We start from the raw sequence: 134,220 nt of genomic DNA on the forward strand, positions 1-134,220 counted from the left end.
CACATTCTTATACTAAACTTGAGTCCATTTTTAGCCATGCTAGCCACTAAAACAATTTTGACAGATCCCCCAAAATTTCTACAGACATTGATCGTCCCCAGATGGTGACGCCTACTGACTTTTCCTCTAGTGCTACACGAGGTTGACATTTTTGGCCCTTAGTGAAACATCTTGACAACTCCTGAATGAACTGCCATCACATTTGGTCCACATGTCCATGCCACCCAGAAGATGGATCCTAAAGACTTTGGTGATCCCCAGACTTCATCATCAGGACGCAATTTCAATGTGTCCAATACTTTGGTTTATGACTAAATTACTGTACCTGCAAAACAAATGACATTCCCATCAGCTTCAGCATGCAATATATTAGCAACATCTAAAGTGGTGCCTCCTAAACAAGGTTGAGGGGAGAGGAGAAATCTGATTACTAACCTTCTGCATGTAAACACAGATTTACAGCGACCTGGTTTCTACATTGCATGTACATGCTTTGATTACCTGCTTACCATATATTTTGATATAGTTTTTTGGGGAGTTCATTCTGGGTTTGTAATTGTAATAAACCTATGTTTGTGGTATCAAACACTAGCCCCATGCAGACTTAAAAAGCTGTCAAAAGTCGTTTTTTCATCCTTCACAGAGAACACCTGTTAGCTTGGATTAAGTTAGAATGGATTCATCGACTTATCTATTGTCCTTCAACACAATCAATGTTCCATTCAAACACAGAGCTGAGCCAAATCAAGACTGAACATTGCTTCTGCCTCTAGCTCACACTACTGTATGAGCTGTTGATCATAAACAGCTCACCCTCAATCCCATTCCCATCAACATCTGGCACTTCACACACTTACAGCACTCAGCGTCGGGATTATAGCAGAGCTACGTAACCAAGGCTGGCCAAAGACGCTTCTCTCCAAACAGAGATATGAAGCCTCTTGAGGTTTGACTTGCTTTGCTGTTCTTTACGTAATGCTGGGTGACATAACCCCGGATTACAACAGTCCTCATCAGATTATCAAACCATCTGGATGGCTGAATGTCTGATAGTACTGCTTTGCATAGGCAAATAAAATTACCATTTGATATTCATGTCATGTGCAGAGAGTTTTGGACCTTGATTTTTTTTCCTCCTGGTCCATATCAATACAGAATTGGCTTCTCAAGTGCCTCCAATCTCTTGCATCCTTGAATCTGAAGATGAAATAAAGGTAAAGAATGCTGAAATATGATGGAAGAAAGACCACATTTAAAAAAAAAAAGAAGAAGAAGAACAAATCCTGATGTGAGTACAGCCATACAGGCTGGTTATTGGAATACGGCTCAGTCTAGTTCTAGCGTGGAGCTTTAATTCCACCTAGTGTTCAGACAGAGGTAGGACATCTTAAACTCACACTAACCCAAATACACAGAGCCTGTATATTTCTCCACCTCTTTAATCTTTACATAATAGCCAGCACTGTGGAACATCATTAATTTATCAAAGTGATTTTCATTGCAATTGCCTTTCAAAATAAATTGAGTTTTCATTAAGTTGGATTTTGTTTTTCTTTTATTCAAATGAGGTGCTGAATTCTCTTGTCTAATCCGTCTTAGCTAATATTAGCACACAAGTACAAGTTCGGAAAGTGTATGCCTGAGGAGACACAGCTTAGATCCCTACTTAAACTACAATTAGGAGGATAAAAGCCCTGCTTTGGGTAATAACCCAGAAATATTACTGAGACTGGACAAATCAGCCTCTCGCTAAAAATACACTCACACACATAGAGAGAGGCACACACATGCACAAACATTTAACACACTTGCTTTTGCTTTCTCAGCAGGACTTTGTCAAATGAGGGAGCAAAACTGCTGAGTAAATGGTGTGCTCTGTTTCAGGTCTTATCGTGGCTCATACATTATATGTCGATGGAAGCACAAGTCATAACCTTTCCTTCTCACATCTCCATATAGTGTGATATCAGCACTGAGCAGCAACTTCTATTTCTGTTCTGCATCACTGAGGAACTTTTGTGCAGCTCTCTGTAAAACCTCTGCATTTACACGTTATCGACTCACTATGAAGATTAATTACACCCCTGAATGTTGCTCTCCTTCCCCTTCTTAGCGGACAAATCCAAGTTTATTGTGAAGATGGGTTTCTTACTTAATGGCAAAAGCTGTGCTTTTCTCAAAACACAGATTGCCAGCGTTTTATTTTCTGCAGGACTGAACAAGACAAAAAAAATGACAGTTCCAAAAGGCAGTAACACATGTGAGGCATCGAGTCAAAAGGTGACAGCCCTGTCTCCTAGAAACTGGGTTTATATAAAAGTAGTTTGCAACAGCAAATATATTTTGAAGGAAATTAAATCACATTTTGTATCAATATAATGAGGAAGTGTTCTTAATTAATGTTTAACAAAAATGTTGATACTAAACATATGTTTGCTGACAACATATTTAAATACTTTCCTAAACAGGGCTGAGTTTTTATATAACTCACTCATTTAAATTAAATTAAGACTTTAAGTACTGCACAATTATACCAATGGCTGCTTCAAATGACAGCGAAGCACCAGGTTTCACCAGGCTTCATTCAGCCATCTCAGCTCACACAGGTGGAGGTTGAACCTGCCGAAGAATAGGTTGAGCTCAGTGGCAAATTCTGGTTCCCCATGTGCTCTGGAGGCAGGTTTGCTGCAGCGTGTCATCTGCTTCATTCCATTCCACATCTCCTTTGCAACAATCTGCTCTGATTTGCCTTCAATCCTCCTCAATCCTGTATTCCTTCTTGGACTATCTGAATTTTCTCTTTAACTCATTTTGGACAGCCCTCAGTTCGTCATGGTCCATTGCCATTAAGCCCTCTTTTTTCTGTTATGCCCTTTGATTTCCTAATTAATCCATGGTTTATTGTTTAGGAAGCATTGGAGCTTTTTGGATGGTAAAATGTTGTCCTCACAGAAAGTGATGTAGTCTGTTATGCAGTGAGAGAAATCCTCAGTGTCATGGTTGTCCTGGACCAGTTCCCAGTCCATGACATGGAAACACTCCTGGAGGGTCTCCTCAGCATCCTTAGACCAGACCTCCACAGTCCACTTGCTGTTGATCTGCTGCTTCACCACTGACTTGAAGGTGACAACAAGGTGTACCAGGTTGTGGTCTAATTCTCCGGGAGGGAGGGAAGAGGAGCTGTAAGCCCCTTCCATGCTGATATACAAGAGGTCAGGATTTTATTTTCTCTCATTGCAGGTAACATTTTGTTTAAATATGTTTATTGTGAAACTCTGCCTCTCTAAGCTTGTCACTTTTTACGTACTTATTGCACACAAGCAGCAGTGACAAAGACAACAATGGTGAAGCTAAAGAATGCCAGAGATGTGGAGGAATCTCAAGTTGGAAGCTAACAGATTGATTAAATAGATGTCAACTCTTGGAGCATCCAAAACATGCATTTTCATTAGATGGCCACCAGATGGTAGTACAGAAACAAGAAGGAAAGAAATGATGTACAACACCAATAATGAAGTATGATGAGTGCACACTGGAGGCTACTGTCTGAACTATTCAGAGGTACTTTTATTCAACTACGGAAGCATGTGCTTGTGTTCAAATACAGCTTCAACTGAAGCTGATGGGAACAGCTCCCATATTAATGTATAATTATTTTGCAGTAAAACACTTCAGCAAAGCATTCACTGAATACGATGGCCAGCATTTAAAGTTTGAACTTGTGCTTGAGTCATTTCCTATTGACTTTCTCTTTGGTCAGTAGGTATTATTACATTTTAAAGAGCACTGTGGGCATTATATGGTAGAAAATAATGTTGACATGGAAACCTGTGCAAAACTAAACCAATTGCTGAACTAAGCAGGCAGAACAGGTTATTAAAGGTTAAGGGAGAGAATATTTGGGGGACTACTAAGTCAAGATGTGTTCATGGGACTTCCACAACAGACCTCTGACCTTCAGAATAAAAGTGTTGTGGGCGTGGGAGTTAGTTGGTGTAAGTGTTATATAATTTCTTATTTATACCCAAAGTGCAGATTTTCAGAAAAACAGAACACTAGAACATGTGTCCTCTCCTCTGTGGTGCACATAACAGAGGCTCAGTTAGCCTCTCAGAGCAGTGTATGAACTGGCAACTGTGCAAGTATTATTTGATAACTCGTATATAATTAATAGCTTAATATAATGTATAGGCCAAAATGTATTGTGAGGTATAATGTTAGATTATATGAGTCAGAGCTTTCAGGTGATCTGGTGTATTCTGGAAGCTTTACCCTGAAATGTGCACACAGGTTATTGGTCTTTTGGCTTGATTTTGATACATTTTTTTCTGTCTACCACATAAACAATAGCAATATTATTATTTGGGCTTATCATCTTTTTCCAGGCACTAGAGGTTGGCACATGTAAGCCAAGACAGATCAAGCTAAAAAAGCACTATTAAATTGTCTAAATTGAGCAGAAAGAGCTATTCTGATAAAAGAAAAACAAAACTGCCTAAAACTTACTGTTATAAATAAAAAAGAAAGGAACACCACTGAAAATATAATAAATATAGAGATATATTGCTCTAAAATTGTATTTTGCATTCATAGGGAGCCTCTGCTCAAAGTCTTAATAGTTAGACTCTTTGTTTCTGTTTTGCATATTATGTATACATATACCGTGACTTTATGTAAGATGTATTTTATAAACAACCCTGGAACAAATTGTGCAACTTTGAAAGCACTGTTTTGTTGCTCAGGTTGATGAATAACTAACAGAGAAACAGCCCTGAATCCTGACACTACTGACCCTTCGTCTGGTTATATAATGGCTCTAAAACATTAATTTGGCCAGGTGAGACACCGTAATTTATAGAAAAGGCAAATTACTGTACAAGAAGCAGTGAGAAATGCAAGTTGTGACTTTCTTGCAAGGTTTATCTGATATTGTCGTGATGGTGTTTTTCTTCCTACAACATGATCATTTATGTTGCTCCACGACCATCACTGTAATTGAACAAAAAGCGACAAAGTCCACAGAGGGTGCGGGGCAAGGTGGATGAGTGAGTCAAGTTCAGGACTTTCACCTGGCAGACCAGGATTTGTGTCCTTTGTGGAATTTATTGCTGACTTATTGTTTTTAGACTTGCGTAATATTGCTTCCACACACTGATTTAATACGAAATTGCTCTCATTTGCCAGAAGTTTGTGCTGGCTTAAGTTTTAGATATTTGTATCAGTGAGATAAATTGTAATTTCTACTTTTATTATCATAAAAAGACCTCACTGGAAGTGACAAATAGAATAAAACCTTTACATTGAATGTTAAAAACTGACAGATAAATTGATTGTGCTCCTCTTAATCAAATTCTTTACGTTGACTGGCAGGCAGTATGTTGGCTGATCTAGGCCAGGCTGCTCTTAAGGGTTTACAGGGCTAACTTTCAGAGGAAGACGATATAATTTGAGAACACTAAACGAAGTACAACATGAGGAACATGCGTGCGGGAAGGGACGTGCTGTTAACGTCAGAGCCGCATAGGTATGCGTCATCCCTGTCCAATCACCGCACTGAACGCTGATTGGTTTGTTCAGGAGAGATGAGGCCCTATTCTCTCAGGTTTCCGCTTAAGTATCAGCGCGGCACGAACCATTGATGACAAGAGGGGGATACGTGTGTACAGCTTTTTTAATTTAGACTTTTATCCGTTTGCAAAGGAAATGAAACAGTTAGATACATTTCAAAAGTATTATATTCACTTACTATAGCTATAGTCAATTCTAATCTATTTTGGTGCCCTCGGTAAAGCATTACGGACTAGCCCATCATTTGCTAACCCCTCGGTTGCCGGCGTTTCCTGGCTCACTAGAAAAATATGATGTAACTTTTGCCGGCTTTCTCTTACCTTCAAAAACCCAGAGAGAAAACCAGCTAAGTTAACCTTGTGTAGCCACGTGTTGGGGAACATTCTCTAGCTTTTTGTTGATTAAATGGCTCTGTTTCGTTAGCATATGTGAAAAGAGCGGCACACTGCCAGTAACTTACAGTTCGCTGTCCGTTGGACTCGGTACAGTAAAGAATGAATCCAGCTCGTCGCTGTTCGACTTTATTCAGCCAGCTGTGTGTGTCTTCGCGGGGGGGACCGACCGCCAGGAGAACGTTTTCACCGGGAGCGGTCTCAGCCCCGGCGGGAACACGGCACTGTCACCCCGGTGTCGTTGTCGGAGGGGGAAGCAAAGGGACCTGTCCCCAGCTGAACCAAAGCGGAGCATCCAATACTGGGGCAGCACCAGGTAGTGTACACCTCAGTATGTCTTTTGGTATTCACCACCAGTGAGACCAGGCTGACAGGGCCTTTCTACCAAACTACGTTCAAAAATTTGAACGTTTAAAGTGCTCTTACTCATCAGTGTCTGACTCATTTACAGAAGTTACTCATACTGATCGGGTTTTACCACACGAAGGCTCAAAAGATTTTAGTTGTTTTGTAGGTTTAGCGTTACCGTTTGTGACAGTTACAGCTGTGTAAGTAACGTTATTAACATTTCACCTCAACTGCAAAACCGTCTTAAAATCAGGCCTACTTTTGTTGTCATTTCGTATGCGAAGGTGATGATGCAACAGTCACCTCCTCTCAGGAGTCTTTCCACCTCACAGAGCCCCACTGACCGACCTGTGGCCGTCTATATCGGCCTCTCTGTAACAACTCACTTACCAGTAGGAACAAATAAGCTCGAATGGCTTTAAAAGGGCACAGCCATTACAGAAATTACACCTGAACCAACCAGGAAATGTCACCATAGGATAGTGAAGCCATGTGGAAACAGCTGTTTCTGCACAGAACAGAATGTTCCTGAAAGCGGTAATTTGGTCTGCGAGTCATCTGAACAGTATGAGCTGGAAGCCAAATTTACTGTTTTTCTAAACCCAAAACTTCAAAGTTTTTAGATATCTGCATCAATGTACAAGAGCTCCTTTCTGAACACCTGCCGTCTGCAGTTTCACTGACACAACTGCACTTTTTCTTTTCTAATGTAAAGTTTATACGATGTCAGGATGGTGAAATACTTTCCAAAGACCATCATCTTCAAATGTCTTGTTTTTTCTGACCAACAGTACAAACCCAAAGATATTCAGTCTGCAACAATTTAAAACAGAGAAAAACATATTGTCATATTCGCCAGCCTGGAACCAGCCAGTGATTCATCACTTAAACAATTAGTTTGGAAATGGAAAATACACTTGTGAATAACAATTACTTCAAGTCATTTAGTTGATAAAATCTCAAGATGATATTTCCATGTCTTGTGTCCAACCAACTGTCAAAACTCTCAGATATTACGTTTACTGTATAAGACTTTTAATCTCCTTATTAATCCGTGGCTTATTGTTTGGGAAGCTTTTATGCAATAAGAGAAATCCTCAGTGTCATGGTTGTCCCGGACCAGTTACTGCTAGATATAACTTTATCAGAATTATTGTGAATTAATTAATTAAATCATTAGCTTTGGTAATTGATTTATATCTAGTTTGGAATGAAGAAGAAAAGTAACTGTTTCTGCCAGAATGTGCCCAAAATAATAAATACTGTGACACAGTCTTTACTGAAGGGTCTCTTATTGGTAGACTGTGACATGATCTTCATGGGAAAGAGGGTGGAAGTATGGATGTGAAATGAAAAATGGAGTGAGAAAATATCAAGTGATTTGATTCAATTAAGGCCAATTTGACTAAAATGGTCATGATGAGCCATGTTTCATCATTTTCCTCTTCTTACATTCATTCACTCATTCATTACATTCAACACAAAGTTGCCATTTATGGTTAAAGCTCCTTATGAAATTAGCAGTGCCAGCGATGAAATGAATGTGAATTGAAGAATTGAGGGGTGATTTGATAAACTTGATTGACATTTTTTTTTAAACCGTGTTACTCTGATGATCAGGTGGGCTGTGTTACTGTCTACCATTCAACACCCACCTGACATTTATCCTTTACAGCGAGGACTTTTTGTTACCTCCACCCGAAACATTAACCATATCAAATGGAAATGTGAGCATTATATTTAGTTTTAGTTCAAGAAATCCTCAGTTATCCAAATCACCATTTACATTTAAACATTGGTTTACGTTATTTATGTTGTTCATAAACCAGGTATTTGTTGGCAGTTAGTCAGTGGTTGTGGTTTTTTAATTGACATTTAGGGCGGAAGTAACTAAAATCTCTTGCTGTGAAGGATGAACGTCAGCTGGGTGTTGAATGGTAGACAGTAACGCAGCCCAGTTGATCATCACAGCAGCACTGTTTCAAATGAAACGTCAATCAAGTTTATCAAATCAATTGACAGTTAATCTGTAACACTACCCTGATGACCTGTCAGCTCATTTTCTGTCAGTGGTGGTCTTTCTTTCATCTCTTCAGCCATGGCAGCTAACACTGCTCCCGCTAAGTAACCACTTCTATTTATTCCCTCTCTGGAACTGTCACACAGGATGTTCTTGATGTTCTCACTTGTGGCTCTTAAGCAGGTACCTCGAGTAATCTGCTGGAGCCGCCTCAGTTTCCTTCCTGCCACTGTAAACCATGACACTGCGTTCTTATCTCGCTGCATTTAGTCCTGCATTTAGAGCCACACATGCAGCTGACAAATGGGCTGAGGGGCTGATGTGTCACAAGGAAACAGGTCAGGTCTCGTGCACATTCCCACGTGGCCTGGGTCAGCAGCAAAGTGGTGCCTTAAATTAGCCACTTTTTAATGGTTTCTGTGTTTGAGGCCTCTGGAGGCTAAAACTCCTAATCTGACTCCATGCAGGTCTGTGCTGGCCTCCACCTGTAATGGGATTGGTCAGGTCCAGTTACATAACCACCCAGGCATATATTAATTAGCTTGAAAAAGTTAAATCTCTTGGGTTAGCTTTGCAGTGTTGACAGAGCAGCACTAAAACTAAAACACAAAGCTGATCTGGTGACTGTGATGAAGTTTGGTCTGTTTGTACAGCTATAAAATCACTGAATTCAGAGCGGTTACATTTGTTATGTGCAGATACTATTGGCACATTTGCTTTATCAGATGTGGAGAACAGCAATCAATAGTAGAGATTTTAGTGTTGCTTATGGCTTCAGTTGAAACAATGGCTGCCTGTATCATCTTTCTGTCTGTCTTTCAGTGGAATTCCGCTGTTCCACAGACGGCTCGGTGTCACAGACGTACGGGACAGTCCCACATTCATTCTTCACTGTGTATCACTTAATCTAATAGGTGACTCGGGTAATTCAGTTACTCGGCATGTGGCTGCCACAGCAGAGGAGACGATGGCCTGGAATTTGATCTGTGTGTGCGTGACCAGCACCACTCAGCTTGTTATTCAACAGCAGCTTCACTCAGTCCTGGAACTGAACGTCTGCCACCACGTGCTCTGTTCTTTACTACAGAGACAAGAAAAACAGTTTGAGTGAAAAAAGAGGGCGAGAATGATGCTGCTCTGAGTTGCAGGTTTCCTGCTCAATGCAGCAAATACAGATATGATTTGTCTGAAACTCACTTTGCGAGCAACACTTCGTGCTCAAACTACTGTGCCTGTTATTGTTGCTTGTTCCATTACAGCAACCACTATTACTACTACACAGTGACTTCCCTACCCTGTCTACGATTCCTACTGAAGATGTGGATCTGTGAAAGCACAGACAGAGCACACAACTTTTTATCAAATGTCACTCATTCAGGAGGAAACAGGGCATTTATTCAGGACTGATTCAGCCGTGGATCAATCCTCATTTGAGATCTAATCAACATTTGGGCCAGCAGGACAGTGGATGCGCATATGCTGAGTCCAAATAAACAACAGTGAGTGTGTGTTCATGGTAATGAAGGAACACGTCGCCCAGTGCAACAGTTTGGCTCACAGATGTAATTTAATAGTTTTTTGACAACAGTGGAGCTCTATGGCAAGATGTGTCAAGCTTTGATAGACACACAGTAGTTGTTAGTAGGTTACATTCACTGTTGGTTTGGGTCTTTAATCATCTAGAATTTCAACAGAATTATATTTTTGAGTGTACTGGCTGCAGGCCATACTGGCATTCTTATCTCGTGGCGTGTGATTGGCATCTCAGGACACGCATACGATGCATGGAGACGGTCACATAAAGTGAATGAGAATTCTTTGCCTGCCTGGCAGTTTGTTGCTGATTGTCGTTCCATTTTACTGAGTTTCCTCTCTGGGTTGCCTATGCTGTAGAGCTCTCATTCTGTGTGTGCACTGGTGTGTGTGTGCGTGCGTGCGTGTGTGTGTGTGAGAGAGGGAGAGCATTCTTGAATGGGCCAGTCAGTGAGTGGGTGAGTCACGTCCTTCATCTGGCTGCTACAGCAGCAGTCAGTGGGGCTGTCTCAGGAGAGTCAGGCTGTCCTTCCATACCCACGTCCAGCACATTCTCTGCTCCCACTCAGTCCAGCTGTGCATAGACAGTGAAGGAAGGGGAGCGAGGGACGGCAAGCAGAAAGAGAAGAAGAGCACTAGGTGAATGACCAGTGAACAGACTGGAAACTGTGTCCGTGTGTGTCTGTGTGTGTCTGTGTGTGTCTGTGTGTGTCTGTGTGTGTGTGTGTTTCCTTCATCCATTTTGATCCATGTAAGTACCTTTTGTCGTATGCTTATATGAGGCCAACGGTTCGATCTGGTCCAGTCAGTGTCATTCCCCTCCAATAATACAGATAGGATGCAGTTTGACTGATGACATCGTCATTGGAGATTTGATCAGCATCTGGACTTCAAGTCATTATATAGTTAGATGAAATAATCCGATTGTTTGCAGCAAAAAGCAAAGCAGTAGCCTGACATGTGCCAGAGAGACATTGCTTGTACATGTTCAGTTTTAACTGATGCTGTGTCAGAGTGGAGCTCATACAATGGTCTGGTCTTTGTGAGGCCACAGCTAGCGCTGGCCTTTTGCACTGTGTTGTATTGAGAGGTTTCTAGCCAAGCTGGTGGTGTGGCTCAAGGGACGTCCATCCCATTTGGTTGGTAGGGTTTGACTGAGATATCTTAACACATTTTGAATGTAGGGCCTTAAAATGTTGTGCAGACTTTTATGATCCCAAGGGATGAGTTATTAGACCTTTGGTGATCCCTTTAGTGCTGTCATCAGGTTCAAATATCAGCCTGTCCAATACTTAAGTTCATGGTTAAACATCTGTACAACTGACATTCCTGTCAGCCTCAGCTGTACTTTGGGTTTCATGCTAATTGGCACATGTTAGCATGCAAACATGCTACAATAAGATGGCAACCATGCTGAACATTACCGGCTAAACATCAGCATGTTAGCTTTGTCATCGTGAGCTAACATTTATGTATCTGAAAGCAAGTACAGCCTTACAGAGACATTAGCATGGCTGTAGACTGTTATCCTTGTTGTTATATTCTTGAAAGGGTGGACAAAATATTTGAAACATCTTCAAAGATGGTGCCGATAAAACACATTATCCAATCCAGCGTACTGTGATGTTGAAAATCCATCAGTTCCTCTCCTAAAGTGTCAAATGTGTCTGCCATGGTTTGTGTTCTATGCAAGGAACAGAGAATAATACATGGACTTTAGAACAAAAATGACGAGTCAACTGGCAGAAAATTTCTCATCAACTATTTTGATAATTAAACTTCCAAAAATGCTCAACGTTCACTTTTTCCTGTTTTTAAAAATGTGAGGATTTGCTGTTTTCTTACTGTCAGTTGAATATCTTTAGGCTTTTGGGTCAGATGTCATTTTGAGCTCTGAGAAATTGTAATGGGTATTTTTCACAATTTTCTGACTTTTATGCTGAATGATTAATCATAAAAGAAATATAATCGATGATGAAAATAGCAAGAGTGTTGAATCTTAGATACTTATTCCATACCATGTGTTTAGAATGATACTCTCTCCATTAATGGCACACTGGTATGAAAAGCATTGAAACAGAGGGATGTGTATCAATGAAAAGGCAAATTGTGAAGTTCTTAATCTGTTCAGGCAGAAAAGCGGCACATAAATACAGTCCATTTACATTAGGGTATATGCATGTGTAGTTGGGTAGAACCATCCTCCTCCTGGGTTTTAAGTGATTCATGTGGTGGGTTTTTACCCTAAAGCCTAACACTGTGCAGGAAATAGTTCAAACTGACCCAAAATCAGATTAGTAATTGAGCTCTGTTAGACAAGTCTCTAACCACGTAAATGTGCCACAGACAAAGAGAGCAGCCCACGCTCTGTCTTTCTCTTCCTTCCTCTGTCACTTAACCAGAACACTGTTTGCCTGCAGAACCATGTCAAAAACCCATGTCATCCCCACATGCACATTGTTCTTTGAAATCCACCCACTTGTTCACTTATCCACACAATACACACACACACACACACACACACACACACACACACACACACACACACACACACACACACTACACACCTATCCCCCCACAGTCCATCTTCCTTTCTCCTTCCTGTTCTTCAGTCAGCATCTCTCGTCACTATGGCCACTGTGATAATGAAGTGAGTTCATTGGTCCTCCAGTCTCTCCCTCCCTCCTCAAGTCTGAGACAGGCTTACTGTGTCTCCCAGCTCTCCAGAGGTCATTCTGTCACCCAGGGAGTGAGGGGGAGGGAGGGAGGGGTGGGAACTGATGATTCAGAGAGAGGGGGATAAAGGATGAGTCACAGCATGGACAGCTATGGAAAGGAAGAGGATAAAAGAGGGCAGGTGTGACTGACAGTGAGGTGGATTGTCCTGCTCGTCAGACCGAGGAAGAGGGAGGAAAGCTTTGACCAGACATGGAGGCCATGGGTAAGACATGTCTACTAGACACAGAGACAGAGGCAGGCAGCAGTCAGGAGATGAACGGTTCTGTCTGAAAGAAAGACGTGAAAAAGGGTCTTATGGTCCAGAACGTTGTAACAGTGTTGTCAGAGTAACGGCTGTGAAGGAAAACTGAGTTCAAGCAAAGAAACATAGCAGGTATCCAGCAGCAGGTTTGGTGAGAGGACCTGATGTATGCGGAGACCATATAGTGGAGCACCATTTAGCTTCAGTCTCTGTCTGATGTGATGTCTAACACTGCCTTAATGAGCAGTGTTAGACATCAATGAGCAGAACTGATTTATGGCACCACTGGGTATTTTTATACGTCCAGCAGTGTCATGAACTACATCGACTGGGCTGTTTATTTCTGTGGACTAGCCAAAAACAGACATTCCTACCTGCTTATTTTATTCTTTATCAGTTTCTCAGCAGATTTTCCAGAAAGTTTGCGATCAAGATTAATCACGTCCTAAAAATGATATGCAGTGTTGATAGCAGAGAGCCCACACCACCTATTTGACAGTTTTGGAAATTTCTGAAACAGGAAACAGTGGAAACAGTGTGGAAAACATGATGGAAATGCAGCATTTCTGTTTCATGTACTCGGGTTAAAGTTCCATTGATAGTGGAATGTAACAATTGAGCGAAATTCCTTTTTTTATGTATTTTTTCTCACGGGTGTATATACAGCACCAAATTTACAAAACAGACAAGACATGTTTTTGGCATCATCGTGTTTTTTGAAACAGCCTTAAATCAAATTACAGATCAAGTGCAGCGGTGTTAAACTTAGATTTCTGAAACCCTGTTGTGACATCTGAGGGGTTTTCCAAGGTTGGGATTGTGGAAAACTCTTTGTTTCATTCCTCCGGCATTCCAGACAGTTGAATGGATTCATTCAGAGGGGAGATTGTTGTCTGTTACTCCTTTAAGACTTTTTCACATGATTATATTTCAGTATAATAGTGTTGGTATGCTCACACTTGAGCAACAACTTGTTTTCTCCGGTTTAGCAACATTACCCAAAATCAACCTGCTGTGCTTCTTCGTCTTCATACGTGCTTCTGTCTCTGTCTCACACTGTCCTGCACGGCTGTGTTTGAGCTGTCTCTTCTGTCATCTGAGACCATCAGACACAGCAGTCTCTGTCCAGTCTGGCTTCTGACAGATTGAGCTACCAACTGACCAGCCACTGATTTAAGGAGAATCTGACTTTGTTGTGGACAGACTGATAACAGTCTATTAAAAATTAGATGAATGTTTGCTTGTACTGGGTTGTTGGACTGTTTGTTGACTTAGCACATCAGTCAGTGGTCTGAACAAATGTTTGGTCAGTATGTCCTGAAACTTGTCATGGCCAAAGTAACCAAAATAACAACAAAACCTTTGTCCTGTGTACAGTAGAGACAGTTGGTATGTCTTTAACTAGGTTTGCAGTGAAGGTGCACAGTCTCTCAGTTCAGTCGTTTTCATGCTAGTCCTCTGCCTGCCTGGTAGACATCATGGGGTAAAGCCTTATGAGAGTCATATGGAAACCGCCAGGCTAACACTGTTGTTTTCCTCAGGATTCCTGCTCACACCTATCTTTAGAGAGCAGACACTGGAGCCTCAGAGGACTGATAACAAGTGGGACTATGTTGACCTCCATAAGTTTTTTTTGAAAGAAGAAATAACACAATCTCTGTCTTACTAACAGAAATTTGAATTCATGGCACTTAGGTTTTGCCGATGCAACCTTTCTTGGTCTTGGTCTTTTTTGGTATGACCACTAGCTTATGATGTCAAATGTTAGCAAACTTCAGACACAAGGCACCTTTAATGAGCACACATTTCTCCCTTGTGTCCTCTCCATCAGTTTGTCCAATGGGCGGCAGTAGCAGCAGCAGGTTGTTTGGTACATTGGCCCAGTCACTGAACAGCAGCCCCTTGGCCCAACCAGACCCATACCTGGAGGAGAACCCAGACCAAGACCTGGACCGGGACCTGGCCGAGATTGACCCGGACCAGCTGCTCAGAGAGTGCGAGGAAGCCCTGCAGAGACGGCCAGCCCGGCCACACCGGGATCTGGTCTATCCCAACGGCATGGCTCCCTGCCACCACAAGCACAACCCCCCCATTCGAATCATGCAGTGGAACATACTCGCACAAGGTAGAGCTCCGTGGATGAACCATACATTTGTGACTTTGTGAGGACTTCAGTGAAAGTTAGACTTCGTATTCAAACTCAAGGGACTAATGTCTGGCATGCTAATGGATTGCTTGTAGGGACAGCAGTCACCAGACTGAAATATCTCTTTTGACTGATTGAAATGAGGTTTTGACATTCATGGTCCTAGAAGGAGAATCCTGCTGAGTTAAGTGATTTGTGGTTTTGAATAAACTATCTTGACAACTATTATAATCATTATTATTGTTATAAACATGTCTCTCTTTATTTCCAGCTCTTGGTGAGGGGAAGGACGGGTTCATCCGCTGTCCGCTGGACGCTCTCAACTGGCAAGAAAGAAAGTACCTGATCCTGGAGGAGATCCTCACCTACCGCCCCGACATCCTGTGTCTACAGGAAGTGGACCACTACTATGACACTTTCCAGCCAATCATGGCCAGCCTGGGTTACCACAGTAGCTTCCTGGCCAAACCCTGGTCACCCTGTCTGGATGTAGAGCAGAATAATGGTCCTGACGGCTGCGCTCTGTTCTATCGCCACTCGCGCTTCTCCCTCCAGGCCACAGCTCACCTGCGGCTGTCAGCCAAGATGCTGCCCACCAACCAGGTGGCCATCGTCCAGACGCTGACGTGCCGGGTGACGGGCCAGCGGTTATGCGTGGCCGTGACCCATCTGAAAGCTCGTAGCGGCTGGGAAAGGCTGCGGAGTGCACAGGGCGCCGACCTGCTGCAAAGTCTACGCAGCATAACGTCCCGAGGTGGTAGCAGCAGCCAGAGCAAGGTGACGCCAGACAACGTACCTTTAATCGTTTGTGGGGACTTCAATGCAGAACCCTCAGAAGATGTTTACCGGCGCTTCAGCTCCTCCCCCCTTGGCCTGAACTCTGCATACAAGCTGCTGAGCTCTGACGGACAGACAGAGCCAGCGTATACCACCTGGAAGATCCGCCCCTCTGGAGAGAGTTGCAGCACTCTGGACTATATCTGGTATACCCATGATGCTTTGAGTGTAGAGTGCCTGCTGGACATTCCCACAGAGGAGCAGATCGGCCCCGACCGCCTCCCCTCCTACCACTACCCCTCCGACCATTTATCATTGCTCTGTGACATCAGTTTCAGGGAGCAGCCCCATAGGTGTCGGGTGCCAGTCCTGGACCAATAGGACAGTGAGTGGACTGCATGTCCAGAAACAATACTGAACCTCTACTGGAAACCAGAGTGAGGATAGAGAACATGACAGGAGCTACTGGTTTCAGGCTCATTTTGAAGCCAACAGACGGAGGGTGGAGTCAAGTCAACAAGTGAAATCTGATTGGAGCGTGAATATTTTGCAGACATGAGACAGACACATATAAGCCTGTGTCACTTTCTCTGATGTTGCCCTTATTTTAATGAACATCATAATGGGGAATAAAATCTTTGTAGTTTTAGGAGTTTTTAGGAGTTTCGGATCTGATCCACTGAGTTGTGAACTTCAGCTGAAATGGCAGCTAAGGGGTTCATCTACGCTTATTTATTGTTTCCATTACGCACATTATCACTTAATGTGACTAAATTACTCTTTATACTTTCGATCAGTGGTTATACATATATATAGTTTTAAAATAAATTATTTCGTTTGAGATTGGTAATCATGTTGTTGCTGTAACTACACTGAACATGAGGGGAAATGTTAATATATAAATAAAGTAATTATTTTTACTCTTATTGTTGTCCTGTTTGATTTCCTGGTGAGTGATGATGAATTATGTTGTGATTTTGTTTCTTTTATTTCAGCTCACACAGGGATGGGATGGAGCTTCTGGTCACACTGTTTGCTGGGTAGGATTCATATGCAAAATATCTGGACACCTGTTTGCACTTTATATGCATACAAAGATAATTTAGACAACAGTGTCCAACACACTTAATGTCAGCAGTTTGTGTGACAGTGTCCACACACACACACACACACACACACACACACACACAGCTCCATAAAGAAATAGTTTTCCCCATTTGGGTGCTGAAGAAGTTTACTGGCCTACACAGAGTCCTGACCTCAACCCCATCTCACTCCTCTAGCCAGACCCCATCAGCCAGCAGCAATGGCAGACCTCACTGATACTCGTTCAACGGAATTGGAGCAAAATCTATGGCTTTTGGCTTGTATGGAATCTTGAAAAGTCAAGATGCTGACTGCTGGATGTCCTGCTCGTTTCACATCTCATTTTAAGCATTCAACAACTAAAAGCCACCTTCATAGCAGTGTTTGAACATCCTTTCCTGTGAAGACCCAGTATGAAAGGACTGAGATCACAACGTCCCTAATTCACTGCATTTGAGAACACGTGCAGCAGCAGCAGCAGCAAACAGAAATGGGCTGAAAATATAGAAACAGCAATTTGTTCACAAAGGAAGGAAATCCAGCTCGACAAATGCTTTCTTTGTAGTTGGTTTGGTTTTGCATCGTCTTCCTCAGCAGGATCTGAGACGTAGTTGAAGAAAAAAGGTTAAAGACACACCTTTTTAATCAGGCTTTTAACTGACCTTTAAATTCTTCTTACGTTTTTATCATTTATCTTACGTTGATGTCTTTTATTCTGCTGTCTTATATTTTGTATTATGTTACCCTATTTTATCTACTTTACTTATTATCTTATGAACTTCTCTTATTTTTTGTAATTCCAGTGTTTCCTCAGGGGGGTCCTCCACACTGCAAGTTGTGTCTGGTCTGCTGCTGGGGCTGCTGTCCTCGGGCCCCTTCGGCCCGGCTGATGGGGGGGCTCCGTACCTTGATGTGGGGACTCACCGGTCTGTCAGGGTCGGGGGGCCCGGGTGCCAGTGCCCCCTGTGCTCATAGTCCGTGATGACTCCTCTCGTGTGGACAGCCCCAAAGGTGGCATTCTCCTCAATCCTCAGTGCCTTGCTATGTCTCGTCACTCCTGCTACTGTCTGTGGTGAGAATGTCTGTGTGTGTGTGTGTATGTATGCATGTAGTTGAGGTTGTGTGTTAGTACATATGGAGGGTGGGAGGGTTGGGTTTTTGGTGTTGTTCTGTTTTTATTTATATTGTTTTTAACTCTTGTAAAGCACTTTGTGTTGCATTATGTATGAAAAGTGCTATATAAATGAAGATTGATTTGATTTGATTTGAAAAGCTCTCGGTATAGTGAGAAGGGACCTTGAGCAAATGTCCAAACACAAGTTCCCAGAGGTTGACTCAAAGGCGGCCGCTCATAATGTTGGAAAATGAGCCAACACTTGATATTTATTTTAATGTCAACATTCTAAATGTGTGATCCTGACATATTAACTACGTACCAAACATTAGCCTTTCATTTGTGTCTAGCATATGTATTATCCCGAATGACTCGCTGTATTTTCAGTGTTATTTCTTTATGCAGTATATGTTTTGTTAAATTAGTATATATTTCTTAATTTACTTGTGTCATTCATTTGCCGTGTTTGTTCTCGTCAAAGTGGTGAAAGTGTTTTCTGAAGTTGAGCTCGACTCCACTGTAAACTATGGGTTTGAGCCTAGAAAATATTTCCACTTTTCCACAAGTGTGGTGTAGGTTTCTTCAAATAGTTTAGATTAACTGATTTTCTATTCGGTTTCTGCATCTCAAAGTTTGAAAAATGCAAAAAAGTGAGGAGTGAAATCACCTCTGCCAACCGCTGTCCAGACAAACTTCACACAGGAGATCAGCCGGTGCAGTGACAGCAGCACACTGCCTCTCTGTGGCCTCATCTGCAGTTTCATTTGGATTCAAGCATTTCTCTTAAAAAGTGCCAAAAAATGTGTCACTAAATACTTATCCCGCATTTCATTTTTCAGATGGCTGAATAACACAACTTCAGACACTTTCAATTCACATTTGTTGTTTTTTATAATACATAATTCAGTAAAATCTACTTCAATACACTGATAGTACAAGAAAAAAATAGTATATTATACTTCAGATGTGGAACACACCATTTAGTCTCTTAACTTGACGCAGACATCCTTTCACTCCCTTTTTATCAACAGTAAAAAAAGACAACAAGTGTGGGGAGAATGTGACAGTGCTGTGGAGTAACAGAAGCCAGCAGAACAAACCATTAGACTGAAACAGATGAAGCAACGAACAGATGAATTCAAACTACATCTGTACTGATACATACCTGCTGAGTATCAAAAAACGCTTTTTACATATCTGTTTACAACAAAGTCTTGTCAGGCTTTTATATTATATTTGATTACAAAAAGGAGTTTTTTCATTTACAATCTAAGGCTGCCCATGTCTTCTGAGCTCTGAAGGATCTGTGTGTGTGTGTGTGTGTGTGTGTGTGTGTGTGTGTGTGTGTGTGTGTGTGTGTTTCTACAACAGTCCCTTTAATCCTTTGTGGGGCTTCAGCTGCTCCAGAGTAACAGCACGCATCTCCCTGGAGACCAACATTAGGCTGACAGTCTGAGCCAATCAGAGAGGAACTCTGCTCTGTGGTGGGGTGGGGGGTGGGGTGTGGGATGTGCACTTCCTCAGCAGTGTCCACAGTCACTTCCGGTACCCCCCCGTGGCCCCAGCTCAGGGCGGAGCTCTCAGGATGATGGGGTTTCTGCTGATGCTGCTGGTGGGCTTGAGGAGGGCGGAGCCTCAGATGCTGCCTCTGATTGTGCTGCCTCAGGCTGACTGCTGGAGGGCTTCTGGGGTCGGGCTGGGGTCTTGGGTGGGGCAGGGTGAGGCTGGCTGACCTGAACAGGGAGCTGTGGCAGCGGCTGGGCCACCGCTGCAGGTTTAGCCAGGATGAGCTGTGGTGTCGGCCGGCCTGACGTTAGCTGGACCGTAGGTGCAGTGGCGGCAGGTTTTGGGGCGGACTGCGAAACCTGTGCAGCGACAGGTTTGGCATGGATGAGCTGCGTGATCTGGCCTGACGGGTTGGCCTGCATGAGTGTGGCCAGCTGGTTGGCCGGGATGGTGATGATGGTGATTTTCTCTCCTGCTTTGGAGCCGGTGGGCAGCATGGTAGGCAGAGCCTGGATGACCAGTTTGGGGGGAGCGCTCGCAGAGGTGTTGGCTACCGTCACTGGGACTCCCGTGGTGAGGATGGACGAGGAGTTTAACGTCACCTGACCCAGTGAGTTGGCCATGACCACTGGCATGGCTCGGATGGGCCTGCAGGAGAAAGCACAGGGAGGCGCTCATTACATCCCTGTTGTGCACAGCATGCAATCGAACACACTGCGACGTGTCACAGCAGGAACACACAGGTGGAAATAATGAAATGAATGATTAGCTGTTTCAGCTTCATTGTCAGTTTCAATGCTTGTAATGTCTGACACCTGCTGATGTTGGAAGATGATGGTATGAAGGAAGAAGACAGGCTGCGCCACGAATGGGTTTAAAACTCATTTTGATGTTACTGCAGACGAGGTGGAAAAGAGTACCCTTCACATCTCTCTCTCTGTATTGAATGTTGTGCTGCTGCAGCCTGAATGTGACAGCACTCAGTTCAGACCTGTGCTCTGGTCCAAGTGCTACAGAAGTGACTCAAATCTGACCTCATCAGATTGTCGTGACTCCTACAAACAAGTGACTCAGGCTCTTGACATTGATACCAACATGTTCAGTTGCCAACACATTCACATCGCCAGGTTAGTTAGCTCAGACAAATGTAAAAACCACGTTACCACGTCATGTTCCAAGAAGGTTTTTGACACATAAATACTGATGTAGACAAACAGCGCACAGAGACCTGGTGGTGGCGTTGCTGGGGATGACAGTGACGTAGGTCTGCTGAGGCTGGGTGGCGGTGGGGGAGTTGGTACCAAGGCTGGCGGGGCCCTGCTGGTGAGCCGGGTGCTGGCCAGTCACCACGCCCTCGCTGTCCTCCACCTCCTCTCCGTCTTCCTCATCATCAATCACCCGGATGTTTTTGGGCATGTCTTTAAACTGGTAGGCCAGACGCTGACCCTCCACTTTCGCCAGGATGCCGCGCTGGTAGTAATACCTACACACACACACACACACACACACACACACACACACACACACAGAACATCAAAGTTACTGTATTGGCCAGGGACACACTTTGCTCTGGACTGTGCAGGACTGGGTGCTTGTGGTGGCCAGGCTGACCTCAGGGCTCGGCCCATGGTCTCGTAGTTCATGTCGGGCTTGTTCTTGTGTTTCCCCCACAGTTTGGACACGGCCTTGGAGTCGACCAGTTTGAAGATGCCCTTCTCCCTCTGCATCCACTTTATGTACCTGGGACAGGTGTTTTTATCCTGCAGCAGCTCCAGCAGGAACTCCCACAGGTATGTGGTGTTGCCTTGAGGACACAAAGTACATCATGAAATGAAGTATCACAGCCACCCTCACAGGGATGTATCAGTACAGTTTTCATATGTAACATAAATCTGTGTCCTTAATCTTCTGTCAGTAGTTCAAGTGATTAAAAGGGGTGGATTTTTCTCCCTAAATGTCATTCATCTGGTGGTCATATTTAGATGAATTTAAACCACAAGTCAATTCACGGCACACTGTTGTTTGTGTCCTACTTAAACTTCAGAGCTGGAACACACCTTTGCCCTCCCTCGGCCTCTTCTTGATCCCCAGGTCAAAGGAGCCGTTGGAAGCAGGCTGGTGTGTCTTGGGCTTACGCCCACCTGCACACGAACATAAACACAAACACACACACAGTCCAGATCAGTGGTCAATGGAAGCCTTGTCACATCCCTTTAGTAAGACTATGAACAGTGAACAGGTGTAATTGCTGCTCCCCACGTTGTAGAGTTAAGTCCATGATCATTTTCAAACATGCTTGATACTTTTGTTCTTAGTCTTGTAGTGTACTCGCCTACTTCACTGACTCATCTGTTGCACTGTTGAGATTAGGGATGTGAGTGGTTAAATATTAATCATTTAACCACCGAGAAGATGTTGACCTGTTTAGCATGTGGGTCTACAGGTTTATTTGTATATAGACACAGTGTGATGCACACCGGTCCAAGGCCATCACCCAGTCAGTGTGCCTTATGACTGAGACCCACATGCACTGGGTTTAGCTACATGCTACGTGCTAACTTCTACATTTGCTACACTGCTGAGGAACTTCCTCCTTCAGTGAGGAATGTGAGGACTTTCTGACATTTCTCACTTTCAGTCAAAACCTACTCTTGCTCAGATAGCATGTGGTTTCATGAAGAGCCTGAGCACTGACACTGACCTCCTCTCTTCTTCTTGGCAGCAGGTTCGCATTCTGGAGGGATGGGGAAGGACTCCTCCTCTATGGGTCCACACTCTGTAGACACCTCCACCACCGTCTCCATCATCACGTCTTCTGCAGGGTTCAAACAAAACACAGCATTTACAATGTTCTCTTCCTGCCAGGGTGTGAAGTGAGAGACCCACAGGGACACTGTATTTAACCGTTAGCATCATAAAATACTTGTGCATGGCTGTGTGTGTCTGTTACACATGAGCATGTAATAGCAGACCCTCACATTAAATATCACCACTAGCCTCATGGCTACAAACTGGTTCCTCACAGAAAGCGCTGAAGGGACAAGAGCCGAACACACTCCATCACAGACACATGGCTCTGATCATACTGCACAGCATGCAGCAACACAGATGTGTTCACATGTGGATCACATGTCAGATGCAGAAAGCAGAATTTGGGATACACACTGGTGGTGGTGGACAAGACTTTGCTGTTCAGCATGAGTCAGCTACACTCATTCTGTGCACAACGAACTGATACTAAACCAAAGAATGAAAGTGATCCAAACCAAAGACTATTCACTTCATCATGTCAGTTTGCAGTGTCGTTTCCTTTCAATATGTTAATAATAACAATGATAAGCTTTGCTTGTAATGCGCCTTTCATACAACATTTGCAGCTCAAACTACCTTACACAGAAATCACATGCTCCAAGTGTTTCATATAAAAACGACAGAATGACGCCAAAAACAGGGATAAAAAATGAATATAAAACAAGACGGACAATAAAACCCACTTCACAATAACAGTAAAAAATAAGATAAAATAATGTTTCAAACTGAGTACAGAGAATACATAAAATGAAGTAAAGTACAACATTTTAAAAGAAGTGCAGCAGTGTGTAAGTGTGAGGCAAAACACAAACGTTTCAGACCCACATCAGGACATCATAGCAAGTTAAAGTCTAATATAAAGAGATACGTTTTTAGCTTTCCTTTCCAGAGCTTTGGGATGTAATTCATGAAGGCTGCATCCTTGATTTTTTTTGGCTGTTGCTGAACACCTCCAATAAACTAGCAGCAGATGATCATAGTGGTCATGGTTTTCCAGCATCTTACTGATGAATGGAAGGTTGGATATTGGCCTGCACTTAGTGAGTGCATCACTCTCTTGGTTGGGTTCCTTTTGTAAAAGTTTTACTACATTGGGGAAGATGCCTGTTTGCAGGACATGACAAGAAACACAGTGAAACACCTGCTTTAAAAACACCGTAGGAACAGGATCAACACATGAGGTGGACGAGTTAGACTCAGTGACAGTCCTGCGGAGCTCAGTTAATGTAATTCTGGTGAATTTTCCCATGGTCACATCTTTTTACAGTGTTTGCTGAGGTCATCTGTGTTTTTATCAGCAGCAATGCTGGCTCTGACTGAGGTTAGCTTGTTATTGAAGAACGATGCAAGTTCTTCACAGTTTGATGCAGACAGCTGAGGGTAGTGCTGAGCAGCTGGTCAGGAGTGGAGAAAACTATTCTAGGGTTCCCAGCATTCTCTGTAATAATCTGTAATAAAAGTAATCCTTTCCTGCCAGACGTACTGCTTTGTTACAGACAGTCATGGCTTCTTTGTTTATATTACAGTGAACTATGACACAATGTAACGATGAGCTCTGATAATTCTGCTTTGAGCTCAAGAACAAGACATTCAAATGATGTAAATTCACAGAAGTCAATGTCTTTACACACAAAGTGTGCAGAAAAAATGGCTGCAATGCCTCCTCCTTTCCTGTTGTGTCAGTGTTACAACAGCAGTAGTGCTGTTTAGCCAGGTCTCAACTAAAACAGAAATGCTAATTAGTTTCAGTTTATATTACGAACCAAACATGATCTGACATTAAAAAGAGCTCATTTCAGCTGTAGGGATTCTGTGACAGGAGAGGAGACTGGCTGAATATTGACAAATTTAAGATTACTGAGACAGGAACCAGATGGTCTGTGACTGCTATGATGAGACTGTCTCATTTCTGATAGACACCAGAGTGATGGTGTCTGTGGTTACTGTTGTTTATTAGCTAATCCATTTGACAGAGCTTCAGTGTGGCAGCTTTGACTAACTTCTTCATTGGTGATTGTGGTGGAGGTGGGAAGGGTGGATGTTGGGTCCCTGAAGAATGTGATGGAGAGGGGCAAGGACAGAGACATCCTTTGAATGCTTCGAGTAATATGGAAAAATGGCTGTGTGTTTTGTCCATGGTGCTTATCTGTGCAGTTGTGTTGTTGTGCTCCCAAGAGCATGACATAGGATGGCATCAAGCAGGCTTCACAATTACTATTAAAATTAAGCGGCATACATATGAATTCACACACCGATGGCGCAGCATCACGTTTAGTATCTTGCCAATGATACTTCAGCATGTGGACTGCAGAGGCCAGGGTTCGAACCGTCAACCTCCTGATTGGCAGACGACCACTCTACCTCCTGAGCCACAGCCGCCCCGCTTCAACAAGTAATGTCTGGATGTATCCCATCAGGCTCAAAGCAGTTTTTACAGTTAAAAAAGATTTTGAAATTGTCGATTAATTTCATCTCATGGGTGAGGCATACCACTGTCAGTCGTGTACTCAGGGTAAGGAGTCTGGTGAAAGATGTGATTTCCCTCCCCGAGGCTGGAATGAGACCTGATAAGAATACATGTTGTGACAGCCGCTCAGTTTCTCCAGTAGTCCAGTTTTCCTTTGCTTTCGGTCTAGTGCTGGTGCTGTGCCAATAGGAAGCGTTATTAGGGAAGGCTAGTTTGGGAGTCTTCACAGCTGATCCAGTAGCATCGGAACACATCCAGGGTAGCATGTCAGCCACATCCGTTGCTACAGTTGGTGCGATCCTGTCTAAGCTAAAACTGTGCCTATTTTCAAGCACCTTGTACAGCAGCTACTGCAGAGTCTGTGAACTGCTCATTCTCACATATCTGATGCAGCAGTTCAGTCTTGTTTTCAAGCTGTGCAATTCTCTCATTCATTGACTCACACTCCATGCTGCTCACGGATTTTGCTGTCTTGTCTCCGTCTCAGGTTTCCAGTCAAACACACAGCAAAAGTCTTGTGCTATTTGGAGATCATGCTTGCGCAGTATTGAAGAAGTAATAAATGTGATTTTAAAAAAATATGGTGGTAGTCCCCTGTGTCGTTCAGACAATAAGTCCTGCTGATTTATAAGTATCAAGGATCCACTTTCCAAACTTTTGGCAGAAAAAACAAGGATATCAGCAAAAGCAGGGAAGCAAAGCAGAGAGCAGGCAGAAAAGCATCTGCTCTGTAGGAGAGTAGGAAGTACTGAACATTTAAATTGGATCTGTGTGGCTTATTACCTCTGCTGAACAACACTACTGACTGCTGCAATCGCTTGACATCTAAGACAACACATGCCGATGGTTATATCAACTTGCACCTCACTGTCCATATGACTCAGATTGCTGTGTCTATAAAACAGTGGAGGAATGGCTGGCTGTGTGTTTACCTGTGCTGCGTTCATTGTGCAGTCCTCCAGGAGACTCCATGTGGAGAAGAGCTTCGGCTGCTTCAAATGTTTTGTCAAAACAAACCACGCCATGACCCGACATCTCCACTGAGAAGAGGAGCAGAGAGAAGGTTGTCAGCACACACACCTCTGCAAACAACACATGCTCCCATCGGGGCGGCAGTACGACTCGACCTGAGGCATCAAATAACAAAAGCAAAACAAAGACCCTGGTTCTGGTGAGAAAAGGTTACGTTCACAACAGCACAGTGCTGCAAGCTTAACTATTTTGAAATGTTAACTTCCTTGTTTGAGGTTTGAAGAGGCAGTCTGTTCCTCCCTTCCTGTTTCCTGTAATCTGGCCTAAATCGTTACACGCCATTCCTGCCAGCGGAGGGCAGTCTACTGCTGTCATACACATCAACAGCAGTTCGGGGGAAAAGAAAGCACTTCTCTCAAATGAGTACATACACTGAAGTGAACATTAGTATGAATGACACAACAGAGTTCACATCAAATGAAACTGCATTTAAGATGATTTAAACAACTGAAAACAAAACTGATACGAGACCTTAAGTCCAGTTACATTTAGGAAAAAAGACTGCATCATGTACTACTCTGGATTCATAAAAAGTTAGATTATTAGCGGCACAAAACAATGGATTTCAACTGAGCGTTTTCCTTACATATGCCAAATCAACTCATAAGGTTGAGAAACAGTGCTGCGGTCACAGCTAGTTCCCATCAGTTATAGGAAGGCAGTCGGCAGAAACCTCACTTTAGCTCAGAGAACAAGTTTATGTCGCCTGCAGCATTTGGCTCTCCGAACAGCTTTTCAGTTTGTTTTATTGATATGTATGGGCTTCACATTAAGATGGTAGGAAAGCATTCAGTTTCTTTAATCATGTGTTTTGCGTTAACTTACACAACACATTTTAATCAACCTTTCTGTGCAGCAAAAACATACAATTTCTATGCTCACTCTATGGTGTATGGGCACTCACACTGAACATAAACAAACCCCTGATAGATGGCCCATCCTAAAAAATGAGAAAGACGGCATTTTTTTCACTTGTTCTAACAAAAATGCTGACCATGAAGCACAAAAAGCAAAAAAGGGAAGAATTTACAGCCACGGACGGCTGGAGGATGTGAGCCTGATTGTTTGTTCTGCCACAAAGTTCAGTTTTATTTCTGTCACAGTCAACTCTACAGTTTGGATCAAAGCATGTCAAATACCAGTAAACTATGAATATACTTGTGGGAAATCAAAACAAGTCCAAAATTAAGCCCAATCTGTACAGCATGAGGACTGTGTTTATCTTGTGTAATGTACAGTAGATTGTAAATGGACTGTATCTATATAAGGTGATGGAGGACAGGGTTTACTTACAAGAGGGACTTAAATGAAATCCTAAAGATGTTATTGGATGGCTCGAAAGTGGGCATGGGTTGGCAAATACAGCGCGACACGGACTGGTAGAGAGGTACAAGCTCTGGAGGAGCAGGACTTTTAGCCATCACACACAACCAGGCCTGCAAACTCCAGAGGGATGACAAAGGTTCTGAGAATAACGCCGACCTTCAGTTTGTGACAACCCATACTCTGTGTCACCACAGCCACTGGGCCAAATAAAGGAGTTACAAAGAAAATACACGCTCATTTTTTGCCACTGTAAACAAAGTCACATGGAGTCTTGTTTGCATATGATGTTTTCCAGTTAAAAAACCCTGCTCCTTTTAATCAAAATTAGCTCTAATGCGTTTTCTTGGATGTCAAAATTCAGTTCCATCAAATTCTCTGACCCCTCCCTAACCACAACTTCAAGGTCGATTAGCATGCTACGAGATAAATGAAAAATCAGCAGAGACACAGGACTATAAATTTGATGCTACTGAAGCACTGAAGCCCTGCTGGAAATACCTTCAGCAAAGGATTTATAGCTGAGTGTCATAATAATGTTAAATAATGCTTAAATTATATTTCCCAGCCGTTGGGGCTGTAATTAATAGCTGGAGAGAAGGGAAAATTAAATGTCTGTTCTGAATGGAAGTGGAATTACTGAACAGCCTATGCAATGTGAAAATCGCTTCTTACCCTATCCAGTATGTCTGAACTTAAAAAATAACCGCAATTATCATGAAGCCATCCACTTTGTCAGACTTAACATTCAGAGGACTCACCAGAGTCAGACGCCTCTGTGACCACCTCCTGCTCCTCGGCCACGTCCTGCATCAGGTACGTCTCATCGTCATAGACCAGGACCTGTGCCGAGTAGCACTCCTCCACCTGTGCACTGGGCACCTCCTCCACGATCACTGCCGGACATCCCTCCTCCTGCAGCACCACACCCTCCTCCTCTTCCACCTCCTCCTCCACCTCCTCTCCACCCTCCATGATCACCGCCTCGATTTCCTGCTGAACAACTTCTTCTTCCTCCTCCTCCTCCTCCTCCTCCTCAGCCGGCTGCTGCTCACACTGAACAAGTTTGAAGAGATGTGAAAAAGTGAGATTTTTAGTCTTGTAATCGTTCCCAGATCCCAGCAATTAACTCGGTCAGTATAATGTGATCATAGCTAAAAAAAAGAAAATGAACCCATATTGTGTGCATCCAGACTTTTTGTTCTGGAATTTTTAACCATTGATCTTATTTGTCCTTTTCAATTCAATTCACATCAACTCATCTTCTTGAAAAGTTGTCAGTACCCAGTTAATGTGCTCACCAGTGGCAGTGGCTCTTTGGATTGACCGTTCAGTGAGTGGAGGACAGCAGCCTTACACAAAAAGGAATGAGCTTTAAATATGCTCACCCAACGACCAATCAATGATCACCAGTGTTCGTCCAAGGATCTCCTCCATTGTTCTTGGACTAGTTGTGTTTTATCTTTACAGGGGGACTTTTATTCCACTGCCTGGATCCTCTCATTGATGTTCCACAGTCTATGCATCAGTTTAGATGAATACATATATTATGACAGCAGCTTGAAGAACAGTACATAATTCTACAGAGTCCATATGCACATTGGCAACATCATTTATCTTCAAACAGGCTTTTATAGGCTTTCCATTAAAATCTATGCCACTGGGATTTACAGAATACTCTGTTTGAACTTTCCATCTTCCACCTCTATTGTTTCTTAGCATGCCAGTTGTATTATTCATGGACGGTACAGATTTGGTTTTGCCTTAAGCCTCATTCACACACTGTCATGTAGTGTCTGCACTGCTACCCCGTTACACAGTGAGAGAGTGGGCGTGTTGATGTTGAGTGTCACTGCTTTGAAATCTTTTCTCCTTGCTTGTATATTGATTTCCACTCGTTCGTCGACACTGCGAATATGTTCAAATACATGTAGTATTGATACCAACATAAAAACAGTCACCATGATGGATGACTCCTCTTCCTCCTCTCTCCTAAGTCTCTTCAGTCATAATATCAGACGAAAATAATCCCCAAGATAGATATGAAAATATCCCAGGTCTACACACTGTTTCCGTGCTGCTTCTCTCACTTCTCTCAAGGTCCTGCATTAAGAGTTTATTTCAACCAAACCAGAGTTGGTGGAGATCATTGGAACAATGTCAGGACGAACCAAGATGGTTTTGCTGAGTTTTATTTTGTTTCTGTCAGTTTGAGTGAAGCGTGTTTTACGTGCTGTTAGGCTGCCAAAAGCAAAATTAACAGAAACTGACATCCCTACTAGGAACATTAAAGATAGTAACTTTATTCTAAATATGACTGTACTTTATTTTCCAGCATTCAGTGTTCACTTCAGTGTTGTGTGACCATCACTGTTTTGGCCAATGTTAAAAGAATAATGCTCGCTCACACCTAAGGAGTGTGAGTGCAAGCAACAGAATGCTGACTGCAGCTCACTTAACGGAACCTGTGTCATTAATAACAGAGATTTTTTTGAAAATTCCACATAATACCAACCAAGGGACCCTTGATAGTTTTCAACTAAGATGTTTATAATCATATATTTCAGCTGGGACAAAACAGCCCTTCAGCTCAAGTACTTGACAGAGCAAAGCTGAATTACTATCTCTTCAACATAGAACTTTGCTGACTTCATTGACGATCGTTGTGGGGACACACAGACTTACCTGTTGGGGCTCCTCCACCACAGTGACATACTCCACTATGTTCCCTCCACCGTCTGACACTACCACAGAGGTCATCACTCATTCCTACCAAAACAAAAGCACAGCCAGTCAGGATGGAGATGGCATTGCTAACATTACAGAGCTGAATGATTTCTATGCATGATTTCGTAATATCATTCATATCCAAGTTTGGAGAGTGTGTTTGTGTGTTTAAATGTGCAGGGGGTGGGGTCATGTGAAAGCCCCATGGGTGTCTGCTCCCCTCATGACTTGTAATGTTGTGCTCTTTGTTCTGAGGAAAGAACACCACATCACCCTCCAGTCTAACATCATCTGGCAACTGCAGTCTTAAGCAACATTCAGCTTACATGTGATCTAACAGCAGGCATTTGATTCAATAACACGGTCACTACATTTATCAGAAATGCAACTTAGACCTTCGTCCAGCATTACACTCACAAGAGAGTGAGGCAAGAACATCTTAACACTGGAGGCACAGGCTGCAACAACCAACGAAGAGTCATCTCAAATACCTGAGACAATATGTCCATTAACAATTCATACTAAATAATAATGATAACAATAGCTTGTTTGCACATGATGTCACGTCATTTTTTGTTGTGGCGCAAAGTGCAGGACAGGAAGTGATTTTTTGCATAGGAAGCACTGTAACACACTCAAAATTCCTGTTGTGCATTGTTTACGTTTGCTCAAATCGATCAAACTGAGGAACCATGAGGAGTTTTTATCGAGTGCCAAAAGGTAGGTGAAAAATACAAGAAAATTACAGAAAAGTCCTGGAAGAAAAACAGTCATCTCGATGGACTGGTACCAAGGCCATGGACCCAACCACTAACAAGAAAATTGATGCCTCCATACTTTTCTATGCTTTCGTTTGGTTTCTGGAGTAGAACGATGTCTGAATGAGCATATGTTTAAAGCAGCAAATCTTTCAGTTCAGCTGAAAAATCACTTCTCTTTATAACATAAGGATGACATCAAATATGTTCTAATTTTCTGTTTATACCTGTCTCTCATACTTTCATCGCAACTAGCACAGTAAAAACTTTTCTCCATCTTCATCATTGCAGTTTTCACTTCCTGTCCTACATTTGAATTGAACATGGGCGTCATGTGACTGCAAACAACCTATTGGCACCTGTGTAGTACAGTTGTTGGTGTTTCATATTGTGAGTTTGATGCCTGAGAGGTCTTTTACCTAAACGTTGGATTTTAATGGAACTGAGGGCCAACAGGGTGTGGACTTTCGTAACACTCTTTGCATGATTGCAGATTTGCCTACACACCTGTCAACTAGATATTTATTTTGTTTTGTTTTTTACAAAACACTTAATTTGTTATTTTAACAACACTAAAAGTTATGAAGCTGTTTGACACACTAGCCTTCTGTGATAAACTCGGTGGGCATTATAGGGAAACCAGTTTCAAATCATTAATATATGATGTAAATATTATTCAAAGCATGAACGCAGAGCTGAGCGATGACACAGTGGCTTATAGCGTCGTATTGTGCTTATACGCAATCGAAATGGCTAAAAGTCAAATGAAATTGAGATTTTGGAAGGTGTTTTTCCTCCAAGCTCATCATTTACTGGAAACAAGGCAAGTATCGTGCATACATGCAAATCGGGATGCACAGACAAAAACCGCAACGTTACCGTTGGCTAAATGCCAGCATGACTAAATCAAAACAGAAAGAGTGACTGAAAATACAGGCAGTGTCCATCATGTCAGACAACGCTAACTTGTCTGAAGAGAAGACAGGCACCGACTATTCTCACCACACAAGCTAATGTTTACTATCTGAGCGGGTCTGCACGTCTGTGTGCTCACTGAGTCTGTAGCTGCAGCTCTAGATTCCCAGCTAACTAGTTAGCTAACAACAATGTTGTTAGCTACTTACTCAACATGGCTTAATCAACTTTCTAACTTCTGCTGCAAACATTATTCCATTTGTTATGTAACGTCACATATTAAATGTCATGAAACTAAAAAAAACACTGGATTCTCCTTTTAAAAAGGAAGATTACCCAAAACCCAATAACTTAGCAATGGCTAGCATTAAGGTTACTTACTGAGCTCCAAACAGTTAGCAAAAAGCTAGCTAACGTATATGTGTATATTTATACACTGTCATTGACTGGCCAATACAGCAAATTATGACACCTGGTTATGGAGTTGTGATCCATCAGAGCCTACTGATGCGTTAAAGCAATGAGTACCCCCACCTTACCTTGTTTTGCTTTTGCTAGCGAAAAGTAAGCTCCACGGATAGCACTAGCTGGGCCTGGGGTTAGCTAACGTCAGTTAGCCAAGTTGACAAGGCCAAAACGCTTACTTCGCTTGCATACACGAGTGTTTGCAAGTCCTTCGTCCCTCAGAATCACTTTGTAGACACCTATATTCGTCCTGTGTTATATCTAAAGGGTGAGCGTGGGTTAAGGCCGTCAACTTGCTCGTTTCTTGCTATCCTGTATCTTTCCGGCGCGCCGCCTCTTCACCACACCGGATCCAGCGGGTCAAAGCACAGAGCGCCGTGACGTCATGAGGACGATCCCCATCCACAGTGAACGAGCGCAACCTCCTGCACTCTGGAATCCTGCGCTGTGTGTGAACGTCCAAGATCTGCTGACTGTCTGTGTTCACAACATTCTATAAAGACGGAAAAGGTTTAATAAGAAAAAATTGAGAACGACCTCGTATGTACTTGCTGGTAAGATAAGATTGGAACTCCTCCACTGGTTCATAATCCCAAATTTACTCTTAAAATCGAACCAGTAATTGTACAATCTCCAACAGTCACCCTTATAAATAACTAAGTTGAATAATTGGTTTATTAATGACATTATTGTGATTATTGTGATTATTGTAAGCTAATTGGTTTTATTCATTTAATTCATGAATGATCACTATGATTATTTAAGGGTTGGTTCATAGTTTTTTAAGTCTGTCTTAAACAGGATATAAACAGTGTAATGTAAACTGTTTTTACTTACTGGAATCATTAAGAGATCCCTTCCTAAAGCATTTAAATGGAAGAGATGGAGAACAAAATCGACAGTCCTTGTTCCATGCAAAAATACATTAAGTTTATGTGTTCATACCAGGCTTTAGCAATCTGAATTAATCCAATCAAACTGGAATCTTCCAAAGTTTCAGTCTTGATGGGAGTGTCAAAATCTAGTTTTACAACCATTTTTTTTCAATTGATGTTCTAAGGAGCATCTTTTTAAATCAATGTGTTACAACAAGTTACCACTCTGCAAACCTGATGCCAGGTGGCATTTCAGCACAGGCACACTGTACACAAAGCACAGAGAGTGGGACGATCGGGGTATTATAGATGGCCCAGCAGTTCATTTTAGCCCATGCAGGTTAATCTTGCCATGCTGAGAGGCATGAGAGAGACAGTTCATTATTTTCAGAACATAACAAGTAAGCCTGTTGTCATGTTAGTTATGATTGCAGCTTCATGAAGATAGATGTGATTTTGTATTTTTGCAAAATATATCAGACTAAGATTTTACATGATGATAATTTTCTAAAATATCATAGACTGCTACATATTAAGATGCTCAGCAGTGTATAAATGGTTAAAATTAGCCACACCTTGACCACCTGCAACAATAAAATACTACTTGCGTGAGTACTAATTCAATAACACAGTAGTACAATAGTCATTGGATCCAATTTCATGATGATACTTGAAAGAATATTTTGTTGATCACACATTAGTACCTTTTACTTACATGGCATTTTTAATGTGCAGGACTTTTACTTGCTATGGAGTATCTTTATATTGAACTTTTGTTAGTTTTACTGAAGGATCTTAAAGTACAATTCCATTCACCTCTCCTGAATTGGGGTGGCAGCAGATGTGTCACAGGCAGGCACCTGAAAGTGAGCCTATGTGACATTGCTTGAACAGCAACAACTGCGTTCAGGAGCAATGATTTGGGGAAAATGGTAATTGCTAATACATAGCATAATAGTATAAGTTGATGAGCAGTAAAGGTCCCAAAGTCAATTTTCTTTTATAATATTAAATATTCAAGATCAAGAAAGCCATTTCACTATTACTCACTAAGAGTTAAATATTTAGATCATTTGCTTCATCAGGACTCAGTGGATGTGCTTTGAACAGGTTTAACAGTGACTAAACAACCCTATTTCTTTTACTATTTTTTATAATCTGTACAAGTGTGCATATAAATAATTGTTTTTCTATTCTGAACACTTATTTTGACCTCTTTATGCCAACATGCTTGCTCTTTGTAACATTTGCTGGCTTTCCCCGGTGTGGGATCAGTAAAGTCTTATCTTAGCTGTCATCAGATTCTGACTCAACAGTTGCTAAAGCCTAATTGGTGTATGACCTTCTTCTAACTTCTAACTTCTTCTAAACCAGTGAGAAGAGCACAGAGAAACAAATAGATATCTTTAATGTTAAATATCCAAAACTGAGGCTGCTTGAAAAAACTCATCTTCAGGGCCTTTCACTCAGCGAACTGAGAGTAATGTTAGCTGCACATCCAGCACTGCAGCATCAGTGCACTAGCCACCATAAGCTACTGGTCAAAGTATTGGTAGCAGCAAAAGCCCTGAGTTTACTGAGCAAGGCGAGAATGGCTATATTTCACTTGTGCATACAACTTTTTAGTTATCAGAGGGACACTGATTTTGCATATTTAAAAAAAAATGTACACCTAAACAACTGAAGAAAATGGAGATGGTAGCAACAAAATAAAAACTCACTGTAGTATTTGTATTCCAGTTCTGTAGAAAAAAAGGTCAAATATGTATTTGGGCTCATGCTACCTATCAATCTCAAGGAGTTAGGTTCTTCTATCTGCAATTCTTTTCACACAAATTATGTCATTGACAATTCTTACTATTGTTATTCCTTCTGATTTCACAGAACACACTATTATGTCGGGTTAGGTTAAGCCAAGTAGAACAGTGTTCTTGGGAAAAACTTTAAAATGACAAGCAATCAGACAAAAATCATGTTTAATCCCTCTTTATTTTGCAAAAACAGTAACATTTGTAATAGCCAGTTTGTCCTTTGCTAAGTCAAAGACATTCACTTACATCTTAATCGAGACCTGTGAACCTGCCTGTGAACACCAAAGACAGACTAATCATCTAATTTCTGTAACATTCTTACTAACAGTAGGTTCAATTCTTCCCTCAGTGATCTCAGATCTATTTCAAAGTATCCTATGCCAAGATACCAAAGCCTGAAATTCAATAATAGACGTGAGGAAATCTGAAAGAAGGTATCAAGGAAGAGAGACTACAACACAACCGTCAAAGCATTTCACACTGGAGACTTTTCTTCAGACATAATGTAACATTTCCCAAACACACGCATTTCATGTCAAACCAGCACATCACCATCATGACATTTCATACTTGCTGCAAACCTTTAAATTACACATCCACACAGGGCTGAACGCTAGAACAAAACAAGAAAAGCTATTCCAAAGGACAGAGAAGTAGAGTGAAAGAACATGATGCTGCTTGTGCACTCGCCTATTCAACTCACAAACACAGTTCAAAGAGCCATGATACTAAGCTACACTTAAATGTACATTGATAATCAGTCTATGTTAAACCAGTATCCCTTATTGAGTTTCTTTCTTCAATCTATATCAGTGGCTAAGGCAGAGATGTAGATTAAAAAGGATGTGAGAAGGACTTTTTGTAATTTAATATGGGTATATCATTTAGTATTTTGCACATTCACTGTATTCATAAGATTGTCTGCAAAAAGTAAGGAGAGGAACAACCTCCCTGAAACAGGTAAACAACACTGAAAATAGAAGAAAACACCTGCTGTGCTCTCTGTGGGTCAAAACTTTCAAGTCTGTTCCATTTCTGGAAACACCCCTATTCATGATGCACAGCTGCTATTTTCCAACAGCTGTCAAGGGAAAAACACCTACTGTGACATCGCCAACCTGGGTGTGGCCGAAAGTGAAACATGCTTCAGTGTTCTAACCCAATGAGAGCAGTGCAGCAGCAGCAGCAGCAGCAGCGAGAGAGAGTGTGTGTGTGTGTGTGTGTGTGTGTGTGTGTGTGTGTGTGTGTTTTACTGTTAAGCTCCCCTTGAAGGAAGAGAAGTAAAGGGAAACGAACACATGCCTTTAGGTTTACAGGATAACTTGTTTTAGTGATGAAATTTCAACTTGTGAAAAATAACAATGTGCTTGCTGAAGTTAGTGCCTCAGCAACTGTGTTGTTGGCTTTGGAGCTGTAACACTAATGGCATCAAAACATCTGTAGTGTCATCTTAAAGACTGAACAAGAAGGAAAACTGAGGTAGCAAGGTAGCTCCTTTAAATGGGCTGTGTAGCCAGTGTTCTCAAAGTGTTTCTTCATAAAAACAAATTGCTGCACGTGCTTCCAGCCGTTCATTTTCACACCAAGAGAAAAAGGAGGAAAAACCTGAGGTTGGGTACTGTACACAATGCTGGTGACTCAAAACATCCCTTGCCTTAAGCATTAACACTATAGGTTCACTTCACAAGTGGCTGGGCACTGTTTGGGTTAATAGGATTTGGTGAGGAGTACCAAGGTATGTGGAGTGACTTTTGAGGCAGTAAACACGGTAACATAAAAAACTGTGGACTGAATGGCTCAGTTTTGTCCACAGCAGTAAACAGACTGTAGTTCATTGGAGTTACCAGATCTTTCATTGAGGCTACTAAAGGATAAACCAGAGATCTGTTGAACCACTGACTGACTCATTAGGGACTGTGGAGTCAAGACGCGATGTCAGAGTGGAGTGTCACAATATATCGGCTATATGGGTACCACCAATAGGTTGGGATGATGGCTCCAAAAAGCTGGCATTGATCTAAACACTGTGTATTATGTGCATCTTTACACTGGAACTACATATTAGCCCCTTGTGTTTTTAGGGGTAAAAGGAGGAAGGGGAAGTGTAGGAGAAAGGCACATCCTCTTCTTCTGCAGGATAGAAAGCCATCATTCGGGAGCCCTTTACTGTGATGGAGGACAGAAGACAAAAGTCAATGGTGCTGTACATTTTCAGTGTCTATATGAATACATCGTGTCCATAGCCTATTCTACAGTAGCAAGAGTAATCAAAGGCTCAGTACCTGTTGGAATTACTGCATTTGCATCCTAAGAAGACGTCGCTTACCCTGAATAGCAGAGTTTAAAATCCATGTTAGAGTGATTTTTTTTGAAGCCCACACTGATTAAGACAAGTAGGGGTCAAAACGTCATTACATATCGTGTTATACTGCATCCTGATAGTAAAAAGAGGTCTCTTCAATGCTTTCTAAAATACTGTTACACTGGGCTGGGAAATACACTAGTCATGTACATACTGATCACATCAGTACACTGAATCTTTAATCAATCTGAGATCAGCCTAAACACAAAAGTTATCTCGTACCTCAGAAGCAGGGCCATCTTCATCGTCTGGAGCTGGGATGATTCTACCAGTCATGGGCCCCATTCCCAGCACCCTGGGCCGTTTTTCCACTTTAGGGGTTCCTTCCAGAACCACAACAATGTACTCTTTCTTGGGATCTTCAGCCAGGGTCTCTGCAGGAGCTGCAACTGCTTCTTCCACCGCAGGGGCTTCTGCAACTTCCTCCACAACTGCCGTGATGACTGGTTCTTCAACTAGAGCTGCAGTAACATCGGGTTCTACTGGTGCAACCTCTACTGGTGCTGGAGCCTCAACAACCAGTGCGGGGGTCTCCTCTACTGGGGCTGCCACGACTGGTGCAGGGGTTTCTTCAACAAACTGTGCAGCCTCTACTGGTGCTGGAGTTTCCACAACCAGTGCAGGGGCTTCTTCAACAACTGGTGCTGCCTCTGCTGATGCAGGGGTTTCCTCAACAACTGGTGCAGTGGTCTCCTCAACTTGTGCCACCTCTACTAGTGCTGGAAGTTCAACAACTGGCATAGGGGTTTCTTCTTCTTGTGCTGCCTCTACTGGTGCAGGGGTCACCTCAACTTGTGCCACCTCTACTGGTGCAGGGGCTTCTTCATCAACTGCTGCCGCCTCTAGTGGTGCAGAGGTCTCCTCAACTTGTGCCACCTCTACTGGTGCAGGGGCTTTTTCCGCATCTGGTACAATCTCCACTGGTGCAGGGGCCTCTTCTACTGCCACTGGCGCAGCCTCCACTGGTGCAGGGGCATCTTCTATTGGGACTGGTGCAACCTCCACTGGTGCAGGGGGCTCTTCTACTGGGACTGGTGCAACCTCCACTGGTGCAGGGGCCTCTTCTACTGGGATTGGTGCAACCTCCACTGGTGCAGGGGGCTCTTCTACTGGGACTGGTGCAACCTCCACTGGCGCAGGGGCCTCTTCTACTGGGACTGGTGCAACCTCCACTGGCGCAGGGGCCTCTTCTACTGGGACTGGTGCAACCTCCACTGGTGCAGGGGCCTCTTCTACTGGGACTGGTGCAACCTCCACTGGTGCAGGGGCCTCTTCTACTGGTAATGGTGCAATCTCCTCGGGTGCAGGGGGCTCCTCTACTGGTACTGATGTAGCATCCACTGGTGTAGGAGCTGCTTCTACTGGTGCAGGGGCATCCTCAGCTGGTGCAATTTCTTCAACAGGCTTTGCCTCTACCGGTGCTGCGGAATCTTCCACTTGGATGTCTTCAACAGAGGGCACCAACCCTTCCTTTACTTCAGCTATCTTCGGTACCTCTACAGTAGAGGCAGCTGCCAGCAGCACTGCAACACAAAATCCAGCCATCCAAACATCACTGATGCTCAAGTTATATTTTTACAACTTTAGCTTATACAACGTGAGGCCATTAACCATGGTAACTTGCTTTGTGAGACTCTTCTCAGGATAGAGGATATGGTACCAACAAATCTGGTGATTGTGACTACATACAGGTGCAAGGTTAACACCCAACAGTTGAAGAGGTTGAAGAGGAAAAAAAGGTTTTACAGGAAAGCTGTGTTATTCAGTTGAAGCATTTATGAAGTGGCCCAAAACAGAGAAAATACAGCTTCCCAAAGAAATTTTGCATGGGCAAAAACCAAACCACAGCATACATAATAATGGGCAAATACACTGCTTTAAACTCTGAATTATGTTTTTGCAAGAAATCAGTAAAACTGAGAAGAATATTGGAATGTGTACAATAATGGATTTTTTGAGGCAGATGTGCATAAGTTTTTGAGGCTTGAAGAAAAAAAAAAATGATGTATCTGCCAATATTTTTGCATATTTCATTTTTGATGAAGTTCTCTTCAATTTGATTATTAAAGATACAAGACCAACAAGATAATGGTTTGGACATTTTATAGTTGAAAAATAACTCATCAGTCTTCTCTGGTGGACGGAATATACAGCAGTACTAATTAAGGCTATGTGATAACCTAGAATTGGAAATATATTGACCATGCCGATACATCAGTCGTGCTCAAACAAAAGACCATTCACCAAGCACGACTCCTTCAAATCCTCACTGTTAAGTACAGAAAGTGAGGATTTTTAAGAATGCATATGGAATATACTATAGCTATATCATGCAAAAATACTCCTTAAAAGTATATCACTATGCAAAAAGCAAAGGTTGTGTCTGATGATTAGAGAAGTGCCCGTGCATTGCTGATACACAGTGCTGCAAAGCAGAGCTGAGTGCAGAGCTGAGTGAGGAGATGCTGTAGAGAGCCTGATTAAAATATTCATTTAATAATAAATGAAAAGAGCATGCTTGCATCTGTAAGATCACTGAAGACTTAGATATTGCCATCTCATATTGAATGCATTTCAAGAATTTACAAAAGATATATTTGGTATTTGAGAAGACAAAAAAGCACTGAAAATGCAATTGTTAAACTGGTGTGAATAGCTAGAAATGTCCTTATTTAAAAGCTACAAAACAAAATAATGATAAAAAGACCAATTCAGACAAATTAAAGAGCAGTAAACCTTTCCGGTTTGATCAAAGCTTTATTGTATGGCTCAATTAATTACTTTTAACTTTTCACAGTGCTCCTTATCCAGTTATAAGCAAAATAAAAATATGATCACATAAGATTTGAATCACTCAGTAATCCAATCGTTTCTTTGACAGTTTCTCTGACCTTATGATTCCTCTGGTGATTTCACATTACAGTTAAGGAAAATAACACACTGCAGCAGTTACAGAATTTGTACACAATTTTCAGAGCCATCTCATGTTCATGTATCTCTGTAGGATATACACAACTGTACGACAGTTTAAGGATTAACAGGCGTCTACCTGCTCTGTGATAACTGGCAAAGTATTAAAACATTACAGAGGTTTATATTGGAGAAATACAGTATTTAGTCAAATCTCATAAATTAGCATTAGGTCCTTCATAACAAAAAGATACCAACAATATCACAGCATTTGAGGGGTTTTCTCTGCTTGTTCTCTTGCCATGTCTATTTACTTTTGCGTGGAAACCTACAGAAGGCTTGTGGTAATCTCGCGGGTGAATGAGCAGGTTTTTAATACTGTTAACTGTGCAAAATCATAGCCAATCTGCATGAATGAGGTTTGTATTGAGAGTGATCACATTTATTTCACCCATAACTGCAAATGAGCGTCGCATTAAGACCTCACTGCCACTTTGAACCTGCTGAGAAGATGGCCTTGCTGATTTTTAACATCTCTAGGCCTCATAATAATCTCAACTAATATAGACATCGTACACAGTGATTTACGCTGCACATTAAAATCTTGAGTCATCCTTACATGAAAAAATGCTTAATTTGCACACAGTGCTGGCTGCCCTTTATACCCACTCCAATAAATAAAAGAGAAAATATACAGTTTTAGGAGACAGAGAAGAATGATGAATAAGAGGTGAACCCTGGCACCTGAGAAAAAGCAAATGACCCATAGTGGTTCTAGACAGTGATTATAAGTTACCTTTTCTATAGTTCTGTGTTGTGATGGAGGAAAAAGACCTGCTGTCAGCAGCTCTTTAATTAAAGTGGTTTCGAGATAGCCAAGTGTGTATCTAGTAGTGTGTGCATCTCCCTGTAGTGAATGTGTGGAACCTCAGGCCTCAGAAGAAGCTGCCTCCTCCTCAGATGAAGAACTCGTACCATTGCTTTCGGGTTCCTCTGCAGCGAGGGCGGGTTGTTCTGCCACAGCCTCAGCAGCCTCCTCAACAGCTTCAGCCACTTGGGCCACTTCTTCTGCAACCGTCTCCACTTCCTGCGCTGCCTCTGCAACGACCTCAGCCACCTCGGCAACGACCTCAGCAGCCTCTGTGACTGCCTCAGCAACTGCCTCCACTAAAGTCTCTGCCTCACCATCAGCAGCTGCAGGGGCCTCCTCTTCGCCAACCTCAGCTTCTCCACTGGCCTCCTCAGCTGCTGCCGCCTCTTCCTCCTGTTCTCCATCTGGAACACAAGAAGGGACAGTGTTGGCTGGAGCATTGGCTTGATGGACAGGGCAAACTCATTCTGTTTTCCAGTACAGTGAGCAGCCAATGGTCTTGATGTTCACTCTACAACCCCCCCGCCCCATCAACCAAATAATATTTATCACTGGTGCAGCCACTGTGTTTTCTACAGACACATGCAGTTTGAAATGCTGCATGTAAGACCATAAACCAGGCAAGACATCACTTTTCTCAAATGTGAACTATTTTGATTATTATTTAAAAAGTAGCGATACACAATATTCTTAATATACTATCAGTAGTTAGGTTTCCATCCAAGGTGTGAAATGGACAAGAAAAAGGGGAAAAAAAAGTGGTGAAATGTTTTGTAATCCCTAAAAATCTTCTTTTAATGCGCACTCAAATGTGGCAGGATTGTCACTTTTTATTGGAAATTCAAAGAACCATTACAATGTGAGAAGAAATTATTATTGAACCCTTCTTAATCTAACTGGATTCAAATTTCACAGTAAGTGGAGAAAAAACTCTGCATACTGCACACTACAAGTGACCTGACAGTGCCATGGACTTATTGCTGGACTGCAGCAAGGTGGGGGCCAGCCCAAAAGTCTGTCCCTGACTTACTGAGTGAGCAAGTGATAAAGTTTCCCCACTGGCTGTTGTGTTAGCTGTGGTCTGTAACAATGAAAGCAGACTAATGGAGCGCCATGCAACACATGGAACTCTACGATCCTGAGTATCGAAACAGCCATCTAATGGGTACATCCCCACTCGCACAACACTGAGGTTTTTTGTCAATGCTCATTTAGTAGGTGGGCCTATTGTGGGAACATATTCATAGAATCTGGAGTTACAGTGCATAACACAAGGTTTTATTTCATGTAGTTTCTATTGTTCTCAATGTAAACACGATGGCAGCAGTGCATGGGCTCAGTGAGCACAACTCTTTGTGGCTGGCTGTGTGACTATGGTAACCACAGAAACCACAGGGAGGGAAACAATACAGCAGCTGATTTCTCTTGTATCAGTGTTTCCAAGTGATTTACCTCTTCAACAGCAGAGAACAGACAGGTCAATGAAGAGAAAAATCTCATTCTATTCATGATAACAGATAGCAATATGAAGCAGTTAATATAACAGTAGGTGAATAGCAGCAGCCTGTGGTGTACGGGCTGGTAGAACCACAGGAAGCCAGGTGTTACTGTGTAAAAATGAGATGGAGCGTTGGATGGAAACATAGCTACTAACAGCTTATCATATTATTTTTTCCCAGATTTTCCAAACCTTACCACTGCCTCAGTGAACACATCATCTGAAAAAAACCAGAGGCGACACTTTTACGACACAAACTGCATGCCAACTCAGACAGGGAGGAGAAGGACAAAGAGGGGAGGAGGGGAAGGGAAAAGGAAGGGCAGAGGAGTGCAGGTTAAGGTGCAGGGTGGAGGGGGTGAAGTTGAATATTGGTTCTTACCATCCAATTAAGCTATCAGTTATATATCTGGAACTCTGAAAGTGAGTCTGACACTGAGAAAAACACTGACACAGCCCAGGTAAATTGTGCGTCTTTACTTCTTAACTGAGAGAAAACTCCATTTGTTCTGTATGAACCAATAACAAATATACAGCATTCGTAGGACACTGGTCAGGAGTAAACTTTGAGTCGAGTGCTCAACACTTGGATCATTGACTATTGGGAGTGATAGTAGCCTGCCTGCTGACATGATGTCATATAAGAGGTAGTATTTGAGCATATGTTAAGGCTCTGTAGCACTGTGGAGGAGCTGCTTGTTCAGGGAGAATTTTCCCCTCCTGCAAATTTCCAATACAAAAGCCCTGTTTTTATGATACCTCCAATGTTCCTCAACTTAAAACACAGGTGTCTCCTGCACAATGTAACAATACTGTCCGTAAGTTTATGTTATGGCTGTCAGTTTGAAGTCTTTCTTCCACCAGTTTGGTATGACAGACGGCTACAAATGCTACAATAGCAATGTGGCTCAGCCCCACTGATATGACAAAGAAACCAGTGAGAGGCTGGGATTGAGAACAAACAACTGTGCTATATTTGTTAGCCACTCAAAATTGAGCACTAATCAAAAAAGAGAAGTTTTTTTTCTTCAATTGTTATTACCAAAATGCATGATTGGCTAACTACGCATTTTGTACCTTTAACGTTTATATCAAAGAACCAGGTATTTTCTAATGTTCATCTTTGCTTGTCATTTGTAAAGATGATTTCAATTTTTCTTCCAGGACCCCAGACCTTGAAAAAAAGTTCCTCCCACTTTGCAACTCTGTCGGGCAGATATGGCATTCATAACAGCCTTGGAAGTCAATCATTTACACTTCCCATTGGAGGATGCGCCAAAAAACGCAGAGAAGCAATGAAAATATTTAAGGCTAAATACTAATATGGTCTTTTACATCATTATCATTACCTTTAAATGTGTGTTAAACATTATCATGTCAGTGGAAATGCACAGTGACAAGACTATTTCTTATATTTTCTTCGTTTAGATTCTTTGTAAACATTGTAGCTAGTAGAGCGTAAAGATGAAGGATCATGAATAATCTTTATATTTTCATACAAATGCCAGTGCTGTAAAAGTTTGTCAATACTGAAAGTTTCACTGAACATAAACATATACAAAATTATTATTGAAGTGGCCTTTGAGACTGTAAATACAGTGGATAAATATCTAACCACTAGATAAATATGTTGACCTGAGATAGCGCTAAAAGTAAACCTGGCAAATTCAGCTAACAGAGCCCTTCAGATAATGCTAATGGCATACCATCACTCACAATAGTGAACTCTAATGTGTTAGCAATGATAGCTCTGCTCGACAGTTTTGCTGACCAACCAGATAATGTCCCACAAAAACACAAAATTTTCTAACATTCTAAACCAGAGTGGCGTTGAAAAAATAATCTATTGTCAAAAGAAAAATGTTAAAGTTCTGTCCATTTATCCTCTTCACAGATTTACACATTAACAGTTAGCAGCAAGTGGCAACAAAAGGAAGAATGGAACACAGAATTAATATCCTTCACAGAAATGTCCAGAGGTTTGAGCAGAGGACTCTTTTCTTTCTTAGCAGTACAGGAGAGGAGGAAAGGAGGAGGGAGGGATTTTGTTTTCCTGTTCAGATCCAAAGACTCCAGTTCTAGGACGAATATCCATGCGGCCACAGAGGACCTTAGCTCTACCATTACACTGAAAAGAGTAAAGACAAAAAGAGTTAGAGAAATGAGAAGAATAAAAGTGGAGCTTTTTAAAAAGCCATGTTCAATTTACACGACTATGCCATTATGAAATCTAAATTCAACCACAGAGGTCATGTTTGTAAAATATGGTAATGGAGTGCTGGCAAGATGCGCTGGTGATGCTAATGGCGAGAGCTGTTAGAAGAAGCCTTAGTCATGAGGATATTATGACAAATTCACCAGTTTGTCCACCTTGGAGCTAAGACGTCTCTGTTTTTATTGAAAGCCTCACCTACTTCTGCTAACACAAGAGGAACACAGTGAGGAGTAGGATGGAGAGAAGGGAAGGATTGAGTGGTGTCGAAGGAGAGGACTGATTTGGTGACCAAGCTTTTTGGCCACAAGGGCAAAAATCAGGAGAGGTGAGACGGAGGTCACATAGAAGGACAGGTGTGTCAAAACTGTATTGGCCAAGAAAAACAAAACTCTACGAAGAACACGATACTGCATGTTACATGTATGTACACGGTCCCAAAGTAGAAATCCTGCAGATATCCTAAAGAGGAGTCGGATTAATTGCAACTACAGAAATTTAACTAAAGCCAAAGATAAGATACTCAAGAAGATTATCTATCCATCTAATCATTTCTAACATCCACTAAATGTATTGTTCAGAGGCTAAGTGTGAAATTAACTTTAAAATGTGACCACCTACCATCCACTCACAGATAAGTATAACAATTCACCAGACACTTAACAGTTAATTATTATTTTGTGTCAGAAATCTACCTGCCCCTTTGATTTTAAAGAGTTCTACTGGTGGCTGATGTCAAACTCCCACCCTGTTCAGAGGCAAATATCTGCACCATTTGTCTGTGTGTGTGTGTGTGTGTGTGTGTGTGTGTGTGACTGTTTGCATTTCTGTTCCTTCCAAACAAATATGTTGCTATGTCTCAGTTGAGTTTTTTCCTTTTTAAAACTTTTTTAAACAAACCTTGCATTGCTGTTCTTCTGCTATATCGTACACAGTATTGGCCCTCTATCAGACACTACATGCAAAATGCTGAGGAGTTAAGGTCACCAGAATATAGCATGAGAATGTACTGTTTAGAGTGCATACCCATCTCTAAGCAAGGAAGTGTCAACTATGCATTGTATGCACCCCACCCCAATCAGTGTGCTTTTGGAGCAGTTTTTTGAGTATTTTAGGTACTTAGCAAGCATATCTTCATTGAATGCTGAGGAGCTCTTGACTTGCCAATCACCTGGGGTCAGTGACCCTTTCACTCAGACTTGTGTCAGGTGCTTGGACCCTGGTATACTTGCTCTGCTGTTCCTATTATTATTTACAATTCCCCATCTTCCTTTTACTTGACATGATACTGCATTATTATAACAGGCTGTCATGTTAAACATCTGTTATTTTTTAAAGTTCATATTTACTATGCAATGTATTGATCTGCACTGTCTGCTGTTGCAATCACATCATTTCCATTTTAGATGTAGATATCTTCATTTCTATAACATTTGGTCAACTGCCTTCCCAAGGTCTAATCTTGGAACTAGGAGTGCTAAAACATTCAGTGATTAGTGTGATCATGAGCTTTCAGGCTAGTGAAATATTAGAAGCACAATCAAGCCCATGCCAACATCTCCTTGAACCCAGGTCAACATTTCAGTGAAGCATTCAGAACGTTCTCAGGCAGTGAGGATGAATGAAAGCAAAATATGTGTGATGATACAACTCACCCTCTTCATCGTCCCCACCTGAAAAGTAAAGGGAAACATTTGTGTAAGTTTCACATAAAAACAAGACATGGCAACAGTAGCCAGCTCAGTTGATGAGCAGTAAAAAGAAAAAAAATACAGTAAGGAAAAGAAAACTATGATTTGTTTCTGCAGAATACTGAAATAAACTTTTTGCAATTCTCATGTGATGAAATCTACTTGAAATAGGTCATCTTGATAGCAGCAGTGAACTGGGCTCTGCGTAAGCCACATAGTTTACACAGTGGATTTATCTCATTCCACGCATTAGTGACTGTACGCTGTGCTACTGCTGATGGTATCAGTGCACTGCCAATTGGTCTGTTTGCTCTTTTCATACTTGTCAAATTGGATAAAGTAAACTGATGTCATCCATGTAAAACACTGATGAGATTCAAGCAGAATACACAGTCGTGTGCGCTGGACCAGAAGATGTTTGTGTTTGGAGGAAATGAGTTTGTATTAGGGAGGAAAGGGGGTTTAGAGCAGGGACGTGCAGAGGTACTGAACAATAAAGATGCACTAATGTGAGCGTTTTGGCAGAACCAAACCATATATTGGTTTGGATCCAAGGTAGAGACGGAAATGCCAAATTTACAATTTCAATTATTACACTGGAGCTCAATTCAGCAGTACTTAAACATTAAGTCACACTGGAAAGATGTATTGCTTAACTGCTGTCTGGTGGTTAAATGCATGCCATATTCAGGACACGTCCCTATCAATGATCCTACCGATCAGTATGGGGGCTGATGCAGGCATTTTTTAATGGGTCAGTATTGACTACGATACACAGATACATTAATTCCATGAGTAACTAGATGGCAGAACAAAATGAAACATTTGTTTGTGTGCTTTCTGCAGCCACTCACACACTCTGGCAAAAATCATTTCTGAGAGAAGAGAGTCCACTCTGTAACACCAAAAACATGATTTGGCCTTGACAACTAATGCAATAATCATTGTGACCAACCAACCAAGGTCCCCTTATTAGCTTTAGCAGAGCTAAAGTATCCCAGTTTTTAGCAGCACATGAGTCATTGTCACACTTATCTCATGACGACTGAGCCATCTGCATGAAAACTGAACATGAAATGAAGACCATGAGATACAACTGAAAACTCAGAAAAGGTAGTAAATAGGTACTGTAATTATTTACTTATTTATTTATTTTGTCAAACTACCCTTCTTGCAAGGTCAAGAAAACAGTTGACACAAAATGCAGCAGCAGTTTAAAATAGGTCTGCAATTCACAATTATTTTCACAGAATGTCAGAAAAATAGTAAACATTTTCATTCACACTTCAGCACTCTACAAGCATGGTAAAAAAAATACACAAGCAGGAAAGCAGGCACTAAGGCAGTGAGAGTGTGTGTGTGTGTGTGTGTGTGTGTGTGTGTGTGTGTGTGTGTGTGTGTGTGTGTGTGTGTGAGAGCTATTAAGACAACATTAACGCAACATGGTCAGACTGAGCTGGGCAGCTACGCTGAGTCTCTTCATTTGTGCTTTGGGTCAGTAACGTTCCCTCATTGCTGAAATAAGCAGAGGATAATCTCGGACTGTCCCACAATCCTTTGCTTGGGATGAACTCAATCTTTTGGCTCACAGACACACAGACAGAGCAGCCCAAGACATCAATGAGGGCTACATGTGAATCAAAGAAACACACTACAATTCTGTTAGACAGAGCTGAGGTCAGTGCCCTTTAAATGATTAAAGCATGGGAATGAAAGGTGTGCTTGTGGCCTCCAGAGCTCCATGCTTACTCTTTAGCTTGGACTAAAAACTGACTAGCAGTAAATAGTCAAAGGGCAGTACTTCTAGCACTGTTGATTGAGAGCACCAACACAATTACACTGGGGGCACATCTCTGTATGTTTAATTCTTAGCATAATTTTGTCTTCATTTGTGTTTAAATACATTTGTGTTGCAATTAAAGACAATACAGTATTGTTTAACTCAACAAAAAACTTCATTTGCTACGTTTGTTGGCCCTGATTTCAGCACAAGGCGCTGTCCATGGTATCATGCATTAACACTCAGATGTGCACAGTACTGTTTTGTTCTTCATATGGGATTATTGACTAGCTGAGGGTAAATTTGTGTTATTGTCACTGGAATTTAATGTAGCAGTGAATTTGTCTAAATTTTAGAATTATCCCACTGAGCTAAATTTCTAGTTTCTTAAAAAATTACAATAGAGAGTCAAATATTCTAGTTGACAAGCCCTATGCTAAATGATTCAATAACAGCATTTTTTCTAATACCACAACACAGATGGAAAAAATGAGTATCAACTTATTCTCTGCATCTGCATTTACTTCACAAATGTTCTTTGTCCAGGGACTGTCACTGACTTGCAGAACCAACTGAACTACTGAACCAACTCCTCATAGCTGCATAACAGTAGTGGTTAGATATAAGCATTCATTTGTATTTTCTGTGGTCAATTTTCTAGAAATTCTATTAAAATTTGCGATACATTTGGACGGAAACCCAGCTTATGACAAAGTTTCATTATAGGCAAGTTGCTTACAAAATTAAAATTAATTAGATATAGCAGACTTTATTTCTCACTGGCAGCATCTGTCATTTTAAACAGGAAAGGCAGCCATCACTGCCGGCCAAAACTGAAGAATTTCTAAAAAGCTTGTTACTTGGATCATTTGAACTTTGCTACTTGTGAACAGAAAAAGTATGAGGTGAAATAACTTGATATGGGATTATTAAGCTTTGGAGCTTATTTGGAGCCAATGTGGAAGTGGATCTAAAATAAAACCAGGCATCAGAACCAAACCCTACCTGGATTATACCAACACGACAAAAACGAGCAAGCCGAAACACTTCTAGGTTGCTGAGCCAATGGAGGGATCTGGTCTGTGATCACCACTATCTTATGGTGAAGTGGGTGAAAACTACAAGTGGCAGGTGAGGAATACTTACTCTTTGGTGGCCATGGTTTTGGTACCCACTCTGTCTTGGGTCTGGCATTAATTTCTGAAATGCGATCATTGAACCTGGCGCTGTCTGAGGACACAGTGCTGAATGCCTGTGAAGAGAGGGAAAAGTCTGAATCTGAATCTGTTTTTTTCTCATTCCTCAAATGAAAAGATTCTCATTCCACATACTTTTTGAGTTATGTCATTTCACTTCATTTATGTCAGCTCATTTATTGGAACTGGGTAGTTTAATTCTTTGATAAGGATATATTGCCAGCACTGTTGACCTGGCTAAGTGCACATTAGTATCATTTAATGTGTTGAAGCTGAAATGATGAACTTCTAGAAACAATACCACTTACATATGCCAAAGAACCTGCAAAGGCTCCACCACACAGCAAGGCGTATAGTATGTTGTCCCCAGACCCACCAGGAACTGATGACATCGGCCTCCGCTGCACAACTGGAAAGGGTTACAGGTCACACGTTAGAGCTTTCTCAAACCTGTCATTAATTGATAGGTTTTGAACATCTTTAACAAACATGTTTAAGGAAGTTCCGACTGATAAAAATTTGCCTAGCTCTCTGGAATTGGCAACAACAACATTATTGTCAAAACCTGGCAAGGATTGTCAAAAATTCATGAAAATTAGTTGTATCAAGAGTGGATTATATTATGTCTAAATTATTAACGCAGATCAGACAGGCTTTGATAGAAATCAATATGAACTGGTAAATGTCCAGAGACTTTTTCATATTACTGAAATGGCAGACTGCAAAAAGACCCCATGCTAATAATGTTGATGAATGTGGAGAAGGATCAAAACCTAGCTTTCTTTTGCAATTTCTTAAAGGAATGAATTATGGACTGAGATGCATTCAATACATTGAAAAAATTTTCATTGGCCATAAAGCACAAATTCTAACTAATGGAGTCCTGTCCACTGCCTTCACATGGCCCAAAGGCACCCGCCAATGTTGCCCAAGAGCTCCACTGTAGCTGCTGGCTATTGCTATTTGCGTTAATGTCACCATTACTGGTAATAAATTTGGCTCAACTGAACATAAATTCTCCCTGTAAAATAAACCGTCATCAATTATTTGATAACATTTTGAAAAGCATTTATTGCGTGAAAAGAACCAGATGATGATTTCAATGGGATGACAAATCTAATCAACCTTGCCTTCACACAAACTACTCTGTGCCCGCTACCAATGACCCTGGACTGTCTTTGAAAAGACCCTACGGGATAGGAATAACGTGCAGCACAAGCCCACAAGCTTCAGCTTCCTCAGCGTGAAAAGGATTGGTGAGAAAGCACCCTAAGGTGCTCTACTGGCTCATGATGCCTCCCACTCTGATTGGATTTAAAGCAATAGATTTAGATTGCCAAAAATATGCCTGTCAGCACTTGTTTGACGCACGTTAAGTGACATACTCTACTGCACACCCTTGAAAGGAAAAGACAGTTTGGTTTTGGGCTGTTATGCTCACAGCTTTAAACATGTACTACTAGAAGCTTTAAATCCTGCTGTACGGTTTGGACAATTACTAGTATTCAAATCCACTTTTATTTGACAAAGCAAAACCTGTTTTAGTTTACAGCATTTTCTTCTCTGGCAGAACATTTAGCACTAGCCAAGAAAGGCAGGAAAGCCAGCTTTGTTTACTACTTTACTACTTGAAAAAACTTGGACCACAGTCAACACCTCTTAGCAATATTGTGTATGTGAGCTTTCACTTAAACAATTTGTAAACACCACAAAATAACACTTAATACAAAGACATGTAGCTGAATGCCATTTAGTAGAGAATTGGACTGCCCAAAGGGAAAAAAACTGTATCCACTAATCTGGCTACTGAAAAATTCGCTATGTAAAAAACAGACTGTATGAACACAAAATATAAACTAAAACTGAATGAATCAAACTGAACACTGCAATGAATAAAACCAAATATTACAGAACAAAGATTAGTATGATAGGAAATTTGGATATGGATAGGACAGGATATAAGAAATAAAAGCCTGTTTTAATACTTGATTATTAAAACTGTACAAATCTATGCATTCCCTATTCAATACTGCAGCTCCCAAATCCCCAAAAAGACAAAACTCTGATTCCAACCAACAGCGGTTTTACAAAGTGTTCCTGTGTCCATGTAATGATATTCTTTGTTCAATCATGTGTTCACAAAGTGGTGAACCTACTACCACCTGCTACCAATGAACCTGTTTACCTGTGGAACGTTCCAAAAAGGTGTTTTTGGAACATTCCACATCTTTCCCAGTCTTTTGTTGCTCCTGTTCCAACTTGTTTGGAACATGTTGCTGGCATCAAATTACAAATAAGCCTGTCTTTACAAACATCAATAACTTGAACAGGTAAAACATTCCATACATAACCTTTATCCTTTTTTGGAACTGGGGTTGTAAGTCAAATAACATGACCAATGAATGGCTTGCAATTGTTTTAACGGACTTAATGCCATCAATGAGACAAATACTATCAAAAAGTAAGTAGTAGTTTTTGTAGAAGGTAGAGAGGTCTTGTCATGTCCAGTATTGCAGGTATTAACTGACTCACATTCTCAGGAGCTAATCCAGTGTCCAGAGCTCTGACATGACCCCCTACCATCCTGTTATTTATACTGCTAATCGGCTCAAGTCTAAAGGTATGAGTTGGGGGGATAAGATGTGGGGGAATTCATGACCAGTGGAGGGGACGCTGGTCAAGAAGTCACAGGATTACAGCATGATATCCTTCTCTGGTTAAGTGGGACCACTGAGGTGAAGAAGGGCTGCAGTATCAGGGTCTGGTGTCCACCATATGTATCTCATCTCTGAGTGGATGTTGGGGATAGAGTAGACAGACATTACTTTAATGTAATCTCTTTAGAGGCCCCCAGGAGTGCCTGGCAGCAAGCACAAACCCTTGTAAGAAGGCATGTCACGCTGTCATCTTTTTTTAGGCTTGGTCAGGATGAAGCCAAAAGGTATTTCCTGAAGCAGGCAGGGCATTGCCAGCTGAGGAGCAGGCTGCCATTCAGGAAGCCAAGCACTTTGACAACACGGAGAATACTGATGCAGGAGGATATAGTATGTCCAGTGGAAATATAATTAATGGAGATTCAGATGCAAAACTTAAGCTAAGTTAGCTAAAACACATTCAGCCAGACGTGACCATCGAACATAAAAGTCAAGGTCAACTGCTTACATCATTACTTAACCGAGTTAGCTACAAACTAAGGATTTTCTCGTAATGACATGGCAAAAACATGGCGTACCCTGAGAAACAGCCACCTGTCGCAGTTACTTTCGCAAGTATCACAACTCAAATGTTAATCCAGAGAGGAATATGCCCATCAAGTTCGTTCAAGTTCGTCATCTTTTTGCTCCTACATACCACCGACAGTTTCCAGTGTTTCCATGTGTCACTCATGGTGATGTAACGTTATCAGAGATTTATGGAGTGGCACGTGGCGCAAGCTTACAACTCATAGACGCAACGTAGACGTATAGCTCGTGCCTCTGCTCTCTATACATTACACCACATTCACACGCGTACACCACGTGACTAACAGTGGCCACCATGTTTCCACGCTACTCACAGTCTAGTGAAGGTCACGTACGTATGTATACACACGTTGTACATGTATGTTTAAATTAACAGGGGCATTTCAATGAATGTAACTTCACAGAGACGAAACGTATCTCGTTAAGATGTATTCGTATTAATGGTTTGGCCCGAGTTACAATGGTCTAAATTATCGCAGTGTTTGTAGAGTGTGGAAAGAAGCCGGGAAACAGCGGATTAATGTTATAGATTTGGTCTGTCAGTCTGCTGCTCTGCTCAACACTGGCGGGGTACATACAAGGGTTTGTTTCATGTAATTATGAAATACAACAACCACGGCTCCCAGTTTACCCGTACCTCCACGAGGAGCAATATACAAATATCACACAATTTAAATACGAGAGACAAAAATTCACACAAACGACGTTCCAGCCCAAATGAAGCAAAAACGCCAAGCTGACCTTCATATCACATGGGCAGCCATCGCCATCCTCCAGTTTGGGGATGCGGCTATGAGACAGACTCACGAGGACACAGTGTACTAATCGGCACGCTCAGAGTACAGGCGACAGGTAGCAAAGAGAAAACGGCCCATTCAGGTACAGAGAGGGTGCAGATTCAGGGTTGGTCTTTTGGCTGGCTGATGACACTCACCATCCCGGGGCAGCCTGTAGGCTGCTCTCCGTGCCAAAGGCCCACACCTCTGCCAGGCCGCTCTGCAGGAAAACATAGCTGCTCTCCGAAGGCTGTGATGCCAATGCTGCAGCTTCAGCAAATGCTGGATGAATGGCTGCTCTGCTCTGTGCACGCAAACGCAGGAGGAGGCGGAGGACAGACCTGCCCTCTGTTGCGCAATGAAGGTTGTGCAGCGTCGAATGTATGAAGGGTAGTTAATGCCACAGTTCCACAGGAAGATGGCAAGTATGAGGAGTCATTAGCACCCTGGGGGAGAAGGGGGTTGACTATATGACACAAAGGAGAATGTTTTTCATAATATAGAGGAGGTTGGGTTTGTGAAAACTCATTACAGAGAGGATGCAGGATAGCTCAAGATATTCATTTAATTGAGAGGCAGACAGAGAATCATAGATGTTCCACTCTGAGTACGTAACAAATGTGTACACACAGCTAGCAAGAGTCCAGGCAGGCCACCAAAGTATGGCACTGTATATAAATAGACTGCTTAAGTCAGAGTCAGGTTTATTGCCAAGTAGGTTACACACACAAGCAATGTGCCTTGGTGTTTTGGCACATGGCAATAAACATAGAGAGAGAAAAGAAAAAGTACCTCAGAATCAAAGATCATAACAGCCTCTCGGCTCCCAAGTGGCTCCTCAGATTTTTTGTTGCTTAAATTAATTAATTAATTAATTACCAAACTAATGGAAAGTTATGTGTACGACTAATTACTAATGTACAAAACATACTTAGAATCAAATTTTACTGCATTTCCTGTGGTCCCTCATTTTCTCATAGTTGACCAATCATGTGCGGCTTGAACAGAAAAAAAAGATGAGAAAAAAAAAAACAATAACAAAAAACAAAGCGGCTCCGGCTCCCAGGCAGGATCCAGCTCCGATCGTTCCATTTCGTTAGCGACGTGGAGTGTTCCACAGTTTGTGTCAGGCCATGATCTTTCCTGCTGGCCTCAGGGTCCTGGAGGCTTGTGGGTTCTGGAGGGATGGCAGATTGCAGTCAGTCATCCTCTCGGAGGAGCGAACGATACTGTGCACTCTGTCCTTATCCTTGGCGGTGGCAGCCGTTAATCAGGTGGTGATGGAGGAGGTGAGGGTGGGCTCAGTGTTGGAGTTGGAGAAGTGTGCCATCACTGACTTTGGCCAGTTGATCTTCTTCAGCTGCTACAGGCAGCACATCCTCTGCTGTGCCTTCTTGGTGACTGCGCTGATGATGACTGGAGATCCTGGGTGACGATTGGCACCCAGCAGGCAGATGGACTCCACACTGTTGACTGGGGAGTCACACAGGGTGAGGAAGAGGTGGGCTGGGCTCTTTGTGAAATCCACAAACATCTCCACTGTCTTCACAACATTGAGCTCCAAGTGAAATGAAACAGGTGGTAACAGTAACTGATAAGGGCAGTGATTTAGATGAGTGAAGAGTAGCTACATTGGTCCTGATGTGTCACCTGTCAGCTCATCTATGAGATGTTGTTTAAAATATCTCTAAGAAGATGTATGCTAATGTGTTCCCTCCTTTAATATGATTAATAATGTTGAACAAAATTAAAGTGGACACAGTCAACTTTTCTCCCCATAGTGTTTCCATGTGGTATTATTGTTGGCGCTGCTGTCACACCGCTGGATCGCTTTCCTTTTTCCTCTAATTACTAACAACACAAGATACACTGCACTTATTTACAAACCACTGTGGAAAGAGAAGAAAGACGCATGCTCACTGAAGAGGTAAAGTGAACTTGTCATCAGTGTCAGTCAGCCTTCATTTTCCCAGATCATATGTGGTGGCAGACACAATTGCATACTGAAAGAGAGCCTTACAGGGAACCACTATGAACACTGATGGTGTCATTATTCTATCCATTAAGCTGTGCATTCAACATTTACATCATAGAGATAAGTTAAAGGTCAAGTGTGTAGGATTTTGGGGGATCTATTGGCAGAAATTCAATATATAATCATTTGAAAATAAAAACAGTTTTGTTTCCTGAGAAACTGAGGAAGCCTTTTAATCTGCATGGAGTCATGGAGTCCAATATGTTTCTACAGCAGCCCAGAACAGACAAACCACACACTGACTGTAGAGAGGCGTTTTTGGTGGCATAGGGGACACCACTAAGTCCTACACACTTGTCATTTAAAGCAAAAACAAGTAAAAAGAGTAAAAAGGATATTACATAGTTTCATAATGTTTTTTGTGTTTTCCCCTTTTCCCCAGTAAATGTTTGGTCACTTGTTAAACAAGCTAATGTGCAGGACAAGACGTGTTCATGTTTGGAAGTTAGATAAGAAGTAGACTTTAGCAGGAAAGCTAATATTGTTGTTCAAAGTCTGTGGCTCTTGTGTTGCAGGCTGCTGTCAGTGGGACCGTCTGCCTCTGATACACCATTACAACAACAACTTCATGTAAATGTGCTTGAAAATGAAGCAATCTGATTGGCTGTATGGAAACAAGTTCTCCATCTGCACTAATGAATGCAAGTGAAACCAAGTCATGAAAAATATACATTTTCCTTTTCTGATGGTTCTTTAAGGAGAACACATGACATGACAAACAGACAAAAAACATGCAATTTCATTTCAGTGGACAAAATGAATATGTGATATACTAGTGTGACAAGGAAAGTCTACAAAGTTTGACACTTCCTGTATCCACTTGTAAAACTTCACTTCATACTTCTCAATAATTGGACCCCAGAGTGTCTTAACTTGGAACACAGCCTCTCCTGCCTCTTCTTCATGGCATGGATCACCCTCTATACACACAGTGACTTTCATCTCCAACCCTGAGCACAGAAGGTCACAGACATGTGGTCAAAATGTATTTTTTTTCCATTCCTGTGTTTATCTGTTTTTACAGGCTGCTTTCAGACGCAGGTACTGAATAATGCTGCTGCTGTGGAGTTTAAAAATATCCTTATCCTCCAATATCTTGGAGAACCCTCTCTATCTCCACATTAAGCTTAACAACTGGTTGCTTTAATGAAGATGCATAACTCAAACATTTATTCTACACTAATCTACTTGTGGTCGTACCACTACCACAGTGACTGAATAAATATGTGAAGAAAAGGCTCTTGACTCATGTACATTTCACATGATACATTTTTATTTTACACAGAATTCAGTGAGGAATCAGGAACAGTGGAAATAGAAACATGTGAGACAGGTGCATCCGACAGACAGGACCCGACGACCTCCTGCACAGGGCAACAAATGACAGGGTTTCATGTCTTGTGTTCATTCATTTATACATTTTACTGGACATCTTCACACTGGACGGCAGAATACCAATCATACTGCAACCCTGATGCTAACAAAGTTGGAATGTTGTGTAAAACCTAACTAAAAACAGAACGCAATCATTGCAAACGATCTGTGTTTACTGACAACGATTTTACGAAGTGGAACAAGTCCCAGCCTGCTTGAAACGTGTTGCTGCATCAAATTCAGAATAAGCATACATTTACAAAGACAAATGAAGGTGATGAGGTCAAACATTAAATATACTGTTTTACTGTTTTCAGTTAAGCACATGAAAGGATTAGCACATGATCCCATTCTGTTTTATTTGTTTTACACAGCAGCCCAACTTTTTGGAATCAGAGCTGTACACGGCACTGAAGCTTAGATCACACAGTAACAACATATGTTGATTTAATTTTAGGATCATCTAAACAGACACTCACATAGCAAGGTGGGGGGTTATTCCAGGCCATTCCTCACTTTGTACTCATGTACATCTGTGCTGCGCTGCTTGAAAAGCTGCAGGAGGAAGACAGACATTTCAATGTACCTACAAGTTACACGAGAACAGCTACATCCCATCATAGTCTGAAAGTCTTCACTGCCTTGTGGATCTAAAATAAATGAGTTTGTCTTCAGTGTAGCTGCAGCTTTGAAAAAAATTAGTTCAGGACTTTATGAGAGCTTTTTACTGCCGCCTGGAAACGAATACTGCAAATAAACATTTTTACAACAGAAGAAGAAAAGCAAACTGTTGATAAGACTTCTCATTAAAACAAAACTGACAAAAACTGGGAAAAGCTCAAGGGACACCCAAGTTATGATGAGAGTATCACACCAAATGCCATTCAAAGGTCTGACCTTTAGCATGCCTTTGGCTCTCAAAGGTGCATCTTTTGTGTACAATCATTAAAGATCCTTTTCATTTTTTGCTGCCTGAAATTCTGCAGGGCTGGATGTTAATTTTTTTTTTTTCATGACACTGGTGCTACAGAACATTTTCTTTATTTGCCCATAATGGTAAAATGTAGGGACAAAACCCCTCTTGCTATATTTAGACTCACATGCATAAGGAGGTGCAGCTTCCTATACCAACATGGTGGAAATTCTCTGGGAATTGTGGGATGTTTGTATAGATTGTATGGATTCCGCACACCCAGGGACATGATTTTTAAGCACATGATATATTACAACTACTAAACAGAATCGGGATGTGCCATTGATTCAGCTCTCACACACAAGTGGTTCTGGCTATATCCACAACAGGATGTTTTCCATTTTCAAACAAAAATTATCTCCATCCAGATAAGAACTTTAGTACAGTTTCACACACATGCACTGCAAATCTGTGTCATACAAGTGCTACTGCAGTAATTTCATTCATCTCACAGGGTATTGTTTTTTTTTGGGGGGGGACACATGCAAGATACATGTGGCACTGTACAGCCCCCTTCAGTATACAGTCCTTTGTCCTGATCCACCGAGCTTCACTGAAAATCAAACATCATAAATTTGAAATGCATTTCGAAAATAAAAGTTGCTTGCTGCTCATTGCTGCCCTCTCCTGAGTGAAACAATGACCTACACTAGATACAGTGAGCACATGGTGGACCTGATGCTGTGCTTGGTAGCAACAAAGTATTTTATCTTGCTGTAAGACAGAATTTGTATTCTATGTTATTAAAACTTTGTGTGTGAAATGATGCAGTCATTTACCAAGCCCCATAGGACAGCAGATGATCCAAAGGCAAGACCCACTCGGAACCAGTTGGGGTTAACAGTGTCAGGCTTGGAGCTTGTGAACGCAGACCTGGATGAAACTGAAAAACAACAAAATAGCATGAGAAAGCAGAGTGTGTTCAAAGGAAAATGAGCATTGTATTGGCACTGCCAGTCAGTGCTTGAAACAGACATGAAGGGAAGTATCAGCAGGAGAGAAGAAGGAACGCCTGCAACGCTAGTAAGACTATTTATTAACATGATCGATTCCACTTCAATTCCACTTCACAGATATTCAATCTGGGAGGCAGTTTTTTTTTTCAGTTTTTCAATAGCTTCCATGTCATGTGACTTAATGACTCAAAATCCATAGACATTCTTACTACACTGGACAAATAAGAAACCATGGAGTATTTTAGAGCCTCTCATATTTCATATTAGTAATCTTATAGAAAAACTGGCAGTGACGTAGTGATACCAGACCAATGCAGGACAGTTTTATTACTCAGGACAAATAAGACACACTATAAAATAAGATATGCACTAAAATACACCATGATGGGACTTGTCTTATTTGTCCAGTGTGGTAATAATATCTGACATGGAGTCATTACGTCACATGACATGGAAGCTATTGAAAAAGAAACTGTGACCCGGAGTGGATATCCATCGAATATACAACTTCATGCGAACTTCACCTCGTACAGTTGTATGTTTTGGTGGAAGAAGGCTGTGGAAGTAACTGTGGACTGTCTGGTCATTGGAGACAAGCCGAATTGAAAAATGGGCCCCATTCACACTAAAAAGTAAGTCCCCCTATAAATGTGGGTTCTCCAATAAGGAGAGCAGCAATAAATTGTACAAATTCTGAAAGACATCTGGTGTGAATTTCCCTCGATTGCAGAGAATGGTATCAAGTGGGAACTGGATTAAATTGTAAAGTCGATAAACAGCGAAAGAATATATTAGCAATGGGTAAACAATTTGCACGAGAGCACTAAATTAAGTAACACCTCCATAAAATGCATAAGTTTAGAGGGAGAATATAACCTACGTGAGTGCAGCGCTACAATAATGCTAAGCTAAGCTAAGGTCAGGCTACAAAATAAACACGGCGTTCACGTTGTATATATCAAGAGAAAACACGGGTCTGTAAAAATCATAACCTTGAATTCATTCCCATTATGTCATCATCTTACCTTTGTTGACATGAACAGCTCTAGATAATAACCGGCTGAAAGTCATTTTGCCTAAAGATTAGTTCCCTTCTCCTTATGTGTGATCCGCTGCACTGCGGTTGATTAACCTTCCTGGAAGGACTGAGTAGATGATTTCAAGATCATCGACAACTCGCGCAAACGCTCATGGGAACCCCGTATGTTTGCTGTTATTAAATGGTATTTGTAATTATAAATTCAGCAACTTTTTTGTTTGGATTTTACAATTTTTCAGCGTTGCCACCTCCACAACCCACTTTAGCAAGTTCAAATTTCTCTTCTCATAGGTTTTGTAGTTGATGTTGCACCAAACTCCATTAAAAAATTAAGCATTTTTATGCATACGCTATGCAATTTTAAATCCTTATGACGCACTCCTCAATTTTCTCATATTAAAGTATGTTGTTCGGAGAAAAAAAAACTTATTCTAAGACAATCAACGCAGACTCTCATCCATCTCCTATTCTAAACGTTCCGTATTTTAAAAGAATTTTAGTTAAAAAAAAAAAAAAAAAAAGTGTTGATTGGTGATTTTACCACCTATCCAAATCATTATTGTGATTGCAGCAAGACTGTGTTAAATTTGTACAGGACACAGGAGCGTACTGTCACAGCCCCCATTAAACATATTCATATTTTAGTAGTTTATTATTTTGTGACAGATCCGGGTAATTTTTATTTGACGCATTATTAAATACAACACCGTGTCATGGCATTATTGTTAGATGGCCATTTAGTCACTAATGCATCTCTGCCCTGCTGCCCGTGTTTGACACGCAGACTCAGAGAGCAGCCTGACCCGGAGGAGAAGCGCATCGGCCATTTTGCTCGGAAGGGGGCCTCGGCTTCAACACGTGAGAGAGAGGAGCCTGAAGAGACTGAAACAGTCCAGGATCTCAGACTCTAAGAGGATATCATTCATGTGTGAACCGACAGAGGCATAGGAAGCCAACACAATGCCCACAATCACCCTACCGCCGAAGGAGAATGCTCTCTTCAAGAGAATATTGGTAGGCTAAATGCCTGAGATAACGTTAGCTTGCTAGCTAATGCTAGTTTGCCAAGTAGCCGTCAGTTCTAGCAGTCACAGCAAGTAGCAAGGGAGTTGTTAGTCCATTAACCAAAAGATTCAATACTCCAAACGCATTGTAATTAAAATGTCTCTGTTATCAGCTACTAGTTGTAACAATGCAGTTAAGGAAATAACGGTTGGCTAGTAAGCAGTCATGTGGTATCCTAGCTGTGCTTTGGCCTTGCAACACATCCAAAGTATATCAATGACAAAGCTGCGAGACACATGACAGCCACACACAACTTAAGTGGATAGTTGACTTAGGTTTTCAGTTAATGGCTGCAGTTTGGAAACTTAATCGGCATCACTGCCGATACACTTAATCAACATTTGTCTTGTATGCGCGCCCAAAACAGTTGTCAAACTGAATTTTTGGAGCAATTGAGTTGAGCACATAACGTGATCTTAGAGCTAGCAGCTAGCCCGGTAACTGCCGGCTACTTGTTTCAGTGCGAATTCATTTACTAATTGGGAAATTAAACGGTAAACTTGCTTCTTCACAACATAACGGGGATTTCAGTGCGTTTGGTACATCAATTAGAGCCACATTTAAATTCGGCATACATCACACACTCGAAAATAACTGTTTAAGTGAAGAGATTCAAGATAATTACCGTACACGTTATAATACCAATATCTGTAACGTTACTATTACTGGGTATCGCAAGTGACCGTATTTCACTTGTGTCAGGCAGGGACTTCAGTGCATACATTGTAGTGGGAGCTGGCAGGATTTCCTTGTGTCTGCTCTTAGCCAGGCACATCCATCTGGCTTGTCTGATTTCATCTCATCAGCAGCCCTCCACCATCGAGGCTGTTCTCGAGTTCGGTTTCTTCCATTAATCTCGGTGCGAACATCTCAGGCTGACTGAACAGCTAAGAGGCAATGTTTGGTGTGTGTTGTGCTTTACTCGCGTAGCTGGAAGGACCAATTGTTTCTCCTGGTCACTCTAACACACACACACACACACACACACACACACACACGCATGCATTCAGCACACATCCAATAATGTCCTTGTTGAGCACTTTACAACGCTCTCTGAGGATTAGTGGAGTGGAGAACGGCAGGCTGCTGGCCTCAGATGTTGATGTAAAGTCTGCTCTGTCTTTTGTTGCAGAGATGTTACGAGCACAAGCAATACAGAAATGGCCTGAAGTTCTGCAAACAGATTCTGGGCAACCCAAAGTTTGCTGAGCATGGAGGTAAGACATGAGCGACTTGACTTGGCCCCCACTGAACAAGCAGGAAAGTGAGAAACGTGCTTACCGTCACCTTGTTCCTACTGTGTTTGAGTGGTGCATTTGTGCTGGTTGTTATAAAGGGGGGAAAATGTGACCTACAATTTATTTCATGGTGCATTTTTATTTTTAATGGTGATAATATATCACAGTATTACAAAAATGTGTTAAAATGATAAAAAAACAAAACATGTGTTTATTGGCTGCAAATAAGAATGAAAATGAGGTACAACCCTGCGTGTGTTTGCTCTGTAATGAAGGTTAATTAGTAAATGTAAAGTGATTCATTCTCAGAGGCGAGGGGTAGGATTAGGTGTCCCAGCAGCATTTATTTGGCTGAAAAGCCAAAGTGTATTATGTTAGTACAACAGTCAGTGTACCATCTAGCATGTCTAAGTACATTCACGTACGGCAGGAGCAGACACATACAAACATAATATACTTCAGCAGAAAACCCAAAGCTTGCATTGCAGTATGAAGTGTGGCGACGGTATTAAGTGTCTGTCTATGTGAGACGACACAAAAAGCAACATGAAAAACAGTTGGCCACATCCAACCCGCTGCTTTATTTATTTCATTGGCTTCAAACGAGCCTTAATGTTCACACAGTTTCTTTTGACTGTCTATAGATATGAAGTACTCCAACACTGCTCCAGTGTGTGTCAGCAATAGCTGCTAGTAGCCACATTAGCCACACAACAGGCTAACACCTAATTCAGTACAGTAAAGCAACATAACAATGGCAAAACTTAAAGGTTGTAAGGTTGAAGTCTGCATCAATCTGTCATTTAGCTTCAGTTTTGCAGTGCTGCTTTGTATTGGCCTTAAAGCAGTCTAAAGTAAAATGATTAGCGCACACTCATTGCTCTTAATGTCACCTTACACATCTTCATATCACTGGAGTCTGTGTTATAGCTAGGAAGATAGGAGTTACTGGATGTAAACTTTAGTGCTATGAGTACGTGCTTTGCCCTCTACCTGTATAATAACAAATGAAGCAGCACAGATAGCGAGATAACCCAATATTACAAAGAGGTGGAGAAGGGTGCGGCGCACACACACCTACACAAATATCGCAATGGCCAGTTGTTGGGCTGACACAGTCATTGTTATGTTTCTTGTTATTTATCAGCTGATGTATGCAGTGATACTGACGTATCTGCTATAAGCTGTGATCGGCCAAGACAGTATATTGGTCCGCCTCTAGATGTGACATTTGCTCTGCTGTGAATCATTGCAGGTTGTAGTGGCTCAGGCTTTGCTAGCCTTATAATGCAGCTAGCATACTACTGTATTTGTTCCCAAATTCTCGTATTTTACTACTGACACCTGCTCCATTCAGCTAGCAAGTAAACTTACCAAGTACTGAGAGGTGTGCCCTGTAAGTCATTCCATCAGTTAATGTGAACAAATCGGGTTGGTCAGCGTCATTGTTAACGTCTCATGGCCCTGAATGTGTCGCTCCTCTTCTCTGTGCTCCAGAGACGCTGGCCATGAAAGGTCTAACCCTCAACTGTCTGGGCAAGAAGGAGGAGGCCTACGAGCTGGTGAGGCGAGGGCTACGCAACGACCTCAAGAGCCACGTCTGTATCCTTCCATCAGCCCCTCAGGACACCCAGATTTCATCTCGCACAAACCAGTTTGACAGCCAGATTCACTTAAACACTTCAGCTGCTGAATGCACTCTTTAATACCCTTGAGGACTTGCTCTTTAACTTCATTTATCACTCAAATTTCCCCTCTAGAGGATCAGTGAAGGATTATCTTTTCTCATCGTGTTTGCTCAGCTGCTCTTTGTTTAGGATGTAAGCCTGTCTTTAAGTGCACAAGTCTTTTTTTTTTACATGTGTGTGTGTGTGTGTGTGTGTTACTTTGTTTTATGATCAGTTAACAAGGCAGTTAAGCTGGATTAGTTCAGTGACAGAGAGAAACTTGAATTCAGAAGGTGAACGGTTCTATTTTTCTGTAGTTTAGATTCACCTTTTCTGTGCTTTTCTTTTTCTATCTTTCAAAATAAAATTCGTAGACATGTACACTGCATAACTGCTAACCAGTGAGAGGTTCAACTCCCTCAGAACGTTTCACTAACAGGCATGTCAGTAAAATAGCTGACAATAGGTATCAGGTATTTCATTTATTGACATTTTGAATTTTTTTTTTACTCTTAGTAATAATGAACATAGACCTAATCAAGTCTTCATTAGGACATTAGCACCGTAATCTATTCACATGCTGATAGTTTCTATCAATTATTTGCTTACGTTTCTTTACCATGATGGTAATTTTAGCACTCAATCTGTTGATAGACCTATTAGAACCACCACAAACATTATCTCTGCACCATCTGATCTCTAGTGTTTCATTAATTCAGTTTGGTTCAGCGATCAGAGAGTATTTCTCCCCCTCTGTCTCTCTCTGTCATTTTCTCCTCTGCTTAAGAAGCTCTGGAGCCTCTTAAAAGTCCTCCTCCCTACTAACAGTTATTCACCTCTGAAGAGGCTTTGTGAGTAACTTTTCTCTTTACCAGGATCCAGTCTTAATTGTAAGGGGGATTTTTAGAAAACATCATAATTCTAAGAATTTTGTCACTGGGAGAAGCTCTTTGAAGCAGAAACCTTTATGAACACGACCCCTGGGTGCTGCATCTTTGTGTGTCTGCTTCCTCAACTCACTCATTCTGCCAGGCTGGCATGTGTACGGTCTCCTGCAGCGCTCAGATAAAAAGTATGACGAGGCCATCAAGTGTTACCGCAACGCTCTGAAGTGGGACAAGGACAACCTGCAGATCCTGCGAGACCTCTCCCTGCTGCAGATCCAGATGAGGGACCTGGAGGGATACAGGGTGAGCATCTTTAGAGAGACCAGATGGGTTTCAAAATGGAACCATCCAGATGAGAGGCCTGGATGGAGGGACACAGGAGGAGAATGGGCAGTTAATTGTCCTGCTGCACAACATGGAAAGTTAGATGCTGAAGATAGACAGAGCAGAGGCTGACTGAGCAGCATACGTCAATGGTGGACAGGACAATCAGACATAAATATTATTGCTTACACTTGTGTGGTGTGATGGTCTTTCTCCCTCCCCAGGAGACTCGGTACCAGCTGCTGCAGCTCCGTCCAGCCCAGCGGGCCTCGTGGATCGGATACGCTGTGGCCTATCACCTGTTAGAGGACTTTGAGATGGCTGCTAAGATTGTTGAGGAGTTCCGCAAAACACAACAGGTAAACACAACTGTAGACTGCTCAGCTGAACTTTCGGGATTTCTTTAAATATATCTAAAGGCAAATAGATTTGGGCCCCATTTAGTCAATTTCCCCTCGGGGATCAATAAAGTATTTCTGATTCTGATTCTGATTCTGACAGGATCAACATGGAGTGATAGAACTAAAGCTCTCTGTCAGTCCTCTGTCCTCTCTGTGGGAAGAGTCTCTAGGTGAAGACAGCATTCTCTTCAGACCTTCTATCAAACTTCTATCCATGGCATGCAAACTGCTGTCTGCCAACAATCCCATAACTGAATGTGTAGAATGCTACAGATGAAGAAACAGCAGACGTGAGACTTTCCACCTGTTAGCCAAAATGACCATGATTGATCAGCAACGTCTCACACCTCTCACTGTCTATGTGGGGCAGTGAATGATTAAAGGAGGGAGTGATTTTGAACACAGACACAGGAAGATACTAGTCGACATCCCTCATTGGGTGGCATCAAAAGATTTGATCATGTTGTAAGCATGTTAAAAACGTCGTTAGTGGCACTGTACATTGTGTGTGACAGTGGAGCAAGCTGGGCAGTTGATGTATGAAGCTGCATGTGAGATTTCCTGATGTCAGAAAATGTATGAGTGTGTGCACTCACAGTGAACTTGGTGGGGAGAGCAAGCAGCGACTGGCATCACACACTCCTGCAGTCCCAGAACTCATACTAATAAGTCTACAGAGAGCCTCAGCACATGACAGCTTGCCGTGCAGGTATCAGCTCTCGACAGTAGTGTGTGTGTGTGTTTGTTTTTGTGTGTTTGTGTGTGAGAGAGAGCGAGAGAGAGAGACGTGCAAAGAGCTGACAGTGAGCCGCTGGCCACCACACACGTTCAGTCCTGAATGAGTCAGAGAAAACTAAGATGCGTCATGCAGACAGAAATGTTTATTTTGTTTTTAATTGTTCTTCTGTTAAAGTTCAGGGAAATCCACGGTTAAAAAGAAAAGTTCAATAAATGTTTCTAAAGTCAGTGAGTAATCGTGTTAAATATTTGTGATCTCAGTATTGACCAAAATAATCGTCAGTAGGATTGTTGCCATAATAGAACAGCCCTCCTAAGTTGTAAGAAATTGGAATTGTCCTTTCAAGAGAAGTGTGGATGCTGTCCTCCAGACTTTTACCAGAAACTTGGAATCTCTCCCAGGAATCCTGCTGACTGTTTGACAAGCAACCAAAATACTCTGCAGCAATCTCAGAATCGACAAACAGGCTTGAATGAAGGAATGATGTTACTGTTTACGCTCCAAATATTTTCTTTTCTCTGAAATTTATATTAATCTGTGTTTTTAACAGATTTAATTTCACCCAGTGTCTTTTCCTCGGCTGTTGAGTAGAGTTATACAGTATATGTTACATGTATTTATGCTGTAGTACCCAGTCACTACAAATACAAGCAAGCTGTGTATTTAATGTAGATTTTTTTTTTGTGTGTGTGTGGAAAAAAAAAACATGGAGTAGGAGGTATAGTGGAAGCATACCACCTGCTGCACACTCCTAACTGGTTCGGGTAGCTTGACAATGGAATGACATTCCTGAATTAACACTCCCACCATTGATAATCAGCAAAAAGTCATCCAGCTCAAACACTCATGTCAGTTCCAGTCCACTCCCGCGTGCTCCTCTGACACCTTTCTTTCTCTTCCTCTTCCCTGTGCGTTTGCCAGACGTCTCCAGACAAGGTGGACTATGAGTACAGTGAACTGCTGCTGTATCAGAACCAGGTTCTGAGGGAGGCCGGCCTGCACAAGGAGGCCCTCGACCACCTCAACAACTACGAGAAACAGATCTGTGACAAGCTTGCTGTGGAGGAGACAAGAGGTGGGTCCTGCAAAGGTCCACTTCTCCAGCTGTCTCTGAAAGGATGTTCGCCTGCTCCAGTCTAAACACATCTTTTTGATCTTTTTGTAAATTACACTGATAAACTTCTGTAATACAAGCATTGTGCTTAGTTAGTGTTGAAATAAGGGAGTAAGACAAGTCACGGTTCAGTTCGTACACTTTCACTTCAGAACTGAATGTCCTGGACCGAATGGTTTGGGACTGATGCACGTGCCATTATTACCCCTTCACTGACAGCACTGAACCTACAGAACAGCATTCTCAGCTCGAGTGGATTTACTGAAGTGTGTGTGTGTTTGTAGGAGAGCTGCTGCTGAAGTTGGAGAGGCCTGAGGAGGCTTCTGAGGTCTACAGGAAACTGCAGGAGAGGAACCCTGAGAACTGGGCCTACTACCAGGGCTTGGAACAGGCCTTTAAGCCAGGTGAACACTGTGCTCAGGCCCACATGTTCTTCATGTTCAGTACCAGTCAAACGTTTGGACACACCTCCTCATCCAATGGCGTTTCTTTATTTTCACAGTTTTCTACACTGTATATTAGTAAAAGTATGGACCTCAAAAGTATGGAATAACACACAAGGAATTATGTAGTAAACTCAAAAGTGTTAAACAAAGCAAAATATTTTAGATGCTTCAAAGTAGCCACTGTTTGCCTTCATTACAATCACAATTAGTCATTTGGCAGACGCTTTTCTACAAAGCAAAGTACGTTTGAATTCACACACCGATGGCAGTTTTGGGGTTCACTATCTTGCCCAAGGATACTTCAGCATGTGGACTGCCGAGGCCAGGTTTCGAACCACCGACCTCCTGATCGGTGGACGGCCGCGCTACCTCCTGAGCCACGCACTGCCATTCTCTTTGTAAGGTAGTCGGCTGGAATGGCTTTCAGTTAACAGGTGTGCTTCATCAGAAGTTAATTAGTGGTGTTTCTTGACCTCTTGAAATGTTTGAGACCATCAGTTTTGAATCTGGAAAATTTCAAGAACTTTGAACGTATCTTCACAAACACTATGATGAAACTGGCTCTCATGAGGACCGCTGGAGGAAAGGAAGAGCAAGAGTTGCCTGTGCGGCAGATCAGATACATATGATAAGCTCATTACAGTCACCAGCCTCAGAAATCACCAATGAACAGCGCCACAGATTAGAGCCCACATAAATGCTTGACAGGGTTCAAGTAGCAGACGCATCTGCCATAGCATCGATGGTATCTGCCTGAGAGGTTCCCATCTTAAAGCACGGAGCAGGAAGTGTGATGGTGTGCGGATTCATCGCATGGCTACCACAGCATTCTGCAGCGACAGGCCAACCCATCTACAAGGGTTGAGCAGTGTGATGGTATATACTGTGTGACAGTAGAAATGTGGCCTCCAGTGGTTTCTGCCTCAGCAGCTCTCCCTGAAGCCTGTGTGCACACAGCCGTGGCTGGCTGAGAGACTGTCAGTACTAAACGTATTTATTCAAATTAGCAGACTGTTTGATATTTTTGATTTCCTACAAAATGGTTTTTGTATGAGTCTATATTAGAGTGAACAGACTCATAAAGAACATGCTGTCAGTACTCAGTACAAAACCCACAGTTCATCTACCAATGAATGAGTCCTAATCTCAACAAAAAAAAAAACTCTTCAGGATCACAGGAAGCAAACAGTAATACTCAACATGAGACACAACAGTCGACCAACCAGAATAAAGCCAAGTGATGCCTCTTGCGTCTAATAGACAATCTTAGTAATTCTCTGACAACGCTCCAGTTACCTCCTGTGGTCCTGCCTATGCACGACTGTCGGGACCGACCAGCCTGGGAGCCGAGCGGTTTGATGAGTGGAGAGGATGGAGTTGGGAGATATTATGATTTTATAGAGCGAGTGAAAGGACAATTACGGATTTTTTGGCTCATTGCCAGGAGTTGGTCAGCTAATGACTGAGCTAATATCACTCTGAGGACAGACAGGGCCTCTTCCACTGGTAGGCAACGTTAGGTGACACTATTGTTTGCTCTTCCTCAGATGTCAGTTGATTTGAATGAGAATCAGATGTTCTGTGTATCATTAGTATTCAGTGTGGTACTGGGTGGCCAAAGGGGTGACTGCAGTAATAACAGAGGATGATATGTTTACTCTGTGGATCTCCTTACACTCTATGTCTGTGTGCATGTGTGTGTGTGTACAGGAAGTATAGAGGACCGCCAGAAGATTTATGAGGACGCCTGGGTGAAGTTTCCTAAAGGCCTGGTTCCCAGAAGGCTGCCTCTGAGTTTCCTCACAGGTGAACACAGTACAGCCTTCAGCACCGCCGATCAGCTGCACCTCATGGTCTCCATCAGCAGATAGACCAGACCCCACACACTGCAGCACTGGAAAATGGCTAATAAGAAAATGGTGAAAACATCACCTGCTGATGAAGACCATGACGTGTGATCGAAAGCACCAAACATCATTTCACTTCATTACAACCAAGTTTTAACTTCTTTCCTCTTCCAGTTCTGATGGAGTCTTAGCTCTGTGATAAAGACATGCATGGAAACGTGTTCAGAAGAGTCTTCCTCTGCTCTGTGGCAGTATAAATCTCACTTTACTGTACCTTTACCATGTGTTGTGCTGGCCAGGGGAGAAGTTTCGTGAATGTCTGGACAGCTACCTGAGGATGAACTTCAGTAAAGGCTGTCCACCCGTCTTCACTACCCTCAAGTCCCTCTACAGCGACAAAGAAAAGGTGAGCAGGGGGTCTGTAGAGTGTGTGCTTCCTGGTTGAAATTGTTGGTGAAACCAAACTGCCATTGAACTAATTTTCTCCTCTTGCAGGTTACAATCATTGAAGAATTAGTAGTTGGCTATGAATCCTGTCTAAAAAGCTGTCGAATGTTTAATGAAAACGGTGAGTGTTGCTGGTCGTCGGTCTCACTTTATCATTTTGATTTGAATATCGTCTGAATCACATCACACACACTCAACGTGTCTAATGTAAACGCATGTGTGCAGACGATGGGAAAGAGGAACCTCCGACAACCCTGTTGTGGGTACAGTATTTCCTGGCGCAGCACTTTGACTTCATAGACCAGCCCGACGTCGCTCTGGAGTACATCAACACCGCCATCGACAGCACGCCCACGCTCATCGAGCTCTTCCTCATCAAGGCCAAGATCTACAAGGTTCAGTACAAACTCTGCACACAAACAGATGAGCAGAGTGGTCGTGATTTTGACTGAAGTTGAGTGATTATGATTCTTTTGTATGGTGAACCTCTCTTTCCCTCTGTCCTTGTCTTCTTCCCTGCAGCACGCAGGCAACATAAAGGAAGCAGCTCGGTGGATGGACGAGGCTCAGGCTCTGGACACCGCCGACCGCTTCATCAACTCAAAGTGTGCCAAGTACATGCTGAAGGCTGGCCTCGTCAAAGAAGCAGAGGAGATGTGCTCCAAGTTCACACGGGTAAGAGACAGAGTGCACGCTGGGAAAAAAAAAATGGTGTGAAGATTTGTGCCTGAGATGTTTCATCTGTGTTCGAGTCTAATGTCACATTTTAGTGTTTCTAACCTGCAGTTTAGCCTCAACAACAGAGCTTTTTATTAAACAGCCAGTACGGCTCCTGACACTGCTGCGTCAGTTACGTTCCAGGCTGTTGAGTGAAACTGGGATTGTCTTCGGCTGCACGGTGTGATGAAGGAAGTGTGTCTGCTTTCAGGAGGGGACGTCTGCAGTGGAGAACCTGAATGAGATGCAGTGCATGTGGTTCCAGACAGAGTGTGCCTTGGCCTACAAGGCCATGAACAAGTTTGGAGAGGCCCTGAAGAAGTGTCACGAGATCGAGCGGGTGAGCTTCCACAGCTGTGACCACACCACACACCACAGATCCCATCCTGAGCTATGAGGGACACAAAAGTGTTATTGTCTTCATGGCTCTAACTCATGCCACTCCCCCACACATCCAGATCAATGCTCTCTCAGCCTCACTGAGCATTCTGTGGTTGGACTTATCAGAGATCACATCAGTGCAGCTTGGTATGCTTTCTGTATTCTTTCAGACTGGCTCATTCCTCACCTTTCTGCTCTTCCTCCTCTCCTTTAGCATTTTGTGGAGATCACAGATGACCAGTTTGACTTCCACACCTACTGCATGAGGAAGATGACGCTGCGCTCCTACGTGGACCTGCTGAAGCTGGAGGACGTCCTGCGGCAGCATCCGTTCTACTACAAAGCTGCTCGAAGCGCGATCCAGATTTACCTGGCCCTGCACGACAAGCCTCTGACTGACGACAACAAGGAAAGCCAGGCAGACACCGGTCAGAGAGAGTGTGTGTGTGTGTGTGTGTGTGTGTGTGTGTGTGTGTGTGTGTGTGTGTCAAATGAGTGTATTTTTTTTAAAAGAAGTAAAAATCAGGCTTTTCTTTTCATATGTTCCCAAGCTGTTTAGATCAATTATTGACTGTCAAGGGGATTTACACCCATGACGAGGGCCTTATGATTTCCACGATGCCGAACAAGGACAGAACTGCACAATTAGATAAGGAAAAACAGAATCAACCATCAAACGTGGAATATCACAGACATTGCCAAAATGTGAATTTATAAAAGTCAGGGTTTCAGGTCAAGCAGCGCGAACAAAGAGCTCTGCTCAGTGTGAGTCGCCTCCGTGCTCCACCTGCATATGGAGGCTGTACGCAGAAGATCCGCTTGATAAAATGTGATACAAAAATAGGCGTAATATTCAAACATAGTACAATGTTGTGTTACATCAAATTTGTTGATATTTATTAAATATAAATATATTGAATATGTTCTTATTCACCTCAAAATTAGACACACTTTCTGATGACAAAATGTGCTTCAATGGTAAAGCGGAATTCAGGAAAAATGACCATGGAAACACTGAATTTGGGGAAAAAATAAAACAGAATCTAGAAATCATTCAGATAGATTTCATAGGACCCTACATGATTTTCCCAGTAACGCTGGGAAGAAGCTAAATATGTCACCAGTTATGAGGTTATGTGATGTTTTCATTTTTTTAAACACAACCTCTGAATAACCTCTTAAATCCCTTTATTTATTTTTGCTCATTGTAATACATTAGTTAGAAACTGATTGTGGCTATATTAAATATGTCACTATTAGAAAAAAATCAAACCCCATCGACTGTTCTCTCTGCAGAGAATCTGACAGACAAGGAGTTGAAGAAACTGCGCAACAAACAGCGAAGAGCCCAGAAGAAGGCGCAGCTCGAGGAGGAGAAGAAGAACGCCGAGAAGGAGAAACAGCTAAAGAACCAGAAGAAGAAGAAGGAGGATGATGATGAGGAGATCGGAGGGCCAAAAGAGGAGCTAATACCAGACAAACTGGCCAAGGTGGGCTCATTTACCAGCTCTTTCAGAAGGTTTTGGAGCTGATTGGTAGATGAATCATGTGACGTTGTTCACTTTTTTTTACCAGCCGGAGAATCCTCTGGAGGAGGCCGTGAAGTTCCTGATCCCTCTGAAGAACCTGGTACGCAACAAGATCGAGACTCACCTCCTGGCCTTCGAGATCTACTTCAGGAAAGGTCAGACAGACGCTGGCAGCCTGCATTTTACCTCCGTTCACTCTCGTGTCAGAGGTCCCAACTGTTCTCCTTCATTCCTCCAGAGAAGTACCTGCTGATGCTGCAGTCAGTGAAGAGGGCTGTCGCCATAGAGCCCTCCAACCCATGGCTGCACCAGTGTCTCGTGCGCTTCTTCAAAGGAGGTGAGCTGATGTTAGAGAGCAACGTGCTGCGGATTACAGGAGGAGATGTGTCAGAGTCACCTGAGGGGCAGGTGGTCTTCAGGTGGCTTTGAAACATCAGACACCAACCTGTGTGAAACCGCTTTTGAGTAACAGTGGTGGCACCATAAAAATACCACAGACCACCATAGATTGACATGTCTCAGATTGAGTTAAGACCTTTAAAGCTTCATGAGTCTTTTATTGTGCGTGTGTGTACGTGTGTGTAGTTCGTGAGAGTGCAGACTTGGCGGAGGCAGTGAGGACGGTGCTGAAGCAGGAGATCTCCAGGCTGTTTGGGGAGAGCAACCCTCAGAGCTTCAACAAGAACTACCTGAGCCAACACTCCAACGCCATCCCACACCGACTGGCTGGTACGCCGCACACACACACCCCCAGACGGCTTTCATGCAGGAGACGTCCATCATCATTGTTTTGTAAAATCCCCCTCCACTCAAAAATGCAGAGCCAGACTGAATTTCTTGGTCAGCTCATTAACTTCTCTCAACTGGCTGTCGGACGTTCTGAGGGTCTTCTGACATGTCAGAGATTTTGGCCGGCCGTCGTCAGGCTCTCACACAGTTGAGTCATGAGTCGGCTGTGGCCAACAGCACATGTGCCTCTGTGACGTTTCCTCTTCTCCGATCATGACTCATATGTAGGAGAGTTGGCAGGAAACAGCCGCTGATCTTCAGCTCCCTGATAACAATGTCTTCTTCTAATCCAGCTAACAAGCTTCCACACACACAGACCTAAACTGGCAAATGTCAGACTGCCCCTGTGTGTTCAAATTCATCTTAATTGAGAGTTGTTACTAGTCTGAACGGTCCACCAATGGGCCCTTTTATTTTCTATTTCACACCTGCACTGTGAGCCATCCGGTCGTGGCTTGATGTAGAGGCAAATCATGAGCTTTGCCGCTACATCACAGAAGATTTACTCATCCAGGACGAGTTAAACATTTCAAAAATAGTGCAGAGTTTTCTCAGCCTCAGAGATGTCCTGATACAGATCCAGTCCTTTCTTTACTCTGCTGTGTTTTGTCCTCTGCCTGCCGGTGTTGCAGTGCTGCTCTCCTTCACCACAGTTGGCTCTGCACTGCAGCATTTCGCTTGCATGGTAGTAAAGTGAGGTGTGTGTCAATGTAAATATACTGACTTTGAGGTTTGAGCACTCCAGGCCACTGAGGCAAACAATGGATTCAACAAGCCAGAGCTGCTTGTAGTGAGGCGGGCGGTGGACAGACCATCTCAGCCGGGTAGAGGATCTAGAAAGGCGTGTCTGTTTCCTCTGTGGCTTTTTTTCATTTGTTTCACGTCACACAAGTTTTAAAGTGTGGGAAAGTTTTCATTTTCCTCCAGTGCTGGGAGAACTTGAAATTGGAAATTACAATGCTAGTTTGCCATTCTGGTGTTAAACATTATCCACTCAAATGGGCAAACTGTTATGGAGTATCAGTGGACACAAATACGTTTTTTATGTCCTGCCTTCACATCTGACTAACAGGGTGCCTGAAGGGGCCTTTTGTTTTGAAACAGCTTTGTCTGAGTCTGAGTGTGTGTCTCTCTTGTATCCCCAGCTGCTAAGATGATGGTGTACCTGGAGCCTTCCTCTGACAAGATGGCCTGTGAGATAGCTACAGCACTGGATGAGTCACTGTCTGGAAGAAGCATCCAGGTCTGTGGTGACTTACCAACACCTGCAGTACCAGACGTCACACATGGCATCCTGGGTTTAGAGCGCGTCCACAGCAGTCATTCAGATCATCTAACTGTGTGTGTGTGTGTATGTATGTATGTATGTGTTTGTGTGCTGCAGATCTGTACTGAGGTGCTGGAGGCCTTGCGTGACGGGAAGCTGGGTGAGGGCCAGCAGAAGGCTGCTGAGGCTTACCGTGCCGCTTGCCATAAGATCTACCCCTACAGCCTGGCCTTCATGCCACCTGGTTACCAGGACAACAGCACCACAATCAGTGCCAACGGCGACCTGTCGGCAGGAGAACACGATGACATGGGAAACGAAATGTGAGCTCTGATGAGGAGCAGCAGGGGGAGGAGGAGGAGGAGGAGGTGCGAACACGCCGCCAGACGCCTTAGTCTGCCAATACACCCATTTCCCCAACCCAGCCCCCCCTCCGGTCCCTGGGCTATGGCTGCTGTGAGTCGCCCCCACATTGCACTGATCTGGATGGACTGAGCGCCACAGGAGAGACGGGAAAGGGAGCTGGCACCTGGAGGAAGGCGATGCCCATTTAACTTTTTTAAACAACAACAGTTGTTCTGTAACTGAAAAAAAAAAAACTGATAAATACGGTATGAGGAGGCAAAAGAAGATTCTGGGAAAAGTGGACATTGGGTGGCAAAGATGGCTTCTGTAAACACAGTCTAGGTTTTCTATAACTCCTGTGTTTTCACGCCATGTCCTTCTTGAAGGTGCATCTGCTTCTCATGTTTTTAAAAGTAATTTATATATTACAAACTGACAAATGGATTAATAAAACAATGTTTGCAAAACCAAACGGTACCACTGTGATGGTGTTGGTGATGTTGGGGTGAGCGCTGTTGTACCCTTGTGTGCACCTCGGCACTTTGATCATGGTGGAAAAGGTGTGAGGTATCCCTTAGAAACCACTTGTTTCCAGACTGAATTCAGCACACCATCAGCCCGCTGGGATTTATCAGCCATCAAGGAGGTCTGAATAAAAGCGTTTTTCTGAAATGAGTCGTTTGAATTGATCACGCTGTGATCCATGCAGATATAATAAGATATTGCAGAGTCTACTTTCTACTGACAGCGCAACAGAGCATGAAGTGATCTTGACAGTTCTGAGAGGTGAAATAGGTGTGGTCCTGATTCAAGTAGCTGTTGTTGAACTCTGGGAAATGTCTGTTAAGGACCACCTCACATGCCTGCTGCCGACCTGAACCCTGGAGCCACAGTGCAGATACCACAGAATATTCTTTATCTGGACAATCATCAGTTTGCATTTGTCTGGTAGGATTCAAACAGATGTAAAAGTTCATTTCAAGGTCAAAACTTAAACTTTTTATGTCAGAACTTTGACATTAAAAGTCCAAAACGTTCACTCTCCTCCTTTTTACTCCTCATCCTCATAGATCCAGGTCCCTGTTAGTCCCTTTTCCCTTTGATCATGTTACCAGACCTGCACTTCAAATTAACAACATACAGATGGTTCAAAGGTTAATAAAAGGTTAAAAAGTAAAGAGTATGAAAAGTTATCACTTTGACTTTAAATGTCTAACCTATGAGTTTAGTAATATTGATTTAGTATCTGACAGATCTGACTTAGTAAATGTTAAGTTGACTTTTGAAGTAAAAATGTCCTTTGACGATCAAACATTTTTGATCTTTTGATCGATTATTAGCTCATACTTCAAATTAATAAATCTTGTGTTTGCGTTTCAGTAAGTCTTTTGTCTTAAAAAGTCAAAACTTTGAGTATCATACATTTTCACTCACAATTTGCAAGAAAATTTAAAATTTTGTATCACACCATTTTCATTCCTTCATTCATTCATCTTCTATACCGACTATCCCTTTCGGAGTTGCGGGGGGGGGGCTGGAGCCTATCCCAGCTGTCAACAGGTGAGAGGCGGGGTACACCCTGAACCGGTCGCCAGTCGATTGCAGGGCAACCATTTTCATTCACTGAGTATTTTTTGTCAGAGAAACTCAGACTGCAGCATCAGTGACACATTCAGGCACTCAGTTAACTGAATGTAATAACTAATACCATTTATTCGAGCTGAAGCAATAATTGCACGCAATTATGTTTGGTCATTGTCAGTAACAACATGTTCTCACTTGGGCTTGTACTGTAAATGACAATGAGACATGTATGTCAGTAAGCCCTGCAGGAGTTTACTGCAGAGAAGACAATGGGAATATATAACCTTTTTTTTTTACTTGTGGCAGGAAAAGAGCTAAAAATAGTTAGCAGCTTAGTTAGCACTGAATAAGTAGTTTTGCAGGTAATTGCTCATAAACCATCAGCCATCAGGCTTCAAGCCATCAAGATGACTTCCATGCATCCTGCTGAGTGCTGTGGTGTGATTAAGTACTTTAAGTACTTTTACGCTATTGAGTACTTTAATTCAAAGTGTGTATGTATAGCAAGCGATGAGCAGAGAACATCTTCCAGTGCGACCTTCACAGTTTGGATTGGGGCATGTCTGCGTCCAGAGCCTTCACCTGTCCAGAGGTCTGAGAGCTGAGAAAGGTGTGGTCCTGATTCAAGTAGGTGGTGATGAACTCTGGGAAATCTCTCTTTAGGACCACCTCCATGAACATGTCTGCCGCTGTGTGTAACTTCTGTCTCTCCCTGAAGAAGATACACACACACACACACACACACACACACACACACACACATACAAGGACAATATAATAGGCTTGTAAAGTTATAGGATGAATGAATGAGTACTCACTGGGTGCTGGGCAGTTACTGGAGTGTCTCACCTATGGCCATTTTCAAATGAGTGGCTAATGTCTCATAAGTGTGAGGTTCACTTGTGAATGTATATAGATATGACTAAATATGACTATAGATGACTAAAAATATTTTTTAATGATACATTTGGTTAACATCCACTCAGGCTTGATCACCGTCACAGTGTTTTCATGCTGCAACCAAATGCATGCAACAAGTGTGAAATTTGACTCTACAGGTCACCTGTAAGCTGTTATATATAGAGGTGAATGACATCAGCTGTGCTGAGAGAGGCTATATTGACATGTTCAGGTTTGAAAATACATTTTTTGCAGATGACACAGCTTCAACTCTCCAGATATCTCTGCATAAGACATTCTACTGAATGCTGACGAGACAAAATGTATTTCTCAAGAACTCATTTGGTGTGTTGTACAGGTGTTCCTCTTGCTTGGCATCTTAGCCTGCCACACCTCCACCAGTGCACACTGGATCAGCTGCAGGCTCGTCACCTGGAGCCTCTATTCACTGATGTCTTCCCCCCACCCCAGTAAATCTCCTGGTGGGGGCGGCAGGGTCCAGTCTCCCCACCACCCTGCAGCTGCCTCTGTAGGCTTGCCCCCGTCATACCACCTGTGCAGAGAAGTTGGATTGCTGATGTACCCACAAAGCCCCTGAATCCAACTTCCACTGCGTGGATGGTTGGTCTCCAGCCAGCCTCACTGCACACTGCTGCCAGTTCTGAACACTTGAGTTACTTCAACTCACGGGCTGCTTGTATCCCCTCCTCCCAAGGGATAGTAAGCTCAATGATGAGGACCTTCTTGGCAGCTGGAGACCACAACACAACATCTGGTCTGACAGTTGTTTGTGTGACCAAGGTTGGGGAAACTAACTGCTTGCCAAGGTCAACACACATTTCCCATGCCTTTCCAGGAGTAAGCAGAGATGTTGTCTTTCCTTCTGCTGGCTTCTGCAGGTTCTCTCCTGGTTTGGCGAAGGAAATGATGGTGACCTGAGGAGTTGTTTACTCCTGCCCTGCACTTCTACAACAGCTCTGGTAGCTTCCTCAGCACCTGGTTGTGCCACCTGAAGCCCTGACAGGATGTGCTGAAGGCCTGTGTTGCTGTTGCCATACAGTGGGAACTTGTCCTTATTCACAAACCACTGGGAGAGATTTCATCTATTGGTCTTACAGAGTAACTGAGCTGTGCTTGCAGAGTTTGCCAGATGTCTGCCCTGCCTCTGCTTATAATGGCCTCCCATGCCCCTTGCTGGCCCTGGGACACTGCCTTAATGAATGAGCACTCCTGCTCCACCTCTGTGACCTCCTCCATGACCACGATCTTCTCCTGCTCCTTTTGGACCAGAACTACACAGGCTCTTCTAAGCTTAGTCCTATCTGTTTGTCCATTTGTCTGTCTGTCCCATCTGTTTGCCAGGTGCTGTGGCTTAGCTGGTTAAAGCGCCTGTCTTGTAAACAGGAGATCCTGGGTTCAACTCCCAGCAGTACCTTACTTTGTCATGTTGGCTTTGGATTATTCCCAAATTTCCCCTATCATCTGATTGTCCTGTACTCTTCCCCTCCTTGTGCTGCTCCCTACTAATGGCTTGGTCCACCTTGGCCTGTGCCCTGTGTGGACATTGACCTTTGCAGTCCTTATTAGCTGGTCCATGGATTCCCTTAGTTTGAGTGTGAGACAGGTCTACCTAACAATGTTTCAGCAGCAACATTATGTGCTGGTGTAGTCTGAGCTGGTAGCACCACAATTTATTTTTGAAGGGAGCTGGCTGCTATCAATCATTGCTTGCTGCCAGCGGCTTCTGTGCCAACTTCCCCATCTGTCTGTCAGAGAGTTCTGATGTGTGTTGCCTCCTGAACCTTTGGATAAATAAGTTCACTGTGATTTCCTCTTCTCCAGTGACATTTCTCACCCCTTTCCTGATCAAAAGACTTAGAAGACTTGATCTTGATTCTTGCCCATTTTGTCAAAAACATTCCCTGTAGAGGATGAATATACAATCCAGTCCGGTGAAACTTTTTCGCCATGTGGCAGAGACACGTCAGTAGATCATTCATGAAGGAGTGAACTTCACCTCCAAAGCCCCCATCACGGATTGAGGCTGGACACTTGCTTTTTGGCTGTGAAAGGCAGCAGGCCCTTGACTGACAGGGACAGTGTGAGCTTCTTCATTGATGTTCCCCTATAAAGCTGGATCTGAGGCCTCGTTAATCCAGCATGATTGTCAGCTGCTGCTGCTACAGCTAGCCTCAGGTTGTGGTGGGCTGCTGCAAGCACTCACAGACAGTCTCTCCTGGAAGACAGTCGCAGTGTTGCACTTGGCTGTTCACATCAAAGCCGACAGAAGTAGTCATGTCAAGAATGACAAAAGAGAGCTGGGAGAGAAGTTCAAACCCTGGCACCTTTCTCACCTCCACACAGCAGGGCAGTCACACTATGAAGTGGGTGTGTGAGTGTTAGGCAGCGTCAGAGCCAGCCTATGATACAACTATGATGGTCACTTGCAAGTAAGTTTAAAATAAAAGGATTTACACCGCTATAAGCTCTAGCTGAAGAACAGCAGTATTTTGACTCAAAACTGCACAGATAGGGGCTGCTGTCAAAAAAACCCAGAAAATATACACTTCTCATAAAAGAGTATGGGATGTATGATTTCCAGAGCAGACCTGGATATATAGTAGAAAAGGAGTGTTCATGGAGTGCCTGCTCACCTAACAGAGTGACAGAGAGTGCTGAGCTCCATCATGACTTCATTGGTGAGGTCAGTCACCAGCCGCCTGCTCACCACCCTGCTGTCATCCTCCAGCTTAGTCTGATGACGGATCCACTGCCACACCTAGCACATACCCACACACATGTTATGTCAAGTTAGTCATAGGTTGTTTCAGCTATACAATGCTGCTTAACAATAAAGTATCCCAAGTGTGAAAAAGGCATGTTCCCCCTGAATGTTGGCATGTCATAATTCTTTTGAAAAACATGCATGCACAACACAAGCCCTATTAAAAGCCCTGAAAACTTATTTTTCAATCAGTTTTAGTCATTTCACATGGCAGATTTCTCTCCTTGTGTTTCCATCTGTGCTCTTCTTACTGGTTTGAGAGGGGCAGAGCTCAATCAATCAATTAACAGGATTCAGGAAGCATGCACTGTCTGAATAGGTTGTATTTGTTATAAGTTTTTCCCCACTGGCATGCTACTAGGAACTGTAACAAAATCAGGGACTGCATCTTTAAGTTTACTAATACAGATCAGTCTGATTTAGCTAAGAACTAGATAAATGGATAAAATAAATCCTATGTGTTGTTGACTTGCTGGGTGCTGAAGTTTAATCATTTAATTCCAAACCTACCTGAGATCTGGAAATCTCTGCTGTGGCTGAGTCTTCAACCTGGCCTCTGTAGAAAAAGTGGCCATTACCTAGGAAACACAGCATGGCGTTAACAGTCTACACAATAAGACTTCATCTTGTGTGCTTCTTAAGATGAGAGGAACAACAGTACGTAAATGTACGTACCTGATAGCCAAGCATTAATAAAGAGGACACCAACTGCAATGTTATACTTCAAACCATAGAGGGTGACTCCTCCCTAAGGAAAAACACATACATGTGAATATATTTTATCATTAGAACCTAATACAGTATGTCCTGTTCTTTTACATAAAGATAACAAGCTCTGTTAATTTCTCAACCTGTGGAAGACTTTGGAGCAATATATTTGACAGCTCCTGCCACCACTCCCATCATGATGCTAAGGGAGGGAATATCTTTTGAAAGAATGCTGTTCATCCCTCCAGTAGAGGTCAACACCCTTGAATGTGAATTCAAGTGATGAGGTCATGAATTTGCATCCAATGGCTAGATCTCAATGAAATGCTTAGTAATGTTAAAATGTTGCAGCTTTGCAAGCTATCTTCTGCAGTTCAGCTCTGGGAAAAGCGATGGACTGACCGCAGGCATGGACAGTAGGTCATCAGGAGCCACAGTGACATCATTTCGAAGTTGGTGAAGCTGGTTATCACCTTCAGTGTGGAGCTTGAAGAGCTTGAGAAGGTGAAGAATCACCATGAACAGAAACAGAAATCATTATTAGCCACTCTGTATGTGTAGGAAGCTCTGAATGGCTCATGATCCAGTGCTTACTTTCTGCATGGGCTCAATCAAACTCAGGTCATATACCATGAAACCGTCCACACCTGCCTTGATCTCTAGCAACTTTAGCCTGTGAGGTGGGAGAAAACAGCGTCACAGCAATCAACATGTTTCAGTCTAAAAAAAGAATGTGACGATCTGTCAGCTCCAGTGTAAATGTACGCTGATGATACTGTATACAACATGCCTCAGTAGCAAGTTTTCTATATTTTCTACATTGTGTATTCATACTGAAGACAGCAAAACTATGACAGAACATTTAGAATTATGTAGTCCAGTTAACAGGTGTGCTTCATCAGAAGTTAATCAGTGGTGTTTCTTGATTTCTTGAAATGTTTGAGACCATCAGTTTTGTTGCACTGAGATGGTGTTTTATATACAATGAAGAGGCCTATTTGTCTACTGTAGTAATCCATGTTATGGTAAGAACAGCTCAAATAGGTAAAGAGAAACAACAGTCCATCATTGCTTTAACATGAAGGTCAGCCAATCTGGAAAATTTGTGCTTTGTGGGACCATCATTTCTTTTTTAACAGGACAATGACCCGAAACACCTCCAGGTTATGTAAGGCCTATTTGACCAAGGAGAGTGATGGAGTGCGGCATCAGATGGCCTTGTCTCCACAGTCACCCAACATAAACCCAGTGGAGACAGTTTGGGATCAGTTGGACCACAGTGAATGAAAAGCAGTGTACAAGTGCTCAGCATATGGAACCTCCTTCAAGACTGTTGAAAAAGCATAGCAGGTCAGTACTTCTTGAAGCTGGCTGACAGAATGTCAGTAGTGTACAAAGCTGTCATTAAGGAAAAAGGTCGCTACTTTGAAGAATTTAAAATATAAAATACACTTTGCTTAATTTACAGATTTTTTTTGCTATGACACAATGCCATAGTTTTGATGTCTCCAGTGTTATTCTACAATGAAGAAAATAATAAAGAAAAACCACTGACTGACGTGTGTCCACACTTTTGACTGGCGCTGTATATAGATTCATATATAAAAACAATTCTACTTTTGCTGAAGAGCTGCCACTTTGGCCAACAAGTGACAATTATGGAATAATGGTAAATGCCTGAATGCAATGTGAGAGGAGTACCAGCAGAGAAGAGGCTAACATCTTACAATTCTTTAATTTGGTACTAATTACAAGGAAAGTATGAATTTCACTCAAAGAAAAGCTCTTTTTACACACAAATACATTTCTTATTCATTTGCTATGGGAAACAACTCTCCATATAAGTTGAATTGTATTCTTGCTGGTAGCCAATTTTTACTCTTTTCATATTCAACTAACCTGCTGTGCTGTGATTAAATGACCATAGGTTATGCTTGCAACGTTGGAATTAATTGATTAAAATATACCAGCCTAATAACTGGTAGTGAGGCTTATAGAGATGTTGTACCATTGCCCAGTAAACTGTGCCTGGATAACCAGAGTGACTGTTTGTAAGGCTATGTTGCTTTTGAGGACTGAGGCAGGGTTAGTGGCTCTGTGACAGACACCACAGCCTCATCACTGAATTTTAATTTCCTGCACTCCAATGTTTTTAGCGTTCAGTCTCATGAACATGTGTGTGTGTGTGTGTGTGAACAGTGATGCTTCTACCTGGTGACAGTCGCCAGCACTCTCCTGTGGGAGTCACTGTGTGGGTCCTGAGGCAGCAGCAGGGCAGCCATGCCTCCTGTGGCCAATGCTCCCCTCCGATGACACGTCTGAACCAACAGGTCCATGTAGCTGCGCAGAAAACGCTTCTCCATGTTGACGTATTTACTGCGGTCGGGCAGCAGGAAGGCTTGTCTGTGACCTGGAAGAGAAACACGTGACCTCTTGAATTCAGCAAGACAGAAATTGTCTCTTTCACCATCACTTCATGTGTCTTTTGTGTATGGTTTGTTTATTAAAGAAGGTCATCATCACTCTCCATCATTTCTATTATATGAACATTAGCTCTGTTTTTACAGCTGGCCCTGGACCCTCCCTCAAGCATTGATTGGGTTCAGAGGCTCAGTCAGAAAACATAGTGTTCAAAGATATGTCAGGAGCAGCTAAAAGTCAGAATGTTTGGCTCACCAAACTTGTTGACAAAGGAGGCTGAATAATCCCAGATGCCACAGTTGAGTCCTGCTGAATGGTCTCGCAGCTCATAGAGAATCTCCTCCATCTCAAATGCTGCTAATACATTTTCAATTAGCACTGTTGCCTTAATGCAGCCCAGTGGCAGGCCCAGCTAGACACACACACACACAAACACACACACACATAAGGGATCATTTCACACAGATAATCTCCAATAATACTATTGGGGATAATCAGGACCTTCATAGATGTTAAAAAGGAAAAAAACGATCATGAAATGGCAATTTACCAGCGCAGTGTGTAGGATTTAATGATGTTCAGCAGTGTGGCTGCAGATTGCAACCAACTGTATACCCTGCGCCTCACCCCTCGCTTTCCAAGGATGTCAGAGAACCTATGTTCACCATGAAACTCATTAACAACACAAAAGACGCTCACTAGAACCAGTCTTTTCTTGGCTACTGTTGAAACATAGAGGTGCAACATGGCGGACTCCATGGAAGAGGACCACACCCTCTGTAGATATAATGAGCTCATTCTAAGGTATGGAGGGCACAGTGATTCTTATTTTCAGGTGAATATGCGCTAATGAAAACATAATTATTAATATTTTATTCCATGTCTGACAATAGATCCCAGAAACTCTTTCACACTGGCCCTTTAAAAAACAGAAAGTAAAATTTCTGCAATAAAAAAGCTGACGCAGAAATGCTCAAAGTGAAACTTTATCAAAGTTTAACCTGCACCTACTGTATCACACTACATCACACCTGCGTCCCTCTCACAAGAGCCTGGGAGGCCTTTTTGGAACTGTGTCACAGTCCTAAACTGGGCTCCCTGTCTGTTCAAATATTTTACTGGCATGGTGTTAACATTCGCACAATTCTCAGCTGCTACAACAGTTAACTGCCCTTCATATCACATCATTTCCAGATCATCATAAAGACCTGGCTTCAATCATTTTCTCATGCCGTGAAGTTGTACTTTGATCCCTGGAGAACAGCCCTCACTGTGCTGTGCTGCCTCAGGTCTGATCAAGTGACTCATACTTGATTTCATTTCATTTCACCATGCAGAAATATCTGATAATAAGGTCCTTATTGGTGAAACCAAATTTCAGTTCATTCTCATCTTTCATTGACAGGCTGCTCTCACCTAAATTTACTACATTTGCTACATTTTCACCTGTTTTCTAAACCTTTTACAAGGACATGGTTTTTGAAATATTCAAGCTTTATCTTTTCTCAAAATCTTACTCTCTCTCCTTCAGTATAGATAGATAAGATATGATCTTTTATAGATAAATAAATGAGATAAAATACAATGAATACAGTTATAAATGAGTGCTTTACTGACAGTCCCTAAAAGATGTCTAACAACTGACTTCTGTGTTTTCTCTTCATTTTTGATTTACAGAGCATATTCTGAGCTGTTGCACAACTACAGAGCGGTTTACTCTCTGAGCTGAATGCTGGCAACTGGTGATACAAACAGTATTAACAGCCTGTGAAAATTCTTTTAATCTGCCCATTTCAAACAACATCTGGGGATTTTTGTGAAAAACTGATAGAAAATGAAAACAGTAAGGACTGCCCTGATTGGCATACACTCATTTCCTGGGGTTTTCTCTCCCTGTCAAAGAGTTGGGGAGTTTTTCCTTCTCTGAATCGAGGGAGGGAGATGGAGGGATTCATATGCTGGACACACTGTGAAGCCTCTGAGGCAATGCTGACTGACATGTGCATGAACACTGACACCTGTGCAGACCTTCTGTTGTGTCCAGACAAATATCTTGTTCCATAGTCTGGCCTCCATGGTGCTCTCCACCTGGAAATCAAGCAGAAACAAGTCCTCTGTGCTCTTCAGTGATTGTGTGTGCATGTGTGTGTGTGTGTGTGTGTGTGTGTGTGTGTGTGTGTGTGTGTGTGTGTGTGTGTGTGTTACTTTTGAGAGGTAGAAAAATGGTCCACTCTTGTTTTCAAACAGTGTCTTTCCACAGTGAAACATGAGGAGTCCAAAGTCAAAGAGAGGACCAGGAGCCTCCTTCCCCTCCACCTGAAAGAAACACAGAACGACAGAGGCTTCCTCTTTATGTTTGGCCTGTAATCTCCTGATTAATCATGTACTAATGCAACCTGTGACACATCAGGAATAATGACAACTCACAAAGTTAGCACAGCACCACTGTTGTCTAATGGTATTCAATTTACATTCAAATGAATGTGAAAGAAGTAGAACCAGTATTATGTTTAATATATTTACTGAAAAATATATTTAAAATGAACTCTCACCAATTAGCCAATAGTTTCAGCACAAGTTGATACACCAGTTTCATCAAACAAGCATTCTTGGGCCAGCAAACAAGTTTGACTATTGTGAGCAATTCCTCCAACATGCTTAAAAAAGTTCCAACAGAGACCAAAAAGAGCATTTCAGTTTGTTTTTGTAATGTCCTTTAAATGTTCTATTTATTCAGGTAATGGTTAAATTAAATGTTCTGTGAAATGTATTTTCCCACACTGCCACCAATAAAATTATTGGGGAGAATTGCTGGAGCCTTTATTCACTGGTTATGCTATTGGCTATAACGCTGTAAAATATCAATTCTAGCATCTTTCAAAGGATTAGGATGGCAGAAGCTTTGTTTGGAGAAAAAGGAGACAATCACAGTATCTAACACATTGTCTTTTATGAAACTACCACTCAGAGTTTTTGAATCCCGGAATACATTTTTTTAATCAGAGTCTGTTCACGTCCATCAAGCCACAGCTGGAGATTTGGATCCAAACCTGAATCCATAAATTAACTGAGTGAAGTCGAGAAAATGCTGTATTACCATCATGTTGTGCTCAACCATGTTCCAGGCACGGGGACGAAGCATCAGCACTGGAGCCTGAGATATGTGTGGAACATCTGTTAACACATGGATGGTGGATGAATGGTGTGGCACATGAGTGTATGTGCACTGTGACTTTTACAGTAATGCAGCTGCACCAACATCAGATTCACTTACTGGGGAACTGGTTATGAACTGCTTTACACACATTATGAATGCCTTTGATCTGGTTGTGATATGTAGGGCAGTTCCCATCATCAAAATCAACCTGTGGAAACCAAAGAGAATATTTCAGTAGAACAGAAAAAACACAACAGAAAAGCTACTTGGGGTTAAAGGTGCCAGTAGAGATGAAAAGAGATGCAGTGACTTTTTCACGATGGAACGTAGTGGACCAGGAATGTTGACAGTCTGAACAGGACGAGGGCCCGAAATCACTCCCTTCACTCATACACAACTCTCTATACCAGACACTCCATAGCTTAGTCAATAGTATCTCATCACTGACAGCTGTAGAGCAGTGCAACTGTAATTTTTGCATCTACAAAATGCAGCACATTGCATCATGGGATTGTTTGCAGGAAGTATGTACACTGGTTTTTTATTCCACTGTGGACTTTTTGAGGGACTACATAGAACATAAAATGACACACTTAAGAATTTGGACACTCAAATAAAACAGCAGACAGTAAGTATAGTGATCTATACAGTGAACAGGTAGTGATTTTAGACACAGCCTAAGAATCCGCAGCCATGGATGAACTCAGGGACCATCGTGCTTTGAACTAAATACTAATGTTAGCATGTTAACATGCTCACACTGACAATGCTAACATGTTGATATGCAGCAGGAGGCCTAAGAGCCACCACGTTCACCACCTTGGTTCAGCATGTTAGCATGCCTGTATGCCAAACACAGTATAATGAGGAACCAAAATGTGTTTGTTTATAAGGTGATCATATGTCAGTGTTGTGTTTTCAGCTTGTTTCACTGCCCCAGTGACAAAAACAAAAACTAGAATAGAAAGGAATTAAGTTTTTATTAATCATTTTTAGCTTTGACATTTTCTTCATGTTAAGACTGTAATCACTTAAAACACTATTTTGTGTGACAGCTCATGTGCTGCTGGTACTACATGTATGGAAAACTGGAATGAACTATTCTTTAGAATTAGAAATGGCTGGTTTTATTCTATATTTTTCTCATTAACAAATCACAAGAAAATGGCAAAACCAATAATGTGTTTGTCCTTTTTAGCTCTTTACATGTCTGTAGTGTTTTGATATTGTTGTTTGGTCACTATACGTTAAAAAAGCTATTTCCAAAAACGGTTGGACAATGTAGCTCTGAGCAATCATTACTCAAATAGGAGGAAATAGTGCATGTCGGCATGTGGTCGTGGGTTGTATGTGGAACTGATCCATTGACTGTTCTTGTGCTGGTCTCGTATGGTCTCAGGAAAATGACAGAGGTGTTACCTGTATGCCTTGTGCTGGTGACAGCAGAGCTTTAATGAAGCGCTGGGTATCGCAGGGAGCCATATCCCCAATATCCACATGTCTTCTCTGGAGCCTTGGCGGGACGGGGAGCACCCGCCATGATGGGTCTCTTCTGATATGTGTGGTACTTTCCAGAAAGCTTGGCAGGTCACCTGAAAGGTCCAAGTGGGCCTTTCTGGACAGTCGGAACCGCAGGACCTGAATAGAGTAGAGAACAGCTGAATTACGCTGAAACAAGAGTTCCATGCATTAACTGAAAAGGGGGTTTGTCAGCTGCCCTACTTCATCCACGTCCTCATCAAATGTGGAGATCAGCTCATGGAGGAAGCAGAGGGAGCTGGTGGTGAAAAGTGCTTCATACTCTGCCTCTAGACCTGAAGGAGGTGGAGACAGCTCCACACGGTCGGGACCCTGTGGACGAAAAGAGTCAACATATGAGAGTCTATGTGATGTGGAGTCATCACAGTTAATCTCTACATTCACGATGTGAATTCATGATAACTTTTGCAAATGTCCTCAGACATGGAGGAATGACAACCAGTAGCACCCGATGCCCCAGGACACAGTAACACAGGGTTGTTTTTTACTTCACTGTAAACACATTGACATGTACACCTTATACTGTAACGTTGTCATGGCAAACGTGTTAGCGAACGGGTCCCTTTTCATGCATTTAATTTAAATGGAGCAACATTAACGTTCATTTGCTGTCGTGTTTGTGTCCACCTGATGAATTTAAAACAAATATTCACTCTCCTTTCACACTCTTTTGGTCTCCACAAACTCCTGAGAAAAATATCTGACTCTTCAGCTGCTAAATGTTCCACTATGTTAACCAGCTGGTCGCAAACCGTGTCTGTCTGCTGTGTGCTGCTGAGCAGGCAGTGCACACTGGGTCTATCTGAGCATTTTCACTGCAAACAGCTGCCTGCTGCGCCTAGAGACAGAGAGCCAAACAGTTAAGTTGTAGTACATGAAACCAATAGAAATAAAAGATGTTAAAATGCCTCGTAGAGCCGAGGGGAGATGCTGAGGCTGGAAGGAAGAAGAGCGTGTCCTCCACTAATCACGGGGTTGGTGGTTCAGTCGCCACCTCCTTCTGTCCACATATAGAGGTATCCCTGGGCAAGACACTGAACACATATTACTGCCGATGGTCAGGCCAGGACCTGAGTCATTGCTCCAGGACCTGAGTCATTGCTTGCTGCCATCAGTGTGTGTGTGAATAGATGTATGACCAGGAAAGCATCCTTCAAAAGCACTTTGGATAAAAAGCATTATTACATTTTAATGTGAAATAAATGAAATATCCCCCAGTAAATGGTTGGATTCCAGCCAGGGACCTTTGCTGCATGTCACACCCCTCTCTCTCCCCTCATTTCCTGTCTGTCTTCTCACTGTCAACTGTTTGATAAATGCACTAAAGAGGCAACACATAATCGAAAAAAAGAGAAAAGGATTATGTTGTGATTAAATTGTGAAGGAGTCTCATGAAAATCATGAAGGTCGTGTGCAGGACAAGCAATTATTGTTAACTTAGTCATCAGAACTTGATAAAGAAAAGGAATGTGTGGAAACGGATCATTATTCATTCATTAATACTGAGACTGATCTGACTCCATAATGAACTACATATTTGTACACCAGTCTAGCTGTTCCATCGACTGACTAATAATCTCAGAATCTCAGACAGGCTGCTGCTTTTAAATCTGTTTGTGTGAATGAGAAGCAGCGAATGGTCCTGAGCAACATTCTCTCAAAAGTTGAAAATGCCCAGCTACGACCCTGCCAATATAATTACTCTTCGATTTAAACAGCTAAAGAGTCTGTACTGCTAATCAGTATTTCAGTTTGACCGCTTCCAAGCTTGTTAAAGCAAAGAAGTGTCTAAAACAGCCCTGAACTATCGCAGGACGCTAAAGATAATGAACTGCGTGAAGTTCAAAGTCATGCGATTGTGCAACACGCTGTTAACGCCTCCTCACATTATGCTTGTTTCCTTCCATCACCCATTATGTTAGAATGATTTCTTTACAGCCCATAAAGTCTATTCAGCCGCAAAAAAACAAAGAAAAAGTAATATGGTGACACTGTACTCACAGACATGTTGGCAGGCGCTCTGTTCATTGTTCACTTGGTAGAAGTGGACTTTGGTTATGGACTTACTTTGGTCACTGTTTGAACAGGAAGATGTTTGTTTGTATGTTGAGTTTAAAGTCTGTACGTGTACATTCTGTACACTGACAATGACGTTCATTTAAGGCTATTTAAACACTGTATGTCATTTATTAACACTTTGGTAAAATAAGTAATGCTGGAGGTATACATGATTTGAAAAATATTTATGATTTCATTTTATTGGTAATAATCAGATGTAACTTGAAAACCTCAAATATGGAATTCAGAATGCTTTTTCCATTCCACAACAGTCCAGTTTGAACCATTCTCATTTAGCACACGTAAGCTTGAAAATAAACAAGCCTTCTCATAGGTTTTCTCAGCACTGTTGAAATGTATGCCCACTCTCCTTCTCTCTCTTTCAATATCTAAATATCTGTTTCTACTGTAGATGCTTTTAGTCAGTATCACACTGCTTCAAGACACATTTGTGTACGCAACTTCTTTTATTTGACAGTTTTTCTTTTTTTTCTGTCCTTCAACGTACCAGGGTCTGGCCTTTCTCAGTCCCGTGCTGACCACAGCCTCCTGCAGTGTTTTAGAGTTTTCCAGCCTTTTTGGTTTATGAGCCCTGAAATTGAAGCAAAATTGTAGCCTTAGTGTGGACATGGGTTGTGAGCAGTGATTTTTCCATCTTAAATTGTTTCATCTAAATTATTTTTAGAGGCCTGCAGAGATGCCAGTATCCAGTTTCTCTTACAAGAAAGGATCAGCTGAACAATGCAAACATGACAAAACATTTGAACGGCTTTTACTCTTTGTCCAGTTTTATAGTAACCACTTAGACTGTTCCAGCAAAGACACATGTCTGTTGTTAACTGTCAGATCCTAATTTAAGGATATGAAGGCATGGACGCTTCGTTTATTTTATTATCCTGTCGAATAGTAGCCAGAGTAATCAATTCATTTTAAATGTGAAACTACAATCATTGCCACAACGCCTTTCCATAATACCGTAATGGTATTTAGCTTTTGAAACTTTGTAAAATTCTTTCGATGTTTACAAATGTCCAATCAGAACCTAGAAGAGTAGCGAAAGAAAATATTGTTATGCGCTTTCTCACCAGGAAGTCTTTTACTTAGAAAATATAGGCCGGAAGTGTGCGTGTTTCCGTATCCGCTCTACGCCACGACAGTCTTGACAGCTGCAGGGTCTTTGGAGGTGTGGGTTGCTGTAGAAATACATAAATGAAAAGCCATGGAAGACAAGGCACAGATACAGGAAGCCATTAAAAACCAAGGTGAAGTCGTTCGGAAGTTAAAGTCAGAGAAGGCGAGCAAAGAGCAGGTCAGTACTGAGGTTTAACAGCGAACTTTAATGATGATGTAAGGCAGGTTCTTAACATGCGGTGAACAGCATGTCCATTTGCCATTTGATAGAACAGGGTAGCTAGCTAGCCAGCCAGCCCCGGTACACGCAGAAGAACTTCATTCATACTTCGCCGCTAACTGAAAATCCCCTGACCAAACACAATTTAACTTGATGTCATATCATTGCGGGCATCATGTTTCCCACAACTGATTCACGACTGTCTGATTTAATATGGGCCACTTATTTATTCGGCATACGTTATATTAACTAACTGTTACGTATTTATAGTTGGATGAAGTCTGTCGGATGTTATTTTATATTAACAAATGCTTCCTCTTATTTATTTGCCGAATTAATTGAAAGACACCAAGAATTAAAAACATGGCAGCCTTTATATTGTAAGGTGCATATGTGTTACATGATAAGTGAGTCAACATTAAATTGCTGTAGATCTTTGAGGTGTTTGGAGCAGGTCTGAAAACAGCTAGCTTCACGCGCTGGGGCCACTAGCTGTTTGGTCTGCTATCACATCAGCTGCTTCTTAATGCACATTCAGGTAGAAGGGTCTGCTTGTCACTGTATTCACATCACTGTTTTCATTTTAACTGAACCAGATAAGCTGCTAGCTTTAAGCTAACTTAGCGTTAGCTCACATTCGTTAGCGCTAGCTCAAATGGAACGGCTAGTCAGCCATGTCTGCTAACCGCCCTCCTTCGAGTTAGCTAGCTAACCTTATTTAAGATAGATTAACATTCTACTATGACTCATAAGCAAAGCAAACAAACATACATAGTATGTTTGTTTATTTGCTTTTGTTACAAAGGGCCGTTTTTAGACAACTTTGTCATGATGCATTTAAACGTTACCTTTAAGAGTGTCCATCTAAAATGTGTAATGATAGCTGATGCAATAACTTGCCCTGTTAACACAGACAGATGTGATCAGAAGAGAAATGAAAATGTTATTTGTCTGAGCTGAAAAGTCCACCGATAGCAGCCTCAGTTTGAGTCTTTCATTCTCTGTAAGCTTTTTCTCTGTCCTGCTTTATTTTCTCTGTCTTGTTTGCTCTGAATTCTCTGCTGCTGTGTCACAGTTTACTTTCACTTTGAATGATGCCTGAGAAAATCCAACAATGCCTGTTGAATTTGTCTTTGACAAGCAGGGTTTGTGCTTTGCATCCAGTAACAGCACGTTTTCTGTTGTCACTGACTCATTATGTCAGTGTTCCTCCCTTCAGCACACACTGGCCACATGGCTGATTGTTGTCATGTTCTGTCCAGTAAGACAGACTATCTTATGAAAACTTTTGATACTACTGCACATTACCAGTCTAATCAGGTATTGGCCTCGTACGGAGTAGAGAAGTAGGGAGCTGTTAAACTGTTAGAGACACAAGAAAGACTAAATACACTGGATACATAGTTTTGATACTAAGGTCAGAGCAGGACCTTGTCTGTCTGTCTGTCTGTCTGTCTGTCTGTCTGTCTGTGTGTGTGTGTGTCTGTGTGTGTGTGTGTGTGTGTGTGTGTGTGTGTGTGTGTGTGTCTGTGTGTGTATGTGTTTGTTGGCTATGTTTGGCTCACTGCTTTGATTGACTTGGTACATTTCATGTTCTATCCTCCACGCTGTGATGATGATGATGATGATGATGCATCATGCCCTGCCCTTCCCTAGTGCTAGGGTTGCTCACCACTTTTCTCCTGTTCTTCCTGCCTGACCCTGGATGACCTTGGCCTGCCCTACCCTTCATCATCACCATCATCAACCTCACCGTCGGGGGAATCCAACCCTCATGGACATCACTGCTCAACTCACTTCCTGCCTCTCCTTCTACTGACCATTGTGACTGGCTGCTGTGGCTGGCTGTGGACAATGCCACTGGACATTGCTGTACTCACGATACACTCCTGAACTTTTTTGCTTGTCCAATTTCTGGACTTTATTTATTTATTTATTTATTTTTGAACCTTTATGCTTTTTGTATCCCCCGTGCTGTGGGATGAACATGCTGGGCATGTTTTGTATTCGTGCTTGCTCTGGGCTGCTCGGCTGTCGGACTGCAACACGTGCCCGATCTCTGCATTCTGTCCCTGGGATCACTGTGGCTCAGGTAGGCCTCTGGTGCTGTGTGTGTGTGTGTGTATTTTGCAGCATTCCATGTAAATAAATGTTTGACTGCTGCTGTGGACCAATGCAGTATGACGTGCAGTGGTGTCAAAAGTACACACATTTGTTACTTAAGTAAAAGTATAGATACTGCAGTTTAAAAACACTCTGGTAAAAGTTGAAGTATCACCTTGACATCTTTACTCAAGTAAAAGTGAAAAAGTATGTGCTCAAAAACCTACTTAAAGTATAAAAGTATAAAAGTATAAAGTAACCTTTGAAAAATAATAATAAATTAGTTGATGCCACTATATACGTAGATTGGAAGCTTAATTTGAAACTGATTATACGTGTGGCCCAAAACACAGCATTATCATAAACCCATTACTGTCAAAGACAAAGCAACGAGAGGAACATGTTCTTTCTCAAACTTTATTGGAATTCAATTAGACGTCCAGAGGTAGCGGGTAGAGGTAGAAGTAATGACCTCTCACTACATGCAAACCCATAAATGGCATACCCCTCAGACGTTTCGCCATCCTTTTCCGACTCAGACATGATTGATGCGTGCCATATATTTCGCGTGTGTAGATTGTAGATCACTTGCTTGCTTACGACCAGCTCTCTATCGTCCTAGCTTCTGTTCTGACGACTTCCTTTTGTGTCAGCACAAATGGGATGAATCGTCTAACCAATGAGCATTTGTTTTATATGATTCATCCAATTACACTTGACCTCATAGGTGAGGATTGGCGCCACTGATCTGTATTGGATGGCGCACATGACGTAAAAAAAATATAATAATTAAAAAAACAAAAACATTAAACTTAAACCAAGAGTAACAAGACTGTTCATTTTATAAATGTAAGGAATAGAAAGTACAGATACTTGTGTGAAAATGTAATGAGTAGAAGTCAAAAGTAGGCAGAAAAAATAGTAATGGAGTAAAGTATAGATACCTAAAAAGTGTACTTAAGTACAGTAACGAAGTATTTGTACTTCGTTACTTGACACCTCTGATGACGTGTGTGTATGTGTGTGTTGCAGATTGATGAAGAGGTAGCCAAACTGTTGGAGCTGAAGGCTCAACTAGGAGGAGATGATGGCAAACATGCGTTTGTCCTCAAAACAGCAAAGGTAAGACCACAACACTGCTCTATGCAAACACACACATGCATTTATTGCACATACAGGTCACTGTTGGAATAGAGGAGAAAGAATCTGTTACTAATGCTAAAGTCACAGCTGCTATTGAAATTGAAAGGTCGTCTAACATCACCTCTTCCTTCCTGCTGTCTCGACCTGCCTGCCAAAAAGAATACACAGCAGGATCACTTTTGCCTCGTGGTGAAGGTGCATACGATATACTGTGATCGCAACATGTGAAACCTCTGTTGCATGTGATCTGTGCAAATTGGTGTTTGTGGATTGTTTTGAGACAGACGTGGAAAAACATGATCGTATCCTTTTTTTGACCAGTCTGACAGTGAATACTGCAGAATTCCTGCCATATGTGTTACATAGACATATAATAGCCTACATTTAAACAACAATAAAACACAAGAAACACAGCCCACTTGTTAAACACACTTGTGAAGCGTAGAGCTTATAGGCTTGAGCAAAAAAAAAAACAAACATTGCTATTGTTAATTAAAGACATTAGCGTACATTAAATGCCATGCCTGTGAGATTAAATGACTTGAAAATAAAATGAATTAAAATATTTTGTCCATTCTTCACAAACAACCGCTACAACAATACAATAAAACATAAAGCTTCACTATTGCTAATCAAAGACATTAGCTGACATTATGCCCATCAAATTAGGTAAATTGAAAATAAGCTAAATGAAGCAAATAGGTCTAAAAATAAAATAATAGGCAGGTTGGTCTGAATTTCATGTTCGTCAAATTCCCATTTCTTTGCGACGCGACGTCACTAAATAGATTTCCCCTACTTGTGCAGAGTTGAAGCCACCTTTTCCTCAGTGAGGAGCTTCTCATGGCTGATTTATCCTGTTCTGGAGTGAGAGTCCACACTCTGCAGGGATAGTGGACACAGGAATTGTGCTGGCAGTCTTTCCCAGCTTTTTCCAGTCAGGATAGATTTCCCTGATGATTGTTCACACAGGCTGTGTGGAAATTCAACCCACTGTACCCACACAGTGCTGTCATCAACGGCACTGCATCCCGCTGAGCGTCCAAGCTCCAAATGAATGGTTGCGCTGTTTCCATCTCTTTTGCTGTGTCAAAATGATCGATCAGTCGCCTGATTGCTTTGTCAGCACGTTGCTGAAGTTCTGTGGAAAGCATGACGCAGCAGGCCTAATGTAGCCCGAAGATATAATCAGGTTTCAATTTGTGAAAAAAGTGGCAAGTCGTTCGAAACATTGCTGTTCATGAAAATAAACCCAAACCACAGTGGGCCTGTACAGAGTCCGGAGCATGTTAGGCTGCTTCTTGCTGTTGTTGCAGTAACAGCTGTCAGACTGTGATCACATTTCCACTGTAGTTGAGTTGTGCTTAAAATATCTCATTTTTGTGTATCACTGTTGATCTTTGATGACTTGATTCACCAGAATATTTCCATTCACATCTGACATAAAAAATGACAAAAACAGTAACTGACACTAAGCAACATTATCTTTTGCAGAACAATAAATTCTTCAATAAATTATTTGACATTCAGTTGTTTCGTTACTACTCCGCTGATGGATGCAGACCTTAGTCACACATTGTTAAGGAATATTTCAGAAGCTTGGGTGAAGTTCACGTCACAGTCAGACTGACGCAGCAAATGTCTTGACATTAGGGAACGAGGGACTACAACCCAAAGCAGATGGCCATCAGAGAGAAAGTCTTCAACGTCATCGTCGGCTGCTTCAAACGTCACGGAGCGGAGACCATCGACACGCCTGTTTTTGAGCTAAAGGTAGACTTTCACACAGTATAACAGACGGCCACTCAGTATTTGTGTACATGCACTGTAAGATGCATGTGGGAAAGATAAACTTGAAGGTTTCAAACATGGTTTCTTCTCTCCATGTGGTGTGTAGGAAACATTGACAGGGAAGTATGGAGAAGATTCCAAGCTCATATACGACCTCAAAGACCAAGGAGGAGAGCTGCTGTCCCTCAGATACGACCTCACTGTATCCTCACTGTGACACTCATTTGTGTCTGTCGTATCATTGATGAGTTACATTTTATCATATCAAAGGCTACTTTTTAATTGAGATTTAGTCCAGTTTTGTCATGAAAAAGGTCATCCCTGTCATGGTTTTGCTAATGAAACACTGCTACGTTAACCCACAAATTCAGATTCCCTCCATCAAAGCAAAGAGTGCTGTGCTGTCCTTGACTTGCCCTTTAACAGGTGCCCTTCGCCCGCTACCTGGCCATGAACAAGATAACCAACATCAAGCGCTACCACATCGCTAAGGTCTACCGGCGTGATAACCCAGCCATGACCCGGGGACGCTACCGAGAGTTTTATCAATGTGTGAGTCATCATCACTATATGCTTTCACCCCATTTTTGGATTAGCTGGAGTCAGACACTGCCAAGATGGCGACGGCCGGAGCCAGCACACAGAGCTTCACTGTCACTCATCAGAAACCTGTGGGTGATGTCACTGAGACTACGCTCATGGTTTATAAAGTCAGGAGTTGCTGATTGGTTAGACCTTCTGGAAACGGACCTGGTTTAATTCACCTAAACTCTCTTTGGCTTGGAAATTGTCTGTCCTATTTAATATAATTTGTGTGTGCGTGTGTGTGTTGCAGGATTTTGACATAGCAGGGCAGTATGACGCCATGATTCCTGATGCTGAGTGTCTGAAGATCGTCCATGAAATCCTCAGTGAGCTGGACCTCGGAGACTTCCGCATCAAAGTTTGTCACATCCACTCAATGACATTTACCAGATGAAGCATGCATACTGTGATCAGTAGTCGTCATCTCTGTAACCATGTCCTCCGTTTCCAGGTCAACGACAGACGCATCCTCGACGGAATGTTTGCTGTGTGTGGTGTCCCAGATGACAAGTTCCGCACTATCTGTTCAACAGTGGATAAACTGGACAAGGTATGGAGACGCACTGCTGTGCTTCATTCTGCAAAGCCAAAGTCATAATGTGACCCTGGTCACTTAAACAAGGTTCAGGCAGATGGTAGACAGACGGCGCTCTGTTTCACAGGTTGTTCTCCTTCTCTCTACCATTCATCTGTACCTGCCTTTGACCGTCCTCTCATGCTGTTTTCTGTTGTTTAAACCCAGATGCCCTGGGAGGACGTGAAGAAGGAAATGGTGAATGAGAAGGGCTTGTCAGAGGAGGTTGCGGACCAGATTGGACAGTACGTCAGTATGCAGGGTGAGACTTTCTCCAAGTTCATACAAGATGTGAGACATCAGTGACGTGCTGGTGTGAGTAAAGCAAAGAACAACTCCAACCTGTTACCAACACCGCCGTGCTCGAGACTGTCTGTCCTGTCAGCAGCAGAGACAGCAGGCAGACAACAACTGTCTGCTGCTCACTGGTGGAAAGTTACACGTTTGCTCAAGTTTCATACTTAAATACAGTTTGGAATTATTTGGAGTGGACCTGAGTGCCTTAATTATACACTACTCTATATTATTTTATATTAATATTTCTGTACTTTATTTATACCTGTACTTGCATTTCTTCATAGTTAATAAGCACTTTAACTGTTTCAACTCCACTGATGCAAAGGAATTTGTGCACCCGTGAATGGGAAACACTTTGCAGACACAGGTAGAGATTAACTGGTGAACACAGTGCAGCTGAAGTGGCAGGTATTTTCTGAGGGGTTGGTGGAGACTAAAACAGAGGCAAAAGAGAGTGAATTTTGGGCTTAGACTGGTCAGGTGGACACAAGCACGACTCCACAATGCTGATGCTGCTCGTCTCCTGGTTGTACTGTAGGTGGAATGGACTTAGCAGAGCGCCTCCTTCAGGACCAGAAGATGTGTCAGAGTAAGCAGGCCTGCGCTGGCCTGTCCGACATAAAGCTGCTCTTCAGTTACCTGGAGCTCTTCCAGGTCACAGACAAGGTGAGACATGCTGTTATTCACACATCCCATCACATTTTTTCTAATAATAATTAAAGCCTCCTCCAGTCACAGATGTTGTTCCTCTTGTTCGGACAGCTGAATGGTTGAGCTTCGCTGTGTATTAGTTTGACACTAGAGGCCTGTTTTCACATTCAATGTGTACATTTTCTCTGTGCTCTCTGAACTTCGGATTTTAAGAGGTGGGCCTCTGACCATGATTTTTGACATCACAAGTAGTTTGAACGTCAATCCTGGTCCAATATTCAGCATACACAAGTGTGATGTGGAACCATGAAGCCTCCAGGGCACATACACTGAAAATGGACATGCTGTGCGTGAAAAATATTTACATAATCTGGAGAAGGAGTAGGTGTCATTTTTCAGGACTTTAATGTGGTGATAATACTTATTTTTCTTGAAAAAAACATGTCAGAGACACATGACATGCCTTCATGCATGTGTGGAGCGGATCTTTAAATAATATTTTTTGCATGTTCACACTTTGTTTAATCACGCCTTCTACATTTTTTCCTCCCTTGTTTCTTTCTGTTTCCTAACTCATCGCCGTCATCTCCAGGTGGTGTTTGACCTCAGTCTGGCCCGGGGTCTGGACTACTATACAGGAATCATTTATGAGGTGGTGCTGACTCAGGCAGGTGTGGCCCAGGTATCCACCGACGCCCAAAACGGGGCAGAGGAGACTGTTAGCGTGGGCAGCGTGGCTGGTGGCGGGCGTTACGATGGCCTGGTGGGGATGTTCGACCCCAAGGGCAGGAAAGTGCCGTGTGTAGGCATCAGCATTGGCATTGAACGGGTCTTCTCCATCATGGAGCAGAAGGCTGAGGTAATGTGCCAGCAAGGGTTGGGTGTCATGACCGTATATACTGTGTGACGGAAGAAATGTGTCCGCGGTAGAGATTTGGGTTATGTAGCAATCCAGCTGCCCTGCAAGGTCAGATGGTTTGGGCGGCAGGATTGTTTCAAAGAAAGCTGCTTTTACTGTTATGAGTCTTTTTACTGTGAAGTGTTGTCTCATGTGAGGCAGTTGAAGATGATCAAACGTGATGATGTATCATATGATATGGTTATTTTAAGCCATTTCGTAATAACATTGACATGACAATTACTATACAATGATATATACCATAACCATGATACAAAACGACAAATAAAAATGACTAAATCGCATCTTCTTTTTTTTCCTATTTATTTATTTAAAAAAAAATCCAAATGACTAAAAATATGACCCATTTGAACTGTGTTTGTCAGGTTGACATGTTCTCAGGTATTGATGTAGTGATAATAAATGTGTCTGAATGTCCAGACTGTAACAGTGTTGTGTTGTTCAGACCTCAGCAGAGAAGGTTCGTACCACAGATGTTCAGGTCATGGTGGCGTCTGCTCAGAAGAATCTGCTAGAGGAGAGACTCAAACTCGTCACCGAGCTGTGGAATGCTGGCATTAAGGTGAGTTTGCATGTGTACGTGTGTTTGTTTTATATGCATTGTACTGACCTTGTGGCCTGCCCAATTTTGTTGAATTTGGTTTGAATCATGATCAATGTATCAATACATTCATATCTGTGACTCTGTCATTGGTATCAGTTACCAGTTATATACTTGGTCTGATTGTTATGATTTTTAATCAATTATTTTGTGTGTGTGTGTGTGTGTGTATGTGTATGTATGTGTATGTGTATGTGTATATCTCCAGGCAGAGGTGATGTACAAGAAGAACCCCAAACTGCTGAGTCAGCTGCAGCACTGTGAGGAGTCCGGTATCCCCCTGGTGGCCATATTGGGAGAACAGGAGCTGAAAGATGGAGTGGTCAAACTGCGCGTCGTGGCCAGCAGAGAGGAGGTACCATAGCTAAAGAGTGCACACAGTCTGCTGTCACACATACACACACATACAAAAGACCGTGTGAATTCAAGTTTTTTATGATAAGCAGTTTTTCTCCATAAGCTTTATTTACAGCCAGTAAGAACACAGAGGAACAATAGCCCGCTGCTATGAGTGTGTAGAGTTTACATCATAAAAACCATTAAAGAGAGAAAGAAAATACAGCAGCAAGCAGCAGTGGTGTGAGTCCAGGCCAGCTGTAAGCGTCTGGATGCTTGTTACTTATTTAATTGACAGAAGCACATGAAAACACACCACATGAGCAGATGTGAATTGGCACGTTGCTGGCAAGTCAACCACCTGGGGATTTGAACCATGGACCAGAGAAGGTGACTTGCTGACTGAGCCAAAAGGGAGACATGGTTTCTGAGAAAGCGAGGCAGTGACGATGAGGGAGTTTTTGTCTATTTGAACTGAAATTCTTAAATCACTCAAAAAACGAAATCACACTTTCATCAAACATTTGGCAAAATAGAACATTTTGTGCTTGCAGTACTCATTCCAGTAAGACGCTGAGTGTCACTGCAGACTCATGGTGTGACGTATATGAACACCATTCAAAACACTTGATATGTCGCATCCAAAGAAGCGTATGATTGAAGACTTGTTGAGATATAGATGTTAACTGATTGCAGATGTTTTGAAAAATATCGAGCGATGAACTTGATCATTGGTTGCAGTGACGCAAACATTTGTCACCATTCAGTGGACGTTCTGAAAAAAATTCACCTCTGAATGATCTATGTATTATTTTTAACATGGACTTTGAAATATCCAGATGTGTAGATTTGTTGTTATAAGCCATGACCAATGACTGGGCCACTGAAGCGTAGATGCAGATGAATTGAGAGATTAAAATGAAAGAATTTTGACTCTCTGCAATCTGTTTTCGAGATAATTGTGAAAATGTAAATGTTAGTGTTACAGCGCCACCTTGAGATCAGTGAATGTCATGTTATGGGCCTGAGTTGTGGGTGGACTCTGCAACCCATCTGCCCTGTTTTGGCTCCAATCAGAGTAAAAACCACTTTATGGCAAGTGTCAAAGGTGGATGGACTTAATATCAGCCTGTGGAGTTTTCCTTAACATTTGAATGTCCAGTAAAATGCTCTGTTACGATAAAGCATTCAATCAGTAGCATCCGCCCAGCTGGCCTTGGAATAGATCTCCAAAGCTCTATAAAGAGGGGTGTGAATTATGTCAGATACATGTCACACACTCTTGTTACCTAAATAAACTGGTGTCGAACTAACCCCACTGTCTCTTTTCCTTGTTTTCTCTCTTCAGGTTGATATTTCCAGAGCAGATCTTGTAGGTGAGATCAGGAGGAGGACCTCTGAGGCCTAGCCCTTCCTTCTGTTTCGCCACAACCCCAATCACATCAACTGATTGCTTCAAACAGACACTGCAGACTCATACAGAATTTCTTGTGTAGCCCTGTTGTTCATGGACCTCATGCAGCCCTGAAAACACACATCCAGCCTCATTTTCATAGCAGCCTCATAGACTGGTGTTATGTTGCACGCTGTAACAGAGCAGGTAGCCAAAAGCATCGAAGCTCACTGGAAGTGCGTCTGACATGATGTGCTTCTTAAAAGGGAACACTGTCATTTGAGAGCACCATCCAGGAAACGTGCTGCAGTTTACATGAGATGTAACCTGTTTTGGATTATGTCTGACAGTCATGTACTTGGCTTTCAGTATCAACATTGTATAATAGTGTGCTCTGAGGAACAGGTCGTTCTTGTTAATGAAACTATAGAAAGCCGCTGGAGTTACTACTACTCAGATTAGAAAAGTCCATTTTCAGAGCAGCGTCCATTCAGAAATGCTCTGCCTGTCCAGGTCCAAGGATGAGAAACTCTGTAGTGAACCCATCGGATGGTTTGCTTCAGTTCAACTCCCAACAAAACAGACTCATTTCTACCTGTATCAAACATGACTGTACTGTCAAGTGTCTCAAATAAACACATTCATCATTTTGCTCAATACTAAAAACCAGCTGCTGTGTTGACTGGTATACAGTTGTATGCATGTTTTGTGTGAAGACACTAGTAAAGGTTGGCCAAATTCCAAATGTTTTTCTCACAGACCTTTAGTGCTATCACACCATGCAGATGTCTACCGTTTCATTTATTGGCTTCATACAAAGCTCGGCAGATAATACTGAGTGAGAGTATTTAAATGTGTGCCCGAAGAAATACAACGTCTTTAAGTGAAATGTGACAATTTCCCTTTCATTGTGTTGGTATGATACCACAAAACTCCTCTTCTAGTCAACAAAGGACATGCAACATGATTAATGCAACAGGTCTGAGGGTCTGATGGATGGCGTGCTGCAGGCAGGCTGTCCGTCTGGCTCACCTCTGTTCTATGAAACTGATGTATTATGGGTAATTTACAATGCCCAGGACTGGAAACTGTGACAGCCAACATTATGTGCAGATTTTTTTTTTTAATCAGCAACCTGTATTATCATGCATAACAGTAATAGCAGTAAAAGCAGGCATGATTCTCACTAGAATATACTTATATCAAGCATTAGACTAGTATTCAGATTCTTTACTTAAGAAAAACCAACAGAATAACAATCTAAAAATATTCCAATTAAATAAAAGGTCCTGCATTCAAACTCCTACTTATGTGAAGGCTGAAAAGTGTTGTACTCACAGTATCAGCAGTTCAGTTCTGCTGCACAAATCTGTTTCCAGTTTTTGGATTTTTCTCTCACTGGATCACTCGAACAGTCATTTAAATGAAACCAAGGCTCCAGCCAGACACTGCTTTATTATAAGGATTCATAAGCGAAATGGCTGACAATCACTCCTTTAATATACTGTGTAACAATGCCTTTTATAAACATGTTTTTTTTTATGTACAATCTTACTGTTTAAAGTAACTACACACTTTGTCAAATAAGTGTAGTGGAGTAAAAAGTATCAGAAATGTGGAAACACTGGAAACATTGCCCACTGGCTAACTCCACCTTTTGGAAGTGGTCATAAATCAGTCATCTTTATAAAGACTTTCCATTTATCCTTCATTCCACACATCTATATAAAGTAGAAACACCATCTTCTTTTCAAATCTAATTTAATTAAAATGAGGAACCAATCCAACAGTAACTCAATAAAAACATGCATAAAACAAACGACAGAAGTTCAAACAAGACTAACAAGTCTACTTATAAAAGCATGCAGAAAACAAACTACATATAAGATCAAACATCTTTTTTTTTTCATGAAAGAACATCAACAAAACAGCCTGAAACGGTACTGTAGGTGAACTATTTGCTATTTGATAAGCTTGTTAGTGGAGGAGCTGGTTACTGCTGACCCTCTGCAGGATCTGCTGGGCCACAGCCCGCTGAGCTTCCTCCAGTGTGGTGCTGGCAGTGGGTCCTGGCAATATCATAACTGCCCCTTCAAAAGCCATGCTTATCCCGGGGATACACACCTTATAGTTAAAGTGGAGGAATCCATCATACCCGGTATCTCTGCAGTGCATCTCATAGAGTGGGCGGCCAAACCCAGTCGCCTCACACAGCTTACGCAGGAGCATCACAGGAGATGCTGATGATGCTGCAGACATTAGATGGCCCTGGGAGGAAGAGGTGGCGGTGGAGCAGTAGGGAGGGGGAAGGTGTTGCATGGCAGTGGGTCCTCCCACTGCCTTGCAGAAACCTGGAGGGATGGATGGAGGGCGGAGCAGGTGAGGAGGCGGGACAGGCGGCTGTGGAGAGTTGACGATGTGGTGCAACGGCTTCATGGCTAATTTCTGTGGAAGCTGTGGCTTGTCTGGGCCCGGCTTCACCGATGTCTGCCACTTGACTGAGACGGCCAATTCAAACTTCTTGTTGAATGCTGGAGACAAAAGAAAAGTACAGTAGTAAGGACTAAAAAACTATTTCATACAGCAGCGGAGCAGGAGTGGAATAATTCTTAAAATCCCCTTTTTTGACAATACATACGAATTCTCTCATTTCAAAGATAACAATTATCATGAGAAAACACCAACAGGTCATTTTCAGGATAGAGATGTGGGTGTGGTTATACTCGAAAAGAACTGACATGGCAATGTGTTTATGGCAGTTACGAATGGCCATACATAAAAGCAAAATGAAAAAACATCTTGCAAATGACAAAAACCACAGCAAATACTTTTTAATGTAAACACAGCATTTAATGTCCAGTTCCAAGTAACGAATTAAAGCAGATGTATGTGTCAAACAGTGGAGAACAGAAAACAAAGGTGCAGCTGATGATGTCTGCTTGCAACTTCACTGTTTCTATATGTCACTGATTCTGGGTTTGATCTTAACACGTCTGTTTGGTCACATGATCAGTCCTGACTACAACCTCTAATCTGCAACAGTTCGGACGCTGTGTAAGACATCAATAAAACAAAAACAGATAATTTGCTAATCCTTTCAGACTTATACTTCATAGAAAACAGTGCAAAGGCCATATATTCAATGTTTGACCTCATCAACTTCATTGATTTTTTCAAGCTGAAGTAACCATATATATTTTTTTACGGTGTAATGTCAAACTATCCATGATGGTAGGGATGCAAAATGCACACAACTGAACTAATGACTCAAATGCATAGTTTTCATTTGATAAGTCAAAAGAATAGACTTATGGAAGGATAGAGACTAACATCAAACATTTGTATGACCAATAAGGTCTTAGGTTTTAAAAGCTTGATCGCACTCTGAGGATTATGAAGCACAGTGTCCTGGTTGTGTTTACAAGGCACATGAATGGCTACCCCCCAGGAATGTTACTGTCATTTCAACTGTCTTTTCAACAGTTAAGAACATTTTATTTCAGATTATTTTATATCACAAATTCCTCATGTAGGTGGGTAGACCCCTCCTGACGTCTTGTTTAAAACTGCCGAAATTAAAAGGTATTCATGATAATGACAATGAAAATGAAAAGGAGCTCTGAACTCAACTTAACTCAATCAACTCAACCTAATAACTTAAAGCAGGAACTAGCACATATAGAAATGATTTGTGCATCAGAATCATTTCAGGGCTGTAAGGAGAGAAAGAGGTGAGAAGCTACAGAAGAGGGGAAACTACTGAGACACTTTGTACAAATTAATTCGGTTATAAAGCTAAGCTAAAGCTCTCAATGAATTAGTTTTCTCCATTCTATTCTGGTGCATGCAGGTTATCTGAAATTTCTGCCAGGTGTGTATCCATGACATTGTGCATGTAACTCATATTTGCTCTGCCCTCCACTTGTCTCCAATCCCCACTGGCCGTGTTTCAGAAGTAGAGCTTTTGTCAACACAAGTCAACAAAACTCTGTGCACAGATCCTGTTTATTTGGTCATTTTCACTTGATTTTTGTGCTTCTACCATGAGTAACCTTCCCGTAGGCCCACCACCCGCAGGAAGGACCAGAAGGGGCTGGTGCTTTGCGTTTTGGGTGGCAGTCGTGGGCGGGGGCCCTGACGACCCAAACCCTGGACAACGACTCTGGCTATGGGGACATGGAATGTCACCTCGCTGGGGGGGAAAGAGCCGGAGCTCGTGTGGGAGGTTGAGCGGTACCGACTAGAGATAGTCGGACTCACCTCCATGCACAGTTTGGGCTCTGGAACCCAACTCCTTGAGAGAGGCTGGACTCTCTTCTACTCTGGAGTTGCCCGCAGTGAGAGGCGGTGAGCTGGTGTGGGCTTGCTTATAGCCCCCCAGCTCAGCTGTCATGTGTTGGAGTTCTCCCCGCTGAGCGAGAGGGTCGCTTCCCTGCGCCTTTGGGTTGGGGACAGGTCTCTCACTGTTGTTTCGGCCTATGGGCCAAATGGCAGTGCAGAGTACCCGGCCTTCTTGGAGTCCCTGGGAGGGGTACTGGAAAGTGCTCCAACCGGGGACTCCATCGTTCTGCTGGGGGACTTCAACGCCCACGTGGGTAGCGACAGTGATACCTGGAGGGGTGTGATTGGGAGGAACGGCCTCCCCGATCTGAACCCGAGTGGTGTTCTGTTGTTGGACTTCTGTGCTAGTCATAGTTTGTCAATAACGAACACCATGTTCAAGCATAAGGGTGTCCATCAGTGCATGTGGCACCAGGACACCCTAGGTCGGAGGTCAATGATCGACTTTGTAGTCGTATCATCTGACCTTCGGCGATATGTCTTGGACACTCGGGTGAGGGTCTGTTGGGAGCGTCTGGCGGAACCCGCTGTCAGGGAGGTCTTCAACTCCCACCTCCGGGAGAGCTTCGACCAGATTCCGAGGGAGGTTGGAGACATTGAGTCCGAATGGACCATGTTCTCCACTTCCATTGTTGATGCAGCCGTCCATAGCTGTGGCCGTAAAGTTGCCGGTGCCTGTCGTGGCGGCAATCCCCGAACCCGGTGGTGGACACCGGAAGTAAGGGATGCCGTCAAGCTGAAGAAGGAGTCCTGTCGGGCTTGGTTGGCTCATAGGACTCCTGAGGCAGCTGACGGGTACCGGCAGGCTAAGCGGGCAGCAGCTCGGGCGGTTGTAGACGCAAAAACTCGGATCTGGGAGGAGTTTGGGGAGGCCATGGAGGAGGACTACCGGTCGGCCTTGAAGAAATTCTGGCAAACCGTTCGGCGCCTCAGGAGGGGGAAGCAGCTCTCCATTAATACTGTTTACAGTGGAGGTGGGGAGCTGCTGACCTCGACTGGGGATATTGTCGGGCGGTGGAAGGAATACTTCGAGGATCTCCTCAATCCCACTGTCATGTCTTCTGCAGAGGAAGCAGAGAATGGGGACTCGGAGGTCGATTCGTCCATCACCCGGGCTGAAGTCACTGAGGTAGTCTGCAAGCTCCTCGGTGGCAAAGCTCCAGGAGTGGACGAGATCCGCCCTGAGTACCTCAAGTCACTGGATGTTGCAGGGCTGTCCTGGTTGACACGCCTCTGCAACATCGCGTGGCAGTCGGGGATGGTGCCTTTGGACTGGCAGACTGGGGTGGTGGTCCCTCTGTTTAAAAAGGGGGACCGGAGGGTGTGTTCCAACTATCGGGGGATCACACTCCTCAGCCTCCCTGGGAAAGTCTATTCCAGGGTACTGGAGAGGAAAATCCGGCCGATAGTCGAACCTCGGATTCAGGAGGAACAATGCGGTTTTCGTCCCGGCCGCGGAACACTGGACCAGCTCTATACCCTCCACAGGGTGCTTGAGGGTTCATGGGAGTTTGCCCAACAAGTCCACATGTGTTTTGTGGACTTGGAGAAGGCATTCGACCGTGTCCCTTGCGTCATTCTGTGGGAGGTGCTCCGGGAGTATGGGGTTGGAGGGCCCCTGCTGAGGGCTGTGCAGTCCCTGTACAACCGGAGCAGGAGCTTGGTCCGCATTGCCGGCAGTAAGTCAGACCTGTTCCCGGGGCATGTTGGACTCCGCCAGGGCTGCCCTTTGTCACCGGTTCTGTTCATTATTTTTATGGTCAGAATTTCTAGGCGCAGCTAGGGACCGGAGGGGGTTCGGTTCGGGAGCCGGCAGATTTCGTCTCTGCTTTTTGCGGATGATGTTGTCTTGTTGGCTCCATCGAGCCAGGACCTCCAGCGTGCACTGGGACGGTTCACAGCCGAGTGTGAAGCAGCTGGGATGAGAGTCAGCACCTCCAAGTCCGAGGCCATGGTTCTCGACCGGAAAAAGGTGGCTTGCTCCCTCCGGGTTGGGGGAGAGATCCTGCCTCAAGTGGAGGAGTTTAAGTATCTTGGGATCTTGTCCACGAGTGAGGGAAGAATGGAGCGTGAGATTGACAGGCGGATCGGTGCAGCGGCAGCAGTAATGTGGTCGCTGTATCGGTCCGTCGTGGTGAAGAAGGAGCTGAGCCGAAAGGCGAAGCTCTCGATTTACCGGTCAATCTACGTTCCTACCCTCACCTATGGTCATGAACTTTGGGTCATGACCGAAAGAACGAGGTCCCGGATACAAGCGGCTGAAATGAGTTTCCTCCGCAGGGTGGCGGGGCACTCCCTTAGAGATAGGGTGAGGAGCTCTGTCACCCCGGAGGAGCTCAGAGTAGAGCCGCTGCTCCTCCACATCAAGAGGAGTCAGCTGAGGTGGCTCGGGCATCTCTACCGGATGCCCCCTGGACGCCTCCCTAGGGAGGTGTTCCAGGCATGCCCCACCGGGAGGAGGCCCCGGGGAAGACCCAGGACACGCTGGAGTGACTATGTCGCTCGGCTGGCCTGGGAACGCCTTGGGGTCCCCCCGGATGAGCTGGAGGAAGTGTCCGGGGAGAGGGAAGTTTGGGCATCCCTGCTTAGACTGCTGCCCCCGCGACCCGGCCCCGGATAAGCGGGTGGAAATGGATGGATGGATGGATGGACCATAGGTAAAGTAAGCTTTGTAGTTAAATGGTTTCTTTTTTCGTCTGTTTAATTGTGTTTATTGTTGATGTATGATCAGGAGTCTACACAGGGTGTTTTATTTTGAAACTATACTGTATCTCTACACCATTCCTGTGTCTGACTTCCTGTCTGGCTCGATCTGCTCTGTGCAGATTGACGCATCGTCCATCAAAAATAGACTTGGCACATATTTTCCACGGAGCAGAGTGTAGAACACTTCTGAAACAGAGGTGCCTGGTGGAAATGCACTCATTGGCTAGAATGGCAGCAATCAGCTTTATCATATGTATCGTGGATGGAACATGGATGTTACAAGCCTGGTGGAAATTGGGGCTACAAATGAACCTAGAGGAATCAAGGGAGACTGTGATCTGAGCTGCAACCCCAACACTGGCAACAGGAGTGTACAGTGCAAGTGCACAGCTAAGAATATGGTACAGCAGGCAAAGTCCACTTTCTATCTTAATGAGCGAAAATGATGTTGCTGGAACAAGACATCCTCACTAGAGAGGCAGAAGTTGGTTGTGGCCGAAGTCTGCTGACAAGAGGAGTCGAGTAGGTGTGCCAAGGCTGTGTCGTAAGCTAAACCGGGCCAATGGATTACTGTGAAATAACGGAACCTCAGCTGAAGGACATGGGAGATGCAGTCAAGAAGGCCAAGTTTCCTCATTCAAACTTCCGCCAAAAAATCTCAACCAATGGCTGGTCGAACATTAATAATTCCCCTTGTGCTCAACACCAGCTACACTTGGACACATCCTCACTGTGTGTAAAGTGCACCTTTCCCAAGGATCGTAGACACAGACACAGTTAGTTCTAGTGCCTGGCAGTGACTATGGAAAGCACAAGGAAAACCAATAACGCCTTGCCGTCCAGAAAAACCTGCCCAGTTGCAGGTTTTTCAATGACAAGGAAATATTCCACCAAGGACCACGTTTGAACAGCTAGAGATAGCCTGGACTGGCAGATGTGGGCCAAAAGTTTACGGCTCCATCATCATCCTCTGGTCCAACTCTCAGCACATGGTGTACTTTGTGGAGCTCACAGTCCCGTGGGAGGATGCTGTGCAGGGAGCCTTTGAAAGAAAGAAACTGTGACATACAGAGCTTGCAGTGGAGGCAGAGCAGCAGGGCTGGAGAGCAAAGACCTGCCCAGTACAGGCTGGATGTTAGGGTTTTGTGGCAACCTCTTCTGTAAGACTGATGAGGGACCTGGGGATCAGCGGAAAAGCCCTTCATCAGGCAGTCAAGGAAACATCAGAGGTGGCAGAGCATAGTAGCCAGTGCCTCTGGCTTAAGAGGAATGACCCCATCTGGTCTCCCAAATGGGCAGGTCAGGCAGATGCAGAGGAGTGTGGTTCTGGTAGGCCAGAACACACCACTGAGTCTACTGGAGGCATCCTGCATCAGTCAGCGAAACGTTGATAAAAGTAGGAGCCCACTTGCTACCCCCAGTGACGAGTCTGCCCAGCCTTTCCCAACACTGGAGTAATGTAGGTGAGTGCTTAGGCCTTCCATCACCAGCTACAAACTGATCCCATGTATCAGTCCATCTCCATCACATACCTTCCACTAGCACCTTCTTGGCCATAGCAGCAGCATGGTGGGATGAAAAGACGACTGTAGCAGACACGCCCTCTATACCAGGTCCAGACTTCAGGGACACTCTCTCAACCCCTTCTATCAGTGTACGCAGGACCTGCATGCAAACATTAGTTACAAAGATAATTTTTATGTAACATTTATTTGCATAGTAGGGACAGTAATCTAACATTTTCTGATTATATTTTTTGTTTACAGTAGCCTGTAGCACCCTTTCCTATAAGCACTAAACCTTTATGGGAGGGCAGTAGATGTTTTTTAGACAGCACAGATGTACTCTGCAGTGCTGGTAAAAAAAAACAAAAAAACAAAAACCTTCAATTTAAACCTTAGCTCTCAAAGGGGACACATTCTAATATCAAGTGTTACTCATTTGTCTTGTCTTAATATAGATTGTAACAAGTTGTGACATGGAGGCTCACATGGAGGTAGCATCAGTACTTCAGCTCCCTATGGCACTGAGGTGAGCTTAAATTAGCAAAGCATAAAACATACACAGAATAAACTAGGGGAGAAAGAAAGAAAAAAAAAACATGAATGGTGATTATAATAACACTTTGCTCTAAACTGATCCCGCCTTGTTTGCATTACACAAAGAGTTCAATGTGCCTGGACCTCAATGATGAAATCCCAAGGTTTTCCAGTGTGTAGCCACTGTGGGAGATGGTTATGATTGATTTCTCATTTCGGAAATATCGTCAATATCCTTGTGGTAAAACCACATGGTGCAATAATTCAAACAGCATAGAAGGAACGATGCTGCTTAGCTGCAATGAGTAGAAGGTAATAGAAGGTAATAGTAATAGTAGAAGGTAATACTTGTTGGTTAAGATGTTGAATTTTCAAACTGTAGAATGCTCATTATCCTGCTAGCCAAGCTAGCTCCCGCAGTTTTTCTTACAACTCTACCTTAATTCCAGTTCCGCTTGCTTTTTCCAACAGTTAAGTGGGACAGGTACAACAACCGAACAGGAGAGTTAGGCATGCGAACCACAGTGAGCACACACTCACCCAATCTCATCAGGCAAATCTGATCAACTACATGCAACCTGTTGCCGAGATTTAGATGTTACATTTAAAGATGGTAGACCGTCTCTGTTGATATTTCTTGTTGGGTGTGACTGAATTAATTGGAGTTTTCTTTCACTTCAGCTAAAAAAATTGCCAAAATACCAAAAACATGTTTCAGTCATAAAGACAGGCCACAGTCATAAAGACAGGCCACAGCTAATGTACCTGCAGTAGGTCCTCTTGCCTGGTGGTGGCTGGCAGGCCTCCGATACAGACATGTCTCTTCTCTGTGCTGTGGCGGACAGTGAGGCGCAAGCCGGGCTCCAGCATGTGACCGTGCAGCAGGCGGATGGCACTGGTAGCTACAGCTGGTGAGCCATACTTGGCATAGGCAAAGCCGCGGTTCTGCCCACTGAAGTTCATCATGAGCCGGAACTCCCACAGGGGCCCCACAGAGCTGAACAGGGGGATCAACAGATCCTCATAGGCGTCCCGTGGGATCTGGCTGATGAAGACCTCACAGCGGGCTCCTGGGGTGGGGCCGTCCCACACTGACAGCAGAATGGAGAAAAGATGGGAGTGGGTGATGTTGCCTGATTATTTGTTATATTTATCACATGGTGTCATCTTAAGATTTTCATTAAAGGATGAGGCTGAAGTTCTTTGATCTCATTATACTTTGTAACAATCCACCTGAAGAGACAAAAGTCAACAAATTATCGATCTTACTAGCAAGTATTGTCTGCGTAGCCACAGCCTGATATAGCCTCTGTCTATTTGCCAAAGACTACTAGTATCAACAAATGTTTTACAGTTGCTTTGGATCACGACTTGAGTTTGCAAACTGTCTAGTGAACTCTCTGCAACTGAGGCTCACAGTAAACACTAGAATGACTTTTTGAGGAAATGTGGTGTATCCATAACAACTAGTAAAGTAACCGAAGCTTGAAAGAGATGTTGGATGTATTTCCAAAGAAGCACCATGACCAGGGATCAAACCGCGACCACTGAGGTGATGCCCAGGTCTCATTAGGTCACATTTGTTTGAGAAAGCATTTACTACATGGCCTTGACATGAGGTTATAAGAGGAAAAAAAGCGCTATAACTTCTATCCCTTTATCATCAAACACTGTATGTCTTTACATTTATTTTGGACTTAATACAACAAAGGTTGGAGTCATTTTCTGCTCAACATAAAACCAAGATGACACACTATAAATGTTTTTGGCCACTTCTGTTCTGTTATTACTCTCAGAATTCTGTGGCTTTTCTCTGATTTACATCACTGTAAATCTGAATTTTCTGCCATTTTCAACTATTATTTGTCATTGATAGACCAAATTAAGTAATAGTACAAATAATAAGTATAATGTACAATGACATTCATCTTATGTTGCAGTCCTAATTTCTCTACTTATGTATCTGCTGCTGTCACTGTAGTGTTGTGTAAAGGCAGTGTGTTGCAGCGGAGCAGCCTCCCTCACCCTCAGGTGGTCCTCCATACTTCCTCTGGCCGTTAACTTGAGTTAACTTTATATTAGTTGTTTTCAGCCAGGTTTCCAGCTCCCGCACCCGCTCAACGTTCAGCATCTGAAGGGGAAACGAAGTTGGAGAGCTCCTCAGCAAACAGGACCTTTCCAATTCTTACTGACAGGATCAACGTCTGTCCAAGCCAAGCATACTTCAGTAGATTATGGCTGGCAAAGGCTTGGTTGTATATATTATCAGCTCTATTGACATTTAAAATCAGTCATCACCCTGCTTTTTGGTCATTGTTGTTTTGTTATTCCCATTCAGTAGCCACTGAGCTGCACCTGTTTCACTACAGTGAACACTTTGCTGCTTTTATTACTGTTCAAAAATGGTCTTGTGGTCCACTATACCCAGGACTACAATTCCCTTCATATCTAGCCACACAAATTCATCTGATTAACACAAGTGTTCTGCATTAAGGCTAATCAAGTGTTCTTTCTTCTATCCAGCAGCATTCACAGGCTGCCTGTTCATTCCTAGAAGGCTGCCTCTGTGCCAAAGCTTGCTCATTAAAAAACATTTGAGCAGATTGGAGTGTGCTGATGCCTTTTCCAGCCTGTTTCTACTGCTGTCAAACTTGTTGCCATCAGTGTGAAACAATGTACAACTAGATTTAAGTGTTCACCCTGCAACAAGGTGTTTCACAAACCTACACACAGCACTGAGTAGACGAAAAGCACGGCTACCTCGAAGGTAGAAAAACATTTGAAAATATCTAAAACACGATTATTTACTTTGGAAACGAGTAGTTTTTGGCTACTATCACTTCTAACAGGCCTATAATATTGGCCTCAACCAAGCAGTAATTACTGCAGTGAAAAGCAAGATGGAAAAGAAAAAAAAAAAAAAACGTCATTAACGCAAACAAAACATGATAGAAATGATACATGATAGATATCCTTGGAAAGCACAAACCATCGCGAGGGCACTTGACACAATGTAGCCAACGACGCAAGTGTTTACAAACAGCTCGTGAGGCACCAACACACGAAGGACTTGTTCAAAAGTGAAGAGCTGCTGCTGCTCAGACGGTCCAGGCCGAGTTTTTCCTTTCTTTTAGGGGCCGATAACTTTCGGAACAACCACGTTTAAAAAAGGCACAAAGTCCAGCGTTGAAGACTTACCTGGATCTGCTGTCTTTCCATCATCTCCGCCGTCGTTGTGTCCGCGCGCCCGTGACGCCACTCTGTCGCTTGCGGGCGCACCTGAAGCGCACGAGCCTATTGGGCACCAAATCAAGGAGCGAATCGGCACAAGACTCTTCAGAAAACAACGTTATTTTAAAAAAACGACATTACAGACAGAAAGTCATTTCATTGTGATCATCAACCCACGTGTGTGTTTTCCCTGCCACGAGCTATTCTGCACAAATGTGTCACCTCACCTCAGCGTGATTTGACCTTGCCCGGAAGTCAGGACCAAAGCAATGCACAGGTGTGTCAAAGCAACACCACGGCATGAAATTCACTTGTTTACATCATTTTTGGTTTTAATCCACATGTCCAACACTGTCCTTGTTAGTTGCAAACATGTCCTTTATGTTAATAAAAAATATTACATTTCATTTTCTATTTCAATATTCACTTTCAACATTTTCCAACAGTATGACCTGTTAGAGAAAGCATCAGGGGACCAGGAACACAAGAGACAGTGCACCCGCACTTCCACAGGCGAGGACGAGCCGAGCGGATTTTGGTGTGTAGGTCTCCTCAAATAGAGGGCCTTTATGGGAAAGGTAGCCTCTCACCCTCCTTCTTGCACAAGACAATCATCTCACGAGGACAAGGTAATGACTTAATGACTAAAAGATCATGGGTTGAAATAAAATAGGTCAGCGTTGACTTCTGGTTTCAAACAGGACATGAACAGCTCCCGCCTGGTAAATCCATCCCACCTTCCTCCAAATGCAGACTTTCCTCATCTCTATACACTACAACACCTGAGCTGACCGCTAGAGGTGGCAGCCCAACAATACATTCAAAAAATATGGGCCATAACAAAGATGCTTCCCCAGCAGGCATTGCCTGTCCATGTCAGAACAATACAACACTAGATACAGTGGAAATTTTTATGTTTGCACCTTTTGCTTTGTTTTTATCTGCTATCTTAATATTCTTGATCCAGATCTCTTGAGAGTGTGTTGCTGAGACAGAGGCAGGTTTCAAACAGAGTTCATTTTCTCTTCTGCCAATCATTCACATCACAGCATAGCGTATGACTGTGAAGGAGCTGTGAGCCAGCTTCTGTAATGTCTGCTCTGTTTTGAAGGGCTGGATGTGATGGATTTATCTGAAAGGGGAATTCCACCAAATGTGTTGTATGAAGACTTTTGTGTCTCAGAGGGAGCTGTGTGAAGTCTGATACATGTCCTCAAGTGATGTCACTTGAGTCAGCGTCAGTTCTGGAGACTGAAAGTCAGAAAATGAAAAAAACAAAAAACAAAAAACAAAAACCTGTTGCAATGAGTTTACCAGTCCAACTTCATAGCGCACCCAAATCTCCAACTGAACTGTTGCATTGTGGGTAATGTTGACTCCTGGTGCTGCTGCACTGATTTTTGGTCCTTTTTTTAACTTTTTTAATTGACTGAAAAGCTAAATAGTGTAGTACTCTTATAAAGAGTAATAATCCTGCATGTGAATGAAATGAGCATATCTCTGTAAAATCTCAACCACTCATAGAACATTAACCCTCCTTGCAAGGACTTTACAACAAAAATAAAATGGCCAAAATGAGCAAGGTTAGGTTAATATAAAAATTAAACAACTGAATAAGTCACAATATGTAAAGATACAAAGGTAAATGAGAGGGGAAAATGTTGTTTTTACACTAACAGCCTACACATAAAGCTGCAGTATTCACCTCTATGGTGGTGGTGGAGGTGGTGGAGAGGAGGACACTGGACAGACTGTTATCCATCATGGATAACCATGAACATCCTCTTCACCACCTTGTGGTCAGACAGCTCCTTCTCCAATAGACTGCTCCAGCTCCATTCCTGCCACGAGCCATCACTCTGTACAATAGCAACTTAAACAGTTATTCCACAAACCTCATAAACCCCAGTATTTTACATCATCTGCACTACTGCAATATTGCACATACAGTCCATGGTTTACAATTATTTATCATCCAAAACTGCATAAATATTTTGCTATATTTTGCTATTTTTTGCTCGTAAATACTGTATATTTAGTTATAGTGTATTTTTGGTTATATTATTATAATATGTATTATACATTATGATACATATTGTATAATGATATATTTAGTTTTTCTTAGTTATATTTTTATTTTTATTCCTGCTTACATTTTTTGTCACTCGTTGCTTGTCACTTTTTTTTCTAAATATTGTGTATATATTCTATGTTTGCCTGTATGTTAATGCTACTGCAACAAAATAATTTCCCAAATTGGGATCAGTAAAGAAGAAGTCTAAGTCTAAGTCTGTATTGTACATTTTTCATAAAATCACACCAAAAAACTTTATGATATTCATGCATTTCAGTGCCTTACTTGCAAAGTTGCACACAAAGTCATTTGCTTGATAAAGCCTTAAATAGTTACCAAGGAAATTTGAGAGCAGGGTTTCATGCACACAAAAAACCCCTCGACCGCTTATGTTCCAGTGACAGTAGCAGTATACTGTATGTGACCTTTGACCATCTCATGTAATGGATGTAGACTTCCACAAGGTGTCAGTGTTGGATAATATCTGCAGTGAGCAAACTGCTACCAGACAAACTACATGACACATCAGGAACATTTTCGGTAGTAAACCATCTAAAAACATTGCGAAGTGGAAGGTTTCTTTGTCAGCACTTCATGTTATTAAAGTTCTCGCTGCATCATGAACGACATTTACTCAGAATAAATGTTGCCTTTGCAATAATGCAATTCTTGGTGGTGTTTGGAAAACTCTGCCCAGATGTGCTACAATTTTAATGACATGCACTGGAAATGCCTCCATTCGCTGTGCACTTAGTCCAGTTGTATGGGCTGAATAAAAGTCACATGTATCAACAAAAAAAAAAGAAAAAGAAAAAAAAAGAAGCGTCTCATTAGAAAAGTACATAAGTTAATTTATATCAATTCATTCAGTGGTCAGCTCACACCTGGTTTACACCTGGTGTGATATGTTTGTTGATTATTAATAGTTACCTGCCTGCACACCTGAACTTTATCCAGCCTCTAATAACTGACTGAAAGGGTTAAAATAAAAGCCACATTAGAAAAGAACATCTAAAACACGAAAAGGAGAAATGGCTTCTAGTGTGAAGATAAACAGGATGTAAGACAGGAAAAACAGTTACAGTTACACTCAAAAATAATCCATGATCTCATGAATTCGGTGTTTTACAGTAGAGCTGACCAGAGCGGAAAACAATTGTGGAATTCTGTAATGTTGAACTCATAATTCAGAGCAAACAGTTATGATACTGGACAGGACATGTACTGGGTGTTTGTAGCATATGTGACCATGTTCCTGTAACACCCTTACATGTTTGTTTGAGCTATGAAATATACAAGTAAATAAAAACCTCACAATGTAAAAAGACGCTCAGCCCTCTTCATGCTGTAGTTCTTAGACACCATTCTAGCTCTCTTGACTTCAATTATTAAATGTAAAACAAGAAAGACATACATAGTATTTTTTACATTTGTTCAACTCAAGCAGGAAAATAGTAAGTAATGTATCTGTGTTAAAAACTGTTTCTGGGTTACCCATTATTAACAATCAATGTAAAATATATTGATAATAAAAATGGATTCAGGTTATCGGCAGTACAGAAATAACACAATGGTCATTTCTTTTGTGAAATGCTGTGTTTGTTATCCTGTTTTTTTTTTTTTGTTATATGTATGCAGACATGTTGTGTATTCACATTGCTTATATCTTCCCTAAAGCACATATATTTCTGTTTTTGTTCACTTGTGTTTGGAAATGTTATGGTGGGGATCCGTCCATCTGTCCATTGTCAGGGGCTTTCTAGCAGTTTGAGTGTGAAAACAGTTTGAGTCTGCTACTTGATCTGCAGCTAACACTGGGAGGTGGGTTAGGACGGGAGAATAAGTGGACTGAGTTCAGATTTTTTGTCAAAATATCTCGGTAAAATCCAGTGGCCTGGTTCTCAAAGCAGGCTTCATGTGTTAGCCAGCTAAACGCGTCATGTAACTCAGATCTTTCAGGTTTAGAAAGACGACTTAAGTTCAACCTCAGTTATGTTTCTTTTGTTATTTATCATTTTACACAATCTGCAGTGTTTCCTCTTCATCATCAGTAGAAGCAGCAGCATTGTACACTGTGCAGCTAACATGATGAAGGAATGCTGTTAAATATTTATTCATCATATTTTTCCCCTCATACAACAAGAACAGAGATCACTGTCATCCTTTACTTTTCCATTCCAGGCTCCTTAATTTGTACCAAACCATAACTGTGTATTAAAGCTTACCAAAACTCCTACTTAAACACATTTCTTGAATTATTTGATTACTGTGTTATTTTCTATGCTTTGCTGTTGCAAGACCACATTTTCTCGCAGAAATCAACCGTTTCATCTCATCTCTAAAATGCTGTTCTGGATTAGTTGCATATGATTGGCTGTTACCTACAAACCCCGTCTCTTTCATGTGCACAAGCTTAGAATTGGATTGTTATCTGGGAGTTGAAAAAAAAAAAAAAAAACCACACTTGGTAACCAGCACACAGGGTGCAGAGTGTACCTTACTTGCTGCCAATGTGGTCTGACTTGTGTGTGCCAAACATCAAGGCCTGAGTGCACTGACATTCCCTCTCAACGCAGCCCCATCACAGCTCCTGTTAAACAGGTGAAACATGCCATCAGCTGCATACTGTCACTGAAGAAGATAAAGTCTCATAGGAGTGGTTCTATGGAGAAAAACAAAACATGCCAACAGAAAACATTTTGGATATATGAACTAAATACTGTCACCCCACCGAAGAGACTTCATATAAAACCAGTAAGTACAAAACTCTTTTTCTTTCCCCTGAGTGCCAAACCTGCAAATCTGTGTCAACTCATGTATTATCTCAGCATGGTACACATTTTTCTCATCTTTTAGTAGAATGTGTATTGCAAAAACTCAGAAGAACAAAAAGAACATTATGTGTTTTATGTGCTATGGCAGTTTATTTTGGGATGATGATATAACCATTGTTCACATGACTGCCTGATAAAGACCTTACAGACTAAAATGAGGGTTCTTGGGAATGTGCAAAATTCCATGTGGGGACTGCGTCTCCTGTTCCTCTGGACATCATGCTGCTTTTGCACTGCACCTTTACACACCGTCCACCTTTGCTGCAACAAACTTTGTGAGGCCTCCAGTGCCTGACTGCACCAAACATAGGCAGGAAGGTGGAGTGTGGGTGGTGCTGAGGTGGGTGGAATGAAGCTTGGTTGTTGAAACCCAGTGGCTAGCTGTCACTCAAAGCAACCATAAAGCTTACCTTAAGCCTTAATGTATTTCAAACAAGTGATTTATTTACTCACTATTTTACTCACTTGTCATGAATGGGGAAATTAGCTGTAGAGACTGAAATAGTTTTTTTATACCATACTGTGAACATGTTTATTTCTGTTGTAAAGTTGGGCATTTTGATGTGGGGGTCTATGGGGACTGTCTATGGGGGGACTTTTTGGCACTTCATTTTTCAGCCCCAGAGACTCCTGCTATTAGGTTTATATGGATATAATCTGAAATGCGTCAGTTCAATTATATTATAATGAGAAGTGCTTTTTCTCATTTTAAATTTAATTAATTTACATTCATGATGGGGGCAAAATAAGAGAAACACCTCTAAATATAATGCAGTCTAGTACAACAATGCCATGGTCTCAATGCTGAAACACAGAACTGAACTAACACCTATGACAGTGTCTATGACAGTTCTATTGGATGCCATTAGATTGTACAGGTGTGTAATTAATAAAGTGGCCACTGAGTGTACACTAAACCATAAACTTAGATGAACACTTGGGCAATAATGTGAGTGCAAACAGCAGAAGTTTGAAGGTGAGGACGTCCGTTTTCTAAGTGGAGTTTCGTCTCTATGTGCTGCCGTGTGTGTTGTGCTGCCCGTCGCAGGATGAAGTACAGGTGTCTGGCATGGATGGAGGACTGCTGCTTTGTCAGCGACACAAACATTATTTTCAGATGGCAAAACGTTGCATTATACAGTATCTTATAGGGAAAGCAAAATGCTGCCATACCGCTGACTTTGATTTTCAGCTGAGCTATTTGTTTTAGTTACAGGCCATTTCTCTCCGCCTGTGTGTGTGTGTGTGTGTGTGTGTGTGTGTGTGTGTGTGTGTATGTGTGGCCTACCTTTCACACACTCCTGCTGCACAAACACACAAACTCCTACTCATCTGACAGAAGCCGGATCTGAGAGAGCCATGATTTCACCTGAAGTATCAACATGTTGGAAAGAGAATTTTGAATGATTTTTTAATTTTGGATCAGAAACTTTGCATCTCTAATCAGATCACATGGTTACGCAGTAGATCCTTAAAAGAAGAGTCAAACATTTTGGGAAATCTGGTTTGCTGTATTGCCCACAGTCAGATGAGAAGGTGAATATCAGTTTGATCTCTGTACGCCCAGAACTAGTTTAGCTTATCTTAGCACAAAGACTTAGAGCAGGGGGAAACTGCTCGCCTATCAAAAGTGAGCAAATGAATTTAAACAACTCCAAACTGTCTTCTTTACAGTACATTCTGTATTTCATGCACTGAACATCCATAGTGGTGACTGTCAGGTTTGAATGCTGTTATGATTGCATGAAGTTCAAGTGGCTCTTTGATGCACTGGTTGGTAGCTTCTTAGCTGGCCAATAAAAAAAAAGAGTAAGTACATTGATGACGACAATATACTTTTACTTAAAGTAGACACTTTGTACCATTTACACAATCAAGATATAATGTCTTTTTATAAGTGAGCTTGTCAGTTGCTGGTCAGTGGATTTTATTCTCTTTGGACTCTGCGTCCCTTTTTGCAGTCTTTGTGCTAAGCTAAGCTAACTGGCAGCTGTAGCTTCCTATTTAACAGACGGATACAAGAGCGGTATCAATCTGCTCATCTCTCCACCAGAAAGCCCACAGACATATTTCCCAAAATGTCAAAATATTCCTTTAACTAACATTGTAAATGCTATTTTTACAGCATGATGTTGCTAAATTTACCAAAGCAGAGAGTCAAATTCAGACATACCGTCTGTATGTTTTTACTGAAACTGAAATGCAAAACTGGTACTAACTGATTCTGATCCATATACTTAAATCTGTATTTTCCAATCATGTATATAAAACACTTCAGGTTCTCTGCATGCATACATGCATACACACACACACACACACACACACACACACACACACACACACACACTAAATCAAATGGCACATGTGCTGGGCTGTGGGCCCTTGCGATCGCTGTCTTGCAGTGACCATGTGGTGAGACAGGCAGTGCTATCTGAGAGGCTGCACTGAGAGAGGAAGGTCTCCCACTGTTCATTCAACTCCCCGTCACATCTGCACATCAAGGCTCACACCGCTCCCGCAGCCTGGCTTCAGCTGGTAAAAAAGTCCGTTTACTCATGTCTCAAATGTTTTATTCAGTAACCACCGTCTGTGCTTGACAGTTCGTGTATGTTGGTTTCTTGTTTTTCCATCCTTGTGCGGACCAGCTTGAAAACATTTTGGACACTCCTCACTTCTTAAAGGGTTTAGTTCAGGATTAGGCCCTGCGTTTAGAGTCAGGATTAGGGGATATAACTGAAATAAGTTCAGCAGTAGGATCTGAGTTTAAGTTTAGGTAAGAATGAAAGAAGTATAGTTTAAATTACTATCATTATTTAACAAGAACAGTCTAAATCAAAGCCAGCAGACAGAGAAAGAGGAATAACAAGAAGAAAAAAATGCATTAAAATACTTTCAGAAAGATCCAGTAAACATGTGCTCCTTGATTAAGCTCGTTTGCACAATTACATCACAGCAAAAAGTGTACAATACACAAATAGATGGATATGTCCAAAGAAAAAAGGAAAGCCATGGGGGCTCATATAAGATCTTTCTCAATATGAGCAGAATTTCAAAAACAATCAAGTATAATGGTTCTGTTTTAGCAGCGAGTAGAGCCTCCAGATCCCAAAATCTCCCCTTAGCTCACTGTTGATGTTCTGACACTCAGCACAGTTCACTGGCTGCCTGGAAGGGAGGAAATCAATCAACAAACATATGGTATGGTTTGGAGAATGGTTGGCAGTAAATAGGCCATTTATAGTTTATGGGCAAAGAAAAAAAAAAAAAAAAAAAATGGAAGAGCATGTTGGTCGTTCAACACTACTGCAGACTGTGCTGCGTCCAGCCAGAGTAGAACTTTGTAACAGGGCAACTTTTGTCCAGTGAACACCAAGGCTGGGCGATCAAAAGAGCAACGTGGACAACTGCCTTGTGCCAAAACTCTAGGAGCCACAAATTCAGCCTTATTGTGTCTCGTCGTATCTGAATATTTGGAAATTTTCCAGAGGATTATGCAACATTAAATCACTATGTCATTTGAGAAAGCAGTGCCTTGGAGGGGAGTTCTCCAGTGAGTCAGTATTGTATATTGTGCTTTCCTAAAGTTGATGGACTTGCAAAAGACAGATTAACGAAAGGATGGTCAACATAGATGCAGCACAAGATATCCTGACTTTAAGACCCTAATATTAAATAAGCAAACACCACTGGAGCCTGCACTCCCCATAATGCAGCTCTCTGGTAGACTCTTCCTGACAGCTGAATGTCAATGTGTTTCCAACGCCATGCCCACAGTTTGTAATGCAGACTTTCTGAGAATTTGAAATATTGAAATGGTAAATTCCCCGGGCTTGGTATCAATAAAGTCTTATCTTCAACCCAGTCCAAGACAACCCTGATGACATCACTATGACATCATGGTTTAGCTATAAGCAAACACATCTAGTCATCAGTTTGCACAGTTGTTATCAGCGGAGGTTCCAACCCTCCCCCACACACTATAAAGTGTTTTTAAAGAGATTTGCTCCACTGCTTCTGTCGTACTTGTATGAATTTGGATTTTTTTTTTAATCTTTGTGGTTGCAATTTTTTCTTCACTGTTACAAACCCACTTGTCAAAAGGAGTTGGATCAACCAATCAGTTTACTTTACGCACAGGTCTGCATGGTACATTAGTGAGATTTAGAAGGTGCCCTATTTATATAATCTCTAACGTGGTCTAAAGTGCTTTTAGGGTGTGTCCAGCTCCTGTTTGAAAATTTAATGGAATATAATAAGGACACAAAGTAAGGTAAAAGGCACGAAGGGGTTGAATTTAGTCTCTTGATTAATTGTGGGTGTGTTTTGGGTATAACATGAATTCAACCAATCAGAGTGTCACCTCTCATTCCCTTTAAAATGCAAGGATAACTACAAATCAGTGAAAGGGACAGCGACATGTCCTCTGACTCTGCAGAGGGGGAAAAGGGGAGGAAGAAGAAAGTGACACCGAGCACAAGCAGATCAAGAGGAAGGGCAAAAAAAAAAAAAAAACATCATCAAGGTTGAGAGGAGAGACGAGAGGACCCAGATCACAAGGGAACATCATTCAGCCAGAGGACCACCCATTGCTGGATGGTGGAGAAGGAATAGAGTGGAACCAGTGTGGACAGTTTGCCACATGAACACCCAGTGACGTGTTGCTGCAGCTCCTCGGACAGATCACTGAAGCAGTTGAGCTCCTCGTTCCTTCAACACCTCCTCCTCCGACCACACGATGTCCTTCATCCACCTGATCCATCACAGGCAGACAGCCCCCTGCTGCTCCTGGTGGAAGAAGACCACCAGTTTAACATAGTGTTCACCAATACTGTGCAAAACATTTTAGTTTTATATATTTCATTAGTTTTTATTTTTATTTCCTTTAAATTTTTGTTTTCAGTTTATTTTATTTTAGTTTTAAATTTCCAGTTTGCTCATTTCAGTTCAGTTTTGATTATTTAAAAATGTTTAGTTTCAGTTAAACTTGCTTAAACTCATTAGTGCAGACATTGTGTTGACAAATTGACAAACTAAAACTAAAGACGTTTCCTTTACATTTTTTTATTTATCCATTTATTGTAACTGTTTTTGTAAGTATACGTTTATAAGATTGTTCAAGTTAGTTTTCTTCTTGCTAAAGTCAAGGTTGTATTTTTATTTCTGTTAATTCCAATATTTTTTCCACACCCAGTCTATTACACTGAAATAAAATGAAACGCAGTAATACCTGCACAAAGCTATTCAATTTTCTCTACCGGCTGATCCCTCACTGCATATTTGGGTTCATTGGCACCGGAGCACACAGCTCACCACACGCCTTCCTATGTGTCCTCAGTATGGCAATTTTATGCAACACACAACATGCCACAGAGAATGCACGACCTCGTGAGGGCTGTGCTCCACCTGACGTACCCAAGCATCTGAATCGCATTTTCAGCAATCCAAATGTTCTTTTCATTACAGCATGGGCTTTCACGTGTTATCAGTTGTAGGAAATTGCACCGGGGGGTCCCCATGCAGGAATGACAGAGTTGGCCAGCATAAGAGAGTATGATCATAAGGTTATATGTGCAACCTCACATGTTGCATTGCGAATCACCTGGATGTTGATGGAATGGGTTCTCTTATAGTTCACAGATATCAGAGACCAGGACCCCAAGGAAACCAGATTTCCCCAAAAACTCCTGCTTAACCCATTCCCGGCTGGTGTCATGGGAAATTTAACAAAATCACTGCCACATCATACTCAGCCTGATGTAACTGTGTGTGTGGCCGAACTTGTGGTAGATTGTGACCTCCAATAGAACTCTGAAGATGCTGGAATGGCACACTTGCAAAGGAATGCAGTAGAGTAGTGATATTGACAGCAACAGGGAGTGCTGGCATTAGTCTCCAAATCATCTGACAGGAGACTGCAAATGTCTGTTACAGCCTTCTGGACTAAGCCACGATTCGAGTGGCGCTCGTCTTCGCTGAGGGACAGGTATGTGGTCCTTAGCCAGTGGACCCTCTGCCTCTCAATCCTCCCCATCAACAACTCTCTGTTTACATTAATATCAACTGAGGACATGGAACACTACTGTGCGCCGCTGTGTGTGTGTAGAGTGTATGCACATTGTCAATCAGCCTGCGTAGGCACATCATACTGTTTAAGTAATAGCAGGAAAATACTCCACCATTGCCGGTTTTGTTGGTCTATAGCGCAGTTGTTTTCTGCTGCCTCAAGATAACAATGCACCTGACCACACCTCATTTTAAGACCAACATGCCAGATGCAAGTAAACTTGCTACTTGCACAGTGTGGGCTCTGGGCACGAAAACAGCAACTGTGTTGGTCGGAAACGAGCAATGATGCTGTGTGCCGCGTTCCACTGGGTGTAAGATAGGACCCTTTGTCTCTAAACCCAAGCAGATATAAACCTCATGACATCACCATGACATCATCAGGGTTGTTATCTCAGACTAGCTACCTATTTTCTACGTCCACATATGAAATAAACTGCACTGCTTTCTGAAAAGCAAATCGTTTTGCATTGAAACTCCATTAAGTTTCTGAAAATGAGGAGCCATTTCAAAAAACACTTAACTAGTAGACTGACACTCTGTTTATGTTGAGTGAAGCAGATACACACACACACACACAGGTTTTAAATAGTGCTTTCACACGCAGTTGTTGCAGTTTGGCATTTTTCACAGTTAGGCCTGTTAATCATTAGCAGTCGCAGCAGAGAGAAGGAGGTAAGTGTCGTTTGATTTTATGAAGAGCATGAACACATTCATGTGTCCTTGAAGAACCTGCAGAGAGCGAAACACTGTGACAAAACAGCCCCAGTGGGAGCGCCTCTGCGCCACTTAGCGTCCTCAGGTGATCAGTGTCAGTGATACAAGTGGTTATGCTCTGCTGTGGAAATCGAAAATGGGCATTTAATATGTTTGTGTGTGTGTGTGTGTGTGTGTGTGTGTGTGCAAGTGAGGTCACAAGTGTGTGTAACTGTTTTTCTGTAGGTGTAGTGGAGGTCTCAGTGTACTCTATTAATATCTATTCAAAAAAATGTTTGGATTAGTTGGGAATTAATAACTGTATAGAGAAGTACATTTACTCGAGCAGTGTACTGGAAGCAGCTATAATTGATTTTTATGATCACAATGAATCAAATGTGAAAACAATGTGAGTGTGTGAAAGGGGCAGTGCTGATGTCAGACCCACAACCTCACTGTTGTGGTGCACAGCAAACAGCAGGCAGACATGCTTAGAGACAGCTGGTGAGTATGGTGAAGCCTTCAGCAGCCACAGAGCACATATTTTTCTCAGGAGTTGGTCGAGACCAAAAACAGAGCTAAATATTGAATGAATATTCGACTCGTGTTTACCAGAAGCTCCAACTGAACGATCATGTTGCTCCGTAACTGCTGGATGTGCAAATAAGCAGCAGTTTGCTAACAAGTCCAACATATCATCTTTAATGGTGATCATACATCAATGTTGTGTTCACAACTTGCTTCAGATAAAAAATAGTTTATTACAGGTTTGAGTACAATTTTGAGGCACTTCATTATATTTTGCTTGATTGTTTCCATTTTATGTTTTTACTTTTTTACTGGTTAATCTGCAGATTAACATTAAAAACTGTGATGAGTTCAAACAATGCTATTTAATAAAGATGAAATCAGTGGTTCCCTGCTTTTCAAGCTTGTGATCCCCTCCCTACAAGTAGTGTGTGGGTGGGGTCTCAGTTGTCTTGTAAGTAGTTTAACCAAAGACACATTTCTCCTGTAAACTGCTCACATAGTTTCAATTGTTTTGGGCCCAAAATGATCCAATATTTCCTGTTGAGTTTGTTGGGGAATTTTTCCTCATTTGAATCAAGGGCCTAAGGTTAGAGAGTGTTATATGCTGTAAAGATTGTAAAGCCCCCTGAGACAAATTGTGATAAATGGTAAATGGACTGCATTTATATAGTGCTTCTCTAGTCTTATTGACCACTCAAAGCACTTTACAACACAAGCCAGCATTCACACATTCACACACACATTCATAGACGTGTGGCAGAGGCTACCATGCAAGGTGCCACCTGCTCATCAGGAGTGATAACCAGTCACACACACACCAATGGAACAATGTCAGGAGCAATTTGGGGCTCAAATCTTGCCCAAGGACACTTTGACATGAAGATTGGGGTCAAACAACCGACCATCTGATGAGTGGATGACCTCCTGAACCACAGCCGTCCCAATGCACTGATGCTGGATTACATCAGTAAAGACTGACTTGACTAAATTGGTCATAAAACATTCATAGTGCCCTTGTCAAACAAGCCAGCCCTGCTGCTAAATTAACTTGATCTTTGATAATGTGCTGGATCTTTACTGTATATCTGCATGACTGTATGCTCTCTGCTACTGCTATCCAGGTACGTCTTTATGTTATTGTATTTGCTGCACAACACAACGCAGAGTCAAAGGGTTGCTTACAGCCAGGTTCAGGGGAGTTTGGCTGAGCTCAGATACATTTTATTTAGAAAGATTTTAAAGACTGAACATGATTTCTCAATTGATGTTTTTGTCTGGTTTGAAGTGAGTGGGGTTCAGATGAATTGAGGGTGATGTCACATACTTATACACAATAATCAGGATTTAGTCACAGTTGATTCAAGCAGTTGGCGTGTTGTTAGCTCATGTTGCTACTGTCAATCAAATCTGATCACACCACAGCCACACAGTCCTGATGGAGCAGATCAGTTGAGTTACTGACCGTTAAGCTCTTGGTGTTCTTGGCTGTATTCTTTTTGTTTCAAACTTTAAATGTGATTGTGGCTTATTTAGTCATGAATATTTAATGTTATGCAGAAATACTTCAGGCTCTCAGGCTCTTAAATAGTAGCACCACCTTGACCTGCTTCATCAGTAAAATGCTGCTTAAACACTGATGCATCAATGATCTTAGAGTGTCATATGTAATCATATGTCACTCATGGGGGCATGTTTTCTCCAGAGCAATACTTTTACTTTGATACCTTAAATACAAGTTGGATTTTGACTGAACACTTCTTCCAGTCCTTAAGTCCTCACAAATGCAGTGGAGTTTCTTGAATGAAACGTGTGCTGAGTACCAAACCCAAACTGCTGTTAATTAGGGTGGTTTTTATTCGGAAGGACAGAATGAAAAACAAGCTGTGAGAGACCTGAGCCACTGACTGTACTCAGATCCAAGAGCTGACTGCCAACCGTCACTGTGTGTGTGTGTGTGCGCGCGCAGACGTAACACTGGCATTGCTCTGAAGGTTTACTGATCAACTGACCCCCTTTCTTTCTCTCTGACTGCATGAAGGGGGTGGGGGTGGGGGCTTGCTGAAGCAGCGGGTTCAAAAATGAAAAACAACAAAAACACTGATGACTTTTATGGATTTTTTTTAGATAATGCCTTTGCTGCAGGATGTGGTCCACTTGGTTCATTGTGCCAAGACAAAAAAAAAAAAAAAAAAAAAAAAAAAAACGAACAAGAGAGATTTGGAAAGTTGCAGATGAGGAGGAAGAGGAGGGGAAAGAACAGTGAGTCAGGGAGTTCATCCATGAGACAGGGGACAGTATTTTAGAGAGGCAGCGGAGAGGAACTTAGATAGAAAGATAGACGAGAAGAAGAAGGGAAGGAGAGAGGAAGAGGGGGGAGGTTTGTGGGGGAGGATATTGAGTTGGGAATGCGGTGTTTCCTCCTGCCATGCCTGTCTTGTTGTTGTTGTGTTCCCAGCAGAGGAGTTTATCTGAAGTATCTGGGATCTAAGTGAATTACTGTAGCCTATCTCCACGCAGCAGATAAGCAGCCCGGGCCGCTTTCAGGACAATCAGATCTGCATCAAGGTCTCGGGGCCCTTTTATTGACCATCCGAGGGTCCCTGTGGAGTTAATACAGAGGTTGGATTTACGTGGCCCTGTGTGTGTGTGTGGCATTTAATTCCTGCTCTTTTCAGGTCGTTGCTAAGTTACCCTGCCACAGGTTCACATCAACACTTTTTTATTGGCACGAGCACACGCGCACACACAGACACACACACACAGACAAACACGAGTGCATTGTGTGTCGCTCTTGTAATTTCCCACAAGAGCTGGGTGAGTGTTTGATAGTTGATGAGCAGATGTAGCATCCTTGTGTGAATGTGTGTCTTTGAATTAGGCTCTTTTTACTGGCCTTGATGCTTCGCGGAGCAGCGCGCGCTGAAACTTATAGCTGCTCCGCAAAGTGATACAAAAAGATTTAACTGTGGCAACCGTTTACTTACGAGCTGTTGTTAAAGCAGTGATCTTTCTTTCAGGGCCGTTTTTTTTCTGTTTGTTTTAAAGTGAGTCTCCATCTAGCACTCTTAGCCGTGGTGTTTTGCAGCACACTGCTCAGAGATCGCATGATATGTGCCCTGTAGTTGGTTGTATTTCATTCACACATTCAGTTCTACACATGGAGGTTATGCTTGGTGTTTCATGACTTTCAGTGTTTGAAAAGCATGATTCACCTCAGCATCGTTGAATAAGAGAGTTGCGGCACTCTTTCATCTCGCTGCCATGCAGTCACATGGTCCATGTAGCGCGAAATAGTTCCATACAAATCCTTGCTGTCAACCTGTTTGAACGGTTTCAAGCAGGACAGACAGCAGTAGTGACTGTATTTGTAGCATTTGTTTTGGCAAATATTAAAGCATAAATGCATTGACTATGACATTGACTGCACATATTCAGTCTAGCATTTTTTCTACTATTAATTTGAATCTGCAAAGTAACTAAAGTTATAAATGTAGTCGAATTAAAAGTACAATATTTGCCTCTGAAATGAAGTGGAGTAGAGGAAGAAAGAAGCAGATAATGGAAATAAATTAACGTAAAAGTACCTCGAAATTAGTACAAAATATGATCAATAAATAAATGATATCAAAATATTATGGACAAGATGATTCCCAGGTTGAAATTCATAAGCTAACCTGCAGTACATAGTAAAATCAAATAACTCCATCTTTACCAGCTGCAACATTTAAGTAATATATGTGTTAATGCCTCAGTATAATTATAATTCAGTAATCTGAAATGGGCCATTCTACATAATGACTAGCTGTACTTTGTGTATCAGCACAAATCAGTGTAAAAGCACAGCGTGAAAAAGAAGGGAGAGAGAGAGAGAGAGAGAGAGAGAGAGACAAAGTCCCACCGACAACCCTCAAATACCCTCAAACTAAATCTTCAATCATTGTTTCATTTCAAAAGCCAATGAGCCAAAATGTTGTTGAATGATGTTGTATTACATTCTCAGGTATTTCTAATATTCTGCCCCCCTTATATTTGTAAATATGAAAAAATTAGAAACACCTCTCAATATGATATAGTTCAGTACAACAGTATCAACTATGACCTGAGTAATAAAAATATAATTGAATTTACACATTTCTAACTTCTCATTCCCCCGGTCCTGTAATGAACTGACCTCTGCGTCACAGAAGTCCAGGGAGACACACAGGGGGAAGATGGAGGTGTAGGGACATGGGACTAAAGTACTAGAGGTGCAATGAGTCTATTGATTATTTTGGAGGATACAGAGAGCTGTTTCTGACAATTACATACTTTGCCGCTTTTGGATCCTTTGTAGATAACTGGCTTGCAAGGCCATCAGAGTCGGTCTCCCATGTACACTCCCCAGGGATATGTGGATGAAAGTGTCACTTGTCAGCTCTTCAACAGAAAGGTATGAGAGATAATTAGCTATCTGCAGTTCTACTTTCTTTTTACTGTGATCATCCACATTTCTGCTACTGATCTTGTCACCAGTCATGGATGCACTGTCTAGCAAACAGTTTGTGTAATGACTGAATTAACCAAGGAACAAACTTGCTAGATACAAGCTAGCCATGTTATCTAGTTGACATGGCTACCATTGTAATCAGGTGTACTGATATGGTCACAAGTGTTGCAAACTTTTACAACACAACACTTTGCATGCCAATGACCGCCAGTAACTGCAATTCATGTGAGGTAAATGTAGACCAACTGACACCTATGGTAGCCAGTGAAGTGTTGCTCGTGTTAACTAACTGCAATCAAAATCCAACCAGCTATTTTCTTAATTAAAGCTGACTGCATAAACTACCACCATTGACTAAATTCGAGGGCAGCTAACACGTTTTCAATCATTTCATCAATTTACCACTGAGCATGCCTGGGAAACACTGAATATCATGTACTTTCTTTTCTTCTTGAACTATGACGAGAGATGCCTATATCACATTATGTTTATTACATTCAGTAGCCAATGCACTTCAGATAATACAATTATTGACAAATACAATCCACAAGAACAATTAATCATGTCACAGGTTCTCACCTGCCTTCAGTATCCGTCTTTCCTGAGTTATGATCATGTGCAATAGAAAGCAAGAGAAAGAAGAAGCCTGGAACTGCAGAAAAGAGACAACTGGAGTGAACTATGCTGAACTTAACAGACCATAATACTGAGACTTGTTACCTGGAAGTAACATGACCATCTGTTTACCGTGTGGGCTGTTCCTTTGTGAAAGTGAGGTCCTGTGTGGAGATGTGTGGGGCCTAAAGCTCCACTCAGAGTCCATGAGGTTTTTATGAGGGAAGCCACATGTAGATCACCAGTTGCTTCTTGGACACCACCGTCCCCTCACTGGACTTTGTTCCTCTTTGGGGTTGATACCAATGAAGTGGAAGAAGATCTTCAGTGGAAGATCACATCTTACTGTGGACGTTTGATTAGATTAACATGAGCTAAAGGTGAACGCCCAAGCTCGCTAACTCAGTTTAGTTTGCTGATTGTGTAGGAGTCCAATCCTGTGGCTGTGAAAATCAAGTAAATTGACACATTACTGGTAACGTGGTGGTGAAAATTATCTTCTCCAGTTCTTTCTTTATGAAGGACAGTACATTAATGTACAAAATGTCCCGTATTTTTACAGCAATTTGTTACAGTGTAGTATAAAGAGCAAGCCAGTCCAAATTTGAAGAAAGGTGGGGTGGATGGATGGCAGGAAGAAACTTCGACCCAGGAGACTGCTGTGTCCCATGTGAGACCAAAAGTCAAAACTGATCCTTTTAAAGTTACACAACGTTGGAATTGAGCTTTTTCTATTTCAAGAGTATCATTGTTTTTACTAATAAATCTGATGTAATGAAAGTAAAAGTGCTTGAGAATGTATTGTATATGGTCTGGCAGGAGCCCCTCAAAGCTACTGTAATTATTTTCTAATGTAATCTTAAGTGAAGTTAGTTTTATATTGATGAACTCACAAAGAATTAGCGTCACCTCTGCAGCTCTACAGAGGTTTTTTAGCACATTTTAGCTCCCAGTTTTGGTTTAATGTCACATTTAGTGTTTAGTTCAATCTCATAGCTCTCATCAATTTGGTTTCCAGCAGCAGCAGGCAGCTGTTTTCAATCATCATCATTACCACCACAGGCACAATGCATATTATTGCACCTACTACCTCTAATGATCTGGAATTTGCATTTTTCAGACATGTCTTCCACTGTCTGTCACATTATGTACTGAATATTGTAAACAGTTCTTTACCATCAGGAGTCTTCCCCCGTTCCCCCGAGCATGCAATTGTTACACCAATACTGAAAAACAACAACTTAGACCAATTTCCAATATCCCTTTTCTTAGTGTAATACTTGAATAAGTTAATACAAACAGCTGCACATTTACCTATAACTCCACTTGATGTGTTGTCAATTCGGCTTCAGGACTAACCAAAGTGCTGAAACAACTCTCATAAAAGTAATAAATGATCTAAAGATCAACAGTGGTTCAAAAACAGGAACTCCAGGAACTACACAGTGCCAGAACCCCCCGAGCCTGTGCGATGGCCATGTCTGGCCCATGTATCTGAAACATAATAACATCTTACATCTTGATGATAAACAATTGTATATTTGATGTTACGTTCGGTGGTGGTAATTAGGACTCAAACACAGACTCAGAAGCAGGTTGACCGGTTAACCATATTGGTTTCCAGATACTCAGAATGAATGGTAGGACTGAGTTTCTGTGAGCAGCGAGGAAGGCACGGGTTCCAGGGGTGATTAGTGGATCCGAAGAGCGCAGCTGCGATCAGTGTACAGGTGGATGAATCTTGGCTGGGCGGGATGACACATGGTGGTGAGGCACTGGTGAGAAACACGGTGGTGACAGTAGTGGGCTTGAGGCTGGTGGCAGAGTGAGGTCGAGTGGTGAGGCGGCAGGGACGCTGGTGCTGGAAGCTGGAAGCTGGAAGCTGGTAGCGGGGACAGGCGGAGGTGAGGAACAAAAGAACAAGTGAGATTTCACAAGCATGACAAAATCTATCTAGTAACTAATATAGATCTCTAGAGAACACGTAGGATAGCCGACTATACCACTGAGTAACGGAAATAATCTGGTGAGGAGTCCTTCGCTGTTCGCCGTCTTTATTCTGTCTGGGGTTGTGATTGGGACCAGCTGTGTCAGGGCCAGCTCCCAAACCCCGCCCAACCTGTGCCAAAAGAGGACAAACGAAAAAACGAGCTCCACACAACTACACTGAAAAACTAAAACAAACAGACGTATCACAAATCACCACATTTCACTTTCACACAGTAACCCCAGTCCTATAAATGACCTTGTCAACTGCATCAGTGACAATAGACACTATATGACTCAAAACTGTCTGTAATTAAACAATGATAAGACTGAGATCCTTGTTGCATATCCTGAAGACCCAGTCCAAACTAGTGTCACTGTCTCTAATCCCACAACAGGTTAGAAATCTAGGCGTTATCTTGGATTCAGAAGCCAGCTTCACAAGTCACACTGTATCTAGGACAGCATTTGACATCCTATTAAATATTTCCAAAGTTAAGTCCATCATGGCTCAGTCGGACCCTGGAAAACTGGTTCATAGAATAGATTACTGGACATTCCAGAAGATCTGTGGAACGGCTCCAGCTCCTTCAAAATGCTGAGAGCTCACTGGGATGTCAAAAACCAAACATTCATGTTACTGCTTTACTTAGCTCACTTCACTGGCTTCTTGTAAAATACAGTATTGATTTCAAAATGTTGCTCACTGTATACAAATCACTTCATGGTCCAGTTCCTAAATACATGTCTGAACTGCTCACTGCTCACAAACCCTCCAGAACCCTCAGATCATCAGACACTGGTCTCCCAACAGTACCCGTGATGCATTCAGTTACTATGGGCCCAACTGATCTTTGAAAGCAAGCTTAGACGACCTGCTCTCGAAGGTGAGTCTGTCTGCCAGTCTCTCTCACTCTCTCTCACTCTCTCTCACTCTCTCTCTCTTTGGG

At 42.3% G+C, this 134,220-nt stretch overlaps 7 protein-coding genes and 1 non-coding gene across 15 annotated transcripts; 4 read left to right on the forward strand and 4 right to left on the reverse strand.

Moving 5' to 3' along the window:
* Window positions 1-5,872: 5,872 nt before the first annotated feature.
* nocta (nocturnin a) lies at window positions 5,873-16,690 on the forward strand. Of its 4 annotated transcripts, none has more exons than XM_076738403.1 (3): window positions 5,873-6,279; window positions 14,673-14,966; window positions 15,259-16,690. In XM_076738403.1, exons 1-3 carry the CDS (start codon window positions 6,063-6,065, stop codon window positions 16,143-16,145), a joined length of 1,398 nt encoding a protein of 465 aa, XP_076594518.1. In that variant the 5' UTR covers window positions 5,873-6,062; the 3' UTR covers window positions 16,146-16,690. The 4 variants fall into 4 exon arrangements, with proteins under 4 accessions (XP_076594518.1, XP_076594519.1, XP_076594521.1 ...); XM_076738404.1 differs by having other exon boundaries at window positions 5,873-6,276; XM_076738406.1 differs by lacking the exon at window positions 5,873-6,279 and adding an exon at window positions 12,668-12,802.
* Window positions 16,691-18,836: 2,146 nt separating this feature from the next.
* elf2a (E74-like factor 2a (ets domain transcription factor)) lies at window positions 18,837-32,335 on the reverse strand. The gene is made up of 9 exons (XM_076739865.1): window positions 32,043-32,335; window positions 29,789-29,872; window positions 27,865-28,159; window positions 25,681-25,788; window positions 22,172-22,285; window positions 21,528-21,611; window positions 21,082-21,274; window positions 20,699-20,953; window positions 18,837-20,118 (listed from the first exon to the last, which is right to left on the reverse strand). The coding sequence occupies exons 2-9, from the start codon at window positions 29,861-29,863 to the stop codon at window positions 19,545-19,547; spliced, it is 1,698 nt and encodes a 565-aa protein (XP_076595980.1). The 5' UTR covers window positions 29,864-29,872; window positions 32,043-32,335; the 3' UTR covers window positions 18,837-19,544.
* A 2,478-nt stretch (window positions 32,336-34,813) lies between these two features.
* Window positions 34,814-53,508, reverse strand: mgarpa (mitochondria localized glutamic acid rich protein a). 4 transcript variants are annotated; one of them, XM_076739861.1, is made up of 8 exons: window positions 53,351-53,508; window positions 49,483-49,583; window positions 49,125-49,230; window positions 46,163-46,180; window positions 40,902-41,201; window positions 37,239-38,539; window positions 36,937-36,981; window positions 34,814-36,820 (listed from the first exon to the last, which is right to left on the reverse strand). In XM_076739861.1, exons 1-7 carry the CDS (start codon window positions 53,424-53,426, stop codon window positions 36,946-36,948), a joined length of 1,938 nt encoding a protein of 645 aa, XP_076595976.1. In that variant the 5' UTR covers window positions 53,427-53,508; the 3' UTR covers window positions 34,814-36,820; window positions 36,937-36,945. The 4 variants fall into 4 exon arrangements, with proteins under 4 accessions (XP_076595976.1, XP_076595977.1, XP_076595978.1 ...); XM_076739862.1 differs by lacking the exon at window positions 36,937-36,981; XM_076739864.1 differs by lacking the exons at window positions 34,814-36,820; window positions 36,937-36,981; window positions 37,239-38,539; window positions 40,902-41,201 and adding an exon at window positions 44,285-44,423.
* A 6,841-nt stretch (window positions 53,509-60,349) lies between these two features.
* On the forward strand, window positions 60,350-75,244 carry LOC143326091 (N-alpha-acetyltransferase 15, NatA auxiliary subunit-like). The gene is made up of 20 exons (XM_076739568.1): window positions 60,350-60,583; window positions 61,767-61,851; window positions 63,370-63,474; window positions 64,572-64,729; window positions 64,975-65,109; window positions 66,812-66,965; window positions 67,289-67,408; window positions 69,161-69,256; window positions 69,597-69,703; window positions 69,793-69,865; window positions 69,970-70,139; window positions 70,267-70,419; window positions 70,673-70,801; window positions 71,057-71,270; window positions 72,139-72,332; window positions 72,418-72,526; window positions 72,610-72,708; window positions 72,957-73,100; window positions 74,306-74,403; window positions 74,545-75,244. The coding sequence occupies exons 1-20, from the start codon at window positions 60,530-60,532 to the stop codon at window positions 74,752-74,754; spliced, it is 2,607 nt and encodes an 868-aa protein (XP_076595683.1). The 5' UTR covers window positions 60,350-60,529; the 3' UTR covers window positions 74,755-75,244.
* A 1,561-nt stretch (window positions 75,245-76,805) lies between these two features.
* Window positions 76,806-89,873, reverse strand: ugl (ureidoglycolate lyase). Its single transcript, XM_076739711.1, has 15 exons — window positions 89,868-89,873; window positions 88,050-88,178; window positions 87,747-87,965; window positions 86,445-86,535; window positions 86,268-86,344; window positions 85,376-85,486; window positions 85,199-85,258; window positions 83,426-83,582; window positions 82,961-83,159; window positions 81,344-81,422; window positions 81,152-81,244; window positions 80,717-80,789; window positions 80,552-80,619; window positions 79,911-80,035; window positions 76,806-77,068 (listed from the first exon to the last, which is right to left on the reverse strand). The coding sequence occupies exons 1-15, from the start codon at window positions 89,871-89,873 to the stop codon at window positions 76,897-76,899; spliced, it is 1,659 nt and encodes a 552-aa protein (XP_076595826.1). The 3' UTR covers window positions 76,806-76,896.
* On the forward strand, window positions 78,618-78,691 carry trnat-ugu (transfer RNA threonine (anticodon UGU)). The gene has a single exon. It is a non-coding gene; the product is annotated as a tRNA-Thr (tRNA).
* A 1,175-nt stretch (window positions 89,874-91,048) lies between the features above and the next one.
* hars (histidyl-tRNA synthetase) lies at window positions 91,049-102,334 on the forward strand. 2 transcript variants are annotated; one of them, XM_076739441.1, is made up of 14 exons: window positions 91,049-91,233; window positions 92,932-93,367; window positions 94,411-94,500; window positions 96,175-96,294; window positions 96,419-96,514; window positions 96,739-96,864; window positions 97,148-97,255; window positions 97,349-97,447; window positions 97,640-97,733; window positions 98,307-98,434; window positions 99,012-99,278; window positions 99,784-99,900; window positions 100,148-100,294; window positions 101,624-102,334. In XM_076739441.1, the coding sequence occupies exons 2-14, from the start codon at window positions 93,257-93,259 to the stop codon at window positions 101,681-101,683; spliced, it is 1,563 nt and encodes a 520-aa protein (XP_076595556.1). In that variant the 5' UTR covers window positions 91,049-91,233; window positions 92,932-93,256; the 3' UTR covers window positions 101,684-102,334. The 2 variants fall into 2 exon arrangements, with proteins under 2 accessions (XP_076595556.1, XP_076595557.1); XM_076739442.1 differs by lacking the exon at window positions 92,932-93,367 and having other exon boundaries at window positions 91,051-91,233.
* Window positions 102,335-103,645: 1,311 nt separating this feature from the next.
* On the reverse strand, window positions 103,646-113,976 carry dnd1 (DND microRNA-mediated repression inhibitor 1). Its single transcript, XM_076739387.1, has 5 exons — window positions 113,953-113,976; window positions 112,780-112,885; window positions 111,520-111,845; window positions 110,248-110,380; window positions 103,646-104,199 (listed from the first exon to the last, which is right to left on the reverse strand). The coding sequence occupies exons 1-5, from the start codon at window positions 113,974-113,976 to the stop codon at window positions 103,646-103,648; spliced, it is 1,143 nt and encodes a 380-aa protein (XP_076595502.1).
* Window positions 113,977-134,220: the final 20,244 nt, after the last annotated feature.

Source organism: Chaetodon auriga, chromosome 9, assembly GCF_051107435.1.
Source record: "Chaetodon auriga isolate fChaAug3 chromosome 9, fChaAug3.hap1, whole genome shotgun sequence".
In the NCBI taxonomy this organism is placed as follows: domain Eukaryota; kingdom Metazoa; phylum Chordata; class Actinopteri; order Chaetodontiformes; family Chaetodontidae; genus Chaetodon; species Chaetodon auriga.

What these genes read in the sequence shown, in the direction of transcription:
- nocta (XM_076738403.1), top strand. Translation starts at nt 6,063, where the DNA reads ATGAATCCAGCTCGTCGCTGTTCGACTTTATTCAGCCAGCTGTGTGTG. An exon ending in TACTGGGGCAGCACCAGGTA is followed by an intron (nt 6,280 to 14,672) that starts GTGTACACCTCA and finishes CCTCTCCATCAG; the next exon opens with TTTGTCCAATGGGCGGCAGT. An exon ending in GTGGAACATACTCGCACAAG is followed by an intron (nt 14,967 to 15,258) that starts GTAGAGCTCCGT and finishes CTTTATTTCCAG; the next exon opens with CTCTTGGTGAGGGGAAGGAC.
- elf2a (XM_076739865.1), bottom strand. Translation starts at nt 29,863, where the DNA reads ATGACCTCTGTGGTAGTGTCAGACGGTGGAGGGAACATAGTGGAGTAT. An exon ending in TGCCAAGAAGAAGAGAGGAG is followed by an intron (nt 21,612 to 22,171) that starts GTCAGTGTCAGT and finishes GTTCGTGTGCAG; the next exon opens with GTGGGCGTAAGCCCAAGACA. An exon ending in ACCATGGGCCGAGCCCTGAG is followed by an intron (nt 20,954 to 21,081) that starts GTCAGCCTGGCC and finishes GTGTGTGTGTAG; the next exon opens with GTATTACTACCAGCGCGGCA.
- mgarpa (XM_076739861.1), bottom strand. Translation starts at nt 53,426, where the DNA reads ATGTTTTCCTGCAGAGCGGCCTGGCAGAGGTGTGGGCCTTTGGCACGG. An exon ending in CTACAGGCTGCCCCGGGATG is followed by an intron (nt 49,584 to 53,350) that starts GTGAGTGTCATC and finishes AACCCTTTCCAG; the next exon opens with TTGTGCAGCGGAGGCCGATG. An exon ending in AAGATGGCCCTGCTTCTGAG is followed by an intron (nt 36,982 to 37,238) that starts GTACGAGATAAC and finishes TCTGCTATTCAG; the next exon opens with GGTAAGCGACGTCTTCTTAG.
- LOC143326091 (XM_076739568.1), top strand. Translation starts at nt 60,530, where the DNA reads ATGCCCACAATCACCCTACCGCCGAAGGAGAATGCTCTCTTCAAGAGA. An exon ending in CGAGATCTACTTCAGGAAAG is followed by an intron (nt 72,527 to 72,609) that starts GTCAGACAGACG and finishes TCATTCCTCCAG; the next exon opens with AGAAGTACCTGCTGATGCTG. An exon ending in CGTGCGCTTCTTCAAAGGAG is followed by an intron (nt 72,709 to 72,956) that starts GTGAGCTGATGT and finishes ACGTGTGTGTAG; the next exon opens with TTCGTGAGAGTGCAGACTTG.
- ugl (XM_076739711.1), bottom strand. An exon ending in AGTTCATAACCAGTTCCCCA is followed by an intron (nt 86,345 to 86,444) that starts GTAAGTGAATCT and finishes ATGTGTTAACAG; the next exon opens with ATGTTCCACACATATCTCAG. An exon ending in CAGAGATTTCCAGATCTCAG is followed by an intron (nt 80,036 to 80,551) that starts GTAGGTTTGGAA and finishes GGTATGTGCTAG; the next exon opens with GTGTGGCAGTGGATCCGTCA.
- hars (XM_076739441.1), top strand. Translation starts at nt 93,257, where the DNA reads ATGAACATGCTGGGCATGTTTTGTATTCGTGCTTGCTCTGGGCTGCTC. An exon ending in CTGGGATCACTGTGGCTCAG is followed by an intron (nt 93,368 to 94,410) that starts GTAGGCCTCTGG and finishes TGTGTGTTGCAG; the next exon opens with ATTGATGAAGAGGTAGCCAA. An exon ending in TCGTGGCCAGCAGAGAGGAG is followed by an intron (nt 100,295 to 101,623) that starts GTACCATAGCTA and finishes TTCTCTCTTCAG; the next exon opens with GTTGATATTTCCAGAGCAGA.
- dnd1 (XM_076739387.1), bottom strand. Translation starts at nt 113,976, where the DNA reads ATGATGGAAAGACAGCAGATCCAG. An exon ending in GTATGGAGGACCACCTGAGG is followed by an intron (nt 111,846 to 112,779) that starts GTGAGGGAGGCT and finishes TTCTGCTGTCAG; the next exon opens with TGTGGGACGGCCCCACCCCA. An exon ending in CAAGAAGGTGCTAGTGGAAG is followed by an intron (nt 104,200 to 110,247) that starts GTATGTGATGGA and finishes TTTTGTCTCCAG; the next exon opens with CATTCAACAAGAAGTTTGAA.